The 118,247-nt window shown below is 41.6% G+C and overlaps 2 protein-coding genes across 2 annotated transcripts; both read left to right on the top strand.

Annotated features, from left to right (window-relative positions):
• The first annotated feature begins 25,237 nt into the window (after nucleotides 1-25,237).
• On the top strand, nucleotides 25,238-53,972 carry arhgap5 (Rho GTPase activating protein 5). Its single transcript, XM_029426835.1, is given in 6 exon segments — nucleotides 25,238-25,491; nucleotides 30,651-32,267; nucleotides 32,269-34,593; nucleotides 36,771-36,924; nucleotides 52,962-53,037; nucleotides 53,891-53,972. Coding segments are annotated over 5 exon segments (4,134 nt in total). The 5' UTR covers nucleotides 25,238-25,491; nucleotides 30,651-30,770.
• LOC115005064 (A kinase (PRKA) anchor protein 6) lies at nucleotides 52,032-114,343 on the top strand. The gene is given in 17 exon segments (XM_029426864.1): nucleotides 52,032-52,170; nucleotides 52,815-53,037; nucleotides 53,252-53,381; nucleotides 72,541-72,830; nucleotides 73,069-73,240; nucleotides 87,600-87,709; nucleotides 88,020-88,161; nucleotides 88,257-88,402; nucleotides 88,404-88,884; nucleotides 89,173-89,526; nucleotides 89,958-90,092; nucleotides 90,227-90,385; nucleotides 90,497-90,757; nucleotides 102,518-102,640; nucleotides 112,276-112,372; nucleotides 113,434-113,636; nucleotides 114,110-114,343. Coding segments are annotated over 14 exon segments (2,841 nt in total). The 5' UTR covers nucleotides 52,032-52,170; nucleotides 52,815-53,037; nucleotides 53,252-53,381; nucleotides 72,541-72,606.
• Nucleotides 114,344-118,247: the final 3,904 nt, after the last annotated feature.

The following is a 118,247-nucleotide window of genomic DNA, read 5'->3' as shown; positions in this document are numbered from 1 at the left end:
CGCGGGCCGTACAGTGCCCAGGTCTGATGTAGACTGTGTGTATAGGCTTGCCATTGGCCGTGTACTTCATGCCGCTCAAGACGATTGGATTGGTATAAAGAAATACAAACAAGCCAGAGCTTTTTGTCCCCTGTTGCAGAATGATAATGCGATTAATTGAGTGTGAAGTTCCTCTTTACTATTACTACACTCAAGGTTCCACGAGGGTCCTTGTGACAAACATTTAGTCATTTGTGTCCATGAGGACGTGCTCAAACATTTGTATATGTGCAGAAACCACCAGAGTAGTGTACTCAGAGCCGTGTATGAATCTGTTTTGACTACAACTGGTCCTTAAATACTTATAATATAAAATAAAGTTGTCAAAGTCAAAATACATTCTGCTCTCTTCTTCCTCTTCACCGTTTTAACCTCCCATTGTTCTTCTTCCTTTCTCTCCCTGTCACTAACTGTACAACTAATACACTTGATTGCTAAAGTTACACATTGATTGTATTAACGGGGGAACTCGGACGTGAAAGCCCCTCCTCCACTCTCATTTCCCATGATGCTCAGCGCTCCACTGGTTTGAAACAGAACAAAGATGGAGTGTTCACCCTGTTCACTTCTCCTGTCAAAAGATGGAGCCTCCCTTTGTCTTGTTAAAGGTCTGACTGTGTGTGTGTGTGTGTGTGTGTGTGTGTGTGTGTGTGTGTGTGTGTGTGTGTGTGTGTGTGTGTGTGTGTGTGTGTGTGTGTGTGTGAGGGTTAATAAGCTATGTGGTTCACCTGAGTCCCTCAAGCCTCGGGCCAGACGTGTGTGTGCCTGAATAATTTATAGCTATATAGAAAACCACGGTTTAATTTGTCTCTCTACATAATTGCAGTTTCTCAACATTATTGTCATAATATGTGACAATATAGCTCATATTAATAAATCAGTGAGGGAACAAAACATTACGGAGTTATAGCGAGTCACCGACTGGAACTATTTATTGGTGAACGTCAGGATCATGAATCGTGGCTGCGCCTGCTGCCCTGGTGCTGCTGGACACCGGGAAGCCTTATTGACATTCTCTTTTTTTTCCCAACACAACATAATTTCTGTCAAATGTTGTATTTGTACTATGTTGTTTATCCTGTACACACAACATCTATTGCATGTCTGTCCGTCCTGGGAGAGGGATCCCTCCTCAGTTGCTCTCCCTGAGGTTTCTTCCATTTTTCCCCCTTTAATTATGGGGTTTCTTTTAGGAAGTTTTTCCTTGTGCGATGCGAGGGTCTAAGGACAGAGGGTCTAAGGACAGAGGGTCTAAGGACAGAGGGTGTCGTGACCTGTACAGTCTGTGAAGCACACTGAGACAAATGCATAATTTGTGATATTGGGCTATATAAATAAATTTGATTTGATTTGATTTGATTTGAACAACAAGGGATTTTCTCCAGTCTTGACGTCAATACAAAAGAATAAATTGTGTTTTTTACTTTTCTGTTTCTAATATACAGTGTGTTAACATGTGAGCTTTGGAGGTGCACTGGAGAGAACCAAGCTAGCTGTTTCTGCCTGTTTCCTTCCAGTCTTTATGCTAAGCTAGGCTAACCACGTCCACGACTCCAGCCACATACTATGTCAGGATCTTGATTTTCCGTCTCCTGTTTTGTTTTGAAAGGTTCCCTTGCCCTTGTGTCATGTCTTGTTTTACTTCCTGTCCTTGTGTTTTTCTCTTCCCTGTGATGTTGATTTGATCCTCTTGTGTCCATTCACCCTGCCCTTGTGTTTTTCCCTTTCTTCCCCAGCTGTGTCTCGTTCCCTCGTTTAGTGTCTGTGTGTATATATCCTGGTCTGTCTCATTGTTCCTTGTTGGTTTGTCTTCCTTGTTACGCCCATGCCACCTGGTGCCACCTGGTGCCACCTGGTGCCACCTGGTGCCACCTGGTGCCACCTGGTGCCACCTGGTGCCACCTGGTGCCACCTGGTGCCACCTGGTGCCACCTGGTGCCACCTGGTGGCATTTGGGTCCTCATTTTCCACGGTGTGACATACTGAACGCACAGACACGAGATTGATATTGAACAATTACTTCAACTCTAGCTGAACAAGAGCCTCAGTGAAATAAAAAATATATTTTACACATCCTAATCCTGTATCCCTGTGTTAGTTGTTTACCGTAATTTTCGGACTATAAGACGCACCTGAATATAAGCCGCAGAAGCTAAATTGACTGATGTGTACATATATAAGCCGCACTGGACTATAAGCCGCAGGTTTTTTAATATTAATTACCATATGTAAGGGTTCGTGCACAGAGGGGATTCATTAATCCTCATCTTCGTCTTCTTCCTGCGTACTAAAACCACCAAAGTCCTCATCTTCAGTGTCGGAAACGAACAGGCTCAGGGTGGCTTCGTCAGCCACTCTCCTCTCTCTTTCGATGTCGCTCTCAAAACCAACGAACTCCTCTTCGTCACTGTCGGAATCGAACAGCCTCTGAAAGGCCTCAGCTGTGGCGGCGTCCTCCTCTTCATCACGCAGCATTCCAGCCTTTCGGAACCCGTTGGTGATCGTGGATGTTTTAACACTCCTCCACGCTGTCAGGATCCACTCGCAAACTTGAGTGAAAGTTGCTTTTTCGCATGCGACCAGTTTTGGTGAATGATTTATCGCCACTAGTCATCCACGCCTCCCACTGAACAAACTGTCTCGCTCTCGTAATGTCCGTCTGTCTCTCGTACCACTCGCGGTTCCACTTTTACTTTTGCGCGCTCTTTTACCGGCATCCGGTGGACTGTAACCTGTAAAATCCATAGATTTAGGAATTCCCCTAGTGGCCGTTAGCTGTAAAAATCCATAGATTAGCCGCACCGTTAAATAAGCCGCAGGGTCGAAAAATGGGGAAAAAGTTGCGGTTTATAGTCCGGAAATTACGGTAGTTATGTTTAAAGAATGTTAAATCCATGTTTTATCGTGCCGTAAAACACTGCAATATTTTTCAAGATTATTGTTGTTACATTTTCATATATTTGACAGAAAAGGCTTTGAGTACTTCACAGAGCAGGAGAGAGCTGCAACCTAAGCTTAAACTCAGCTCCCAAATCTTCTGAAAGCAGCACTTCTATGGACATAAAGTGTGAGTTGACTGTTTTTGGATCATGTTTGGCTCACAGGTTTGAAAGTGCATCTGATGAAATATGCAGAGGTTCGCTGTGGAAAAGTTTCAGCACCTGCAGGAATAAAACAAAAATGTTGCTTTGATGTGACAAGAGGAGAGAGGAGCATCTCCTCCATAGGCCTCCAAGTGTTTTATACACAGGTGTGGTTTTCCTGCTATCAAAATGTTTGTAGTCAGAGAGGTTTTTGCTCGTGTTATTAGTGAGGTGCTGTGGCTTTGCTGAATGAGCTAACATCTTATTTGAGCTAATGAGAAGAAATGTGGATTATAAAATTAAAAGTTATACTGAAAAAAGTGACAAAATATCAGCTTATTTCATTTTTTTGTGAAATATCCGACTTTGCTTTGACTTCACTTCAAAAAGCATCCTTTCCATCAACAAAACCTTTGTAGGTATACAGGTGCTGAGAAGTGCTGGTAAAGCAACTGTCTTGTAAATAAGAGATCCTGGCTGCAAATCCCAGCAGTATCTTAAAGGACTCCCGCGTACCTGTGAAGCACCCGTCCAGCTCTCCAGTCAAGAGGATGCAATTTAAACAGAAGAGGTATTTATTGTCTCAGGCTTGTCTAGAAGTGTTAAACTCCTGATTTATTCAGACTGTGTCAGGTAAGCGCAGCGCAGGTGTGAGGGTAGAGCTTGTTGGAACTCTTGAGTTAGGAGTTGTGGTTGTATTCATTTAGTTGATTAAAGCAGCCGCCTGAGGCCGCTTCTTTGTGTCATTTGTAAATCTAAGTAACCCACAACCGATCCATGCAATAAACAAACTATTTGGTTTTGTGTTGCTTCCCTTTCCCATAGAGAGCTCGGCCGTAACAGCATGCAAGTAGATATCTCAGACTATTTTTCAAATCCATCTTTTTTTTACTAAAAGCCTCTGCGTGGAGCCGGGAGTACGCACGTCTCATCCATCTCTTCAGGCTGTGTGGAGTTTGCAGTTAATGGATACCAAAATAAATGACCCTTTCAACTTCATAAAAAAAGGTTAAACTTGAGGCAGAGCTGCACATACACAGGCTATAGGGTGCCTTGGTATCATCTTCATAAAGGGAACATGTTGCCTTTCAACATGTCAGCGCTCCATACTTTTCAAAAGATGATGCACGATCTTGAGATATTATCACTTAACCCAACGCAGGTTCAGCTGGCTTCACTGTGGCCGTCTCTTTTTAACCCGTGCTGACAAAAGAATACGACATTGACAAAAGCTCTCACCTCCTACCACCTACACACTCTGCTTTCACGTATTACTAAGCTTACTTTCATTGATCTGTGTCGGCAGTAATGCAGGCATTGTACCAGTATCATGAGCTTTGACTCGTGACAGAAAGCATAAAGTGTTAGAGATAAAGTAAAGAGAGTCAAAAGGAGCCAGTTGAGTTAGTTTCCGGCATCTGATCCGGATGCCTTCAGGGCCGCCTCCCTTTGGAGGTTTTCAGAAAATCTAGTCGGAGACCCCGGGGAAGACCCTTAACGCACTGGAGGGGTTATATATCTCATCTGATCTGGGAATGACTGTGGGAGGAGCAGGAAAACAAAAAGACGTCTAGACTACTTTGCTTATTAGCCTGTTGCCGGGATAAGCAGCAGAAAAGGGATGGATGGACTTTAAGTGATTGGAATGGAAACATTGCAACCTTCAACAGTATTACAAACTCAGTCAGTGTGTGTGGCATCGTGCAGAGAAACACAAAGAGGAGGAATGTTTAAACTTAGCAAGACATCCACTTAGTTTAACAAACTCAGACTTCTCAAACTAGAGAATATTTGCAGCACTTTAACCTGCAGTGATGTGCAAGTTCTTTCTTCACACGAGCTCTCTCCAAGTTCAGTTTACACAGATTAAAATAAACTAGTTCATAGCTCACAATTTAGAATTTTCATCTCAATGAGTCGTTTGCAATTTGTTGCCGCTGTGGCTGACCGGACCGGACCCGGCGGCCACATTCAGCTTATAAACGAGAGATTCTTCGGTTGGACTCTGCGCTGATTTGTTTATGAAACACCTTCAAATATTCATATGTTCACATTCATATTTTGGCATTGTGTGTATTTTGTAGTTGGACCTTATTGATATTTATATTCTATATATGTACACTCTATATGCACTCTTTCCTACTTTGTACTGCAACTGCTGCACAACGATTTCCCCGAGGAGGAACATCATCTTCAAACCTGCGTCAGTGTTTATAACGCCTGACTGTTGAAACCGACTGACTCCCGTGAACCAGATTTGAACCTTTAACATGAAGAGCAACGACTGGCACCACATCACTCCGTACCACAGGGAGATGACGCCTTCAGAGTGTGTGTGTGTGTGTGTGTGTGTGTGTGTGTGTGTGTGTGTGTGTGTGTGTGTATGTGTGTGTGTGTGTTTGTGTGTGTGAAACACAGAGAAGTGCATTTGTATGTGTCTCAGTGAGCAGAGATGCGTTTAGTGTGTCTTTGTGTGTGTGTGTGTGTGTGTGTGTGTGTGTGTGTGTGTGTGTGTGTGTGTGTAAGATGAAAGGGGTGCAGACTGGCCTCAGGCTCCAATTAAAATCGGGCTGAGGTTGCTATGGCGATATAGGTGAATTGAAGTACTTTATGAAATATTACTGACGGACGGACGCACGAAGTGTTTTACAGTTTCCAGCAGAGAACACACTGTTCTGTGGATGTCTCAGGTGTTTGTTCTTCTTTTAAGATCATTTCAATATTATAAAAATGTCATAATAATATCAGTTCATTGTGTTCAGTTTTAGATTTTAGATAAACATACACAAAACTTTCATAATCATATTCAACTTTATTAGTAACATACACTTTAATTGCAGATTAAAAACATATTGAAGAATCATTTAAAAGGCACTGAACATAAAACTAATTAAATGTTCAGTAAAATATCATTTTATTTAAATAAAATGCTGGTTTATTTGCAAGGTTTCTATTTGGTGGTTAACTGTGTTAAATGGAGATTATTATAAAATATAAAAATGTACAATGAACATAAGGTTTTAATATTTAGAATAAAATCAAAATATTTAGAGAATAAAGTTGTAATATTATAAAAACAATAGCGTCATTTTATTTGGAGAATAAATATCATAAAGAATTACGACTATTCTCTAAATCTTTTTTAAATGACCTTAATCTTCTGCTGTTATTTCGAACCTTTCGCAGTGAAACACACAGACTCACATCAGTCGTTAGTAAAAGTGTGCAGATGAAATGAAGACGCAGAACTCGTCTGATTGTTTCTGTAAAATGAAATGTGTTCAGGCAGAAAATTCAGTTCCTTGCACTAATGATTACATCTTGTCGTTCTCCTCCTGAAGCAGTTTCTCTGCAGGGGGAAGTTCACGTTTCACTATGTTGTTCTTCTGCGTTTGTTTGCCGTCTCTAAGGTTTCTCTGTTCGTGAGTTCTCTTCTTGTCTTTCTTCCTTTTTTATATTTAATGCTTCTGCTTTCACTTCCACATGTGGCTCTTTTTTAAACATATTGTACTGAAACCCACAGAACATTTTGTTAAGCATAGCTACATTTGAACTCATTGAAAGACATTCGTGAGCAACATTTAAACAATAGTAATGTTGGATTTATGCAAAACTGCATAAACATGGATCTTATTTCTATTATGCAACATGGAGGAAAAATACTAATTTCTTGGTATCTCTGTTAGATATTGTTATTTATTTCATTTTAACTCTTTATTCTTCTCAGTTTATATTTCACTGATTTATTTTATTTTATTTTATGGAAATTAAATAGAATAAATAAAAACGTATGATAAAATCCCAAAAACTTTGTAATGTAAAGCATTAAAAGAGTATTTCTGAGGAAATGTGCCAAATTTTAATTTTAATTTTTGGTATATTGTATTATTATTTAGTACAAAATAAGATAATATATTTAAGTTTTGATTACAAGAAGTTAGTATTTCTTTTAAAGAAGATAATATCCACAATTATCTTCTACAGAGTCTCTTTATTGAAGATACATTTGAGATTTAACGACCACCGGGATACTTCTACACACCAAACCTCTGGTAAAAATCATCAGATTTAAGGTGGAGTGCTTCTCCAGGACATAAACTGCTAGCTCGTCAGGGAAGACGATTGTGTGTGATATTAGGAGGGATGGTACCTGGTCAGGTCTTTCAGGATGTCAAGAATCTTTCTGAGAGGACTAACAAACAAACTAAGCTACCTAGTAGCTAGTACCTAGCTAGTAGCTATAACAGCAAGTTGCCATGTTTTCCACCTAAAACACTTCTAAGTATAATCAAGTGTTAAGATTTGTGCTGTTTTGTGTTGCGAACTTAAAAGGATGTCTGTGAATTAGGTATTTATGATCTTTTTAAATACGGACTCTGTTTAAAAAGCAGAGAAGAAGATCGTCACTGAAGTTTTTGTTGTTTAATGATGCAGCTGTGAGCGAAGGAGCTGCTGTTCACTCGGTACAGGAAAGAAACTAACTGAGTGCTGAGAGAGAGAAAGAGGTGATTCATTACAAGCCTTTGTTTCGATTGTGAGACTATTTCCTTTTCTGGACACACACACACACACACACACACACACACACACACACACACACACACACACACACACACACACACAAACCTCCAGCCTCTTCCCGTATGTGGCAGCTGAATTGGTCCTTCTCTGTCAGAGCAGTTTAGTACATCAGCTTTCAGCAGAAGTTTCCAGAAATGTGTCATCACATTAAGACGGCTCCTTACCTCTAAAGGATAGTTCAACATTTTTTTTTGGCGAGCAAGATGAGAAGATCTATCTCCTGTCTGTGTGTTAAGTAGATGGAGCCATTACGTTTACATTAACTTGTACATAAACGCGGATGTAAACACAGCAATGCGTGGTGTTGGAACTATATATTTCATGTTGAACAACCGTCGCTGCAGGGACTGTGTGCAGCTTACAGACGTCACGTTGAGGTTGCCAGGTTTTGGTACCATTGTGTCTGTAGGGACACCAAAACCTCGTTCACCATCTGGCAACCCAAGCTGGAGCTGCAGACACTGCACACAAATATCGGGTGGATGAATACACTTGTCAAGAAATAGTTCCTTCATTGATAAAACTAATTAGGTGAGATGTGTTCATCAGTGAGCTCCAGAGGAGTTCTGTTCAGCTCTGTACTTCACTTACAGACATTTTACCTAGAAACCACGACTTACACCGCTAACAGGCTGCTGTCGAACAGTCAATCACTTACTAAGACCACGCTCTTAGTGTGGTAAGAAAGTAGGTTTGTTTGGAATGACTGGAGGATGAGGGTAAGGGTCGCATATGGTGGGATGGCGGGGGTCGAGGAGAGGGATGAAAGGGGTTTGTTTTCCGTTGGGATGAGCTGGAGAGTCTCAGGGTGGGGCTACGTCTCGATGAGCTTCTCTAAAAACAGCGTCTCCTTCCACTTCACAACTCTTTAAAGGTATAACTTCTGTCTGATATGATGCAGTCTGATCCTCATGTTTGTCTGTTTCCTGTCACGTCATCACATATGATGATGTAACTGGCCGCATCTGAAAATCTGTCATCAACGTTTGTGAACATTTTTCTTTTACTCGTGTGTGTGTGTGTGTGTTGGCAGCGTGTTGGCAGCGTGTTGGCAGCGTCACATGAGTATCACCTTGGTTTTCCAGTTTAAAAGGGCGTAAACACACCAGCTGACTTCAGAGGAAGGCAGGTTGTTGGGAGGAGAGGGTCATGGGAGATGACTTTAATATTCACTGGATGAAGGAATCAGCTGACACACACACACACACACACACACACACACACACACACACACACACACACACACACAGTCGCACATCTCCTTCTTCGTCCTCTCTCTCACCCTTCCCTCTTCTCTTTATGCAAACTCACGCTTCCTCCCTCCCTCACCTCTCTATGAATGTCACCTCTCTCTCTCTCTCTCTGAAAAGCTCGAGCGTAGAGAGAGAGAGAGAGGAAGAGAGAAGAGAGAGAGAGAGAGAGAGAGAGAGAGAAGAGCAAGCACGCGAGAAGAGGAGAGAGAGAGAATCTTCTCCCTCTCTCCCTACATCTCCCTCTCTCCCTCTCTCTCTCTCTCTCTCTCTCTCTCTCTCTCTCTCTCCCTCTCTCTCCCTCTCTCTCTCTCTCTCTCTCTCTCTCTCTCTCTCTCTCGAGTAGTGTTCTAACTGTAAGTACAATTCTGAGCTACTTGTACTTTACTTAAGTTTGTACTGTTACTGAAGTAAGACTTTGAATGCAGGATTTGTACCTGAGTATTTCTGAGTATACTATTAATACTTTTGTCCTTCTTCCACCACTAGTAACATGACAACATCATTTTAATCCATTTTTGTCCCTAAGCCATGAAGATCATGGACAAACAGTGATATTTTAAACATTCATGTGCTTCCAATTTTTTAATGACAAGTTCCACAACCCCACACACAATGTTTGGCTGTGCATGTACTGTGGGCCACAGAGTGAACTCCCTCCCACACATCTCTATTGTTTTCCTCTTGTGAGCGTCACATCATTAAAGTTGATTCTTGGCGAACACACCCATAATAACATATCAAAACATTTTTTTATTGCAGTGCACACACACACACACACACACACACACACACACACACACACACACACACACACACACACACACACACACGTTAATAGTATCAGGGCCAGCCAGCTGCTCTCATCTGCAGCAAAGACCCCCTGTGGAGGCCAGTTAAACCTCTGTGTGTGTGTGTGTGTGTGTGTGTGTGTGTGTGTGTGTGTGTGTGTGTGTGTGTGTGATGTCCCCACCCTCATACTAAGCAGCTAAAGTCAACATATCCTGATGAACATAACTAAATAGGTCACCAAAAAAAATGTCTCTCTGGTTGTCTTCAAACTGTGTGTGTGTGTGTGTGTGTGTGTGTGTGTGTGTGTGTGTGTGTGTGTGTGTGTGTGTGTGTGTGTGTGTATGTGTTGCAGCAGAAAAGAATGAATTGCACTGAAAGTATTAAAGAGGAGTGTTTCTTTATTGTCGTTAGCTTAGCAGCGGGTGCACTAAGAATCTGTGTCACACTGAGGCTGCATCAGAGGGAACTTTGAAGTTTAGAGAAAGCAGAGCTGCTGCTGTTTCCTCTCAGCATCAACACGATCACCATCAGACTCAGTCATCTGCCTCTCTGTCCCTCCTCTCCAGCCACATTCCCTACTTCCCTCAGGCCTCTTCATTGCCATTTGTTTTATCTATCCACCAGATGCCCTCGAACTTTCCCTCCTTTCCCCATCACCTGACCTTCCCCGCCCACCTGCTCACCTGTTCCCACTTTCCTCATCAGCCCTGCGGATATTTATTCAGCCCCCTGCACCCAGGGCTGTCGTACTGTTTTATGTCTTGGCCTTTACATGGACTCGGAATTGTTTTGCTCTCCGGTGTGATGCGTAACCCAAATGAGTACGTATGAAGGGCCCGTAATCTACTTTTAACTTTACTACAGTTGCTCTTTACACCTTTACTATCTGTCGCCCTGTGCGCTGTGAATTTCAGCTTCTTCCTTCTGGACGGGGGTTTGTAGTTCCAACCCTAACCCTAACCCATGAGCACTTTTATCACGTCTGTCTATTGTTTGTAAAAATGTGTGTCAAGATGGATGCTAACCAAATCTACCTACGTGTACAAATACAGTGGCAAGCTGTCGAGGTCCTTTAAACATTGTTTGTCTCCTTATCATTTAATAAAAGGATCTTTACCATTAACTACAAACACTTTTGTAATGTCTCGCTCATTTGCCTCTCCTACAAAGATGGCCCCAAGATGCTTCTCGATTCCCTTTCCTCTCACTTCAACAGCAAACCACTGAAATCATCCTGCTGTCTGCATCTGGGTGATATCTCACATGCACTTGAAGTGTGACAGTGTGGGGTCAGAGCACTGCAGGAGATCTCTCCGTACACTGCTGTCTAGCTGAAGATCTTTTTTTAGGCGCTAGTTTCTTTTTCTTTTGGCGCTACAAAGACATTTCAACGAGAACATTTTTGTCCCTTGTTTTCAGCTGGCTTCACTCGTGTGCTGCCAGCACGCAATAAAAAAAGTGCAGGGACTCTTCACAAGAGAGCAGCAGCCCGGCTCTCACACACACACACACACACACACACACACACACACACACGCACCGCTGATCCAAACAAACAGGGTTACTCCCATTGTGTGAAAGGCATTCTGGGAAATGTATGAAAGTCTAGAAAAAAAGATGAGTCATGTAGAAGCAAAGGTAAAGAAACGAGATGGTGATTTTTGAAGGTATTTACATAAACATCTACAGTTTGTATGTACGAGGTGAATGCCATCTTTAAAAACTTTTCGCGTGTTGCCGTTGGACATCAGAGAATTGTGTCTTATAAGAAGGGAGTGTTATAATTCACAGCTCCGGTGTGTCGGCGTGAAGCTCACTGGCAGACTTTAACCTGAGAAAAATGAAACACGGTCTACTCCACTGTTTGCTCTGAACGTGCGATCGCTCCCAGCATGGCGGCATCTTCCCAGCCTGCTTTGCATATGACTGCAGGGTTCGCGATCAAAGAGAGGGAAGTTATGAGACAGGCAGCGGCAGGCCACCGTCTAATGAAACGCTCGCTGCTGCTGCTATCAGGCCTGGGAGAGGTTTTACTGTACAGCCTACACAGTTCTGCATCTACGCTTCTAGACGCTCGACTGAAGCGATGTTTCAGCGCGGTGGGGGGTCGCTGTATCGCTCACAGACTCGTCGACAGAAGTGGAAGTCTGATGGACTCACGCTGGCTCCAACTGGTGACCTTTCAGCTTCGGGAAAAGATTCTTCAAAGCTGCAGTATAACAAACCTTCTCGTATTAAAATATCCCTAAATAAACTGCTTATCATTCTGTGCGTTCGAGACTGAGAACGACTTCATTCAATCGATCCAATTTCACTTTTCATTAATAACCTGAACGATCTTGGGACACGGGCGGTCATGTGATCACAAAACTAACCAACAGCGTACTTAAAGTTTGACCTACAGTGCTTGCTGTAGTTGTGTCTGTGCATTGACGGAGGAATGCAAAGCAGCTGCTGCAATCTCAGTAAATGTTATACATCTTAACCACTGTGGATTAATAGTAAGAGATTATTCACTTTTTGTTTTTTACATTTTGAGTGGACATTTGTCAACAACCTGTCTGATAATCTGACTGGGTCATGTGACTGGGTCATGTGACTGGCAACACAAAGTCAATACAAACCATGTCTGTGTCTTATTTACGATGTTGGTCAATTGTGCTTTTTATATATACACCTATTCCCCCCCCCCCCCCCCCCACATATTAATCCTGTCTATTTTCTATCTATTTAAAATGAATCTTTTTACAGTTTTTAGCTGTTATGCTGTATATTTCTCGGCCAACGAAGCTAATTCTGATTTATCTGAGTGTTTGAATTTTATGTTCTTCTAAATTGCTGTACATTTATCAGGACACGTGATGCAGCCCTGATACCATTTATATCAACATAATGAAGATTTGTTGTTAATTAATGTATCTGTCAAGCCAATAAAATGTCGATCCCGAACGACGCATCTTGCGATGCAATCTCCGCTTCAACTACAGCATATGGTTATGTTTAGGCACTCGGTTAAGGAAAGGTCACGGGTTGGTTTAATACAATGCGTCACGAATCTTTGCTGATCTCTCACTCATTCATTCATTCTGCCGGGTTTTCCATATCACTAACTGTTTTGCCCTTTTCCTGTCAAGTTCACCACAAAACCACAATTATTTCCCGACCAAAGTACTTCTGTTTGTGTAAACCTAACCACATGCAGTCTGGTGCTTTGTACGCTCACCCTCCCCCCCCCCCAGTCAGCGCTTCATTCAATCACAGAAAACGAGTGCATAGTCCAGGGCAGCGACTACATGTAATTGGGTAAAACACATTTGCAATAAATAAACTGGATTTTTAGTAGACAGGGTGGCCGAGAGTGAAGCGTACGCTCCACGTCTGCCCTCAGTAATTCTCACGATGGAATAAAAACGTTTGAATGGGAATCTGGTTTATTGCAAAGGTAGGTTTTCACATACTAGGACTTTGCTTTGGTGCATTGGTGCATGAACAACAAACGTAACAAAGTAAACCGTACCCATGGGATTTACACTACCTCCATCACTAGAGACCTCTGTGCTTCAACCTCGACCTACTTACTGTAGTCGTACGTACACATGCACATATGAAATGAATCAAGTTCCACTGTTTCGCCGGATGATCCTGCGTTTTTTTTTTCCGTGGCCTCGTTGAAGTGAACGGCGAGGCAGATCCTCCTTTTTTTTTCTTCAGGCGTCTCAGCGAGAGCAGTGACAGGTGTTGATGTGGGAACTCTCCCACCTGAGGACGACGTTCATTACACTTCACTGCCTCAGGGCAAACATTTCAATATTGTGACTCTCCGTCTCAGAAGAGCCTTGAAGTCCTCTGACCCAACAGACAGCGTCACTAACCGGAGGACTGACCTCTGTGAGGATGCACAAGAGACAACACTGACTGCTTCTTGAGACTCACTGGTTAGTTTCCTGCCTTATTTAAGTATGGTCATGGCTTTTTTTTTATGACCTTGGGTTATTATAATCCGCTGCAGGAGTTTACACTGACTCTCTGGGGATTCAGTCTGTTGCTCACCTCTCTCAGTGGACAAAGGATTGATGCCAACAGTGTGCAGCACCTGCCAACGGCTCTCTGGAGCCTACGCAGATATCAAGGAAGAAGAAAAAGTCTGTCAGCCTTGAAGCCCTGAACTGTGTGTGTAAGCTTCCAGCATTACTGCTGCTGTGGACTCAGTGCAGTTAATTAGTTTGAGTTGATGTTGAAACTTAACCTAAATTGCATTTTCATAAACAAACTGCACATTTTATCAACCACATGTTTAGTTAAGCCTCAGTTAATTAGTTTTTCTTTTTGCTAATCTTCTATTTCGAACATCACTGTAACATATTGAAACTAATAATGAGCAGATAGACATTTCAACAGAGCTTTATAAATTAAAAAGTGGACGTGAACATCTACGCTTGCAATTAGATCAAAATGAATTAATGTACTAATGACCACCTGCTTTTATAACAAATGTGCAAAAGTGTGTTTACAGAAAACTGTAGATATAAAAATATTTGATGGTTAAATTTAATTAAATCTAAATTAAATTAAATATGATGTTTTGCAATTAAATAAAAATAAAGTGGATAAAAAAATAAATAAATGACAAGACACTGTTATTTATCATAGCATAAAAAAAACACCAATTAAAATATACTAAATAATACAAAACCAAAAGAGTTACAATGTTATGTACTTCTTTATACTTTCACATCCCATATGTATGTGGTACATGTCAATCTTAGAATATAAAGTGTTAACATAAGAGGAATCCTGAACCCAAGTCTTGTGATGGTTCTGCGTGCGTCCGTGTGAGATCCCGCTGGACTTGGCTCCTTCACAGCTCCGTATTGTTGCAGAGGAGGGAGATATAAATACTCAGACAGCTTCCTGCTTCGCCCTGCTGGGGTTCAGTATTACCGTCCCAGCTGAGCACACACCCAGACACAATAGACCGGCCCGGACAGCCTCGTGAAGCCCGGCACACTGAAGGAGGCCTTCATGGAGGATTAACCCACACAAACGTCCTTCATAGTTTCATTCAGAGCGTGACAGAAAGACGGAAACAAAGACAGAAACATATTTAGACTCTGTTTTAAAATGGCACGGGTTAAAGTTGGAAGAATAATATAATTTCTATAAATCTCAGTGTTGTGATGTATCTAAAATCTACTGTTATTACTGCTACAACACCTAGAGAAGAATATGCTATACTAATATTACTGCTCCTACTATTACCAAATGTTTTACCCAATTCACCTGTATTATCTCCCCTTAAAGTATAACAAGCATTTACAGATTGTATGTCATTGTGTATGTTATAAAGTGAGAAGAGTAAAAAACTGAGAGAAAAGAAAGCAGCGTGATGACAAACAGATGGATTAAAATAACAGTCTGACATTATGTATCAGCGTGAATCTGAATTTAATATGTGTACAGTGGACATTACATCATGACACCAGGGAATGCCTGCCTGTGAAAGAGCAGCTGGCCAGTAACAGAGACAAACTTCAGTTTATGAAACACCAGCCAACCCTGTAAAGCTCCAGAGCTGCCGCAGCCTGCGCTGAGCTGCAGGGGAGGACAGGACGTCCTCTCAGCCCATCTGATGTCTTTTTCAAAGCTCTCACACCCTCAGGGCTTTACTTTCAGAGTGGGTTTTAAGGAGATTTTCCCAAGAAGAAGAAAAATGTTTCGTAAGCCCTCGAGTGTTACTATTCAATGATGTATGTGAGAGAGGAAGAGAGCAGGCTGGAAGAGTCTCTTTCTGTCCTCCGTGCTGTTTTTTTTGTGGTTTTTAATCCTTATGTTGCCGTGTGCTCCAGTAACATACACACTGCGGGGTTCAGGGTGAGTAGCAGGGCAGGACATCAGCTGAGAAAACTTCAATAACTCCAACAGGAGGATATGAAGTTGAGTCGCTGTGTTTGCGTATTTACATTCAGAGCGTTGACATTTGTACAATATCTGAACAACCATTGGAGGATTCACACATTCAAGATACCTTAGAGATAAATTGAAACTACATTGGTGGTTAATCAACTTTCCATCTGCCACCATCAACATTTTAACTTACCAAATACTTATATGTTCTTTGTCCAAATACCTGCTTCACCCTGAGCCTCAGCTTGTGCCGAGTAGTAATTAGAAAAACTAAGAGATGAATCACTAAGATGGTGATTCGTTGGCCCATGCTGCACCCTTTCTCCAAGATTCATGGAAATCGGGTAGTTTTTCCAGCTTCCTGCTGACAAACAAAGCCCAATATCACAAGTGACACATTTGCCTCAAGGGCCTTTACAATCTGTGCAGCATGTGACACCCTCTGTCCTTGGACCCTCCGTTCAGATAAGGAAAAACTCCCTCACTGAAAAACCTTTAACGGGGAGAAATTGGAAGAAACCTTTTGGAAGAGCAACAAAGGAGGGATCCCTTTCCCCCGGACCGATTGACATGCAATAGATGTTGTTTGAACAGATTAAACAACATAATAAAATGACAAAATAAAGAGACATTGTAGTATTTTGGGCAGCTACTACTTCAACCACTTTACAGAAACATTGAGCTCCAGTCATCATGAAGTGTGTTTGTGATGTGACCCCTCCACTTCACTCCAGACGTTGCTTATTGACTCTGACTCAGTCCTCAGACCCTGGTGACCATCACTGTGCAGCCCCCTAGCAACAGGCAATCAGACAGTCCCAACTGGTCCCCCCGCTGACCCAGGCCTGCATCACCACATATCAGAGCGATCATGTCATTAATTCTGCTGATGACTCCACGGCAGAGCAGCTCCTCGCTAACAAGCATGATTCAGCCGACAAGAGATCTGCTGCAAGGACGGCAAACCGTCTCTGAAAGTCAACGAGAGAGACGACGAGATGGTTCAAAAGGACCTCTTCACGTCAGTGAAAGCAGCGCTCGATCGCGTATTCCTCCTCAGTGAGACGGCCATTAATGGAGCCAGAAACACCGCCTGCATTAAGTGAACACGACATCAACGCCTCTTTTTGTGTGCAGCAGGAAGAGAGGCGCAGCAGCTGTTCCAGATGTGACTCAAAGAGCATCCCGACCTGCTGCATCCATGTGTCAGATGGAAACATTCAGCAGGGAAAACATCAAGTGTTTGCAAGAAGCATTGTTTACGTCTCCACTGTCAGATTCATTTAATTTAAGCACAAATTATAATCAGAGACGCTCTGTTGTGGTGGTGACCACATGCATTCTGTGGTGTCTGAGGGAAAGCTCCGGCTACAGTTTGACTTTCCATTGGTTTTGTTTGTTTGTTTGTTTTCGTCGCGGTGGGAGGTCATTTTTACTTCTCTTTTGCGACTGTGTAATTTAATTTGTGGATTTTTTTTGCTTATTTAAGGAAAGGAAACAGTTCATTTGCAATGTTTTTTACAACAACAATAATTCAGTTTCCTTTCTGTTTTTTATATTTCGTAACTGTAATGAAATTATAAAAACAAAACATACAAAAAGACGTACGTGAAATTGATACTCTCACATAAGAAATGATATTAAATAGTTGTTTTCACATATTACACTTCACATAGAATATACTTATCAGAAAACCCTCACATGCCCACATCCTATATATATATATATATATATATATATATATATATATATATATATATAAATATATATATATATATATATATATATATATATATATATAAATATATATATATATATATATTATATATATATATATATATATATATATATATATATATAAATATATATATATATATATATATATATATATATATATTTATATATATTTATATATATATTTACATTTCTGGCCAGTAATTTAAAGGTTACTGGTTTTCTGTGCTTGTAGCTGCATTTATTCTTGTACATGAAATTGTAACTTTAACTGGGAGGCCACTCGAAATCATACATTTGACAAGATCTGAGAAATATTATCAGCCTAACTTACATGATATAACATCAATAAAATGTGTATCAATAATTGATAATAAATCTATATTATACAAACGCTGATGTAGAAAGCTGTTTGCAACATTCCACTCTGTTGACACATCATCCATGTCTGACTCAAACCTTTTTTAAATATTTAATCTCAAACATTTACATTTTTCCAAAAGAAATGCTCACAATTATACAGGAACTGTGTGCAAACCCCCCTCCATGTGGGACCTCCCAGAGTTACTCATTACATCCCATCAGTTTGATCGGGTTGTTCCTCAGTTTCATTTATCGCACCTGTCAGTTATACAAGAACCATTATGTGTCTTTTGCTCTACACCGCAGCAGAGAGCCACATTTGCAATGCTAATGACCGCTAATGTGTCAGACGGGAGCCAGTGTGTGTTCTGCACTGGATGCTTTACATTCTTGTCACCTGGAGTGGAAAGTAACTCATATCAAGTTCTTATTGCGGTAAATAAGAAGCTTTGTCCAGAAGGATTCATATCCAGACATCATATTCATGCGTTCAGAGTCAAAGACATATGAAAGAATATGTCTGTTGTACCCACGTGTGTTGCCTAGCATAGCACAAACACTTCCATCAGCAGAGGAACAATACACCTTCCAACAACTTATTATACCAAATACCAATGTAAAATACAAAATATGTGTGTGAATGAAATATCTTTGGAGTTGTAGAACAGCACTTCTGTTAGAGCTTTGTCTTTTGAAACAGGTTTCTATGTGCATCTTCAAGCAGCATGCAGCTGAAGCTGGTGCCTCTCAGCTCAAGGACGACAAACTTGCAAAGGAAAAGAAGAGACTGGAGCACACTGATTGGTTTGCAGCCTTTAATTGTTCAAACAGACATATTGGATTCAGTACAGCTGAGTCCTTTGTCATGTTTCCTTTAGTTTTGAACACTTAATGGATGCAGTAAATGTACTTTTTGTATTTTGTCTTTGTACCTTTCCCTTTTGTTCTGGCGTGGCACTTGACAACTCCTACCTTTGGATCCACTATAGATTTGAGAACCTGTTTTGTCAACCAATTATCCAATACTGTATCCATTGTCCAAACGTTGCACAGTTAAAGGCTGCAAATCAATTATTGTGCTCCTTCTTTTCCCTTGGAAGCTAGGCTAACTGTTTCCCTCTGCTGTTGTGAGGTAAATCTATGTACAACTGATTTTTGTACTGAAATTGACAAAAAGTAATTACATATATTATTGCTCTTAATTACCCGTTGAATACATTCAACACGTGGTTCCACAAGAACTATATTTTATTCCTCTTTTACCCGCTGTATTAATATATGTTAAATAAAGCTATTTTAACCTGAACTTCCTGCTTCCTTCCTCTGATGGTTATAGCAAAAGCAGCGCAACATCCTGCCTTGCTCAGAGGAACCTCGTCAGCAGAGAGTGAGAGGCCTGCTCCTTCTCCTTTTACCTCAGCCAATCAACAGGCCCGTCGTCCCAGTTTGACAGAGTTGTGTTACAGCACCAGAAACTTTTAGGCTCAGAGAGCACTACAGGATCTGGGTGCACGCTGAGAAGAGAAAATAAATCCCTGCTAGGATTTTACAAACCCGAAAAAGTGTGAAACATGAAAGGCTGACACAAAGTGAAATATCTGCAGATTCCATATGGAGGTGCTGATGGTGCAGCGCCTGCAGCAGGGGTCGCCTGTGGCAGCCACTGACTGCACCGCACACGCTCTATAACTCCTCAAATACCACACTCAAGTCAACCTTCTCAGCAACTTCTGCTTCTGTGTTGATTTACTGCGTTTCCCAAAATAGGGTTTGTGAAAAAATGCTTTGGTGCCACTGTGCTTACACCTTACACCAGTACGCAGCGGCTATATAAGGCTTGTTATTGTCGTAAAATGTACAATCAAAATACAGCTTTTAATATCTTTCTTAGTTTGTATGTTGCTCCTGTGCCTGCGTGGATTTTCTCTGGGTGCTCACGTTTCCTCCCGCAGTCCAAACACAGGTAAGAAGCGCTGTAAATGACCACCCCACTTTCCCAGAGCTCAAGTTGACACACTGAGAGTAACCCTCTGAGACCAGAAGATATGCAAATAATAATTATATCAAACTGAGATATAAACCCTACTAAAGCATATTTGAGAAGAGGGTACAAATGCATGTTTGCTATATTAGCTTAAAAGTATTAGTTGAACATTTTGGGAAACACTTTCTGGCGGAGCGTTAGATGAGAAGATTGAAATGTAATTTATAATCCAACGGTAAAAACAACAAGTTGTGGTTTCACGGTGGGTTATGTGCCGGCGAACAGTTTGCCAGACAGTTACTGGTCCCAGTGAAGAAGAAGTCCGATTGTGGTACCTTGGGACCGAGCCAGGCTAGCTGTTTCCCCCCGTTTCCAGTCTTTATGCTAAGCTAAGCTAACTGGCTGATGGCTGCAGCCTGTTGCTGGTTTTACTCTCAAACTCCACCACTACAAAGTGGATAGCCTACATTTCAAGTATTGTTCTATTAAATGATTTCTAATTTCCTGTCAAAAGAATCATTCATTGAATTGATTTATTAATAACCATTTCAGCTCTAGATTGCAGAATGATCTTTTAATAAAAGTAGCTTGTGGTATGTCTTATTCTTTGGCACAGCTGTCCCCCGAGCTCCTTGCATTGTGGTCTCTGTCCCGCTGCTGCGAGTCTACAAATTGTTCTCTGTTTCCTCTTCTCTGATGGATCTGTCCCTGTGGGATTGTTACATCATTGGTGCAAAATGGCAGCTTTAGAAAGAAAAAGGCCCTCACTCTTTAATCCTGACACACTGAGCCCAACCACACACACGTTTAATTATTATTTTAGTGTTAGATTACAGAAAGATTTTCTGATATCAGATTGCTGCGTAGCTGCTGGATATATTTAGAAGTCTCCTTGTTCTGCAGAGGATAGAAGAACAATGCACCAAAACAGAGAATCGGCAATAATAACTATTTATTTCCTTCGGATTTCGACTGTTTTGGGAGATTTTTCTCAGGAAGAAGAGCAGCTTTCTGAGGGATTGTTTCCTGCTTTAAATCTCTTTTCATTTCAGTTTATACTTGGTTTAATTTGAGATCGTCTGACCCATCCCGGCAGACTCTGTTCACTCTTATCTGGGTGAGTGGAGTCTTTCTGAGCTCTGAGGCTCATTAACACAGCATTGCACTCAAGGGAATCCACTGGAACCAGCACCGTATTGATCCCAAAACCCAGAACAACTGAAATATAAATGAAGGATTTTCACTGAGGACTCCTTTGTGCTCCCACGGCCCACCACTATTTAACAGTGGCTGCAGTGTTTCTCTTCATTACAGACAATACTGTGCCTGCAATGTTGTTTATTAAGGATATTATGTATATAAACACTGTGATATTAACCAGGTAACCAAAAGAGATGATCAAAATGTTATTGTTTTAGCCCTCTATATCACAGAAAGGGGGACAACACATCAGCTAAGGCTCCTTTGTCATCATCGTACAGACTGAACCTGCGTTCCCTGTTGAGCAAATTAGTTTCCTTTTACAGGAACATTATACATAATTAAACAATGGATTTTGAACCCTCCTTTAATGGTGACACACATGTACACAGCAACATTTGGATTTAAGCCATCCTAATGTTAGGAGTAGTGGGCTGCTTTTATATTATCAGCACACGGGGGAGTGTGGAGGTCCACGGCAGTGCCCCGAAGGTGGGCCTGCATACTTGGTGCGTTTGGGGACTTGAACCTGCAACCCTCCGGTTACCGACGCCCAATCTTCACTGAAATAACAATTCCCAACATAATTACATAAGAGAGAGAGAGAGAGAGAGTGATGGAGCAAGAGAGGGATTTTAAACTTTAGCAAAATGCCTCATTTATGCCAATAAGGAAGATTATTGAAATGAAGAAAAGAGACACGTACTATATATTTATATTTATGACAGAGACAGTTCTCCAAAGTTATGTGTGTGAGGTCATTTATACAACAACGGTTGACCTTTTATGTATGTCAAATAAACATTGCATGTTTGTTAGTTGTGTTTAATATTCACTGGCTACTTGTTTCCCCCCCATGAACAGATTTTATTACACTTTTTACTTAATCTTCCATTCTGGCAGCACAGATGCTTTTATCTGCCAGTAGTGCTGAAACACTTAGTTGATGAAATCAATTACACGTTTGATGAAAGAACAATGACACTTTTTATAGCACTGAAAGTTCAGTTGCAATCTCGTTGTTTTGAAGCTCTTGGCTTTAAAAAAAACAAAATGAAAGTGAACGCTTTGCCTTTCAACTCAGCTCCCTCTTCAACACAACGGTCCGGAACAACACATTTTACCCTCAGCTGTGAACAAGATCCCATTGAACTCCTTCACTTGGGGCAGCAACTCACTCCCAACAAGGAGCCATTCAGTTTACTGAGCTTTGAGAATTGTTTTCACATTTGTGCCTGTTTTATACATTTATTGCATGTTTGTCCCCTCCGCCACTACGGGACTTTGTCTATACATGCTCAGTAAATTCTATAAGATCCTCAAGAATATCCTCTATACAAGTGTTTTACCTGCATCAGTCATCAATCCCTGCCCGACGACGTGAGGAGCTGCAGCGATCAGCCCTTTCAAAACAACCTTAAAAAGTCTGTTAAAAGCTGCTCTGCACTTACTGACCTTGAATTATATCTTAAGGTCTTCATGACCTGCTTTTATCTGACAAGTAATACATTTGTGATGTGCTGTTGTGTGTAGCTTTGTATTGTGTCTCTTGCATGTTCTTTCTTGTATAACTTTGCATAATGTTTCAACTCTGCAGTGTTTGTTATTGTGTTCCCTTTGTTTTTGACCTGCCAAGGGACCACAGATGCAAATGAGCTTAAAGCTACAGGGTGCATCAAATGGGGACAACATTTTATGTTTTAAACTGTACATGGTCCCTTTTTAAATAAAAAACAACAAAACAAAACAAAAAACAGAGCAGAGAACCATGACCTCGGACTAGCAGGTGCTGACTCTCATCCCGACCGCTTCACACTTGGCCCCGGTGCGTGCTGCACGTCTGATGAAAACAACAGAACCACATCATCTGCAAAGAGCAGAGACGCAATTCTGAGATCCCTGGCACCCCATACTCTCCCCACCACAAGACTCTGATGTGGACGTGGAATAATGACCATTATTAGATGTGTTCTATGTTTTGAAATGTCCTTTAGGTAAAATAAAGTTAAACTGAAATTTAAGTTTATAAATTTATTTTGGCTTTATTTGCTATTTTGCAAGTCAATAACAATAAGTTAAGAGAGAAATGTGGGTGTTGCAGCAGCAGACAGGCATAAATAAGTACAGGCACATAGTGAAGTAAAACAAAAAAGAAATAATAAGAGGTGTATACAACTGGAATAAAAATATAAGTACAAATAGAAACTGTACAAAAGCAGTTAAAGACAACTTTACGAGTTTAACTGACACTTTGTGGTTGTCTAGTATTATGTAAACAGCATACACCAGAATAATATATAATATACACAGTGTTGTCTGTATTAATATAGCAACATAATAGAAATGTAATAGTACATTAGATACAGTATAAGGTCCAATAGTAGTATAGTGAAGTATAACATAATATAAATACATTTATGATTTATTATTATTATTATTATATAATATTATATATAATACATATATAATATTATATCTAATAATATTTATTATTATTTTTAATAATAATTATATTTATTTTATTTAGTTCAGTTGCAATCTCGTTGTTTTGAAGCTCTTGGCTTTAAAAAAAACAAAATGAAAGTGAACGCTTTGCCTTTCAACTCAGCTCCCTCTTCAACACAACGGTCCGGAACAACACATTTTACCCTCAGCTGTGAACAAGATCCCATTGAACTCCTTCACTTGGGGCAGCAACTCACTCCCAACAAGGAGCCATTCAGTTTACTGAGCTTTGAGAATTGTTTTCACATTTGTGCCTGTTTTATACATTTATTGCATGTTTGTCCCCTCCGCCACTACGGGACTTTGTCTATACATGCTCAGTAAATTCTATAAGATCCTCAAGAATATCCTCTATACAAGTGTTTTACCTGCATCAGTCATCAATCCCTGCCCGACGACGTGAGGAGCTGCAGCGATCAGCCCTTTCAAAACAACCTTAAAAAGTCTGTTAAAAGCTGCTCTGCACTTACTGACCTTGAATTATATCTTAAGGTCTTCATGACCTGCTTTTATCTGACAAGTAATACATTTGTGATGTGCTGTTGTGTGTAGCTTTGTATTGTGTCTCTCGCATGTTCTTTCTTGTATAACTTTGCATAATGTTTCAACTCTGCAGTGTTTGTTATTGTGTTCCCTTTGTTTTTGACCTGCCAAGGGACCACAGATGCAAATGAGCTTAAAGCTACAGGGTGCATCAAATGGGGACAACATTTTATGTTTTTAAACTGTACATGGTCTCTTTTTAAATAAAAAACAACAAAACAAAACAAAAAACAGAGCAGAGAACCATGACCTCGGACTAGCAGGTGCTGACTCTCATCCCGACCGCTTCACACTTGGCCCCGGTGCGTGCTGCAGGTCTGATGAAAACAACAGAACCACATCATCTGCAAAGAGCAGAGACGCAATTCTGAGGTCTCCAAACCCGACTTTCCTTCTGCAGCAGCAGAAGACAGGCATAAATAAGTACTGGCACATGGTGAAGTAAAACAAAAAAGAAATAATAAGAGGTGTATACAACTGGAATAAAAATATAAGTACAAATAGAAACTGTACAAAAGCAGTTAAAGACAACTTTACGAGTTTAACTGACACTTTGTGGTTGTCTAGTATTATGTAAACAGCATACACCAGAATAATATATAATATACACAGTGTTGTCTGTATTAATATAGCAACATTATAGAAATGTAATAGTACATTAGATACAGTATAAGGTCCAATGTAATAAGGTATAGTATAGTGAAGTATAACATAATGTAAATACATTTATGATTTATTATTATTATATAATATAATAAATATATAATATTATTTCTAATAATATTTATTATTATTTTTAATAATAAATATTTATTTATTTATATTTATTTTTGCAAATCCTGCACACAATTCTCTCATTCTAAAACTGTTATATTTTACATATTTGTTACAGGATATTCTTCATATTTATATTCTTGACATGTAAACCTATTTGGTAATAAACCTTATCTGATATTGTATAGTATAATATGAAATGAATAATATGTATAGAATAATATAATATATAATAAGAATATAATATAAGAATATCATTGTATATAAACCAACAGTAAAAATGACTTATAAGGCAATGCAACATAATTATTATTAATATGACAGGAAAGATAGACAGGTGAAGAGAGAGAGAGAGAGAGAGAGAGAGAGAGAGAGAGAGAGAGAGAGAGAGAGAGAGAGAGAGAGAGAGAGAGAGAGAGACTGAATGGAACGGTAGAGCGACATAGACACAGAGTGAGTGAGTGGAGGAGAGAGAGAGTCGCCATTACTGCCTGGCAGTGCTGCTGAGAGGGGAGGGAGCAGAGAGAAGCAGGTTTCGGCTTACAACGCATACCACACTAACAACACTATAATACACTAAAAACACGGGCTAACTGGCCGTTTGGAACTACACAGGACTAAACCGTCAACTGAACCCAACTTCGGATCTTGTCGGAGGACACTAACGGCCGCAGATTGTGGAGTGTAAAGAGGAGTTTTCTGCCTTGTAATGTGGGAATGCTTTCTCCTCTTTTCCGTGGTATGTGGATCTGGGAGCGACCATGTTAATAGGTGGGTAGGGGAATGTATTTGGACTGGGATTGGGACTTCATTATCTTTGCTAGCACTCTTGTCTGTGTGCGAAACCTAGCCCTAAAATTGCGGCATTCCGGGTTCAAGGAAACTCGGATAAATATATGTGTGTGGGTTGTTTAATTTAAAACCCCGTATGTGAACGTTTGGAAAAGGTTTGGTGTTGCTAAAGCTAGCTTAGCTAACTATCCCTAACCCCCTTTTTGGCTAACATAGCTCGGCTAATGTTAGCTAATCGGGATTGGGAAAAGGTGGTGTTTTTCCCCTCTCTCCCGGAGTATCAGGTCCAAGCCAGGCCAGGCCGAGCCGGGTTTCATGTCATGTACCCGGGAGGGTTTAATAACTGCCGTGTCAAATCCTGTGGTTGCGAAGGTTAGCTACGGTGCATTGACGCATTAACATAAACGTCTGTTGGTTTTAATTTAACTAACTCATTAACCGTAACGTTAACTCCCGTAACTCCCCCCCCCCCTCCTCTTTCCCCGTAGAGTTTGACGTTTTACGGGATATCCACCCTTTTCAATAGGTTTTTAACGTAACAAATGGGCTCAAATGGAAAATTACTTTGGTAATAAAACGAAGGTTGATATCTTAACGACTGTACTGACTACAGAGTTCAGGAAACCTCCACACTGTGGCAGCTTTTATCTCTTATTTCACTGTTTTTCTAAAACATATTGTTGAGTTTGATAGAAGTTGCTGGGTTGCCAGTTTCAACGTTAATGTCCTGCTAACATTAGCATGGGAGCTGGATGGATGCAGGGTCAGATCCAGGAGTGCCACTGGTTCAGATTATTGCATTTTCCGACATTAACCAGGGTGTTTGTAAGCATTTGCGCAATGATGCGAAGTTGTAACCGCACTTTGTCATTAGCAACTTACTAACTATTTATATGTAGTGTTCAGCAGCAGTCCGTTGGTTTGTTCTGCAGCTCTGCATGTCATTTGCATCGACTCGGACACTGCTGCAGCTCCCTGTGCCCTTTACCCAAACTCTCTTTAAAGGGATAGTCCGGCTTTTATCTAATGAGCCTCAATTTGCAGACCTCTCAGTGTACTCCTCACATAAAATATGCCCATTCCTCAGTTACAGAGATAGTTAAATGCATTCATTATTACTAGGACACAATACATATCAGTTAGGTGCTTTGTTGTTTCCATTATCATCTTGTTTTAGCCTGCAAGGGCTCAGTGAATTATGTGATTGGACTCTGTTCATCATTATCATCACATTCAGTCTGCTAAGGGGCTTTCTTCTCTTCAATGTGTTTGAAGCAAAGCTGTCATGCTGGTAGCAAATGTTGTTTGGAAACGTTATTTTATTGCATATGTCACTGTTGTTGCCAATAAGCGTAACATTTTCTATCCAGATAATGTGTAAGAGAATATTTTTGCATTAATTATCTTGTCCTCTTGACACGTGAAGATATCTGGTTGCTGATATTAGCGTTATCTGAAATGATAGAAATGGATAGGTATGTCTGAAAAACTTTGCATCCACATCTGCTTTAAAACCAGGACAATAATGTATATTGGCATATGCTAATGTGGTGGTAAATATTCAATATTAATATCAGCTTCCACAAACCACATAGGGCACTGTTACCAATGACCTCTGGTTTGAGTGATGGCAGGGTTGATCGAGTCCGTTGGCTTATAAACTGTTGTTCTTACCTCATCGACACCTCAGGAAGGGAAGTCAGTGGAGTGATGCTCAGGTTCAGGTCTGGACCTGACTCTGCAGGAGGATGACATCGTTTTCTCAGCAGATCTTTCTGCTTAAAAAAACTTCAGAGGTTCTTTTTATAAAAATAAATAAAGGAAATAATCTTACAAGAAGCAATAGCCGGTGCCTTTTTTATGTAGTTTTGAACGATGTAATCAAATCTTTGTTTTAATTGGCAGCAACACATATGTTTTGTTGAGCAATTGCACAGTGAATATAAAATGAACAGTAAGAAATAAAGATGTAGCCACTAACTCTAGTTATAGCAAAATTATTCATTATAATAAGATGGTCTCGCCTCTTATTACACACTTGAAGCAGACTGACTGACTATTTCTGGATACATTTTGAGACTAACATTTAAGAAAGTAGTTTCTGTGTTATGTTTAGTTGCTTACAACTGCATCTTCTCTGATGATGAGGTAGCTGACATTTAAAACTGCTAGCAGCTGAAAAATGGCAGTGACAGGTAATGGTTTAAAAATTGAAAGTGAGCACCCAGAAATCCCGTGAGGCGGGGTCAGCCATGACAGGTCTGTCATGATTTATACTAAGAGGAGAGGCTAAAACTCTTTAATGTTCGAGTCCATTTTTCTCTCGCTGGAAAGCTCACTCTTTGCTTAAAAGGAGGCAGTTTGGATTTTTCTTCTTCGTTTTGATTCATCTCTTCCTGTGGGAGCAGAGTTGTCTGTGCTCGAGATCAGACTTTCTTCTGAGGATGAGGAAACATAATGAGTCAGTGGCACCTCATTTAAAGTTGATGGGACCCTTTTCTCTGTTGGAGCCCCGCTTTGAGATTTTGCCTGAAAAAAAAACAAGTTTATTTTTTACCTAAAAAAGAATCCAGCAGCTTTGAAAGGTCTACCAACATTGGCAGTGTGTTCTGCTGTGTTTTAGGCTTAACATCATTTAGTCATCTCTAAAACCAGCTTGCCAAGTGATACCTTAATCCCCCCTGCAGCCTCATAGTGAATATACTAATCATGATGCACAAGGCTACTTTTAGCTATTAATGCAGCACAAGTTTCAGCTCTAATGTTTTGCAGTAATACAACTGTCACAGGCTCCATCGAGGAGTGTACAGCTAACTGGCTGCCACTGCTACCATCCCTACCTTCATTCATGTTAACATTTATTCACGAGTCTTGTATGGGCCCTGTGTGTTAACAGCAGAGTGAATTTAGACTTTGATATTGGCCGACAATAATGCACAACAGATGTTTGAATTTGGGTGGCTGATCTGCTCAAACACTGTGGTTTGGATGGGAATCGGGGAAAGGAATGTAGGGCTGTAGCAATCAGTTGGTAAGTCGAGCAACATGACATTCATATATTTCAGTTGTTGTAATTGAGGGTCTTAGTCTATTGCCAAGTAATGATTCCAAATGTTTATTAGTCGCAGTGTTACCACTGAGAGACTGCTCGTTTTGTACTCTTTAATAAACATTAAATATTTAGGATTGTTTTGACTGTTGGTTGTAAGAAGGAAGCGATCTGTAGACATCACTTGAACGTTGCTGATTTGTGATGTACATTTTTGCCATTTTAAAGTCAACATTAGTCATCAGTTAGTAATATAAATACCTTGCTTGCGGGCATTACTGCCACCACTAAGTGTATGTGCACATGTGTACTGCTTTGCCAGTTCATAAAAGCTCCGATACACTTCTCCCTGGTTGCCTGTTACGGTCAGGTGTGGCACATGTAGCAGTGCAGAAGCTATTGTAGAGGCCAGTGGTTAGATTTGTAAACTTGACAGACCTGCTAGTCGGTTTGCTTTCTGAGTGTGTTTGAGGGACAAGGAGCTCCTGGTTAGAGGCACACAAATTATAGACCAGCTGACTAAACATTTGACTCACATTTTCTGCAAGTAATTTCCCCTAGTTTCACCTTAGGTTATGCACAACTGTGTCGTCTCACAAATAGGAAAATGCATTGTGTGAGCTCTTTAATATACTAGATAACTGAATTAATATACATCCATGTATCCTCCTTGTTTTGGACTTCTGAATAAATGTCCTTACATATTGCTTGATTCTTAAGGTTGCTGTAGATCTTCTGAACTCACTAAAGTCTATTTCCTTGCACAAAACCCCCACACAGGTGACATCATCACCTTGGCCTCTATAAACAGTGAGGGGAAACCTCATTGCCTCGTGTCAGTGGACCGAATTCCTACTCTGGTGCAGTTTCTCAGGCTCAGCATGCCGTCGTGCTGCAGCTAGCTGTTCCAGCTCACGCAGGCAAATTTACTGGCTGATAGCCATCGTTCTGTAAAACACAACAATGACTGCAATTCTCTGCAGTTATCAGTTATTAGCCTCTAGTTAGGTCACGGAAGATTTCAGGCTTATTTGACTGTGTACAATCCCTGATGATAATGATAGAAGGGTCCAGCAAATGCCACATTGTTAGTTTTACAATATTTGAGTATTGGTATTGTCAGTAGTAAAGCATTTTATTTTCCCCTGTTGTTAATGTTGAATAGATAATAAACAAGCAGCAAACTCATTTCATCCCACAGATAATCAAGACTGCCAATTAGGATTAATAATCATAACCAGAATGTCAGGCGACGCATATTACAAGAAAGGGGGCAAAAATAATCAGAATTATACGTTCAGCCCTAATCATGTAGCCGTAGGTTGTGCCGATGATGATAACACATCTGTGAACTGATTTATGTTCTCTGTTTCATTCTCATAGCGAAGCAAATCATTTCTAGGTCAGTGGCTGTCAAAGGGCTGGAGTTGCATGCCATTTTTATCCTGCCTCGGCACAAATTGGTTGAAAGCACTTCTTTTTCTCTGCGAGGGGAAAAGTGACATTGCTGAGCACGGCCCATGATTGAATTACTCTCCCATTCTCTTATATAAATTGTATTGTCACACTTTGGTTTTTGTCTTCACAAAAGTAATTTGATCAATATTGTAGTTTTTAAAAACAAATTCTACACATAAAAAAAAAAATGTAAGGGGCTTTTTAAAAATCATATTTTTACATTGAACACTTATTATGATAATGTTTTAAGACCAGCACACTTTATAACTAATACATGAAAGGCTGCAAAAGCCTTTTATTAAGCTTTTACCATTTAGGAGGGGTTATTTTGTCCTGCACAAGTGTGATAATGTGTACCGTTGTCTAATTTCCTGATAACTCTATGTAATGCCAGATTAACATGTCTGATTTGTTGTTTAAAATCACCACACCGTGAACACATGTACATGTATGCCCCAGAGGGAAATGCCGTGAAACAAAAAGCTAATTATATTATTTGTGATAAGGAGACTGAAGGGCTCTGAGGACAAATCAGTGCCAATATGTTTTTGTTTATTTTGCCTTTATCTTTTCCTAATTGTAAATTCCATGTCTTGCAGGCAGGTGATAAAAGGAGAAGCCGGCTGTTCTATCCCAGCTTAAAGAAGACCCAGGATAGAAGCGGAGAGAGACATCGAGTAGGAGGGGGATTCACCACTGTGAAGGGAAAATCGGGATGAATGTGCCTCTGTACCTCTGACAAGCAGAACTGGAATGATATCTTGACCTTTTTTTCTGGAAGTGACCAAGTTAGCGATGAGCGGGGGGATATAATGGCCAAGAACAAAGATGCGCGCCCCCCGACATTCGCCATCAGTGTGGTTGGCCTCTCAGGGACGGAAAAAGAGAAGGGAAATTGTGGCGTTGGAAAGTCCTGCCTATGCAACCGATATATGCGCCCTAATGCGGACAGCTACTACTCGGAGCACACATCAGTTCTGAGCACAATAGACTTTGGGGGACGTGTAGTTAACAATGACCACTTCCTGTACTGGGGGGAGGTGTCCCATCGAGGGGATGACGGGTTGGACTGTAAAATACAAGTCATTGAACAAACAGAGTTCATTGATGACCAGACATTTCTTCCGCATCGGAGTACGAACCTGCAGCCGTACACCAAACGAGCGGCAGCAAACAAGCTCCAGTCGGCAGAGAAGCTTATGTACATCTGCACGGACCAGTTGGGCTTGGAGCAGGACTTTGAGCAGAAGCAGATGCCTGATGGAAAGCAGAACATCGACGGCTTTCTTCTCTGTATCGATGTTAGCAAGGGTTGCAATAGGAAGTTTGATGATCAAATGAAGTTTGTCAACAGCCTCTACTCCCAAATTATCAAGTCCAAGAAGCCCATTGTGATTGCTGCCACAAAATGTGATGAGGGTGTGGACCAGCATATGAGGGACCTGCAGGCCTTTGTTGCCAGCAAGAAGAACCTGCAGTTAATTGAGACGTCAGCACGCTCAAACATCAACGCAGAGATCTGCTTCAACGCCCTCATCCAGCAGCTGGATAAAACAAGAGGGAAGCCAAAAACAGTGCCATACCTGGAGGCGTATAAAGTCCAACGGCAGCTTGTGGCCTCACTAACAGATAGATTTGAGAAATTGATGGTGCACACGGTGAGAGATTACCACACCACGTGGAAAACGGTGATCAATAATCTGAAGGGCCAACATGACTATGACGAGTTCATCACCTTGGAGGGCTCTAGGAAAGCACACAACATGTTCTCAAAGCACATTGCACAACTGAAGCAGGAGCACATCAAAAGGAGGAGGGAAGAGTACCTGACAACACTACCGAAAACCCTTAACAACCTCCTCAATAACCTGGACGAGGTTGAACACCTCTCATGGCCTGAGGCGCAGAGTGTGATCCGGAACCGACCTGATTTCCAGTACTGGTTTGTGGTTCTCGAGCATACGCCATGGGATGAGACGGACCATATCGACATCAGTGATCGCAGGATACCCTTTGACCTCCTCGACACACCTGATGGTGAGAGAATTTACCATAACCACGTCCAGCACTTGCTATCCGAGAAGAGAAGGGTGGAGATGAAAGAGAGGTTCAAGAAAACACTTGATAGGGTTCATTTTATCAGTGCAGGGCAGCCTTGGGAGGAAGTCATGTGCTTTGCCATGGAGGACGAGGCCTACAAGTACATCTCCGAATCATGATAGGAGAGATGTTTACTGTAGACACCAGCAGGAAATAGTTGAAAGGGCCAAAGAGGATTTTCAGGAAATGCTTTTTGAGCATGCTGAGTTATTCTACGACTTGGATCTGAATGCCACCCCCAGCTGTGACAAGATGAGCGAAATTCACTGTGTGCTGAATGAGGAGCCAAGATACAGAGCACTGCAGAAACTTGCCCCAGATAGAGAGTCACTCCTCCTCAAACACATTGGGTTTGTTTACCATCCCACTAAGGAGACATGCCTGAGTGGGCAGAACTGTGTGGATCTGAAAGTGGAGCAGGTTTTAGCAAACAGGTTGGTGCAACTCGACCACGGACGCTCTCATCTCTACTATAACAGTGCCAACATCGATAAGATTAACCTCTGCCTCCTGGGAAAGGAGGGTCTCTCACAGGAACTAGCCAATGAGATCAGAGCTCAATCCACAGATGATGAATACACGTTGGATGGTAAAATTTACGAACTGGAACTTCTTCCTGTGGATGTCAATTCCACACTGCTCTTCAGCCATACGTGGGTCACCACTTTTAAGCCACATGGCTGCTTCTGTGTATTCAACTCCATAGAGTCCCTCAACTGTATTGGAGATTGCATAGGCAGGATCAGAGCGGAGATAGCACAAAGTAGGAGAGATAGGTTTGCTCAGCCACTACCGTTCATTCTAATCCTGGCTAATCAGAGGGACAGTGTTTGCAAAAATATACCTATCCTGAGGCACCAGGGCCAACAGCTGGCAAACAAGTTGCAGTGCACCTTTGTCGACATCCCCTCTGGGGCTTTTCCCCGTAAATTCACAGAGTTCCAAGTTAAGCAGGGTCTCCGAGCAGTGCTGGATGGGTTAAAGCATAACTTTGACGTCTTGGCCCCACTGCCCTCTATCAAAGACATGTCAGAGACGGACCTTAGGATAGTCATGTGCGCCATGTGCTGGGATCCTTTCAGTGTTGACCTCATCCTCTCGCCTTTCCTAGACTCACATTGCTGTAGTGCAGGGCAGCCGGGCCAGAGCAACACACTGATACTGGACAAAATCATCGGGGACAGCAGGAGGAGGATCCAGGTCACAGTCCTGTCCTACCACACTGCTATTGGTGTCCGCAAAGATGAACTGGTGCATGGCTACATTTTGGTCTACTCTGCCAAACGCAAGGCTTCTATGGCGACCCTGCGGGCATTCTTGGCTGAAGTCCAGGATGTGATCCCAGTCCAGATGGTGGCGATTACAGACAGCCAGGCAGACTTCTTTGAGAATGATGCCATCAAGGAGTTGATGACGGAGGGTGAGCACATTGCCACAGAGATTGCTGCCAAGTTCACGGCACTATACTCCCTGTCACAGTATCATCGGCAGACAGAAGTTTTTACACCATTTTTCAATGAAGTGCTGGAGAAAAAGCCGAACATTGAGAGTTCCTTCATGTTTGACAGCTCGTCACGGGAGTGCACCACTGGTGCTAGTGAAGACGTGTTCCCCACCTCGCCCCATAGCCATTCTCCGGCCTACAACACATATTACCCAGAATCTGATGATGACAACGAGGCCCCCCCACCTTACAGTCCAATAGGTGATGACGTTCAGCTTCTCCCCACACCCAGTGAGCGGGCCAAGTACCGCATTGACCTAGAAGGCAATGAGTACCCAGTCCATAGCACGCCTATTGGAGACCACGAACGCAACCACAAAGTGCCCCCACCTGTCCGGCCCAAACCAGTGCTGCCCAAACCTAATGTCAAAAAGCTGGACCCCAACCTGCTCAAAACCATTGAGGCTGGGATGCGAAGCAATCGTAGGATGCAACGAGGCCCAATGACCCACAGCGAGGATGTGGAGGCGTCAGATAACTATGCAGACCCTGTGGACACATTGTTAAGGTCCAGAGGCTTCCACAACGACGACATATATGCTGTGCCTGAAGACTCACACAGCCGCCTGGTCAAAATAAGAAACTCCTTTGGCGGGTTGCATGGTCTCCATGCAGGAGAGGAAGAGAATGGATTTGACAGGAAGTCTCAGGCTGGACGGCGGCCGTCAAAATACAAACATCGTTCTAAAATCCTGTTCAGCAAGACAAAGGCCTATCAAAGACGATTCCAGTCTGACAGTGATGGGGAAGAGTCGGGCCCCGCCACGCAAAAAAAGAAAAAGGGAAGAGCCCACCGGGGCAGCGAAGAAGACCCACTACTCTCCCCTGCCGACCCCTGGAAGGGTGGGATAGACAACCCTGCCATCACCTCTGACCCTGAGCAGGAGGACAAGAAGTTGAAGAAGAAGAAGCCCAAGACGCCAAAGGAACCGAAGAAGGTGAGTCTTGACTTGAATCTGACTTTTGCAGAGTTTTAATGTCGGGTCAATTTTATCAACTGTTTTTAGAAAACAGGATATTTTAAAAGTCAATGTAAGGAGCAACAAAAGACAAAAAAGAAGCAAGACACAGATCCAAAGCTTTGTGGCGTTTGTTTGAGAGTGACTGAAATGAGAGCGTCAGTGCATCACATATTAGAAAGAGAATGAAGGAGTGGGAATGAGAGCAGAAGAGATTGTGTATAGTAGTGAGGGAGCAGAAGTGTGTGGGTGTGAGATGTGCAGATTTCTGTTTTTTATATGCCCAGACTCATGGTGAGAATAAACTAATTTGATAATTGATTGATCTGCCCCAAAGCTGAAATAATTTATGAGCCTTTTCACCTTACAGCCCCCCATACAACCACTAAAAGCTTGATAAAATACACACTGTTAAAGACAGTAGTGCTCTGTCTGTATAATCTCAGAGCAGAGGCTGCATCTGTGATAAGATGCCTGCTTATCCTTTACAACAGCTCTCTAAAGGCTTGTCTGAGACTGCTGAGCACACACACACACATATATAAGCAAGCGCATTTAATACTGCCACTATCATCAAGACAAATACTGCCTGCATGGGGTATTAAACCAGCACTTTTCTGTAGAAAAACATACATGCATACGTACACGATTGCACAAATCAAACAGCTGTTTAAAATGCCGTTAAAAGCACACAGTAAGCATACAGTGCATGTACACAGCCACACTGTACTAACTCGTAACAAATTACCTGTACTACCTCTACATTCATTTATGAAATCTAAAATGGCAATATGAACTACCTCCGTTTCCGCTCCAAGTCAGGCGCAGAATGGATCCTTAATACCTCAATTGAGCCTTGCTAAAACAAATTTGCATGATTTCAAATACTGAATATCTTAAGCAGCAACATCCGATTTTGATTAAATATGTTTGTAGTCACTTGAAAAATACACAACACACAACAAATCTGGCCGTTGGCAGTACGGCTGTTTAGCAATTGCAGTGTTAAGCAAAATAATCACAGCATGCATGATTTGTCAGTTTCCCGCAGCCCGAGTACAAACACACAATTGGACTTTGACGAACAAACATGCGCAAGCGAGCGAGCACGCTGGCTCGAATCAGATAATAGTGTGCAAATCAGTATAGAAACAGCCGCCGGCGCCACATGGGCATCATGAATGCAGGGTATTGTTAGAACATTCAAACTGTCTTTGATAATCAGAGAGGAGAGCAAAAGAAGAACTACAAGGTACAAAATGGAAGGTGTTTAGTCACTGTCCCGGCCAATTAGAGTTGTGCCCGACCCGCTGTAGGCATGACAACTCTTTGAAAAGCAGAGGAGTGTGGGAAATCAAAGCCACCTCGGCACCTCGTTACTAGTCCCTGCTTCGGTCTTGAATAACGGTTTTGTCTGTTGTTGTCGTCTTTCTTCTCGTCTTCCTCCACATGAACCTCCCTCTGCTATCTCCCTCTCTCTCCCTTCATCCCACTAACTTTCTGTCTGATCTATTCCCCATCTGCCCTCCTCCTTGTCCTCCTCCTCTTCTTCATCTCTATCTTCTGCCTTTTCATCCCCCTCTCTTGATTTCTGCTCTCCCTCGTGTTTTTTCCTCAATCCCCTCTTCTTTCTATCTCTTCTTGCTCTTCCTCTTTTCTTTAAACTTGTTTTCCATCGACTTCCCCCTGCCATCCCTTTTTATTATTATTATTATTATTATTATTATTATTATTATTATTATTATTATTATTATTATTATTATTATTATTATTATTATTATTATTATTCCTACCGTCTCTTGTCTCTTCTCCATCATCCCATTTGACTTATTTCCTCTTTTCTTTTCAAACTTGAAATTTCCCATTTTGCTTAAATTTGACTTCCCCTTTCCTTCTCTGATGTTTTTCATCCCCTTGTATTTCCTTATTTCCCCCCTTCCTCATTTTCCCCTCCCTCCCTTTCCATCCCCCTTTCTCTTCCCGTCCTTCCTCTTTTGGTTCTTGTCACTGTCCTCTCCCTTCATTCTTTCCTTTCTTATCTCCTACCTTCCTTTCTTACCGATCTTATCTACTCAACCATTCCTGCTCTTTCACTCTCCACTGCCTTGGTTCTTATCATCTCATCTCACCCTTCTTCTTGTTCTCTCCGTTTATAGCATAAGTCTTCAAAACCCCCCAAGCCTCTGTACCCCCCTACCCGGAGAACCTGGGACAGCAACTACTTTGGTGTTCCCCTGCAGAACCTGGTGACCTCCGACCGACCCATCCCACTCTTCATCGATAAATGTGTCGACTACATCGAGCGCACAGGTAAGTCATGCTTTTTCCTCAGTTTCTCTCTCTCCCCGTCTTCTATCCCACTCTTCTTTTCATCTGTTGTTTTTGTCCCCTTTTATCTTTCTCTCTGTCTTCTGCGTGTGCATTCAGGTGCAACCAGGCTCTCTGTGGTATTTTGTAACTCTTGCAAGGTACAACTGGTTTGTTCTTACTTGCAAAAAGCTTTGTGGTTATCTGCTGTGAACATTCCTCTCATGTCTTTCCAAATGAGAAATTGAGCAAGAGAGGTACAGAGCGGTGGGGAGGGATGATTTAAGGTAGAAGTCGGAAGCACATGATTTAAAATTTGAAGAAGATTCCCTTATTGGTTCTGATATCACCCACCAAACATGTTTGGTCTGGTCTGCCAACCCGGCTGCCAGTCAATACACGTCAATTTCAATTCGATAGGGTTTACTAGCGCAGCATTTGATGCGTTGCCAACGCACTGCTGGAATGACTACAAAATGAGACGGTAAAAGATTTCCAAGATCAAAAAAACTGATTAAGGAATGGCAGTGGAGAGATTTACTCAAGTACGTGCCATCCATTAATCAACACAACAAAGGAGAAAAGAAATTATAATGTGAAAGAATGAAGGAGTGCCTGCTATGGTATGTTTTGTTCATTAGATCTTTGTTATGGCTGAAAGTACAGCTGAAACTAGTACGCAAACTATTTATATAACGCTGGTTGCAACTTTTCTTTGTTTTATATCATTGTCAATTTAATATTTTGGGATACCTTTGGACTGATAAATGGAAAAGAAGCAATTTCAATAATGTGACTTTGGTCTCTAGGAAATTGTGATTGTATTTGTCAGATTTATCAATAATGAAGTCTGTGCTGTCAGTAATGTCTCCCATCAGCCAGCCTCAAGGTCAAAGGTTGCAAGTTAAAGCCCCCGTTCAAATTCAACAGTTTTCAGTCAAACAAAACTTAAGGAAACACCAAATGTTCTTTGCTTATCTTGAACAATATGTTAAAAGAGAGTTGGAAATGTAAGTGAGAAATAATGTTCTACTCTGGGACCTGTGAGCAGGGCACATCACCCCCATCAACTCCCTTGAAACTGCTCAATTATCCATCTGCATGAGTCAGTGGTTATATCAGAAGAGCAGACTCAGACTTATTCTTACTTATAAAGATTTATAATAAGACATGTGGCCTGTTTGGACTTGTGTAGCTCCAACTGGTGACGCCATGCATGCTGGGTATGTGTTTGCTTCCTACCCAGCTGTTGTAAAGAAGGCTTCTCCCAAAGGTTGAAAGATTCCTCAGTGAAGTCTTGAATCAGTGTGATGGATGTTTTTACACCATGTGGTGGAAACTTTATCCAAAGTGTCTCCTGAGTGTTTTTATTTTTTTGAATGACTGCAGCGAGATTCAAACCCCCAACCCAGTCAGTTTCGAATGCCTTGCTCCACACATTCAGCCATACGAAGCAAAGAGCTGCAGCTACCAAAATTGGTACTTTTTTCCCCTCTTACCACTAAAATGAATATTTAAACATATTTAATATTGTATGAGTTTGTTGCATAATGTATTTACACATGGTCCAGTACTCCTTTCCATGTTTAGTGCCTTTGGATAAGCCTTTAGGAAGCAAAAGTGTCTCTTGCTGACTTTTCCCCTAGTCATATTCTCAAAAATATCAGATGACGCAATGTTTCCTGTTGTGTTTGTGTGTTTAGGGGGGATAGTGTTTGTTTTTATTGTGCGCTCAATTCAGAATCACTTCTAATATCTAGTATACTAACATTCTAGTATCTTGTCAAAATGACAGAATGGGTCTTTAAGGTATTAAGATATTGTTTTGTATTTATCCCAAATGTGGAGTAACTGTAGGAATCACCCACTATCCAAATCCCTTCAACTAAAGACTTATCACCTTACTCCCTTTTCTCTCCTCCTCCCTCCTCCATATGTGCAGCAAATGTGAAGTATGTACGTTAAAGGGAGGTATTTCCTGTGTTCCTGCCAGTGTTCACAGTGAGTGAATGTTCGGTTCTGTTTCTGAAGGTAGTGTTTGTGTGTGTCTGAGCCCTTTTCGTTCTGGGGCTGTTAATACCCGTCCTGAAAATCCCCTCCGAATATGTTTTGATATTCAGCTGGATCTACATGAGCCCGTTGGTGGCTGCCAACCAAATTTCAGATTAATCCCAGCGCTGTATGTGTGTGGATGTGCGTGTGTGGTGGACGCCCGCCAGCTGACAGTAGTGTATAGGAGATTTCATGGCTAGTGCCGTGAAACCCTCTAAGTCCAGACGGTCTGTTGGGTGGATTCTAACAGCTTTTCCTCTCCCTTTCTTTTTGGAATATCATTTCTTACCATACGTGGCGAGAACATCTTTGTGCTTTTTTAATTTATTTGTATTTGTATAAAGCCTGCTGTTGTATAAGGTGTTTCATATCCAGACAATTCAAGAGCTTTTACAACTTGATTAGACCTTCCAGGTTGTTTCTCTGTCAGATAGCCTGGGTAAGAGTTTAGATAGTCTTCATTTACAGCCTTGTTGCCTTTGTAGGGGCTTAATCTGCCTCTATAACATATTTGAGTTTATAGCTCAGAGGGTGGGGTCTCCCGGTGAAGTGTTGTAAGCGATTGTGGATGTTGGCATGATAGCTCAGTGGATAGTGGAAACACTTAGTTCAAACCCTTCTGTCTGCAGGGATCCACCCTACTAATGTCTGCTAAAATAAGACACTTGAACCTCTGCCAAATCAAGAGCTGCGGCTCCATCTGACCTCTGACCTGTGAGCAGGGTGGGAGGAAAGACTCTGTCCCCAAGAGAACCATTAAAGCATCACTATTATATTGTATTGTTGTTGTTTTTTCATCTCACACCCAACACATGTCACTTTAATTGGAGGTAAAAGTCAAACACTCCTCTCCTCCATGTTGACCCATTTAGCTGTGTGTCTTTCTTAGTGAAAGTACTCCCAGAGAAGGATTTGTTTTATGGTGTCACCTACAGAAATTCAAACATAATCAGCTTAAGGAAAATAATGCCATAATACCACCAATACTGTTTAAATGAGCGGTTAAGTATGGTCTTACAAAGTTCTTTACCGCTGCTTGTGTTTTGACAATATTTCTCTTTTGAGAGGTTTGGCAGTAGAAAACATAATCTTTTTCTGGTTGTAAAGAGGTGCATTAATTTCCAGGAAGCCAGACTGCTGGTTGGTTTGCTTTCCCCACATGTAATAAGCTGCCAGTCCAGAGGCAGAGAGGTGATGATAGCTATTCGTGGTGTCTGTGGTTACAAGCCAGAAAGTGTGAGAGGGAAAACTGTGATTTTTATGTGAGGCAAAGCGTGGCTATAAATGTGACTGACAGTGTGGAGAAGTGAAGCTGTGTGTGTGTGTCTGTGTGTGCTTGTGTGTGACCTTTTATTTGCTGGGTGTAAGTGATAAGACTGTGCTATGTGGTTTGTACGTCGGCTCCTTCCAACCTGCTAGATTTAATGCAGATCTCATATTTTTCTAAGGTTTTATGGGGAAAACGCAACACGACATTTTCCAGTCACGGGCTAATTATTTGGATGTCTGTGTCACACGTTTTTTTTATTTTTTTATGTGTGCAGCGTCAAAGAAATGTTGAAGAAACCCTGCGATAGAATTACGCAATTAAATAAGGATGATGTTTGTTCTGTGCTCGCTGCCCCTCTGTTTCCTGTTAGGAGAGATCTGCTTCTTATCATATTTAGTGCGTTCCAGTCACCACATTGTAATTATAATACAACTAACAGGCTTCCCAATGGCCTTGCAAACCCTTAAAGGTTTGTGTATTTTAAGAAAATAATGAAGCAAAACCTTCAAGGTTTCTAGAAAAACAATGGCTGGCCCTGAAAACACTGTTTTAAATTAAATCTGAAAACCCAAATTTGTCGACATGCCTCAGCTGTATTTACTGCGAAAGACATCCGTAATGTGTTATTGTTTTACAAAATAACAAATGTGAGTCTACTCTTTCATCAAACAACCCGGAAAAACAATGTCTTTAAATTTGTCAGCCAAGGAGATTCCAACGTGATGTAGAAGTATTTCTCTCTCTACTGTAGATTAAATCTCTGTCATGTAACACATTATATTCAAAGTGAATCTAGCTTCTGATGTGTCTTTAGCTGACAGATAGGTTTTGTCTTGGTGGTTAGATACTGAAGTCACAGAAGAAAGTACGCAGGAAAGTACAAGAAAGCACCATCTAGGATTATAAAACATCCTTCAGTGTAAGTTAATTGGGTACCAAGTAATTAACACTGGACATATCATCAAAGCAGAGGAGGTTAATAGTCTTGATACCCAATTCGATGGAACAGAAAAACAAAACAATATATCCCATGTAGCCGACTTCAACATGCACTCCTTTAATTACGGTTGCTTAGGTTAGGAAGTTTAAAAGGTCATAATTCCCTCTCTGATATCTGATTGTTGTGAGAACATCTCCTTCAAACGACTGTTCAGTCAAGTCAAAACTACATTTTATGAGATTACATATGAACACATCATGATAAAGTTATAATTGACCTTTTGCTCATTTTTACTGAATAAAGCACAATGAACACACCGTCATGCAACTCCAATAGCACCTCCGTTACCGGCTGCTAACGTTAACTAGCCGTACTCCTGCGGATTTGTGTTGTTTACAAAGATATTCCTTCACATAAGGATGCATTCAGGGCACAAACACTGTGGATGAATGGGATATCGTTGATCAGAGTGTCGAGGGACCAATAAGAAATCTTACCTGGACTCATCAGCCTCACATGAACACATACATGCAAAAAGATTTTCTTTTCTTTTTGTATTGGATCATGAATGTGTGTCAGCGTAAATGAGTTTTTATATAGGAGAGTCAAAATGATTGTATCTTTAGGAGAGTTTGTTGGTTTGGTCTCTAAAGGAATTAGCCTGCCTTGGATATCTCTTGTGTGTGTGTGTGTGTGTGTGTGTGTGTGTGTGTGTGTGTGTGTGTGTGTGTGTTGTGTGTGTGTGTGTGTGTGTGTGTGTGTGTGTGTGTGTGTGTGTGTGTGTGTGTGTGTGTGTGACCTTTACAGCGCAGTGATAGGTCCTGACCTTACATTTTTGCAAAATGCATCAGTCAAGGGATTGGGCTTTTAGTTTGAGCCAACTGTACAAGGTCAGGATTACAAATCTCTACTTTATATTTTCAACATTAAGCTCTCACTGTTATCCGGAGCGACGTACAGAGAGCTCAACGGCAGGAAAAACTTCAATTTCTACTAGCATCCAATATGAAGGAGGCAAAGGGGTCAGAGCAGCAGGGACCTGATGATACTCCTGAGAGAGGAGCTGCAGTGGAAATGAAAAGAAAGTTGAAAAGATTCTTTTTGTTTGAAGAGAAATGAGAATGAATAGTAAATGTAGAGAAGAGCGACAGAAGATACTTCTCCAAAGTTTCCTGCCCACGCACTCAGCAACCTCTCTCTGTATGAGGAGTGAACTCACAGATATTTAGACAGCAGTTGTAGCTTTTGAGAAATGACTGCTTTAGTGAGGGGAACGCAGCATTGTTAGTTGTCCCCCAGCAGAGTCTCAGGTGACGGAGCGCCTCAGTGGTTACTGGAGACGTCCCTGTTCACAAAAAGTCACACGTCCAACAGTTCTAGAGGGAGAGACGGGGACTTCCTGCTTTCTCACGTGTTTGTTGAAATGCTGTCTTCAAGGGTTGTTAACCGCATTTCAGCAGTCCGCTTTTAAAGGAGTGTTTTTCAGACGCTTCAGAATCGGATGAGACTCATTATCTTTCACTTTTTGCCATTACGATGATAAAGTAAAAAGATAGTTCCACCGTTTAAACCTGGTCCTTCTATAACCATTTAATTAACATACAGCAGAGGAGTGAATAATTAACTTTGAGTGCTCACTGGTGCTGCGTGCTGATGCAAATTCTTCACATTTTATATGCCAACCATGTTGCCTTTTTAGCAGCGCAGTAGCCGTGTTAAGTAACCACATCACTGCACAAGCCAGCTTTTTTTATCTTTTATTTTTTTTTTACAAATAAAACAAGAGAAAAACTGTTTTCCATCTGCTGAGACACACAGATGGAAAACGGTTATTCTCTTGCCCCACACGTCTTGATGGTAAAATGCTTCATAAAATAGGTGAAAGGGGTATGCAAATCAGTGTAAGTGAGGCTCACTTGTTTTCTTCCAAAATGCTCTTTGTTAACCCAAAACTGCTGACATCTTGGTATTTTAAAATGGCTAAAGCAGACACGCCCCAGGCTCCAGTCTGCACCAGTTCAGGCTGCATATATTTTTAATCTAGTATCAGTGAAGCCCTGCAGAAAATCCACATTTGTTATAAGTTCCAGTGGAAAAAAAACCATCAGTAAAATTGAACTAACCATCCTTTTGTGGAGCCCAGCAGTCTCTGAAACGTCATTTGGCCTGAAGCCAAAACGTAAACGGCACAATAGGGTCGAATATTTTTGACGTGTCTGCGTCCAAAAAAAAAAAAAAGGTCTCAGAACATATCAGTCTGGCGTCTTAAGAGTCAGACCTTTTGACGAAGCAGGTCTCGGAGAAGAAGTGGAATCTTTCAGATGATGAGCAGACTGAGCGAGGCCACACGGCTCCCTGCTGCTGAACTCGATTAGACAAGTTTTATTAAATGTTTCCTCCTCCCCAGAGACATGAAATGGTATTTGGCACGAAGACTAGGAGAAAGGAGAGAGAGAGCGATGGAGAGAGAGCGAGCGAGAGAGGAAGAGCAATGATTAAATGGCTTTTTGATGTTGATGCATTTGGAAGTCCCATTGGTTGTTATCTTCCCCAGCACTTAGTATAATGTGAGGGATGGATGGAGGGAGGGGAGGAGCTTTTTAAACAAACTTCCATTGCATATTTGACTGAATGAAAACAAGTCTTAAACAAAGTTTGCTCGTGGAAGTATTGCACTTGAATGTACTTTTATATCATTTTAGTCCTTGATAACTGGATTTAAAACGTGGTAATCATAACTTTAGAGACGCCTCACATGTATTTAATACTTAAGAAATCATCAGATTGACATGGATTTAAAATAAAAGTTTTATTTAACAAATGTTTTACTGCCATTAAATACCAAAGAACATATTGCTGAAACAAGACGCATTTAGTAAAACATTTCATATTATTGTTATATAATAACAAAATGTTTATTCTCATTTTAGACTTAATTATATAGAGATTAATTTCAGGAATATGTTGCATCATGTTTTACGTGTCAGTGCTTATAATACACACTATTATCAACCTGAATATCTGATTTCATGATCTGATGTCATTGTTTCGCTCACTCTGTTGTTACGGTGCCAGTTCTCGCTGATGCCCTGCTGCTGCGGCTCTAGAAACAGGCAAGGGAAATCCCAGCGGACCGGTTTGGTTTTTAACTTTCACGCTGAGCTCTGCTGGAGAATTATTCAGCAGCCGTGTCAACCAGGCTTCATACAAAGCTGATTATTGGCTATTTTCAGCCTACTTTGAAGTCAGATCCCCACTCCTGACTTAGTAGCTAAATAGATGGATTTTCACTGGAGTGAAATAGATTTTATTAAAATAATTCATGGGTTTTTGAGTATGTTCTCGAAGGATGTAGTCACTCAGTGGACCTAGAGGTTGGACAGGATGATGTAACGGGTATAAACACACAACTGACAGGAGATGAGAAATAATCTTAATATACTGTGTTCTTATACCCTTCCCTGTCAATCATTTTCTCCACTGCGGCTGATTTCTGCTGGAACACAGAGATGTAATAAAGCAAAGTAAGAGTTCAAGTTGAGAATTGATTGGCTGCTGGCTCGCTTCCTGTTCTCCACACTCCCATTTCTTTGAATGTTTGTGTTGTGATCTTGTGTGTGTGTGTGTGTGTGTGTGTGTGTGTGTATGTGTTGTTTTCCTGCTGGCAGCTGCACTGACGTCATGTCCAATGGAAACTTCCTGTTCAATGGTCAGAGCGGCCAGTGCTCCCAGCAGCCTGATGGGACTGGTCTGACTGTCTGACCTGTGTCCTTCTGCTGCTACCGTCTCTGGGAATGTAAAAAAATACAACTATTATTAACATGTTTGCAAAATGGCTTTCATAAGACAAACAATCCACAGCTACATGAGTTTCAAACGACACACTGAACAGCAGAAGACACTTTGAGTCGGGCTGCAAGTCAAAGATTACTTCCGGGTCACCAGCGAATCTCATTCTCTCACGTGAGTGCGTTGAGTGGATCTCTGGGGGTTCGTGATCATTCAGGTGTTTTCTCCAGTCCGGTTTATATGGCGGCAGTCTGCAGTGATCAACTGATTAACTTCCTGCTGCTGTGCGGGAAAATATACTCTTCTGATGAACCAGCTTCTTTGACCTTTGACCCTTTTTACAGTAGGGATCTAGTATCTGAAGCTGAGTCACCGCTGTAGCCACGTGTCCGAACGCTTCCAGGTATAAATGAGTCACCGGCTGGTGGTGGATTCTTCACTTAGAGTGATGAAGTGGAGGCTCATGGTCGGTTGAGTCTTAACCACATGCAATAAACCACCAGCTGAGAGGCACAGAGGTGATAGCAGTGGCTTGTGTTGTCTGTGGTTTCTGAGCAGATTACGTGTGTGTGTGTGTGTGTGTGTGTGTGTGTGTGTGTGTGTGTGTGTGTGTGTGTGTGTGAGAGACACAATGCCTATGCGTGTGATGGATGTATTTGGGCTAACAGAAGGGTTTGCAGGCGGATACAGAAGATGTCAGCGCTTAGACACAAACCCTTTGTGTGTGTGTCGGTGTGTGACAATTTAACAACCTAATATTAGGCTCTTGAGTGTTTCCGCTTGATTAAGTTTTCAGTTCAGTCTTCCCTTCAAAGTTTAAGCACACACGCAGTTTTTAATTCACATTTGTTTCTCTCTCACACACACACACACACACACACACACACACACACACACACACACACACACACACACATTCTGCATTACATCCTTCTCTGTTGTCTTAATCTCTTCCCTGTGGATTTCCTGGTCAACGACTCAGAGACACCAAGAGATAGTAACGTGTGTGTGTGTGTGTGCTGCATGTGCTGCCTGTGGCTGAATATTTGAGCGCCCACTCCTCCAATACCCCCCCTGCCACCCCTCCCTCTTTTCATGGTGAATAGGTGAAGCAGGAACCCTAACCTCTTTCATGCCTCCCTTGCTCGCCCTCTCATGGTGCTGCCTTTGTAGTTTAGTTAATTGAATGTCTGTTTTTTTTTGGTCTTCAGCAATATCGTAACCATGACCTTGTCTCTGTGACTACGTCTACAACAAGTCCCTCTCTCTCTTTATATTGCTTAATATTGCTTAAAGTGAGAGGGCCAATGCAAGGATTAGATTAGGGCGATTGGTTATGGCCCCTAGCGTGCGTTTGTGCAGCAGAGTATTAAGGGGGACAGGCGAGGCCAGTTTGAGCCGGGCCGGCGGCTACATCAAGCTCGGGTGTGGTGTTAAGATGAACTAGCATGCTATAATGTGTGATTGTGTGTGTGTGTGTCTTGGGGGCAGGCTGTGCAGAGAGAAAGAGGAAAAAGGGCGATATAGAGGCGAGTGCGATGCCACCTGGCTCCAAGGCAGTCATCTGGTCTAATGGGGCTTGTGTGTGTGTGTGTGTGTGTGTGTGTGTGTGTGTGTGTGTGTGTGTGAGACAGGGAGAGTGTGTCCTGTGGCTGTGTTTGAGCAGTCCAGTCGTCCATTAGTTTGCCTTGAAAAGCCCTTATGTTGCTCGCTCTCTCTCTCTCTCTGTCTTTTTTTTATCTCTCTTGCATGTTTTCTGCCATAATGCCGCCAGCAAACATGTGAGTGTGCTGAAAACAAACCGGCAGCAAAGTGAATCCAGCAAGCAACAGAGCAAGTGACCACATTAGCTTGCATGGACCTCAATGTGAGCAATAAGGACATAATATGTGAAGTGGAGCGTGAGACAAATCAGAGTGTCCTTCCCTCTGCCAACTCTATTATTTCCTTTTAATTGGGGCACCTTGGATTACATCATTGGCCATTTACCAAAGACTGCACAAAAATAAAAACCTGATCATCTTGAGAGAATCTTAAAGAGTTACAAAAACACAAGTATATATCTTCGTTTGCAAATAGTTTGGCTTTTATTGGCCACGTTTTGAGATATTTATCTCTAAGGGTTCAATATATAAACAACTGAACTGCTGACTGCCTATGAAAACTGCTGACGTCGAATCTACAGGTCTTACTAGGGTTACTATCCTTGGTTTTAAGGGTAAACGTTTCCACACAAGAACTCTCCAGACCTTTAATTCTTTGCATTTGTTTCTTTTTCGTCATGCAAGAAATCAACTCTTAATATCATATTTTTGGTTATATGTCGAATAGTTTTCCCTAAATAGAGGAAAGAAGTATATATATATATAAATATATATATATAAATATATCAGCAGCAGACGTTGCTGATTTAGTGAAATACCACGGGGTACTGGACTGTATAATCTGTCAGAAGCTATAATCATATTTCTTTGTGGTTCTGATGGTGTAACTGAAACCCATCTTTTTCTTTTCTGATGGTGTGTGTGTGTGTGTGTGTGTGTGTGTGTGTGTGTGTGTGTGTGTGTGTGTGTGTGTGTGTGTGTGTGTGTGTGTGAGAAGAGGGGAAGGGGTTTGATAACAGATCTGTGGGTTTTAATCCTCTTTGGTTTGTCGGGGAGAAGAAAAAAAGAAAATCCCTCGTCGCTTTCTTCATTGATGACGCTTTGAGGCTGAACGAGGGCGGCGAGAAATCGTTGAGATTAAGTTTAATTCAGTCACCCCCCCCCCTCAAACTTTTGTTCAGCTGAGCCCCAGTTATTTGTAAACTTGCCGAGTGTCTTGTGTTCTTCTGAACTGTTGAATGGTTTTGTAAACACAGGAGGGACAAACACTCTTCTGTCCATCTGGATAAAAACAATGTTCCACCTGCTGCGTGATATCCAAGATCTTTACCTTCCATGTTGGAAAAACAAAAGCTAACGTTCAGAGAAGATGTATCTGTGCCGCTTTAATTTATACGTCCGTAATTTCAACGTCTGAATGATTTCCATTAATTCCAAGAAAGAGCTTTTTAATTTGCTGCAGTGGAAAGTATTCACTCTACTTTATGCTGCGTACTTACTATAGTTCTACTCCGCTACATTTCACAGATTGTACTTTTCACTCCTTTACGTTGTATTCTAACGACATGTAGTTGCTAATACTCGTCTACTCCTCTCTTACATTGTAGCATTGATACGTTTACCGGAGTACAGGATGTGAATACTTCCACCGCTGCGAATTTGCGGCTAATTATAGCGGAAGTCGAGTTTCCAATTGGCATACTTCTAATCAATTAATTTCAGTTAATTGCCAGCATCACCCAGAGTCCTTTAATCAGGACACAGCAGGTCGGCTGAACGCGTCTCCAGACGAGCAAACTATTCAGCATACAGAGAGAAAAGGTTTTCCTTTATTTAGCACCAAATAACAGTTATTTGCAAATGATAGAAAGTCTATATTATAGTGAGTTTATATACGATTGAATAGTCTCGACTCAAACTAAAATGTCTTTTTCTTTTAAATCTCGGGCACCCAGGAACATTATTTAATCCAGATGTTCAGAACATAACTTCAAAACTTTCTTGAGATGAAATCTGAACGTTTTTTTTTTGTCAACTATTACTGCTAAAGTGTTTCACTAATCCAACCTTTTAATCTAGAACAGATGTTTTATTGAACTAATTCCAGAGAGAAAGAAACTACTCATGGCTCTGTAGCAGTTTTTAGAGAATAGTAAGAAAGTCTGCCCTCCAAAGTGTTTTATGATGTTTTGATTGACAGATATTTCAGCTCCTTAATTCATAATTGAACACTCTCACATTAACTTCCCTTCTGCCGCTTTGCAGCCTTTAAAGTGCCGATTCATTCAACTTTTCCTTCAACTAATAAAAAAGTCTCTGAGATGGATCCTTCGTTGGTTCATTATACCCAGAATGCATTGCTCTGCTAGTAGCTAATTGTGTGACGAATGGTGGAGTAAGTAGACGAAGTGAAAGGGAAGTAAAAGATTAAAACTGTCAGCAGATGGTTGTTGTTGTTTAAAATGTGATCAGTAAAACGACTTAAAGTGTTTCGATGAGCGTCAGCGACGGGGGAGGAATCCAATTGTACAAAAATGTTGAGCGGGGGTGTGTCCCATTTTAGATGCGTGTCTCCAGTGTCCCTCAAATCGGTCAGCTGTTTCCTGTATGATATTTGAACTCAGATAATGTCATGAGGACATTTCTTTGTTGAGATTTAAGCTTTTGCTTTTAGTTTTTTGTCAAAATCTGCAGATATTCAAACTTTTTATTTCTGAAAACACAATTTGTCTTCCCACAGGGGGTGAACAAAAAGTCTATCGGCAGAACATTGATATATATTGATCGTTAAAGAACACTAATGTTCGGTTTTCCTGCTTTTTTTTGTAATGTTTTAACTTTTTAAATGTCATTCTTGATTTTGGATTATTCGTTAATCCAAAGAAAGTTATTTGAACTTTTATAATTGTATAATTATAACAACGTGAGAAGACACAAACGTTTAAAGGCTACAAAAGGAATGAAGCCAACATAGATTTTAATTTTTACTTTTATTTTGGCGGGGAGAAAGGTCGTACTGAAGAGAAAGGCAATGGAGCCAAAAGCCTTTCTGAACATCGCTGGAAATCTGATTTAGCAAACTTTAAAGGGCACTTTGAAGGGGACACGTGTCTGGAATGGGTCCCGCTGCAGACAAATGACACATAATCTTCCCTTTGAGTTGTGAAAGAGGGTAAAGGGTGTGTTAAAGGGGATCAATATTCAGAATGGAACCAAGCCAAATGCCCATTTTAAGGTTTTAAGACGGACTGAAGGGCACATTGAAGGGGAGCGAATGGCAACCGTGGAACAGAGCCAAGAGCGTCCTGATCTACAAGCTCAAGTTTTTTGTGGGGGGGGGGGGGGGGAGGGAGGATGTTTGGGTTGGGACGGGAGGGTAATGGGGGGGTTCAGCAGCTGCTAGATAATAAAAGATTAAGCTGTTCGTCTGTAGTTTTTCATCAATCAATCAACTTCTCATTTTTTTGTTATCATTTTGTCGATAAGATCTGCTCTCATCCCGTCACACCGGTGTACAAAACAACTGACTTTAAACGTCATCCGCTGTGTATTATAGTAAATAAAAATGATTTTCAGAAATGAAAAACTCTAAAACAAGTTTTCTTTTCTGTTTTCTCTCCATAATGTTTCCAAATAAAGTTTCTTTTTTTCCAAAACTGCTGTCTTTTTGTTTTTGTTTTGGTTTTCTTTACTGTATTTATGTTTTTTTTTTTAAAAATAGGCCTTATATTAGTTTTATATGTCTTGTGTTGTCGGTAGTAAAAGATGTTTTCTGCATTCTTTAAAATACCTCTACTGTATACAGTTGTACTGAGATTTAACATGGATGGATTTATGGCATTTTATCACAAATACTAATCACATTAAAGAAATATAAAGTACTATGTGTGAGAAACATGTAATGGCTTATATATGTAAAACAAGCACCAAACGGACTTATACAAGTTCAAATGTAAACATACAATATCACCAGTCTATTAGATATTTTACCTAAAATACTTTATTCATTTAGCTTATTCAGTGCGGACAATACAAACCAAACAGATGACTAAGGCGATTAAAAAAAGGCAATAATAACAAACAGTATAAAAATACTCCATTACAAATAAAGCCCGACATCGTACATTTACTCAAGGACTAATATACTCATTTACTAAAATAGTAATGTAAATAAGATAAGCAGAAGATCACAGTTTGGTGTAATATACATGATACATAAGATTAATTATAGTAATAATAGGTGACGTGTCATCTGAACAAAGCTCACGCCTGCAGACGCTCAAGTGTTGAGAAGGTGACGTGCGCCATCTCGTGGTCAAAACCGGAACTGCACCACACAAAAGCCACAACCTCTTTATTTGAGATCGACCAGAAGATTCAGCATTTATAACTTTACATTTATGTGGAGTTAAATCTGTTTATATTTTAAATATCAAATTATGTAGCTCTCCAAAATATTACACCTGTCATTTTACAACACCAGGCTGATTTTATCCCTTTAATAACACTACTAATAATCATTTTCTGATACAAGTAGTACTGTAATGTCACATTATACCGCTCTGTCCTGTCCACTGTCATTCTCTACCTGTCCACCAGGTTCCCTCAGACTTCTCCACCTGCTCCAGTCACCTGGCCTTCCCCCGCCCACCTGCTCACCTCATCAGCAGCCTATATAAACGGCCCATTTATATTATTTGTTTGTCAAACTGTTATATTTGCCATGTGTGTCATGCCTTTTTAAATGCTTATGTTAAGATTCCTGTAGTCTGTCAGCAGATGGTGCTGTGGTTTAGATGCAGGGATTTAGTATTTTTTTAATCAGAAACCAGGGGTTGAATATAATTAAGTAACTTTACTTAAGTACAGTACATTATGACATATTTGTACTTAACTTCAGTATTTCCGTTATTTACTACTTTTTAATTATGCTCCACTTTTACTTCACTACATTAATCTGACAGTACTACTTCACTTTAGTTACTTTACAAATGAGGATAAAGAAAAATCCTGTGAAGAGTTTATAAAATATGTTTTGTTACACTTTATACAAGACGATTAGTCGATGCATTTGATTAATTAGAAACTACTTTGATGATTTAAGTTATGGTTCTAGATTCACAAATGTGAAATTTGTTTCTTTACCCTTTTAATAACTAAGTTTTCATTCTTTTGTGTTTAAAAAAAGGTAAATACTTTTAGTAAATGTTTCGGATTACATATATATATATATATATATATATATATATATATCACACTGCTATTAATTAAGTAAAGGATCTGAATACTTGTCATGTCAGTTATGTATTTATATTATAGTTTAGTTCAGTGTTTAATGTCTCTCAGGTCACGTTATGTTAAGTTACCGTCACGCTTGTCTGGTGTCGTCTTGCACTTCCTGTTTTATTTTGAAACTCACCTTTCCCTCTCGTTCCAGGTCACTTAACTTCCTGCCTTGTGTGTTTTCCCGCTTCTGTGATCGTCTGCCCCGCCCCTGAATGTTGTCACCTGTGTGCCCTCGTCTTGTGCCAGTTTCTGTCTGTACGTCAGACACTTTGTGGAGTCGTGTATTTTAGATGTTCTTTCATTCCGTGGTTCGTAACAATACTTCTTCCAAAAGAAAACTAAACGTGTTTAGTAATATAAATATAAATATAAATATAAAGGATGATTTACAACTCAACATTGCATTTAATTGAAAGTGTACCAATCTTCATGTTACCTATCATTTCTACCAAATTAGTCATTCAAATTACTGAATTAATTTGTGGTTAATATTTGTAAATGTTTCTTACAAAGTTTATTTTGATCCTTATAATAAATATATTTGGTTGCTGTATAACAGTATTTTATTTATGCATCTATCTGCACATTTGTTTAATTGTTTGTTTACTTATACTGACTGTTAAAGGAGATTCTTCGTTTCCTAAATTGTGAATAAATATGTTTTCATGTTATTTTGCACACATGAAATGTTTATATTGGAAGTGTTTTACATTTTGTTTGGGATGATACATGTGTCAAATTCTTAGGTTGGACTAAACTAATATTTAATTCAACCTGCTATAACATTTATTTTGTAACTTTAGGCTCCGTTAATGCGTTGTGGGTGGACACATTTGCACAAAACACAATCGCCATTTTAAATGGATATTATAAACCTTAAAGAAAGTCGACAAGCAACACAGCACATTGTCCTCGAGCCTCTCCTGCAGGTTCTCTTCTTCTGCACTTCCAGGAGTCACCAGTTGGGGGCGTCGATGGCTTCCCGTCATCCCTGTGCAGCGCTTTCCTCCGTCACAGAAAAAGAGAGAGCAGCTGCTTCTTACATCGCAGCGTTTGCTCTGTCATCCCCCTCATTCTCCTCTCCCTCCTCCTCCCTTAGGAAGGGGAGCACCACACCCTGTCAGCCAATCAGACCTCTTCTCCACCTTCCCCATCACATCATCTCAGTTTCCAAGGTAACAGGACCCCCCCCCCCCCCCCCACCCCTCTCTCTCCCTCTGTTCCATACTGAAAGGTGCCGCATCATCATCATCCCTCCCATCCGTCCATCCCACCGTCCCATACTGAGCTGGTGGCTACTTTAGCTTTAGCCTCCTCTCTGTTAGCACCATCTCTCTCTCTCTCTCTCTTTCTCTCTCTCCCTCTCTCCCTTTCTCTCTCTCTCTGCAGTGGGATTGCCACAACATCAAAGGCACCTCCCTCCCTCCCTCTCCACCTCTCTCGCTGCATCGTCCAACATCCGACACTCAGGAAGAGAAGACGGAGACGAGATGGACTAAAGAAGAAGAAGAGAGATGTGGTACGTACTGCTGAAGCTGCTCTGTGTCACCTCCCTCCTGTATGTAGCTATATATGAAAGAGGAAAGTGTGTGTGTGTGTGTATATGTGTGTGTGTTGAGCCTAATCCTACGTGAAATGCAGATTTAATGAGCTGTCTGATGCTAATGCTACCAGAATGATGCAAGGAAAGGGAGAATAAGACAGAGGGAGGTGACTCCCAGTGTCTCTCCCTCTCTCTCCCTCTCTCGCTCTCTCTGAGCTTTTGTTATGGAGGCCTGCTCTGCAGAAGAGCTCGCTTTGCCTGCTGCATACAGAAAGAGGCCAACACCTCTCTCCTCTCTGTTCCCAGTCTGCTGCCCTGCTTCATTCTGGGCTGACTGGGCTGTCTTACTGCTTTACTGGGCTGGTTTCAGTGTCTTTCACTGGGTTGAAAACCTGAACCACGTGAGGGGAATCCTACTTCCTAATGTGGTGTGTACCAGCGAGTATTTACGAACTAATCTCAGCTTTGTTTGTTTTTTCTCAAAGTTATGATTTTGAGGAAGCGGGGATGAGGGACGTTTTAGCTTCTAGTCTGTATGATGTGGCGTTCCACTACGTCTACAGGTAAAAGTGTTTACATGTTCCAACTGGCCACACTTGAAGGTGGGGCCAACAGTCTGCTGTTACAGGGAGGGACAACATGCAGTAACGGAGCAAACTTAATCAAAGGAATTAATGTCGTTGAAAACACAAAAAGTGACAGAAGTAGTCGTGCGAATAGAGAGTTTGAGAGAGAAATTGTCTACATTCTTACCTCCTATACACGTCACCAGTGCACCTTTTCCACGGCAGACATTTTTACTTATCACAGTCATTAAGACAATGAGCCAGAATGCACAATACCCTGGAACCAGCGCACCTAAATGTAATGCAGTCATGTGCTTTTCTTGCCTTTCTGTGATTGTTGGATTGTCTGTTTCAGAAAGTTACAATCCTCCCAATTACAAAGTCAGAATCAGGTGTGTCGAAGAAGTCTTATGGAGGAAGAAACACAAGCACAACCAGAAGTTTACCCAGATTAAAGCACTTTGTTGGGAAGTAAAACTGAAGGTGAGCGCACCTGAAATGTAATAACATGTTGGGGTGCGGGGGGGGGGGGTGGTCCTTGAGTTTCCCACTTGTTAATCTAGACTTTTCCCAATTTGTGTAATCTTGTCGACATGCTTCTCTGATTAATTACTGTATAAAATGAAATCATGATGTGATCCTTACGCATCTTGTCCCTTAATCCATTTACTTTACCGTTCAGTCATCGGATGACGGCCTGAACAGTTACCTCACTTATTAAATATGTGGCCAGAGCTAAGTGACATCGCACATCTGCTCTTATTTCCTGAAGTTTTCCCGAGCACACCGTTAGGCTTGGTCCTCTCTTCTAAAGGAGTTTATCCCTTGTCCTTTAAATCTCTTTTCAAGGTTTAAAAGCTTTGTTTTGTGAAGGTTCAGTGTTTACATGTTTACTAGTACAAGTATATCCTCGTGCTTGTTGTGCACGAGTACTCGTTTAGCCAACAACATAGGAGATGAGTGCAAAGTCAGCATGAGTCACAGCACCACAATACACACATTTATATTAAATACAGGAGGTTGCTGGGCGGGGCAGGTTTTGTGTAACTTAACAAATGTCTCCATGATGTGGCATTAAGTGGACTTACTGTTTCCTCACACACAATCTTTCTAAAAGGATGTTGCACACATTGTTTCCTCCAGTTTTTGACCAACCGTTAAGATGTCAGGAAGCAAAAGAAACTGCTTCCAATTTAAAGAAAGTAGAACAGGATTGAGGGACGGGATAAAGGACGTGTGGGACCGAATCACACATCCTTCATCCCGTCCCTCTGTCCTGTTCTACTTTGCTGTAGGAAGGAAATGAAGTATGTAGAGAAGAGAAAGAAGAAGAGTAAGAGAAAGGATGGTGAAGGACATAGTGAAAGAAAGAGAAGGATGTAAAGGCCCTGTCACACATCCGTATGACAGAAACGTATGCCGGCGCACATGAAATATCGGCAATACGTTGATATAAATTAAGGGTAAGTTGTGATCGCTTGAAGGACGCAGACGATACGGCCGAACACGCCAGACACACGGCCCTGTCACACAGCTCCGTATATGAAAAGTAGCTCAAAATGAGTCAGACTCCAAATACGTCCAACTTTTCCACAGCGGTGTTGTAGCTGACGTATACATAACGAATACGTAACAAATTATTATACGTATGTCAAACATTGATAGCGTATCACTTACTTATTTAAAACGTATCAGAGCGTCTGGACAACGGAGCTGGAAAAGTGCCATCTGCTTCACGCTGATGCTGGAGAACAGGTAACACGCTGAACGCTAGCTGTACTGTAGAAACACGTTTAATAAGTTACTCCGTCGTCAGGCATCATCTTAACGTAGGGTAGCAATAGGTTATCCACTCGTTATCAATACATTGGCACGACACGACAAACAAGAGAATCCGACTGCACTTACACGACGACGGATGATTTGTTTTTTAGCAACTTTATTTACAACACATAGAAAGTGAGCGCTGTACAAGTCAAGTAAGGATTCCTGTCCTAAACACAATCACACCTCCTAAGAAGGAGGATAGTACAGTTAAACAGTGATGGCGGATGTTATTGACAGCCGAATGCTGTGTCGCTTCTAATGTTGCTGCTGCAAGGAATTGTGGGTCGGCGTTATCGCCTTCCTTTTGTAATGGATGCTCCAATCTACCCTATGCTAAAAGAGATAAGACAGGATGCACTGAAGCTTGTTTCCTTCACATTTAGAGAATTCAAACAGCTCTTTTTATGGCTGCCACTTAATACTTCCGGGTCATTTCACTCGGTTAAGAGCCTTCCTTAGCAGAAAAGACAATTTTGATCGCAGCCAAGGACTTTGGGAAAGAGGGATATAGGGAGGCAAAGAAGGAAAGACTAATGTAGGGAAGTAAAAAATGGAGAAGACAATGGTTTCAAAGGGAAGTATGTTGAAGATATCATCTTCATGTTGATCATGAAGAGCAGGAAGTTGCATTTTCCACTCCACAGGATATGATGTAACTGTTAAACTGGGCTGCAGAGAACCACAGATGTCAGAGGAATGGCAGGGAAGGTTAAAGTGGGTGTAGGATTCTCCTATTACACATGGATCATTGAATTAAATCCACAGTGAAACAAAGAAGAAAGAAAACTGGTAACCTGACTAGAGTTTAACTAGTTTAGTGGACATGATGATAGATAATCTGATCCTCTGATCCACCAACCTCAGCTTCATATTGTATTTTTCTCTGAGAGGGTTTCTTTCATCAGTTATTCTAATAAAATGAAACGTGATCCGAAGAGTTTTCTGCCCATATTTTAAATTACAGTAAATACTTTTATTTATTTATCACATGAAGTCATCCACATGTTTGTGTTTTTTGAGCTGATTATGAACGGAGGATGGTTTAGTTGTTTTGTCGTTTCTGGACTGAGTCTGTTCCAACTTGTTTCGGTTGTTGGCAGATGAAATCATTCAGTGTGTGTACGTTTTAATCTCTGCCTGTTATTCACATTATCGGGATTATCGGGATCGTTGACGTCGCTGTGTGAGCAAGAAAGATCCTTTTTTAATATGTTCAATATGTGGTCCCCTGTAGCTGCTGTAAATATGCGTTTGTTGGTGGAAAAATTGGTGACTAGACTAGAATGGATTCACTCTCATTTATTATGTATTATCCGGGTAATGGAGGTGAATAAATGTACCTTTGTGTAAATCAGGGGTGGGGAACCTCCGGCCTCCGGGCCGTATATGGCTCGCAAGACCATTTGATCCGGCCCTCGAGGTAATTCGTAAACACACGCTAATCCACTAGAAAACAACAACAAAAGAATCTAGACAGCAATAGTATGAAATGGACGACTGAACACAACACGAGCGGAACGTGTCATCACGTGGTCACGTCATGTCAAAATACTTCAATATTAAACGAGGCGGTCATTGACATCAGTGAACGCAGCTTGGCGAGTGTAAAACAGAGAAAGGATGGATGCAGAATGTCTTCACTTTCCAGGAGAAATGGACGAACGATTATTTCTTTGTGGAAGTAAAAGGCCAGTGTGTCTAGTTTGTGCGGACGCGCTTACAGTGATGAAAAATAATCTTGAGCAGTCATTATGCACGAAACATGTCGAACTGCACGAGCTGAAAGGACGAGTGCGTTTGGATGAAGTTAACGCTCTTCGGCGGAGTTTGGACCCAACAAGCAGCTCTCTGCCAGAGCGGAACATACAAACATGGAGAGATAGAGAGGTAGACCCCCACACCAAGAACACACTGTTCCACCGCTGCTGTGGAGTTATCACTGCCATGTGCAATACTCACTTTATTTTCTATCAACCACTTGGTACTTATATTATTTGTTATTATATTTAATTATTGTGTACTGCCTTTTTACACAATCAGAGATCAGATATATTTTTTTACCCCGAGGGGAAATTCAATATAAATAAGAGAATATGTCTGATGACACAACGGCCTCCATGATCAGAAGGCAGTTTGACCAGGTGTTATTGCAGCCACTGAAACAGGACAGATGCAGCGGAGAGACACGTGTCCTGCTGTTTGTTGACACTGCTTTGGTCAGGAAAGGATGATTGGCATTAATACAGGAGATTCACTCGACACTCTCCTGCATCACTCGGTTAGAAGCAGTTATATAAACCCTCTGCTCTTAACCTCCAGACCTCAAGCTGCTAAGGCAATGCAAGTTTATTAATATAGCACATTTCAACAACAAGGCAATTCAAAGTGCTTTACAAAAAACATTAAAATCCTTAAGAAACGGGTTCTAAAATGACATTTAAATACAAGAGAATATAAATAACTACAAGCTAATATTGAATAAAATGGGTATACAATACAATAGTATAAGTTACAGTGCTGTGTAAGATGTGGATAGTTATTGGATTTAATAAATGGCAGAGGCAAGCATAAAAGTGTTTAGCCTTGTTGCAGCGAACCTGCAGTTTTCTGCAGGAATGTTTATCAGACATGTATTTTGGCCCTAAACCACAGATGGTACTTGTTCTGCTGCAGACACCTGGAAGAATCAGAACAGCAGCCATGTGGGAACATTTGCACTTTCTTAGTTTTAAGCTATCACTGTTTGTACAAGAACGTTGCATTCTTGCTGACTTGCGTTTAGCCACCCTCCAGCCATTAAGCTCCTGACCTTAATCTGTAACCTCCGGCGTTTATTCCTGGTCTTCTGCCTGCAGTTTCATATTGTAGAGATGGCTAATGAGTGAGATGGCTGGATCTCCCAGTACAGAAGGAGAGAGTCCCTCAGGATCATCTGTAATTAGCCAGAAGCTTCTTGTGTTTACTGACGTCAAATCGGGTCAAGTTTATTTGTAAAGCACTTAGTAAACGCATCTGGAAGACAACAATTATTCATCATTTAACATTGTCGGTTTTTGCAGAGCAGCTGTTTATATCTCAAGATATTATTAGCCATACTAAGATACAGCTCAATGTGTATTACCCACAGCTCATAATCTGTGTTGTGCTCACATATTTGTGATTATGTCTCTTTTTTTCTACTTGCTGCGACAGAAGTATAATATTAGCAGGTGTGTGTGTAATGTCAGAAACCATTTCACTTGAACAGCTGACATGGTGAAGTGCATGCTGGTCCGGTCTGTAGACTCAGAGTCTCTCTGCAGAGCCGACGCCCTGCCTCCCCAGCAGGGACAGGGAGGAGAGAAGGCTAATGATCTGCTGTAGTATCAGGATGATACAGCAGGAGGTCACAGTACAGCGTATCCTCCTGTTTTATCATATGATATCCAGACTTACATTTCACTGTAAAAAAGCTTTGAATCAAACTGAGAGCTAATCATTTACTGGGGAAAGAAAATATAAATCATTTTTGAATTGAATCACCAGTTTAAAGAATCCAGTCAGCTCAATATCACTGTTAATAAATTAAATGTAGACAAAACTGAATTTACCAGCAGTCCCAAACATTTGATCAAAACATCTAAACATGTATTGGTACTAGCGCTGTGTTTTTGCTGCTTAGAAAGTTCACATAAAATTGACAGAATTTAACATGGAGTTTGGTTGGATATCGAAGAGGTGTTTTTCTTTTCCAATTAAATAGATGATGTGTCTGACAAGAAAGTAGCCTTTTCTAAAAAGTGAGTTTAATTTACTAAACACTCAACAAAGAATGTATTTTGTTTTGGGTTTTTGTTTGTTACTACAAATCCCAACATGCACATAGAGACAGATAGAGACAGATAGAGACAGATAGAGACATATAGAGACAGATAGAGACACATAGAGACAGATAGAGACAGATAGAGACATATAGAGACATATAGAGACATATAGAGACAGATAGAGACACATAGAGACAGATAGAGACAGATAGAGACATATAGAGACAGATAGAGACACATAGAGACACATAGAGACAGATGGAGACACATAGAGACAGATAGAGACAGATAGAGACATATAGAGACAGATGGAGACAGATGGAGACAGATAGAGACACATAGAGACACACAGAGACAGATAAAGACACATAGAGACACATGGAGACAGATGGAGACAGATGGAGACAGATGGAGACAGATAGAGACACATGGAGACACATGGAGACAGATGGAGACAGATGGAGCCACATAGAGACAGATGGAGACAGACGGAGACAGATGGAGACAGATGGAGACAGATGGAGCCACATAGAGACAGATAGAGACAGATAGAGACACATGGAGACACATGGAGACACATGGAGACAGATGGAGACAGATGGAGCCACATAGAGACAGATGGAGACAGATGGAGACAGATAGAGACAGATAGAGACACATGGAGACAGATGGAGACAGATGGAGACAGATGGAGACAGATGGAGCCACATAGAGACAGATAGAGACAGATAGAGACACATGGAGACACATGGAGACACATGGAGACAGATGGAGACAGATGGAGCCACATAGAGACAGATGGAGACAGACGGAGACAGATGGAGACAGATAGAGACAGATAGAGACACATGGAGACAGATGGAGACAGATGGAGACAGATAGAGACAGATAAAGACACATAGAGACACATAGAGACAGATAGAGACAGACAGAGACAGATAGAGACACATAGAGACACATAGAGACAGATGGAGACACATAGAGACAGATAGAGACAGATGGAGACAGATAGAGACAGATAAAGACACATAGAGACACATAGAGACAGATAGAGACAGATAGAGACACATGGAGACACATGGAGACAGATGGAGACAGATGGAGCCACATAGAGACAGATAGAGACAGATAGAGACACATGGAGACACATGGAGACAGATGGAGACAGATAGAGACAGATGGAGACAGATAGAGACACATAGAGACAGATGGAGACACATAGAGACAGATAGAGACAGATGGAGACAGATGGAGACAGATGGAGACAGATAGAGACAGATAGAGACACATAGAGACAGATAAAGACACATAGAGACACATAGAGACAGATAAAGACACATAGAGACACATGGAGACAGATGGAGACAGATGGAGCCACATAGAGACAGATGGAGACAGATAGAGACACATAGAGACACACAGAGACAGATAAAGACACATAGAGACACATGGAGACAGATGGAGACAGATGGAGACACATAGAGACAGATAAAGACACATAGACACATAGAGACAGATAGAGACACATAGAGACACATGGAGACAGATGGAGACAGATGGAGACAGATAGAGACACATAGAGACAGATAAAGACACATAGAGACACATAGAGACAGATAGAGACAGATAGAGACACATGGAGACACATGGAGACAGATGGAGACAGATGGAGCCACGTTGAGACAGATGGAGACAGACGGAGACAGATGGAGACAGATGGAGACGCATAGAGACAGATGGAGACACATGGAGACACATGGAGACAGATGGAGACAGATGGAGCCACATAGAGCCACATAGAGACAGATGGAGACAGATAGAGACACATGGAGATACATGGAGACACATGGAGACAGATGGAGACAGATGGAGACACATAGAGACAGATGGAGACAGATGGAGACACATAGAGACACATGGAGACAGATGGAGACAGATGGAGACAGATGGAGACAGATGGAGACACATGGAGACACATGGAGACAGATGGAGACACATAGAGACACATGGAGACAGATGGAGACACATAGAGACACATATCTAATAGGGATATATATTACATGATGTTATAGGTTCAAACCCAGTGTGACATGTTAATGAAGCTTTCTGGATGAACCCTCAACCCTTGTAAAGTGTAGCACATGATGAGGTTCAGGGTTATCCAGTTCCTCTCTGTAGACTGCTGTAACAGCTAACTGCTGTACTGCTGACTTAAATAAATGTAGGTGTAATTGTTAGAGTGTAATGACCATAGGCTGTATATATAGAGATATTGCTACTGTTGATTGAACATGAACTGGCTGACTTTGATCAATTCTACATGGCTGAATACATTAATAATAAATCAACTAAAGGTCCAAACATATTTATACCCTGCACGCATAATCAGAAAACCTCAAGACGTTTTAATTCAGAATGAATGGATGTTATTTTCTCTATTGGTAAAAAGGATGCTAGCTGCTGTACCTGTAAATACACAGCATTACCTGAAGTTAGCTTCGTTTCACAAAGCTCTACAGACACACATGTCTCTCCATCCAGGATCTCAACCAAACTCTGAGCAAGTTTTGGTCTTTTCAGCACAAATATTGTTGCATATTAACAGAGTAAACTGTAATAATTCTGGGGGGCTGTGGCTCAGGAGGTAGAGAGGTCATCCACCAGTCGGAAGGTAGGTGGTTCGATCCCCAGTCCTGCAGTCAGCATGTCAAAGCGTCCTTGGACAAGATACTGAAGTGCTCCCGATGGCCAACGGTGTGTGACAATGTGTGAATGGTTATCCCTACTGACGAGCTGATGTGCACCTTGTATGGTAGCCTCTGACTCTGTATGAATGGGTGAATGTGTATATATTGGTTTGTTGTGAGGTTTATGTTCCTTCCTAACTCTCAAGAATCAAAAATAAATCTCATGCGAAACCAGACAAGAAAGATAAAAGTTATTTATTGTTCTCATTTTTGATCTGCTATCCTCCTCCCTTCCTCATCGCTCTGCTTCCCTTAATGGTACTGTGTCTCATTTCCTCTCGTATCCTAACATCCTCTCTTTCTACCCTAAATAATCCATCTCTCCTTCACTCGTCCCGTTTTTTTATTTTGTGTGTTCCCCTCTTTTCCTCTGCCTCTTTTCTTATCATCCATATTTATTAACTGTCCTCTCTTCCCCCTTTCACCTTCTTCTCTCCACTCCCTTTTCTCCTCTCATCTTATCTTTCTCCTCCACTCCCCTCTCAGGAGTGATAACATCTGCTCAGACCGCGGGGTGTGGCAGTGAACACTCAGTCCTGGCTGTCTGTATCTGTCGCTCAGTACAAAACAGAGCCACAATATTAGACGAGCAATTTAGTCAACAACACAGAAATGAACTGCAGATCAGATAAATGAATTGCAGGTTGGGGTTTTCAGCATGTTTTCTTCACCTTCACTGAATCAGCCAGATGCTGAGTGCTAATAAATATTGTCACCTCGTTTTTATTTGGGTGATTAAAAGACATTCTGGGACATAAAGGAACCCTTGCGTCTTGAAAAGGCTGCTCCAGAGTCACAGAAACATCCCTGAATTCTCTCCAGAAATATCTGGAGCTGCATGTTTGTTCCTCAATGTGATGAAATTGGGATTTTCTGGCTCCATTACTGACAGAATTGTGGTGAGCAGGTAATCAAACTTCAGTTTAGTGACGTGTAATGTAATCCTAATCCAACCACAAATGCAGCCGTGATTGAATATAGTATCGGGATGGAGAGATATTAAGTATGAGGTCATTTTTACACCCAGCAACACTTTTTCATCCAAGTTGGGTCAGAGAGGCAGCGATAGCATCTGTGACAAATACATTATTGAACACACACACACACACACACACACACACACACACACACACACACACACACACACACACACACACACACACACACACACACACACACACACACACACACACCATCAGAAAAGAAAAAGATGGGTTTCAGTTACACCATCAGAACCACAAAGAAATATGATTATAGCTTCTGACAGATTATACAGTCCAGTACCCCGTGGTATTTCACTAAATCAATTGCCTCCTTTTTCTTTTTCTAAGACTCTTTAGACTCTTGTGACAACAAAGCTCAGTTATTTGGCTGCAATCATAGCAAAGTAGTGATGATGTGAAAAAGTACCTGTTGAGTCTAAGAGGTTAAAGTTTAAAATAATCTCTTACTTGTTGGCAGATTTATAAAAAAGTCAAATATGTTGTAGAATGAGTTGAAAATAATCTGTACCTTTTTAAAATAAATATATATAGATATATTTCATAAGCACTGGGGGAGCTGATTGCCATCATTTTTATCCTTTAATTGCATTTTTGTTCTTGCAGACTTAAAAACATGGTTTCATGATCATCTCAGGAAAGAGATTATTAATATCCAACATATCGGCCGAGCACCAGAACGTATCTAATTGCCTCCAGAAGAAAAAAAACGTTTATTGGAAATGTAATCTTCGCTGATAAATTGGTGCAGTTTAACATCTCACTCTGACCTTTACCTCTTTCTTTCTTTTCTCTGCTGTATTTTGCAGTAAAGTAAAGTCTTTTTAATAAGCTAATTAAGAGATATATGTGCAAATTGCAGATGTAAAAGAAGAACATTGTCTTACACAGTATGTGGTTCTCACATAGCTTTGTGACAAGTGGAGTTAAAGTAACATAATTCATTCAGTAAAGTCGTCATTAAACAGGTTTGGAGCGAATAAATGAAAAGATGGTGGTTACTGTCACTCAAACACGGACTGTAAGACAGTTTAAGATTCAACACAACAGAGAAAATAAGCAGTCTTAATCGTCGAACGTCCTTTAGTTCGACCCTCTCTCTCTCTCTGCGTCTGCAGTGAAACATTTCATCAGGCAGTTTGTGCAGAAATCAGAAGGAACGTTATCAGCTCTGTTAGACGTGGACTCACTGAACATGTTCTGCAGCTCTGATTGTCTCTTTGTGTCTGATAACACCTACAGTGTGTGAGGAAATACTGAGCTGTAATATTACCCATAATTACTGGGGGGGAAAACATGGCCGCCACACATTAACTGTTCGGTGAAGTGTGGTAATGTAATATAATGTGCAAGCTGACCACTGCAGAGGAATGGATATAATGTTGGTAATTATTGAAAGGTGTGTAGCGTGCGTGTCAACTTGTAAACCTGATATAAGGTTTCAAATGAGGAATTCTCATTAAGTGTGTTCATTTTCTTAAATTGAAAATATTATATGCAATACAAACTTGATCATTTAAATATCAAGAGTGGCTCAAAGTGTAAATTGAGAGAAGAAATTAATAATTAGAAGAAAAAGCTTTTATAATTTAGTTTTTATTAATAAAATAATGTATCCAGAAGCACAACACTTTGACTAGATGGAAAATCCAGTAAGTTAATTATTAAATGTAATAACAAAAATAAACAAGTGGTGTTTTTGTACGATAACGATTAATATTTAACTAAAATCCTACATTCATTTTAATTTAACAAAGAACCTGTTATTATGAAATTCTAGTGTCTTTTAGGAGAATATTTACTACATTAAAATATAAATGATTTCCTTTTAACCTTATGGCAGTCTGTAGCTTGAGGTTTTATAATGTATATCATTTAATATATTATGTTATAATCCCTCCTCCCCAGTGGAAATGATTACCTGGCCCTGGACTAACGTGTTACAGCCTTTTGATGACAAAAGAAAAACAAACCTCAGGGATTCTTGAGCCAATCAGACTTCAGTGCTCTGATTTAATTTAATTTGAACAGTTCACTTCCCTCTTTGCAGATAATTCTGTTTTCTGCCACGTGACTGAGTTTTATTTAAACATTTTGTTTACCTCTGATGCTCTTGTTCTACATCTTCTGTATCAGAAACATGACACAGAGAGAAAGAGACAGAGAGGGAAAGATTAACGACCAGGAACAGAGATGCAACACATATTTCTCCCCTGTGATACATTATTCATACTGGGGCTGGGCTGGAGGACCCCTGGGAGACACACACACGCACGCGCACACACACACACACACACTCACACACACACACCGTTATTCCTCTGTGACTTCGGTGTGTCTCGTCGTTGTATTTTCTTTCTTCACATCGACCTCACCACCGTTTATTTTAGCCCCCAGCGACACACTCTCCCTTTGACTCTCACAGTAACACACAAGGTTTGGTTTGCTGTAAATGATTTATAACATTAATTTGGCTGAGGGCTCATTTCACCCTGAATCCTGTCTGCAGGTTAGCCACGTGCTGTGGGTGTGGCTAAGTGGAGAGCTAGCTGTAGGTGTGGCTAAGTGGAGAGCTAGCTGCGGGTGTGGCTAAGTGGAGAGCTAGCTGCGGGTGTTGCTAAGTGGAGAGCTAGCTGCGGGTGTGGCTAAGTGGAGAGCTAGTTGCGGGTGTGGCTAAGTGGAGAGCTAGCTGTAGGTGTGGCTAAGCGGAGAACTAGCTGCGGGTGTGGCTAAGCGGAGAGCTAGCTGTGGGTGTGGCTAAGCGGAGAGCTAGCTGTGGGTTTGGCTAAGTGGAGTAATTTAGTAGTAGTAGTAGTAGTTTTAGTAATAATATAGCCTAAAATACAGCTGTAATTTTGCAGTTAGATACTTTAATAGCAAAGGCTACTAAAGTTAAAAGTAATATCAGAATCAGAAACGTTTTTATTTCCAAGTAGGTTGAAACAAATTTGTCTTGGTGATTTGGTGCATATTAATAAACACAGTGCAAAATCCAAGAGACATAATATAAAATGTGAAATTTTACACTATAAAATATGAAATCTGTAAAAATATATCTGTTTTTTTCTATTATGTTTATTGTTGTGCACCAACACCCCAATGTAAATCCTTGTACTGTAAAATGTACTTTTAAATGTCTAAGATACATTACTTTTTTATTTATAAATAACACATTTGCCACAAAATGAATGTCAGATGGGAACATCACCAACTGACGACAGGCCGGACTCACACATTTAAGCCTAAATTTATGGGACATTTGTAGAATCTGCAGCATCAATTAAAAGTAGAAGAAACCCTTTTTTCTCAGCTTCAGTCTCACTCTGTGAGTTCAGCTGATAAAACAGCTGCTGTGTTACATAAAGACCTCTCCCAGTGTGGCTTTAATCTGGGCTTTAATCTCACAAAAGACAGATGAATCAGATTCCGTGTCAACCGTCTCCTGTCTGACTCCAGACTGCTGATTCACAAACAGCCGGCGAGCTTTCAATCCTGAGATCAGTGAGGATAGTACATCAGAGAGGATGTTAAACAAGATCATTTCTGTAACGTGTGCATGCTCTGAAACGGAGATATGTTTAGAAACGCTCTGCTGAGCTCACGCGGATTAAAGAACTATATGTTTGTAATAACGTGTGTGTGTGCTTGTGAGAGACTGAACCATAACATAAGGTCAGTAAGAGTCTTAACTAAGGGCTGGGTATAGATACAATACTTGACTTTATGTTTTCCTTCAGTACATTGAGACATACACATAGTTTTCTGCACGATCCTGTTCCTCATTTCACAAAAGAAGTCAGCATTTGTAAACATTAGTTTTCTAAACTCTCCCAATCAGAAGCAGCTTTATTGATCAAATATGTTTACAAATGAACTGATGTAATTTAATTACATACAGAGCAATTTACAGGAAGCGATGAAGAGATAAAAACAATGTTTAAATCGATTTATTCAGTGATTTGTGTAGGACATCAAACACGGAGAAATATTTTGTGTGTGTGTGTGTGTGTGTGTGTGTGTGTGTGTGTGTGTGTGTGTGTGTGTGTGTGTGTGTGTATATGCATGTGTGGTAGTTCACTCACGTGTCCATCCTGTCGGCATCTCTGCAGGAAAATGACCTATTTACTGTTTAATTAATGAACACAGCTCTGTTCTATCAGTAAAACTGTACAGTGTGTGTGTGTGTGTGTGTGTGTGTGTGTGTGTGTGTGTGTGTGTGTGTGTTATCAGTGGATTATATGTGTATGTCTATTCTATACAACCAATGTGTTTATGATTTAATTGTTTTTAGAGCCCAACAATATTCGACAGTTCTATATAGATGTAACCTCCTCATGTTGCTCTCAATGTGCACCAGATTGATGCATTTAACTTTAATATAAAGTTACGTATTAGTTTACAGAGTACTTTAAATACATACATGAAATAAGACGGTAGAACTGTAGCAGTGACTTAACACTACTGTTGAATTACAGTAAGATGCAGGTGATTCACAGATCGATAATCCTCCTCAAGGCTCTTCCCTGCACTTCCTCCATCACCCCCCCCCCCCCCCCCCCCCCCCTCTCTGTGGTCATGGTGATGATGTCACGTCTGTTTCAGCCCGCTGACCTCATCCTGACGCCTCACAGACAGAAAGTTGCTTTCCTCACACTGAGTATATTGTTTCAGGGAAAGCGAGGCGAGGAACGTTTATTTATAAGAGAAAAGTAGTTTTAAAAAAAGAAATAAATGTAATACATTTGATAAATAACTACATCGGTAACTGAGAAAGACAATCAAAAAACATGATTAAATGGACAAAACAGAAAGAAAAATCTAATCAAATGTATTTATATAGCACAATATCACACGTATAACATTCCTGCTACACAGTTCTGTTTATTTCTCTCTAATTGTCACTTTTGTCCTGTGACATACTGAATAGTTTCCCAATCCAAACGAAGACGTCTTATGTCTCTTCAAGTGTCTTTGACTGAATCTTCTGTTTTCTTTATTGACATTATTGAAGTCAGCTTTAAGCCTGAGCAGTTTGCCAACATTGAACAGGATTGAGCAGCTCAGTGCAGAGTTTATGAACATGAATGTGTGTCTGAACACGACCAGAGGGTTACAGCTTCAGCACAGCAGCAACTAGATCTCCTAAAAGGATTCCTTTAAACGTCCCCCGGGTGCGATCAGAGCTCGGTGATTCTCCACCTGTCCACCGTGGCCATGTTGCAGAGTCATTACCATAGAAGCACTTCATTCCTCCTTCAATACCTTTTCACAAGCTGCCTTGAAGGAAACATGTTTTACATAACCCTTGACTCCGGGGGAATGGTTTATCGCTCTTCTACTGTTTCCTTTGTGAAACTGTTTTTATGTGAAACTTCTTGACCAGGACTTCCTGGAAGAAGAGCTCTTGTATCTCAATGGGACTTCCTGCCTGAATAACGGACGAATAACTCACTGCTTTCAGTCTTGGGGAAACTAGAGGAGCCAGTTTACCCTTCATAGTTTTGAACCAGGACCTCCAGTATGTGAAAAATAATGTGCGCCTAATGTGCCAGATACAAATGTAATCACCGCTGCATATCTGTAAATACAAAAATCAGACGGGGCTCTGTATTGATGGATACTAAATGTTAAAGGAATAGGATTGAGGCTTGGTAGGTACAAGCTTTCCCTGTCTTCAGAAGCGAATGGAGTTGGTTCAGGTGTCAGGAGAGATCGAAACTCTGGCACCGGATGTGATGCCACGTTGACCTTTACCGTCTTGCTCGTTGACAGCGTGCTCATACTTAAAGCCTCATTCTCACCTCTGTCCTCCGTTTAACTGGTCTGAACTGGGTCACCATCACTTCTCCTGTCAGGCAGGTTGAGTTTATCACCGGTTCTTTGTTCTGCTGCTCTACTGACATCGTTTCTCTGCTTCACTGCTGCTAATGCTGATCGATACAGAGCCTGAGTCACCCCCGCACTGCAACACACTGACTGCTGGTTACTGGGTCAGTGTGTGTGTGTGTGTGTGTGTGTGTGTGGGCAGAATTGGTCTTTTCTTTTTTTTGTCATTGAACTTCGTTGTAAATCAGAACACGATGGACTTTCATACACACAGAGAAGTTGCAGTAACAGCCACCATTTACATTATTTTGTGAATGTTAGATCTGTGTTTTGCTCTGGAGATCAAAAAGTAAAGACATACTGACTAAATTAGTTTTTTTTATTTGATTCGTATTTTGGCATCCTGGCTTTATACATATATCTTTTATTTAAAAAGGGCAAAGTAACTATAGTAAACATCTCCAACTTTAAATATGTAAACAAAAAAGTATCCATTATTATTATTATTATCATTATTATCATTATGATTATTATTATTATGATTATTATTATTATTATTATTATTATTATGATTATTATTATCATTATTATTATTATTATTATTATTATTATTATTATCATTATTATAATTATTATTATTATTATCATTATTATTATCATCATTATTATTATTATTATTATTATTATTATTATTTTATTATTATTATTATTATTATTATTATTATTATTATTATTATCATTATTATTATCATCATTATTATTATTATTATTATTATTATTATTATTATTATTATTATTATTATTGTGAAAATAGCCATAAACAACTCAATAATTTGTTTTCAGTAATTTATTTTATTTTTATTATCAATAAAAGTGAAGATTGACTGGAGTATTGTAGGCAGTACTTATTTTTCTATTAAGTCTATTTATATAGTATCTTTGCACCACATTTCTTCAGTTAGAGTAACACTGCAGCAGGTTCATGTGCAAATGATATATTTAAAAAACATTCCTGATTGAAGCTGCAGAAGTGCTGTGATTTTTATCTTCACTTTTTAATTCAGGTCATTAATTAGAAATATTTATTTTCTTAGTTTTATTTTTCCCTGTAACGGCTCTGTGAGGATTTTATGTTGGTAAACATTCTGAAAGCTGCAGACAGGCTGGACGGGGAGCTGCATGCATACTTTACTCAGAGTATGAATAAAACATTTTATTTGTCTGTTCGCTGCGTCGGGTGGTGCTTAAAAGGATTTAAAGCTACAGCTGAGATGAAGGGGAGAGCACACACACACACACACACACACACACACACACACACACACACACACACACACACACACATGGACAGTGTGTGGGCTGTGCCATGCTGTACCAGCCATGTCTGAGAGAAACACAGAGAGACAAAGTGTGAGAAAACAAAGTATTGACTTTGTTGTCATCCGTCCACATGTTTGTGCTTCTGCCTCCACATATGAAACAGTCTGAATAACTCCAACACGGGATTATTATGTCTTTAGATGCCGGGGCACATTAAGAGGTACAGTGTGAATGTGTGTCTTCTCTATTTTTATATTTATGTATTTCTATTTTCTGAGAACTAGAGAACATTTTGGAAAGTGAGGACTTCCCTCTAAATGTCTACGGCCATGCTAGCGGCTCTGCCATATTCACCATCTTACGTTAGCGTGTTACTGTGCTAGACAAAACAAAACTGTGGCGTTAACCAATCAGATTTCGAGTTGGCGACACCGGGGCCAGCTAGCAGGCGTACGATAACGTCAGCACGTGCACGTCTTTTGATTGGATACGCACTATTGAGAGGCAGAGCTACGCAGAGCTAGCAAACTTTGAACGAGCTAATTTGTGTAGATTTCTACAAGCTGTTTTTTTTCAATCCACAATGGCTGAAGGAGGAGAAGAGATCGATGTGGTCGCAGATATCATTACAACGCCATTTTCAAGACCAACTTTTCAAGAAAAGATAAACATCGTGAGAAGAGAACGGCTAACCCTGATGCTAGCGAGCCTCTCACAGGGTTTGTCCGCCACTTTCAAATCACTAACTACGAGCGGTCCCCCCGGCTCACAGCCTCCGAGAGGCTCTGCACATTGTACTGCTGGGAATGCTATTTACAACTAAATGTTTTGTACATATTAATATAACTCTGTTGTTAGGGTGATGCAACGCCCGGTTATACTGCGTTTCTGTCTAAATGTATAGTTTCTAGAGCCATGGCGTCATAATGATGGTATTAAGAGGTGGAATAATTCAGGTAGGACTGTGTAGGACATCACTGAAGGCTTAGGTGTGAATGGCCCGCCACTGATTAAACCTCATAAAAACATGGCTTGTAACCTGTTTGTGCCTCTTGTCCCACCCGTCAACTGTGCACTCTGTGCACTCGGTACAAAAATACCACACAGGTGAGAAAAGCCAATTTCTAGCGCAGGAACCATTGGAGGGCGGCTTGAGCTGGATACAGAGGTGAGGGAGAGGCCGGTGTGAATGTGAAGAACACATAGATGTCTGCAACTGAGGTAGAAAGAGAGATTACAAACATGACGTGAAGGAAACACTTTGTAGACATGGAGAAAGAAAAGAGGCAGGAAGATAGAAGAAGAGCAGCAGAGAGGAAGGAGATGACAGAAGAGGAATAATGAGATGAAACTGCTGAGGAGTGTGTGTCTCCTGTTCATTATGCATCCTCTGATGACATAATTGTACTAATCTTAATAATTAGATGACAAAAAGCAGATTTCTGAATGTGTGTTCAATGAATACTCCCTGACTTCACCTACTTTGTGAATCTCTTGCTGTTTATGTGACACTGAACTGCAGTTCCATCACTTCAGATGCTGTTCCTGAAGGTCACCATGAGATTTATATCTGTGCGTCCACAGTTGGACACGTGAGAATGAAAGGTCACACTGTAATTGGCTCATCACTCACTCCTGCTGACTTCTTATTGGTCGGGAGGCTTGGTGAAGTGTGACGATTTTAAGTTGAGACATTGTCAGCTGTGTTTATTAAATGGTTAATCATGTGATCTCTTGATTCTGGTATTTCCAACATGACTTTAAGGACTATACTGTTGTTCATGTTACAAGATGAGATGATACTTCAGATTCATTATACAGTCACAGTACATTTTCCAAAACATGGCTGCTGTCTTCTGTAATTGTTTCTTTCCTCATTCCCAAAATGTTTTCTTTCATCTGTCCTTCCATCCTTATTTCCTCCTTCCTTCCTTCCTTCCTTCCTTCCCTCTGTCCTTCTTTCCTTTCCTTCTCGCCCTTGTCTTCTTTCCTTCTCTGATCCTCCATATTTTGATTAACCGTTACATTTTATTCTCTCTTTCCAGTGTTCTCCACTAGGACTCGTCCGTCAACATTAGGAATCCTGTACCTCTCTCTCTTTCTCTCACACCATGAGTATCGCAGCTCTCTCCCCCGTGACCCCTGAGCCTCCGTCCCCCATGGTCACCTCCGTCACCCCGACCCTGGACTCCTCCACCTCCTCCGCTGCTCCTCCTCTCAGTCTGGACTCGGAGCATCAGTCCCAGGACAGGGACTCCTCCTCACCCGGCCCGGGCCCCAGCCGAGGCAGCCTCACCGGGGGAGGACTGGCCCCGGGGCGAGACCCCTCCCAGAGGTAACACATCAGCCATGATGACGACGACAACTTATCTTTTGAGTTCTGTCGTCTTAGACTTAAGAAAGTTGTTGGTTTATCAATGCACTTGTAAAACATTTACAATATGGACACATGGAGCTGGGGGTAACCGTCGTCGGGTCATCATTTTCTCTGGGTTTGTCACTATGAGCGACCCCCCCTCTCATATTGCATGTTTAAGTATTTACATCTATCTCACATGCAACATGTCATTCAGGTCAAAGAAGCCTCCGCCCCTCCACACTGGAGCCGACTGGAAGGTGGTCCTCCACCTGCCGGAGATCGAGACATGGCTGAGAGGGACCAGCGACAGAGTCACGCAGCTCACACACTCGGTGGGACAAGACAGCGACAACAGACACGTGGACGTCCACCTGGTGCAACTCAAGGTAGACAAGGACACCGCTGCTCTTTGACCTGGTGCATCTGTGTGTTGAATCTAAAGCGAGAGTTTGACATCATCCGGTTTGTTCAGAATCCCCAGAACCATCCCACAATGCACTGCACACACACAAAAGAGGACTTGGAATTGACTTAATATGGTTGGTCTCTACTCTTTGTGATCTAAAGTCAGTAGAACAAACATGTAAACATGCACTGATGCCTCTCTGTGTTACATTCACACAGCAGAACATCAGTCAATTTAATTGTCTGACCTCAAGCGGCAAATTACCCATAATGCCCTTCCTCTCAGCGTGGCCTTGGTGTTATGCAAGGACTTCCACAAGTCACCCTGTTGACCGTTCATTTATTTATGTAACTCAAGTCAGTGTGCAGCCTTCCAGTCAACGTTTGATTCCTCTTCATCAAACTTCACTTCCTCCAGTGGATTTTATATAAGAGCAGAGAAGAAGAGTTTACAGCGTGATGAGTCTGCTTCATGGACACAACGCTTCCTCCTCATGTTGGATGCACTGGAAAGAATTAAATCTCCTTTAAAGCATCTTTTTTCAGCTCTTTAAGGAGAAATATCCTCAAAATACAAACAACTTTCTGTCATCGATGTTCTTTAGGACTCGTTTTCAGAGGCTTCTGTGTCAATAAGTGCCGCTGATTTGTTCCCATGTTGTTCACCATGAACACCTTTATGAACTTATGTGAAGACTGATAATGAAACATACAGATGTTTATTATCTTACTCATCCTGCAAGCAATTTAATTTCTTCACTTAGTAGCATTTTGTACAAGAGTCTCTTAACGTCTGAAAGTCATATTACATTTACTTAATTTCCCTCTATTTGCTTGTCCCAACACTACATTTAAATAAAGTTAATTCAACAAGATGCCATGTCTTTAATGGCTGCATGATTCAATATTCTTTCGTTACATTCCCCCCTGACATCTTAGTTATCTCTTGAAACTCTTAGATCTGTGAGTATAAATTAGATTCACATTGTTAGTGTCACATGAACAGCTGAATCTCCTCATTCACTCCATGTCCTCGGGACGTTTAATCTCACTGAGGAACTGTTAGCAGGAACGTGTGTCTGCTGCGTTCAAGTGCTGATGGAAAAGTCCAACACCTGGAACTTCCAAATCAGCTGCTGTACAATGCTGTGTTCACGTGCTGATATCATAATCAAACATAAACCATTACAGACGCTGCATTCACTCATTCATTCATAAAGACGCTGCTTCATCCTGTTCACATGCAGTCGATATGGAGGATCTTTTATTGATGAGTGTGTATTTTTAACTACGGTGACTCAGATGTTTCCCCTTCACCAGGCTGCTCCTCTCCTCTCCTCATTTCCCCTTCATCTTCTGGCTTCTGTTTTTTGCTGTCCTCTCTTCTGTGTGAATAAAACATGGCAGCAGCAGCAGTCGTATTTCCAGTGACAGCTCCACACATTCAGAGCTGGAGTCACACTGATGCTCAACACATTGACGTGAAAGAGAAGAAAGTAGACTGCGTGTGTGTGTGTGTGTGTGTGTGTGTGTGTGTGTGTGTGTGTGTGTGTGTGTGTGTGTGTGTGTGTGTGTGTGTGTGTGTGTGTGTGTGTGTGTGTGTGTTGTGTGTGTGTGTGTGTGTGTGTGTGTGTGTTCTCTGTCTGCAGCTGAGTCACTTGCTGCAATGAGCATGCAAAATGTAACAGTTTTGTCCATTTTTAGCCCCTTTTTCTCGTGCACACATTTTTCTAGTAACCCAGAAAGCTTCCCTGTTTCTTACCTGGAGGAACCATTTTTGTTTTCTTTATCTGCTCTGTTGGGGCAGAGCTTGCAGTCCTGACTTCTGACGGATCAAACATAAACTGAGAACTCGTGTGCAGCTTCACTCAGACGGTAAACAAGCACAACCACTAGAATCAGAGCGAGAGCAGAAGGAACAATTAAATACTTACTTACTAACACTGACTGACATTTTGGAGCTTTCAGTCTCCTCTTCTCCCTCTGCATGTCTCCTTTTATACACATGACTCTGTGCTGGTTTCTTCTCTTGTGCAATTGCTGCATCAATGTCGACCTTTTGAATCTGTTATTGCTCTAATTTGTGTGTGTGTGTGTGTGTGTGTGTGTGTGTGTGTGTGTGGGGTCATGTGATGTACTGGATCACAGCCTGGTTCTGGGAAGTGTCAGGTCAGACTTATAGTGACGACATTGTGTGTGTGAGAGAGAGAGACACAACTACATCTTTGTAGTGTGTGTGTCTGATGTCATTCTGACTGTGTGTGTGTGTGTGTGTGTGTGTGTGTGTGTGTGTGTGTGTGTGTCCTCCTACGTCACTTATTTGTGTATTACATCCATGTACCAGCCACTGATGCTTCTGTTTAAATCCTCACTAGAGTCTGGAACACATTCCACTTAGTTTCTAGTGGATTTAACTAAAGATATGCTCAGTATGTCTCTTGTAACGGCCTCTTAACACCAGACTGTTGTGCTGCAGCCTGCTCATCGCTGCTGCAGGGTGAGACGTTAAACCACTGGAGGTCAGCAAAAACAAGATTTTCAAGGTGCTCTTTAAGGCGTAGATCACCTGGTTGCACCCTCTGGTGGTGAGAACACCTCAGGACAAACTCTTTAGGAAGTGAAAGTAAATGGAAAGGAAAGTCACATAGTGAACACCACTCCCTGATATATTTAAATAGGTAAGATAGTTTAAATAGGATTAAGATGTGGATTAAGTCACATCTTTCAACTCTTATATAAAACCGGATCAGTCATTTAAATGGCAGCACAACTTTATCCAATTGCCAGGGTTACCAGGAAAACAAATTAATCTTCTACCCGTCATCTTTTGAGATTTGCCAGAGCAGCGTCAACAGACACAAAACAGGAGAATAAAACAACACAAAGGACAATTAGTGGAGACGCTTCTGTGCAGTCAAAGCTTGAAGGCAGAAACACAAACAGATGTGACGCTTTACTGTTCGCGTTCACACTGCATGCATCCTGACACCTCTGTCACTCCGCGTCGCTGTCAGAGATGAGCTGCCAGAAAACACTTCATCAGGATCCGTCAGTGAGCTGCTGTCCGTCAACATAATGTTTCTTTAAAAGAAAAGTTAATTATGTTAAAAAGAGTGAAGGGTGAACATATGCAGAAAAGACATTTAATATATAAACACAGCTGATAACCTTTGTTCCACAATGAAGCAGTGTGCCTTGAATCTCTGGATCACAGTCTTCCTGTGTCTCCCAGCTTGCGACAGACAAACCTTTAGTTTGTTGTACAGAACATTAACCTTTGGTTGTCATTCATTTGGACTTTTTAAAACATCATTTGATCTCTTATCTTCTGTGTTTGAGTTGTTATAAATAATTCTGAGTGGTGCAGTGAGGAACAGAACAAGTGGAAGCTGTTTGAGCATCTTCACGCTCTGGTTGGTGGCTCCATCTAGTGGTGCAATGTGTGTATTACACCAACAGTGGAGGAACACTGTCAGGAACACTGAACATTCATTAACATTAGACCTTTTTCACAACAGACATTTTGACATGGCACAGTAGGAAAAGCACTGGGTGCATTTAATAAGAGAGCTAACGGCTGCATTCCACTCAACACTAAATGGTACAGTGCCATCATCGTACTCCTTCTGTGTAGGGTAATATCGTTTCAATAAAAGGCCTCGTCACACTTGTTTTTATTTTGTTATTCACGTGCACATTTAGAGCAGATGGTGCATTAGAAAAATGTTCTCTAGATAAAGGATTGCAGCAAGAAATAACGAACATAACATACATAATGAACATAAACATGATTATTGTGGTGTTGATTTGACCGTTTTATTCGTATAGTTTTCCTTTTTTTGTTTGTTTTTCAAACCTTACAGCGCCGACTGGCGTCCACACTTTATATGATCATGGAACATATTGTCTGCTGATTGTCTGACAGGCTGCTTAATCATTTTGTATCTCATTTATTTAACCCAGTAATGTAAAAATGAAAATATGTGTCTTTTAGAGGGAGTTACAGCTGCGTATCTAACGGCCCAGTACTTCTGAGGAGCGTCTAACGCTGCAGCGCCATGTTTTTGTTTCGGTCTCTGGTACCAAACCTGGCAACAGGACGGTGGAAAGTCTCTGTGCTCAGCTGTTCAGTGCTTTCAGCACATAAGTCCTCCTCAAACCAGCAGCAATCTAACTAGATCCTGCATGTTAATCAGAGCTTTAGAGGTTGGCTCAGAGCCAGGCTAGCTGTTCCCTCCTGTTTCCAGTCTTATGCTAAGCTAAGCTAACCACTTCCTGACCCCAGCTCTTCACCTAACACACACAGACATGAGGTCGGTATCCATCCTCTTATCTCACTTTTGTTTGTTTTAATCTGTTTATAGCGCTGAATAAATATAGTTAGAATTATTTATAAGTGTATTGTGTATTATAAGTCCCATTGTTTATAATGATACATCTCTATAAGCAGACTACAACACATAATTATGTTTGTGCGTTCCAGACATGGCCGTCATAGAGAGTGTTAGCGAAGCTTCATATTGTTGTTAAAGGTGGGAGACCAGACCCGAGCTGATCTTTGTATGTTGCTAAGGTTACAACATAGTCACACAGAACAGTTTTTAGAAGCTGATTGTGTTTTATAATAAAGTATCATCTGTGTTTAGATAATGAGCTCCCGCAGGCCCGTCAGACCTGGACCCTGACACCAGCTGCACACTGTACGCCACCTCGACAGGTAACGTCCCGGCCGAAGTGGGCCCGAGCTTTATTTGACTTAATTGCGGGCGCGGCGTCGGGTTTGGCGAGATGGAAGCGGACAGATCGCCAGACTGCTGTTTGAAATTGTATTTCCTTTTCTTTTATCCTCCTTTTTTCCTTCTCTCCACGGGTCTCTCTCTTCCTCTCTGTCATATTTATAATGCCTTTGCCTGCAGGGCATTCTTCTTTAACCTGACCTTGCCACGGAGCGACTGTTGGACATGATTATAGTGATGCAACCACCCACTGTATGTGTGTGTGTGTGTGTGTGTGTGTGTGTGTGTGTAGTGTGTAGCGTGTGCGTGTGCGAGGGGGGGGTGTGTGTTCGTATGCCAGCTTTCAGCCATTCTTAGTATCCGGCTGCAGGCGGTGCGTAACAGCTGCATGGAAAATGTTCTGTGCTGCTCTGAGAAGGAGAGGCTACACACACACACACACACACACACACACACACACACACACACACACACACACACACACACACACACTGACGTTCGCTCAGTTGTCAGAAGTGCAGCAATATTTTTTAATGTCATCAAAAACTGCATAGTTTTATTAAAACCATAAATCCAATGAAAAGAAAATATATATAAATATATTTCTTATTTTTAAACCATATTCTGTATCATATATATATATATATATATATATATATATATATATATATATATATATATATATATCATAGTATATTAGTATATAGTCTAGTCTCAGCGGTGGAAAGCAACTAATTACATTTTAATTTAAGTATAATTTTGAGGTAGGTTTTTCCATTTTCTGCTGCTTCTGCTTCTCAAAGTGAAATAATAAATGTTTTAAATATAACTTTAGCTACCCCTACTAAATAAGGGAGGTATCGAAACACCTTTTATTGCCACACATGTACACAGAAGGTCAAAGGTCAACTCTATTTCACTGCCTTTTTAATCTGCCCCGTAGACCTTACTCTGAGATGATGTAATTATAATATAATCATATATAATAAGCAGCTTTCAGTCCGACGCCTCTTCACTGATGTCTCTTTTTAGCCCACGGGGGATATTTTTGTGACGGTGCTTCAGTCGGTCACTGGGACAAACTCTTAATCGATGCGTGCTGTCACTGCTCATACTCAATATCCAGATCTCCTTGTAACCAAACAAACTGAAACGGCAACGTGCGTTTGCTTCAGTTAGTAATAAACGGCGTGATTCATGACTCGTGTCAGCGTTCTTCGTGGTGACAATCTATCAGCCAACACACTTCACATGTGGAGAAACTGCAGCAGTAAGTTGCAATTCTATCACTGTCTCATGATATCAGCAATTTAAACAAATGACACGAGCATGAGAAGGAGGGATGCTGGTGTTTCTCTGAGCAACACATTAGATAGTGCAGAAGACAGGCAGGAAAGGGAGAGAGAGAGGGGGGGGGGATAGGTTTCAGCAAAGGGTTTGAACCCGGGTCCAGTTCACTCTTGCCCCTTCCCGTCTGCAGCAGTAAGTTAAGCTGTGTGCTCTGTACGGACGATGCCCACATCTGACCCTTAAATCCCAGTGTACAGATATAAATATGAGTTTATGTTACAGTCATGCACGTCACCTTGCAGTTTTACAGAAATCTCCCGAAAAAGAAACTCCTTACAGAGAGCGCGTGATCAGTTTAGTGGACTTGATCTGACTGTCCCTTATTCAAACGCACAGAGCTTTATTTAAACACAGGCCAGAAGCAGCCCGCTGTCTGCCAGCTGTCAGGATATTTTCGGTTTACTGATGTCACCGTCGTTGCTACGCCAGGAATTCTGGGATGTGCTCTCAACAAGGAGGGACAGATATTCATGTGAAGGACACGAGGGGGCAAGGAAGGAAGGAAGGAAGGGAAGAAGGAGACGAAGGGAAGGAAAGTAGGACAAGAGTCGCTGGTCACTAAGTTCACCTGAACTTTTCAACTCCTTCACTGTCAAATGTCTTTACTGTCAGCTCGGACCCAAAACCTCCGTTCAGCAGGAAGACGGGTCGAGCGTTGAAGAGGTTTAACATTTGAAGCTTGTTTTCAAGCTTTGACACTTTAAAATTCAACATTTATTATAATTTTAATGATGAAACACGTTTGTTTTTGTACCAGGACATAACTTTAATCTCTCATTCTGTCTCTCTGTCCTCTCCTCACAACTGTTACAATTGGCAGCTGTTGCATTGCAGACAAAGAATGTGTGTGTGTGTGCGTGTGTGTGTGTGTGTGTGTGTGTGTGTGTGTGTGAAAGGATGTTGTTTGTGTTCAAGTTAAAGCAAAGCCTGTGTGTGTGTGTGTGTGTGTCTGTGTGTGTGTGTACGTGTGTCTGTGTGTGTGTGTGTCTGTGTGTGTGTGTGTGTGTGTGTGTGTGTGTGTGTGTGTGTGTGTGTGTGTGTCTGTGTGTGTGTGTGTGTGTGTGTGTGTGTGTGTGTGTGTGTGTGTGTGTGTGTGTGTGTGTGTATAATTCACTCTGACAGTAAATTTACATTTTCACGTGTTGAACAAATCTTCTTCCTCGTCTTCTAGTCTCAAGAAGACGATGTGTTCATGATGTCTGCAACAATAAGAAATCCCTGTTTTCCAGACTTGTAACATGTTTGTTCTTGTATTCAGACACAACCGATGGACAATAAAGTTTTTTGAATGAATCTTGTATGTGAAATACCAGGATGTCACGTTCTCGTGTAACTCCTGTTTGTATTTAAAGTGTTTTTTGCTGGATATTCATTTAGTTTATGAATGAAAATTCAAACCATTATTACTACATTACATCATTACTAAACCTCTTCTTCCACCGTCGCGCCGCAAAAGGAAACGCTGTTCTTCTCGACTGATCTGATTCTTAAAAGTGACTCTTTCTCTGTGCAAAGTCATTGAAGTGATGAATCTATCGCACGGACATTCATCTCACGGCAGTCAATGTAAAGGGTGCAGGTCTGCATCTTCAGAACGTTGTATGTGTGTGTGTCTGCTAAATACTTGTGTGTGTCGAAGGTGTGTGTGTGTGTGTGTGAGTGTGTGTTGAGGGGGTTGGTTGAGAGTGGTCCAAAAATAACCTCTCCAACTGTTGTCACGACTCCTCTCCCCAACACCAACACCCCCTCGCAAGAAGCAGGTCAACACACACACACACACACACACACACACACACACACACACACACACACACACACACACACACACACACACACACTCACACACTCACTCAGCTGGAGCGTCAGTCTGCCACCATTGCCCACATGGCAGCAGAAGTGTGTGTTTGCAGCGCTCGACAGTGAAAACACTCGCTGTCTTAAGTGCAGACAAACTTTAACATTCGGACTTTTCTTTGTCGCGTTATCATTTGGACTTCAAGGATTCATATTTGTGAATTTTAGAACGCTTTCCAGTTAATCATCTCTCTGAAATAACGCTGTGGAAAGGTAAGAAACCTGCTTGGTGTGTTGGCGTTCCCTCTCGCCTCGATACAGAAGAGTATAAATCAAAGCTGGTTAGTTACCCAGCAGCATGAATGAAGTCTGGTTTAACTTGTGACTGCAACTTTGGGTCTGCTGAGCGACTTATTAAAACTTTAATCCCATGAAAGGTTGACAGTGTTTAGGTGCTGCAGTTTAACTTCAGTACCACACACACAGGAAGTGAGAGGCGGACACATGGAGGACACTTCTAAAGAGATTCATGTTTTAAAATGCTTCACACAAAGTGACGTTTGTTACACGATTAAGTGTTTTGAATATTGGATTGGAGACTATTCTCTTTCAAAATCTGATTTGACAGGGTTTTGCTTTTATTGTTTGACCTCCAATAGCAACAGGGAAGTGTAGGCAGGATATACTTTATAATTCAGCACTGTACAGTAATGTGCAGCTTTAAACCCGCCTTCCCCCACATGTGCAGTTTTCCACCGTGCAAAGGTTCTGGGGTTTTCATAAAACAACACAATAATGAAGTGTGTTCACCATGTGGCTATGTAAATGACCAAAGAAGAAGAACACACAGGAACACTACCAGCTGATCCTGTTCGGACGATATTGATTATCTTTTCATGCCCTTTGATTTAGTGTGCTTCTGCCTTTTGTTTCATTTTAGTTCTGTGTTGCTCAAAGCTGCAGAACATCCTCTCCTGCTCAACAAATCAGCATTTACTTCATTATTCTTCCAGTGCAGAAACAGGACGGCAATGTCGCTTAGTCTTGCTAGCTCTTAGTCCACCACCAGCTCCCTGGTCGTCCCTGCGTTGAGCAGGAGGTGGTTCCTCTGGCACCAGAGGACAAAGTCCTGTGCCAGCTCTCTGTACTCCCTGTCATCCCCATCAGAGATGAGGCCGACAATAGCAGAGTCGTCGGAGAACTTCAGCAGGTGACACTTTGCTGTGTTGTGGGTGAAGAGAACACAGAGCTACAGCTTCATTAGAGGCACGAGACTGGCAGGAGATCTGTGTGTGTGGACGCAGCGTAAGTTGCTCTTTGGTTCCAACAGAGTTCAAGTTGCTTAAATGTCCAGCAGCAGAGGAACCACTGCAGAGTTCAGAACATGCCGGCCGCGAACAAAACCTCAGACGAAAAGCCCAAGCTTGAAGTCTTTTTGCAGAAGCTACCACTTTGAAAAAATTACTGTAACAAGTCTTTGTATCGTAGCAGCGGGTCTCGGTCGTCTTTGAAGCCGCTTAATTTGAATACTCCAGGGGGGAGAAGGAGCACAGAGTATTTGATCTCCAAGGTAAAACACGCTGCGCTGATGGGCTGCAGTGGAGGAGTTGAAGGTTATTAGATCGAATGGGTGCGGATGAGGCGGAGCTGTCGCAGGCGGTTTGAACGCAGCCGCTCTGATGCCCTTGATGTCGGCAGTGATGCGGGTGAGCTGGGATTGGAGCTGAAGCCTGAGTCGACTTGCTTCAGATTGATTTTAGGCAATTAGAAACCCTGCTGGATGTATGGAGTCTGTGATTGACAGGTCATGTCTTGACGCTACGTGACTGGGGTGCGAGAAAAAGTGTGTGTGTGTGTGTGTGTGTGTGTGTGTGTGTGTGTGTGTGTGTGATATTGAAAGATTGAGTGTGTATTTTTTTTTGTAAATGAACATGGTGTTGTAAATGTGTACTTTCATGAGCACACACACATCCAGAGTTAGCAAGCATGTATACATGTGTTATTACAAATTACACACACACACGCACACACACACACACCAGGGTTTATATAGACACATGCTCTGGGCAAACAAGCCCTTCAAAGTTAATCAACTTTCAGTCGATCAAATTCAATGTGAAATTGTCCCTGAAGTTTTTATCCTGTTTCTGTCGTAAATGGTGGCGACATGTTCAGGTGGCTGCACGTGAAACCTGTCACCTTATTCAAGTTTCAAGTTTTATTTGTCATAATTATGCAAGTTAACACAGGGTCAACAGTACAATGAAATGTGTGTGAGAGAGACAGCATGTCAGCTCAGCAAAATCAGCTCAATTTAATTCTATATATATATATATATATATATATATATATATATATATATATATATATTTACATTATATTTATATTTTACACATGTGCAAAAACTGAACTGAATTACTTGATGCTTTGACCATTTCAAATGATTCTGATAGTAACACGCTTTCATGCCAAAACAGTATCCAAACGTCAAAACTATCAAACCACAACATAATCCTGCAACATAATCCACTTCTCTGCTGTCCATCTGCAGATTTATGTTGGAAACTCTTGTATTATGACAACAATGTGGCTAAAAACACGACTTCAGTGTCGATCCTCTCACACAGGGCTGTCAAACTATCCTTCTGCTTCACTTATTGGCTCCTGTGACAAACCCCGTGCCCCATGCAACATGATCGTTTGGGGGGCAATGAGGATGAACTCCTCTATCACTGGTTTTATTTAACTTTATATACTGACATATTGATACTTGTTGTAATATAACATTTTCTATATATTTAATTGAGCGTCCATTTACAGATAAGAAAACCAAATGTGTCAAAATCACACACACACACACACACACACACACACACACACACACACACACACACACACACACACACACACACACACACACACACACACACACACACACAGAGGGTCTCATTAGCTCCCAGCAGTCTGACTGGACTGAAGATCTTCTAACAAATGACTTCAGATGGAAACGACAGACTTGGTGTTAATTCAATCAGAAGGGCCCTCTGTTGAGGTGTGTGTGTGTGTGTGTGTGTGTGTGTGTGTGTGTGTGTATTAGCATATTAAAGCTATTTGTGAATTATTGAAGCATCTGAAAGACACCGGTGACATTTTCACCACTGTTGTAGAACGGCATGACAACGCTTTGATGAAGAAACTGAGAGAGTGTGTGTGTGTGTGTGTGTGTATGTGTGTTTGTTTTACTTTTGTATATAATAATTTGTGTACATACAGCATATGTATGTTTTACTTTACTCAAGCTGTGTGTGTGTGTGTAGGGGGGTACAGTTACTGTATCAGTTAGTTACAGAAAAGTGTGTGTGCGTGCGTGTGTGTGTGTGTGTTTCCTGGACAGTGTGTTAACTGTGAGATCCTCTCACGGCACTCCTTCCTCTTGAGGCCGTTCTTGATCTCCTGGCGGAGTGTTTCTGATGAGGCAAGGGGGTTCGGTTGTGAGATGAAAGCGCTGCATAAAACACACACCACTTCAGATTTCCTAATCGAGAGCGAAGTGATGAACTCTCAATAAAATCTTCAGGGACGCAGCTGCACAAGGACAGATACACGGTCACCATCTACCAATGAGAACCATTCTTGTCCGGGAACGCACTAAAGTTTGGTTTTAATATCTGCTTTATAGAAAACAGAAACCTGAGATTAAACCCGTCGTCTTGTTTGCTCGGCTGATCTGTTGGACTCACTGTTAAATGAGTCTCTACTGTTCCACTGATGCATTATAGTTGCATGATTTTGGGTGTTACACCTGTATGCTGAACACGGCGCTCGTACGGGCGACATGCAACGCTCTGTGTGCTCTGCAGCCGTCTCAGCATTTACCTGCCTACTCTGACTACATGCAGGCAGCATGTTCCAGCAGGGCGGCGGCCTCACTTACAGTAGTGACAAATGTATTTGGGAACAGTGCTCAGCAGGTCACACTGTTAGCCAAGCTAGCATGAGCCAAGCTGGCAGTGTGTGTGACCTACATTCTCACATGCCAGGCGATGTTTTAATCCGGATCGCTGCAGAGAGGGAGGTGTTGTGTTGTCCAGGCTGGTCTCCATGGAGCCGCTCAGTGACTCAGCGGGCAGGAGGTAGATATAAAGTATCTGCCGAGGGTTGAAAGTCCGGTTCAGCTGCTTTTTAAAAGGTCATCTAATTTTAGTCTGGATCTGTACTGTTCGTTTGCAAAGAAGTAACATATTAATCATCAGTAAGGCCCGGGCTTAATTCCATTTTCATATTTATTTGTAATGTAAAAGTGCACACGCTGTCCTTTCTGCTCACTGGCTCTGCTGCCCCAACTGTTTGTCATTTTGTTCTGTTGTCTTTTTAAACGTCAGTGTTATGTAAAATATTGTTTTCTTCCTTTTTCACAATTTTCACAAATAATAAAAGTCAGGTTTGGTATGAAAAGGTGCAACAAGTGAGAGTATTATAATACTCGTGTTTAGAGCATGATGCAGTGCCAGGGTCAGGATGTTAGCCTAGCTTAGCATGAAGACGGGAAGCGGTGTGAAACAACTAGTCTAGCTCTGTCCAAAGTAACAAAACAAGCTCCTACCAACACCACTAACGCTCACTAATTAACACAATGAATCTTGCTTTTTAAATCCATACACATATCTTTGTGTATTGTGCTATATTTCAGTGCTAAGCTAGGCTAAATACTGAAGACTGAAATGTTCCTATGTTTTTGTGTCATTTGTAATAATTTTAGATTAATCAAATTAAATGCTTTTTACTGTAAATTGAAGTTATGTTATTCTGCTCACCTCATTAATGCAAATGTAGTATATATAGTATGTAGTATATATAATGCCGTCCATTACTCCCCTGATGGTGGGACAACTGAATGTAAAGGTAGAACTGCTGATGTTTTTGCTCAGTGCTTCCCTTCTGGAGTCCGTCTGTCTGTCTGTCTGTCTGTGTGTCTGTGCCTGTGCCTGTCTAAGTGTCTGTCTGTGTATCTGTCTGTGTGTCTGTCTGTGTGTGTGTCTGTGTGTCTGTCTGTGTGTCTGTGTGTCTGTGTGTCTGTCTGTATGTCTGTCTGTGTGTCTGTCTGTGTGTCTGTCTGTGTGTCTGTCTGTGTGTCTGTCTGTCTGTGTGTGTGTGTCTGTGTGTCTGTCTGTGTATCTGTCTGTCTGTCTGTCTGTGCCTCTGTCTGTCTGTCTGTCTGTCTGCGTGTGTGTCTGTCTGTCTGTCTGTCTGTCTGTCTGTCTGTCTGTCTGTCTGTCTGTGCATCTGTCTGTCTGTCTGTCTGTGTGTGTCTGTGTGTATCTGTCTGTCTGTCTGTATGTCTGTGTATCTGTCTGTCTGTCTGTGTGTCTGTCTGTGTATCTGTCTGTCTGTCTGTGTATCTGTCTGTCTGTGTATCTGTCTGTGTGTGTGTGTGTGTGTCTGTCTGTGTATCTGTCTGTCTGTGTATCTGTCTGTGTGTGTGTGTGTGTCTGTCTGTGTATCTGTCTGTCTGTGTATCTGTCTGTGTGTGTGTGTGTGTCTGTCTGTCTGTCTGTCTGTGTGTCTGTCTGTCTGTGTGTGTGTGTGTGTGTCTGTCTGTGTGTCTGTCTGTGTATCTGTCTGTGTGTGTGTGTGTGTGTCTGTCTGTCTGTGTATCTGTCTGTCTGTGTATCTGTCTGTGTGTGTGTGTGTCTGTGTGTCTGTCTGTCTGTCTGTGTATCTGTCTGTGTGTGTGTGTGTCTGTGTGTCTGTCTGTGTATCTGTCTGTCTGCCTGTCAGTCTGTGTATCTGTCTGTCTGTCTGTCTGTGTGTCTGTCTGTCTGTCTGTGTGTCTGTCTGTCTGTGTATCTGTCTGTCTGTGTATCTGTCTGTGTGTGTGTGTGTGTGTGTCTGTCTGTCTGTCTGTCTGTCTGTGTGTGTGTGTGTGTGTGTCTGTCTGTGTGTCTGTCTGTGTATCTGTCTGTGTGTGTGTGTCTGTCTGTCTGTGTATCTGTCTGTCTGTCTGTGTATCTGTCTGTGTGTGTGTGTCTGTGTGTGTGTGTGTGTGTCTGTGTGTGTGTGTGTGTGTGTCTGTGGTTTCTAGCATCTTAATTTAGTTCAGTAATATCAGTCGGTCATACGTTTGTAAGGAGCTGGTGTTGATCTGTGCTGACACACGACCAGCTCTCCATGTTTTTAAACAAACCTGGAACTGAACTGAACTCACATGAAACTGACTCATGTTTAAAACCGGAGCGATGACATCAGCAGTTCTGCTTTCTTCCTGCCGTCGCACTCTGAGGATGTTTTTGTTCTCTACTAGTTCTCATAGAAGTATACTCTTATACACTCTGCTGTGATCAGGCTTTATATGTGTTCGGTTACTTGTTAAGCCTTTAAGACTTTCTCTTGTATTATGTGATTTTGTTAATCTTTTTGTTTGTGTGTGTGTGTGTGTGTGTGTGTGTGTGTGTGACTTCAGGACATCTGCGAGGACATCTCGGACCATGTGGAGCAGATTCATGCCCTGCTGGAGACAGAGTTCTCCCTGAAACTTCTGTCCTACTCCGTCAACATCATCGTTGACATCAGGTGCGTCTTCACAGAACTAAATAAAACTTACTTTCAGTTTGAATGGTGTTTATCAGGCTGTCGTATATATATTTCCCAGCACTGGTTCTGTCTTCTGTGAGACTTTAAAGAGTTTCATTTTTAATTAAATGGTTCTTGTCACTGTTTATTCGTCTAACGTGGATCAATGAGTCTCCTTTACTTCTCTATGCTCTGAGAAACACAGAGTATAACTTTTTGTTCTTTATTGTTTCATATATTAATAAAATGTTCCAGTCATAAGTCTATCACAGTCATGCACCGTAAAGCTGTTGTGTCTCGTGTGGTTCAGGACGGTGCAGCTGCTGTGGCACCAGCTGAGAGTCTCAGTTCTGGTTCTGAAGGAGCGTCTGCTGCAGGGCCTGCAGGACTCCAACGGAAACTTCACTCGCCAGACGGACATCCTGCAGGCCTTCAGCCAGGACCAGCAGCAGGTAAAGACACACTAATACGCTACCTCAACTACATTTTTGAAGGCACTTGTCCTGGTCAGTGATGGTGTGAAACATGATTGATTCTTCTTCTCCAGACCCGCCTGGACGCTCTGACGGAGGTGGACGACTGCGGTCAGCTGACCATTCGCTGCAGCCAGGACTACTTCTCTTTAGACTGTGGTATCACTGCCTTCGAGTTGAGCGACTACAGCCCCGGGCGACGAGTCAGAGCCCCGGGAAACTGAGCCGGACGGCGAGGACGGCTCCGAGGAGCCCGAACAAACTCAAGGCCCAAATCTGGAACCAGGAGCAGAGGAGGACGAAGAACTCCGCCTCTCAAAACACGAACTGCACAACAGTTTATCTGAACTCGCCACTGCCGCTGATTCAACAAACCACAACCACTCTCCTTCAGTATTATCCACAATGCAATGCAACGAAAGTGCAAAGCGCCATCTGCATGGTGTGAGCCACAGCACTGACGTGTCGCCCACACAGCCGTCACTTCCCAAGAGAGCCTTTCTGTTCTCAGACGGAGGAACCAGGGTGGAGAACTCGAGGGGAGGTCTGGGGAAAGTCAGCCCGCTCTCTGGGCTCCAATTCCAGGCCGAGCTGAGCCAGAGCACCCCGTCTCTCGTGGATCCTCCAGACCGCTCCAAGTTCTGGTTGGAGCTGGACTCGGTTTATCCAGAAAATGTTTCACAGTCCTACGAGAGTCTGCAGGTTTGTTTTTGTACTGGTCTTTGTGATGCTCTGTACCAAATCTGAGCTGGATAAAGTAATGCAGGATGATTAGAGGAAACGTACTGCACAGCCTCTGAGGCTAAGGATGATCGCTGAACTCTAGTGCATATGGGCTTTAAACAGGCTACCTTAGATCACAGTGGATCTAGGTTATCTCAGCATGCGTTCTGATTAACTGATTTATTGGTAGATTACATAACAGCTAACAAGTTAGTTCTTGTTCAAAAAGTCTCTCACCTTCAACCCGAATTCTCTTTACCTTAACAGGTCATGAATGGGCGCAACCTCCAGAGAAACCATGTCAGCTCCAGACAAGGAGGAGGCTCTCAGGGCAGCCTACAGATACCCATGACTGACCTGATGAGCTCATCTGGGGTCAGACCAACCGCCAACGCCCCCCTGCCTCTCCAAAACCCGGCGTCCCGGGATGAAATATTAAAACAAATGGAGAGGACGCAGAAGGAGACACATGCACACAGTGAGGGAGACTCTGACTCTTCGTTGCCCTCGCCCATGAGGGAGCACTTCTCCTCAGACATGGAGGCGTCCGGAGAGGAGTCAGACCCCCGGCCGCGTCCCAGCAAGATGGCGGTCTGGATCGTGAAGCGCCATGGGCAGAAGGTGAGCGTTTGTTTGTTTGTTCGTTTAGTCGTGCGGTGAAGTTTGGAGAGTTCAGGTTGTATTAGAAGTGTGTTTTTCTTGAGACAGACACACAAGCTCATTCTGACAGTGGAAACATTTGACAAGCTTTAGTTTGCATTACAATTCGCAAGTGACCACACCAGGGGTCCCAGAGTGTGGACTGGTGAAGCTCACCGCTTTAGAAATACAAAACATAAAATACAGCCTTAAAACACTAAAATAAGAGTTTAAATCAAGAACAATCTGATAATAAGTAAGCAAGATTTCAAAGCCGACATTCTGTACCCGAAGCACCGAACTTCAGATAATTCCACATACACTAGGTGTAGCCATTTTACGTTGTGCTTTTTTACTCTTTGAATCAGATAAAGCCATGTGAACTGTTTATATCCTCCCCTCTCCTCCTGCAGGATTCGTCATTAAGAGCCAGCCCAGACAGGGACCACTGGTACGGATCAGAAGAGTTCCTGGCCCTCCCCGCTCAGCTCCGTAAGACGGAGATGCTCGCTCAGAAGCTGGAAAGTCTGGCTCACTCCATCCCACTGGTTAGTCGACAATTTGGATTCACTTTCTTATTCCTGCATCTGATCATCAGCATTAAAAATAACAACCATGTACAAATGTAAAGAATTTCATATTCTACTGGTGCTTTAGTTGAATCTTTCACTTTGTCTTGTAGAGGCCCGGTGGCTGTGACTCTACCCAGGAGGCTTTGCAGGATGTGGATGACTGGGATTTGACGGAGCTCAACCCCGACTGGGAGGTGGGGGAGAGCGGGGACAACATGAGCAGCGTAGAGGAGAGCGGGGACAACATGCCTTCTCTGCTGCCCCCGCTGGTAGATTCAGCATTCATCTTTACAAAATGTTGACTCCATTAATGCTGAAAAACATTTGATTGATTCAGAATATGTTCTTATGGCGTTCTCTCGCGTACTCCTTCCCCTCAGCTTCCTTTCAGACGAAACCTGGTCAGCCGCTTTAGCTCCACCTCCTCCAGCGATATCCCTCCCTCATTGGACGAAAGCATCGAGTCTGGTCTGTTGAGTGACCTGCAGTCCGAAGAGGACGAGGGACGGAGATCTGCGGACTGTCGCCTGCAGCCGACAGCTCCCCCGGTGGACATGCGTGGAAGTGTGTCCCTGGTGCACCAGCTGCTGGAGGACATTCAGAATCAGGACAAAGACCCCGCCGTCTGGAGGAAGATAGAGGTTTGCACAGTATTCCTTTCCGTATGTCTGTGTCCTTGCGTTGATATGTCTGTCAGTGTTTTTATTTCTCAAGGAAACTTGCTTGTTTACCCTGAAGGTTCATTTTATTCTGAGGTAGTCTTTATTTCAAATATGGTAGTTATATATTTGCAGTATTATTAACTCCCGCACACAAATCCATATTAAGTTACTTCTTATGCAAACCGAGCATTTTTTGACAGCGGATCAGTTTGAAATATTGCATTAATGGAACAAGAAGCAATAGCCACAGCGAGCTGTGAACTGCAGGCGACAGGCCGCTCACCTCCAACTTCTCAGGCTAATCAACTCACGCCGTGTGCAACATAAAACCAGATCACGGTTGATCACAGAAAGATGGAAAAAAGCCAATTATTGCCTGTGTTGCTTATTAAAAGAAGTATTCTGTGACCTGTCGTGCTAAACCGCATTTTCTGTTACCTTCAGTAAATAGGGTGACGCCAAATCCACCTGGACTGAAATCTTAATAACACGACTGAGTTCTAAATTGCCACGAGGCTTTTGACACAGAAAAATACTTAAAGTTAAAGTTAGGAAACATACGCTGTCAAGGTCAAAGAAACCAGTGTTGACAGGGGGTCTCAAAGTTTCACACTTTATACTCTCATCTTGCAACACAAACCTCTTCCCAAAGAGGGACTCTCTCTCACCTCAGAGCCCTGGACCTCCAACATGGCTGTCAGAAGTTGCATTATTATCATTTCTGCAGCAGAACCACAAGACAAATTCCTGCACACAACGGACGACAAGTCGAACCAAAATCATCACGACGCCGGTGCTTCTTTCCCTTCAGCGCAGCCGGCTTGATGGATTGGATGGCTGGTATCGGATCGTCCCGTGGCCCCTTTAATTCATCACCTCCCTTCTAAAGGTCACGTTTGATTGGCAGGCGGATTATTGATGAGGCTGCCCGGTGAACTAATCAGTCATATCTGTCATATTGAATATGGCGAAATGTCAATAGCTCTGGGGATTCGTTCTCCTCGTGGCTGCTCGTTTAATTAGCGCTATAAAGAAGCCTTGCCGCCTCCTCTAATTTTTTTTTATTGTTTTATTTTATTCAGTTTTATTTCACTCTCTCTCTCTCCTTTATGGCCTTAATATTCTAATTCCGAATATTCTTTACTCCCCCTGCAACATTTTACATCCCAGTTTCCCCTCGGGGATCAATGAAGTTCAGCATATCTGTCTTATCTGGTGTTAGCCGGGTCAGGAGCCCACAGACAGAATCAGGCCGCTGTAATAAGATTATCAGTGAGGACGGGGAGGAGATGCCACGATCAATCTGTGAATCTGTGAAGGGACGTCCTTGGAACTGGGGGGATCAGTGACCCGGAAGGTCGTGAGTTTGATCCCCTCATCAAACTGCGTCCTCCGTATTCCCAAATTCAAATCAGATCGGCCACATTAATATTCATAATTAATGATGATTTGACTGATGAAATGTCAAAGCTGTCCTCCGCTCTTCCTCTGTCTTATCGTGTTGTGGAAATATCTTGATCCCTTTTTAAATGTGACTAACAGAAGTTCGCGTGTGTGGCGTCTAATCTAACTCAACGGTTTAATCACATGGAAATTATATCTGCATTTTCCAAGTCCTCATTAAAGCGCTGTTAAAGTCATATTGGGGATATTTTCAAAACCAAGATGGTATTTCTTTTATGGCTCCACCTTTGCAATTAGTAAGAGATAAAACATTTGGAGGCGTCCTGATGTATGAAAATGACGGAGCAGGCTGAGATGAATCCATTATTTATTAAAATATCAAAGCACCTCATTGTGTCTTGATGAAACTTACCCGAGGAAATCAAAAGGTGCTCAATTATAATCCATTTCTCACGTTTGTTCGTAGTTAGTTTCACGGTCTGCTGTTGGTGGATACCTGCCAGCCAATCACAAAACAGGTATTTTCCGTGGCTTTGGCATGAATAAAGATTCATCCTTTGCATGGAGAATGGAGTCAGAGCCTTCTCCAACAAATCCAGCTGTAAAACTATTTTTATTTAAATGGTGCATTCTTTGTCGTAAGTTTCTCTGACGGAAATTATTTTATACATATTTTATATTTAGAAATAAAGAGATTTTTCTATTGAACCAGTGGGAATAATTAAAAAAATTATATTATTATTATTATTATTATTATATTACCTTTTGAGCTGAAACACATTTTCTCTGTTTCTGAGACAACTGTTATTATTTTTCATCAGATATTTCAGTAGAATTTGCACATTTACAAGATTTTTTTCATCCACCTGCATCATAAAATGATTATAATACATCATAATAAAAAAGTCATTCATAGTCAATAGTGTTTTCCTCATCTGTAAATTCTGACGTCACGTCTGGCAGTAACACCAACACGAGGCATCACCAGCAGCAGAAACCAAAATACAAGCTTTAAAAGCAGTGTCTCTGTCTCTGATTAGTCAGATGCGGTTTGAATTTTTGCACTTGCCCTCTTGGCATGCCCCGAACGTCTCCGACACAATAAGTATCTCTAATCCCCGGCACGTTCGGGGCCCTGTGCAGCCTCCCCTGAATCATTCAGACCCCCTCTGGCACTCAGTGTTTCAGCTCTGTGTTCATGTGAGCCCCAGTATAATGCCAAAAATGTAAAGTATTGAGTTTGGATATGTATGGATCCAGGTTACAGATACTGAGCATCTGAGCTGGCAACACTCTTTATTTGCTATCTTGTAAAATAGTAATTCCAAAAGGATTACAGGAATAAACACACATTCCCAAAAAAACTCCCAAAATCCTGAAATATAAAACAAAACGCATTAAAACTATCATGAATCATGCTCTGCTGGCTCACACATGACACATTGTGTTAACCACACACTCACACACACTCCTCGTTCCTCTCTGCTCCTGGGTAATTAGCTGATTAGCTGCTTAATTAGCAGCATGTAATCATGGCGATGGATGAGCTGCCTAATTGAGGAAGTGAAGAGAGGAGAAGAAGAGTGTGTGGAGAATGACATTCTGCCTCTCCGCTGAGAGTCTCCACTGAATACAACACAGTAGAATAAAGTAGAATGGAAAAATCATCTGTCCAGGGAAGAGAGACTGTGGAAAGATCACTGCTGGAGCAGAAATGAATCAAATCTGTCCAGGAAGTGTCATCTCCTCCAGGGAAAAAGACTTGGTTGTATTTGTTGTTGGAGCCAAGGAGATTTGATTTGAGTGGAGAATCTCATATGTGAACTTTATGGGAGAGGAAATCTGTTACATTTGCTTTCAGTAGAATAAATCAGAATAGGTGCAGCCTTTTTATTTATGTCTGCACAACATCCAGGTGCATTTTCAAACCACTCTCGTTCTGCTGGGAGGAAGACCAGAAATGAATTCTGACCTGGACTCGATTTAGCTGTTGAACTGAAATGTTAAGTAAGTGAATATCTTGCTAACACTAAATCCCCTTTTTTGGAGTTTTTAAATTATATGTACAGTCACCTTATTTAACTCTTACTTGATTACTTGCCAAAAAAGTGGAAATCGTGTGTCGGTGCTTCAGATGCGAGTATAAGGCAACTTCACGTTAACTCTAGTCTAGGTCGTCTGTCATGGTGTGGTACAGAAGAGGACCCACATGCAGAAGATTAACAACAAAAGCGAGCTTTAATAAAACAAATCTGAAAACATTTATACAAAGTAACAAAATTATAGTGAACCGACAAACCAGGTAGACACGGTGTAGACACAGGGAAGCACGGGCAGGTAACGGGCAGGTAACAGGCAGGTAACTGGCAGGTAACCGGCAGGTAACAGGCTGGTGACAAGCTGGTGACAGGCAGGTGACAGGCAGGTGACAGGTAGGTGACAGGCAGGTGACAGGCTGGTGACAGGCAGGTGACAGGCATTTGACAGGCTGGTGACAGGCTGGTGACAGGCAGGTGACAGGCAGGTGACAGGCAGGTGACAGGCATGTAACTGGCAGGTGACTGGCAGGTGACTGGCAGGTGACAGGCAGGTGACAGGCAGGTGACAGGCACATAGTATGAAAGACGATCCGACAAGGCACACTGGGGCAGACAGGGATATATACACAGACACCAAACGAGGGAACAAGACACAGCTGGGGGCGAAAGACAAAGACACAAGGCCAGGGTAAATGGACACAGGAGGAACACATTAACAATCAGAGGGAGAGGGAAAAAAACACAAGGACAGGAAGTAAAACAGACATGACACGAGGGGGAGTGAAACTTCTAAATAAAACAGGAAACAGTACAAACAGATCGTGACATCGTCTGGATTTAAGATCTTTTTTATTACCTCCGCCAAGGAGGTTATGGTTTTGCGTCGTTTGTTCGTCAGCAGGATTACAAAAGAACTACTTGCCCAATTTTCATGAAACTTGTCGGAGGTCTGCGCTCTCCGAGTGCCATTGTTGTTTAAATATGTGTAGAGGTGTGAGGTTAGTCTTTAAACGATATCTAACTCTGCAGATAGTTTTAGTTTGATCTGTCCAGGTCTTGACATATTAAATGCCATTCATCTCCATTGCATCGGGAGCCAATCAGAGCTCCGTCGGCAGGATTAAGAATAAGAACTTCTTGTGCTTCAGCCTGAAAACATTTTGATACAGAAAAAACCTTAATTTGATGTATTTCTTCCATCAATATGAAAAACATCAAGTTAACAGCTGATCAGTTAGAGCTAAACAAAACTAAGCTAAACTTCCAGTGTCTGACTCACAAGTTAAATGACCCTTTTTGTAAAACAAACATCATCAGCATCATTTATTCTGTGCTAAGTATTTCTTGTTTTCTACTTTTCCTTTCTGTTTCTCGGTTCTTCACGCTGCCTTTTGCTGTTGGACATGAATATTTTATTCAACTTTTCTTCTCCCCTTTTGACCTTGACCACCTCATCATCGCCTCGCGTAATTTGTGTCCACATCACGTAAGTCTGAGGCTTGTTTCATGAAATTTTATGAGACCGTACGCAGGAAATATACATACGCAAAAGCCAGTGTTCCTAATTGAGCTGTTTGGGATGTGGCTCCTGAAGTGCATTCAAATGTCCCGAAAACAAAACTAAAGAAAAAAAAGCAGACAGACACAGTCCGTTAGATAAGTGTCCTACACGTCATGTGATCACAATGTATGTGCTGTCTGGGCCGGCGTCGGCGTCCTCAGTGTGAGGTGTCTGTGTGTTTGGCTGCTCTGCGGCACGCCGTCCTATCTGCGAGCAGTGGGAGACAGACAGACAACAGACTCGGATCAACACTCGTCTGATTGGCCCAGTGGGGGGGCAGGGACGCCCACCGATAGCAGAGAGGATAGGAAAATAAGAGAGAGGAGAAGACGGAAGGGTGTTGTTATCTTGTGTTGTGTTTCTATAGATAAACAGGTTAAGGAGAAGGTAACGCTGACAGACGGCAAGTTGAGATGCAGAAAGTAAATTTGTTTGCAGACAGTGAAGTCTGGAGAACTTTATTCACTGAGTAGGTAAATACTTAATCGCGGTGGTACTAGCTGATAGAAATGTAAAAACTTGAGCAATGCTCATATAATTCAACATATCGCATAAAGATATATATTTATTGATTACTGCAATCAGGAGTTTCCAAGCAGCACATATGGGACACTTAAAGTCTCCACAGATGCCAGACTGATGAGCTTCTGTTATCGGCTCTTTAAGGTAAAGAGACGTCCAAACTTTCATTTATTTGGATTAGAAATGTAATAGAAGTCTTACCGCTGTGAATATACAGTCAGGAAGACATGCAGGCTAGCAGACAGGTGTGTGTTGTATGTGTATATCGTGCACGTATGAATTTGTTAAGCGTAAACATTGTGGGGCTTTTGTGACAACTCTATTCCTACGGCAACAAACAGCTGGTGGAGGGGTAACCCAGGGACGATCTCAGGGACACAGTCATGTGTGACAGGCGGCCTTGTCTCTCTTTCTCTCCATCTTTCATCTCTTTATTAGTCTTCACACCTTGCTCTTCTTCCTTTCTGCAGATTTTCAGATAATAACTAAATTAAAATCAGGAATAAAAAATATAAATTAAACACAAAAAGAACCAGCTACACAGGTTCCATGTTTTCTATTAAAAAATCATTTGAATGAATTTCTAATCAAACTTTTTTCCCCTTGAGTTCTTTCGTTTTGGCCCAGCAGTGTGTAATGTTTGGTGTGACATGTTCACGCAGTCAAACTAATAACGTGCTGCTGTGGAAATTAGCTGTCTCTCCTCAATCCCCGCCATGTTTGTGGAACTTGTGGAAATTCATATTTAGTATTTAGTATTTAGTATAGTCTGGTATTTACCTTCACCAGGTGCCTCAATCCTCCAAAAATGGTTTGCATTTCCCATCCAAACCAGCTCATTCTGTTAGCCTGAAGCCGTTCATGAGCTCACAGCTAAGAGCTAGCATGTAATACAGGGGTCTTCAACGTTTTTCAGGCCAAGGACCCCCAAACTGGTGTAGTGTGGTGCAGGAACCCCCTTATTGTACATAAGAGGCTTGAGGAGGTCTGTTTAAAAATGTTTTTTTTAAAAATTGCTTTATCTACAAATAATTTTGCGACCCCCCCCCTGCAGTACCTCGGACCCCATGTTGAAGACCTATGATGTAATATGTAATTTGTATGAATTGGCAATATTGCAGCAGACAGCTTTGACTTTGAAAAAGGTTTTTAAAAAGTGTATAAATACTCAGTTACAAGTAAAAGTCCTGCATTCAAACTCTTACTTAAGTAAAAGTACAAAATAAAAGCATCAACATGAAGTACCAAAAGTACTCGTTATGCATTATTTCAAGATACTATATATTATATTATATAATTATTGATGCGTTATTGTGTTCATGTGCAAATGTTGCCACCTCTCATTGTTATAACTTTATATATTTCTGGGTAGTTTAATTATAGTCATATGTCGTACTAGTTAGTAGATATTGTATTAATCATAAATGTACTTGAATACATCACTCAATGTATTTAGTTACTTTTCTTTAGCCTGACCCGTACTGAGTTGTTTAGGCTGATACGCACATCAATAATTGTAAGCTTAAAGAATCTTTATTTAGCAGATGGTATAATTTTAACATGTAATGTAAGCAAACAATCTGCATATGGATCCCTGAGATGAGCCTGGCTGCTTCATCGGCGTAGCGCTGCATTATTAAATTGTTAAGATTATAAAACGGATGAGCATTCGTTGCTGCTCTCACTTCACCTGCAGCCCAACAGCAGTTCTATCTTTACGTTGTGTTTCTCCGACCTCTTTGCCGGTGACATATTAATCACCGAAGCCGAACATTGTCTGTTGGGAGTTTGAGTCCGAACCGATCAGCGTCAACCTTCAGAAAGCTGAAGTCGGCTGAACGGTAATTATCCGGCGGTGAAGAGCCGAACCACAGGAGGAAGAGATGAAGCAGATATCAGAGCGGTTATCCAGGCGGCAGAGGCTCCCAGCAGGCCTTTCTGCCCCTCAGGAGCCTCACTGGTTTAGAGACATCAAAGCAGGCGTAAGCAGCCCAGTGCATGCTGGTCGATTTCCAAACCAACGCCACAGTTCACGCATCCTCCTCCTGTCCTTCTCTTTTTCTCTCTCAGTCGCCATGTTTCTCCTCGTCTCATGTTCTCACACTCATATTAAATGTCCTCACCCTCACTTCTTCATCCTTTATTCTTTCACTTTCATTTAGTTTCCTTCCCCTCTTCTTCTTCTGCTCCTCATCCTCCTTCTGTTGCCTTTTGTTCAAACATTCTTCCTTCTTCTCTAACTTCTTCTCTCTTTTCCTTTTTCCCTTCTTTGTTTCCCTCCAGTCGTCTTTCCATTCATTTCCTTTTCTGTCCCCTTCTCACCTCTAATCTTTCTAGGCTTTCCTTTCCTCTGATTCCATCTCCTCTCTCCTTTCCTTTCCTCCATTCCTGCCCTCTTTCATTTTCTTCTGTCTTCTTTCCTGTCCTGTCCTCAAACTTTCTTTCCTTCCTTTCCTTTCCTTCAATCATCTTTCAATTCCTCTCCTCTAATCTTTCCTTCCTTTCCTTTCCTTCCACCTTCTCTCTCCTTTCTATTCCTCTTCTCTCTCCTTGCCTCACCTTTCCTCTTCTTCCTTCTATACTTCCCCTCTCTTCCTGCTCCTCCTCGCCTTCTCCTCTCGTCTCATCAATACTTTTGATTTCCATCTCTCCTCCATAACGAGTGGTGAGAGATGGACGGAATCATATCGATGTTTTTTTTCGCCCTATTTTTTTAAGGGTCACGGTTGTGATTAACATACTGCCGCTCAATCGGTCAAGGTTTCTATCTCACACACACTTTATAGCCGTACACAAACACACCGCTGAAGCTTATAAGGTGTGCACAAACACACACATTTTATCATTACAGACACACTATCCCCATATGAAGAAACACACGCGTACAGATTTCATACAGCGATTTGTAGGCGAGGTGAAAGGATGGATGCACACATGTGGCGAGTCATTTCCATCAGATTTACCTTCTCGCCGCCTCTTTCGCTCTGCCATTAGTTTAGCTCTCAGTGAAAGATATGAAAACAACACTGGATGTATAACATATTACGATTGTCTTCTTGATGATCTGCAGTCACAGTTACACTTGTTATTCAGACGAGATGTTTGAGGTCTGACTGGGGAAAAAAAGAATTTCAGAGCTCACGCTGCAGCACGTCTTCAGTTTTAATGTAAATTGCCTCTCTGTGTGTCTCTGTGTGTCTCTGTGTGTCTCTGTGTGTCTCTGTGTCTCTCTGTGTCTCTCTGTGTTGCATCCGGACCACATAACATTCAGGATGCAGCTCCACGCTGACCTTTGTGTGGTTGTGTTGGTAGTGCTCCTCTCTGTGGAGGTGTCTCTGCCTGCAGTGCTCCAGCTGAAGCCACAGACCGCTGGAATACACAAGAAGATGCTCAGTTTTATTCACTTTACTTTAAAGATTTGTTAAACCGCTCATACAAGAACTATCAAGATTTACAATACCTTTAATTTTTCACATCGCATTAAAATGTATAAAAACGATTAGTTATGTATTTTTATTATCCAAAACGTTTCTATTTTCAAACCTAGAAAAATCCTTTATTTAAATGATCTTTTGAGTTGGCTGTCAATGGCGTCAAAATCCCTTTGCTCAAGCGTTAGCTGTCGAAATTAGATCTTTTATCCAGTTTACAATAATTGTACGTTTTTAACTATATAAATGAATCGGATTTCTGTCCTCTGACGTCTGGATTTTACTTCATCAGAGAAACAATCTAACCAAACGTTAGCGGCGGCTCGGCTCGGCGTCCGGCTAACAGCGTCAGTGAAACATTGATTTTTAACGTGAAGCTGCTTTATTTAGTATTTTTTCCGGTTTTGAACCCGTTGTCCGTTTGCGTTTAATGAATACAAATAGCTATTATGCGTTGTTTTAATAGCATTCAACCATTTCATCTTATTTTTAAGACATTTCTCCCCATTTTTGATTTTTTTTCAACAAGCTTCTTTAGTCTTTTTGTCAGCTGCTAAAACCACAACGTCTTGTTTTTACATTCTTAATGTTCACACTGGACATTTTGACCTGCAGGTTCAGCTTCTCAGGACGCTGAGAGACATCGGTTGTGAAGAAAGCTTTATGTGTGCAGACACAGAACCTCCTGCTCCTGTTAAACATCTTTAATCTTTCTCCTCCCTTTTGTTTTGTCTCTAAAATAACTTTAAACACTTCTTTCTTCTCTTTATCTGATCTTCTCTTCGAGTGTTAACTCCTCCTTTCACCCCCATCTCCCTTTAAAGAATGTCAGTTCTAACTCTTATTCATTTATTTATTCTTCTTTATCCGCGTCTCTCCTTCATGATTGAATCTTTAAACTCCTCCTTTAAGCGGTCTCCTCTGCTGCTCTTCGGGGGTGAAGTGGGGTTAACGGCAGAAATCAATACTGGATCAGAGACTACATTCTCCTCAACTTCTAGTTATTCTTCCAACATTTTACAGCAAAGATAAATCAGCAATTTATCTTAAAGGTTTCTCTTTTGCAATTAAACGTGATATAAGATGTGTTTCTGAGTCACATCAGTGAGTTTCAGGTGGAGATGTTTCAGCTCTGAGCTCATAAATCCTCCTCTCGGCCAGTAGATGGCAGTAACTGCACACCAAGCAACGAGCGCTCTTCTTCTTCTCTGCCTCTGTTGTTTTCCCTCTCTTCTTCTTCTTCTTCTTCTTTTTCTTCTCTGTCCGTCTGTTTGCTATTACGAAGGGCAACCTGCCAGTGATGGAGACATACATGTTCAGCTCCCTGGTGTCATTTATACAACTCTCTTTTGTATCTCTTTCTTTTTCCTCCTGGTTATTTTCTTCTTCTCTCCTCTCTTGTTATCTCTCCATCTTGTTGCACTTTCCGTCTCTACTTTGCATGAATATCTTTCTTTTTCTATTTTTCTACTACTGTTAATTTCACCGCCGCTACTTTTACTGCTCTTTTCCTTTTGTATTTGTGTTTCTCTATTTCTGATATGGATTTCACCTCCCTGCCTGTCTCACTGTCTCTTGTTGGAGTTTTCTTTGACTTTGTGTCTTTAATCATCTATTTTTCATTTTCTCTTTTTATTATGTCTCTCTCTCTCTCTCTCTCTCTCTCTCTCTCTCTCTCTCTCTCTCTCTCTCTCTCTCTCTCTCTCTCTCTCTCTCTCTCTTTACTATTCTCCTTTATTTCCCTCCCCACTATCTTTGGCTTCCTTTTTCCTCATCCCTCTGTATTTGTCCTAATGTGTGTTTACCTGTAACGTCCTGCGGGTCTTGTTTTTGTTCTCTCTCTGTCCTTGAATTAATTCTTCTGAAATCATCTCTAAAACAACCGTCCAGCCACTCACCCTCTCCTCTCTCTCCTCTCCTCTCTCCTCCTCTGTCCTCTCTCCTCTCCTCTCTTCTCTTCTCTTCTCTTCTCTTCTCCTCTCTTCTCTTCTCCTCTCTCTTCTCCTCTCTCCTCTCCTCTCCTCTCCTCTCTCCTCTCCTCTCCTCTCCTCTCCTCTCCTCTCCTCTCTCTCCTCTCTCTTCTCCTCTCTCCTCTCCTCTCCTCTCCTCTCCTCTCCTCTCCTCTCCTCTCATCTCTCCTCTCTCCTCTCTCTTCTCCTCTCTCCTCTTCTCTCATCTCCTCTCCTCTCTCCTCTTCTCTCATCTCTCCTCTCCTCTCCTCTCCTCTCTCTCCTCTCTCTTCTCCTCTCCTCTCCTCTCCTCTCCTCTCCTCTCCTCTCCTCTCCTCTCATCTCTCCTCTCTCCTCTCTCCTCTCTCCTCTCTCTTCTCCTCTCTCCTCTTCTCTCATCTCCTCTCCTCTCTTCTCTTCTCTCTCCTCTCTTCTCCTCTCTTCTCCTCTCTTCTCCTCTCCTCTCTTCTCTCCTCTCCTCTTCTCTTCCCTTCCTCTCCTCTCCTCTCTCTTCTTCTCTCCTCTCTCCAGTATATCATCCCCTCCTCGTTCCAATCTGTTGCTTTCTCTCCTTTGTTACTCTCCCTTCCCCCCCCCCTGTTGAATGTCATTACCTGTTGGATTTCTTTACCTCGTTTTACCATTTTTCCTTTGACTCTAATGTATTTTTCTGTACTCTTCCTGTCCTTCTCTCCATCCTCTGCCGTGTTTTGATGTGACTCCAGCAGGCTCTGGACGGCAATGTTTATTCATGCTGCCATTATTATTATTTTAAATCATCTGACTAAATTCTCTCCCCCTCTCACTTCTCCCTCGGCCTCTCTCGTCCCCAGTGCTTCGTGCAGCAGTTGGACGGGTTCATCTCGTGGCTGCAGGAGGCGCTGGACAGCACAGAAAACTGGACGCAGCCCAGACAGGAGCTGGACAGCCTGAGGGTGTACCTGGACACACACCTGGTGAGAACACACACACACTTTTGTTCTTTTATACTTGTCAGGACCTTATTAACATAATACATTCCCTAACTACACACACACGCACACGCACACGCACACGCACACGCACACACACTGTTTGTGCCGATTCTAACAACTAATTTCTATTATTATCAAAGCAATGCCTCAGATTTATAACCAGATTTATTTGATGTGGTTTTAACAGTAAAACAATGTTCAGATCTTACCTGCGGAGGTCAAAAGTCAGTAGTTAACGCATCTTGCAGCAACAGAGCGGTGATGTTAGAGAGAGGGATGATGGAATAATAACAGTGAGCTGAGGGATGAACACAAACACTGGAATGAACACAGACTGACTCCCATTTCATCTTCCCTGCTTTCATCCTGATTTCTCTTTTTTGTTCCAATTTGTTTTCATCTGCATCTCTTTCTCTTCCTCCTTCTGTTTCACCGTCTCTGCTCTGCCTTTCTTTCTTCTGCCATTTTATCTGTTTGTTATTTCCTCACCATCTGTTCTCTTTTCCTCTTTCTTCTCCTTTTTATCTCTCTGTCTTCATTTGTTTATTCTAATAAAAAAATAACTCTGCCTGTGTTTCTTTAATTTACACACATCCTCTAAACAACCAAGCGCCTATAGATCAGTGAGTGCTGCATCACTGTGGTTTAACACACACACACACACACACACACACACACAACACACACACACACATACACACACACACAGATGAGAAGCACTTTGGCGATTACTCACACTCTTTATGGCAAACATATGGGCTTCACACATGCACGCACACACATACAAACACATACACTATACACACATACAGAGCAGCACTCATCAAAAACGCATTCAAGAGTACAAGGAAATGAGACATGAACACACACACACACACACACACACACACACACACACACACACACACACACACACACACACACAGAGGTGCCATTTGCATACATTTGCATGTTCCTAGACAGATTTCCAAATCAGCATCTCCATATCCGTCCCTGAAGAACAGCATCATGCATAGACACACACACACACACACACACACACACACACACACACACACACACACACACACACACACACACACCAAGTTGTCCTATGTAGATATTTATTTCTGCTGTGTGTGTGTGTTTGTTGGTTTGTTTACACGTGTTGACTTTGTTGTGGGTGCCAGCAATGCTAACGTTAGCGGCGGTTAGCTTCAATTAGAATTCCCGGCTCTTAATTGGCGCGTCTCGTTATATAAAGCTAAGGAGGATGAAAAAGCATCGCTAATAGGACTTTGAACTGCTGCGCTGTTGATAGCGTGTTAGCTAACGGACTCTGTGTGTGTCTGTGTCGATAGTCACACTTACACTTTGTAGTTATTAGAGTCTGTTTGGGTGTATAATTGTGTGTGTGTGTGTGTGTGTGTGTGTGTGTGTGTTTTGATTACTGTAGAGAGCCAGGGTTTCTCTTTGTCCGTCTCCGTATCTATCTCTGTTTCTTTCTTTGTCTAGCTCTCTTTCCAACCCCGTCTCTGACAAAATGTGTTTACGTTTTACTCATCTGCTTTGCCGAAAACATTTTGAGGACATTTAAGTGCTCACTAGATAATGATAACTGGCAATGTTTTTCCAATTCAGAAAAGTGTGACATGTTTATATTATGCTAACGGCAGAGAGAGGAATAATACAAGGAAACATTGTGGTTTTGAAAAAGTTTTCCGTCGTTGGTGGTGATACCTTCTGTAAGCTTGTTTATTTTTCTGACCACAAAGTTAAAGATTTGTGAGAATATTTCATGAAACATCTGTTTACTGTAATCAAACAGGAGAACATTGTGCATTTGCTGCGCACTCTTTCAATGGTAGATTAACAGTGTGGCTCATTGGTGTGTTTTTAATAGTTTTTAGAAAACAATGAAGCCCTATGGCACACACTTTGATACAAACACAATACGTTCAGCGTTGGGTGTTTTCATGGGATTTATGGACAATTAGAAAAATATAGAATATAAGCTAACCTCTTAATTATGCTTTAGTTATGCAGAGTTGTTCATACAAATGTCATTTTTGTAAGAGACAGGTTGCTCTTTGTTTTATTCTCTCACTCGTCGGTCTGTCTGTCTGTCTGTCTGTCGGTCTGTCTGTCTCTTCTTTTTTTCACTCACTCACACTCTGTTACTCTCTCTCTTTTTGTGTATATTGCTTTCTCTTACACACATAAGCACACAAACACATACAGCTCCAGGGCAGCAGTGGGTGGAGTGGAGCTGCTCTCCCAATTGAATATTTGGTCCAGCTGGCGTGTGTTTGTGTGTGTGTGTGTGTGTGTGTGTGTGTGTGTGTTGTGTGTGTGTGTGTGTGTGTGTGTGTGTGTTTGTGTGTTTGTTGTTTGTGTTTGTGTTTGTGTTGTGTGTGTGTGTGTGTGTGTGTGTGTGTGTGTGTCGAAATGTGTGTTTTAGGGCGCGTGGAGCGAATAAGCACAGGTCTTTCCGGAACCCCGGGGAGATCAGTGAGGCGAGAGGATGCATACACACACACACACACACACACACACACACACACACACACACACACACACAGGCTGCTCTTTGTAAGGCGCTGAGAGATGGCGGCCAATGAAAGGCCTATTGATTGGGTCTGATGGGCGATCCAGGCCTTTGAATCCCATTACCAGCAGCAACACACTATTGGTGGCAACATAAGAGGGAGGGAGGGGGAGAGTGAGAAAGAGGTGAGAGAGGGAGGGAGAGAGGTCTAAGACTACCGCCACACTTAATCTGAAAATGCAGATTATGTGTGGAGACGGCCTCACTATCAGGTGGTTTTGGCAAACATTTACCGTCAACACTGAAAAAACACTGCAAAATGTTGTCTTCTCTTCTCTTGGTTGACAAAAAACAAAACTATGTTATGCTTTGATGTTGGGATTCTATCAGTTTGAACTGCTTCGGGATGTTTTAGGCTGTTGCAGGTGGGACGGAGGTGAAGGAGGTGGGGAGCTTCTGCTCAATGAGGAGGAACAGGCCTTCTGGTAACTTGAACGTTGTCCTCATAGATGTGTCCTGTTAGCTGGATAGTTTACCTCAGCTACTGGTGGTCTTACGTTCAGGTGTCACATTGGTTTTGTTCAAAGTTGGATGGTAGGCTACACCTCTGTAAGTAAGGGACTTGTAGAGGGTTAACGTTAAGCTAGCTCATCTCTGGGTTTTAGAACTCATTCCTGCACCATTCTATCGCAAATAATCAATCAGAGAGACGTTTAGGGGTGACAGAAGTTTGTCTTTTTAACTTGTATCTGAGCCGCCTCAGGTCATCGTTTACGATGCAATGCCAGCATCTTCAGATTAATCCACTCAAGACAAATCAGACCTAGTGTGGGCAAAAGACCAATTGCATTCAGACGGCTTCTTGTGGACGCCTAAGATGTTGATGGAGGGGAGGAAGGAAGAAACAGAATATTGGAGGAGGAATAAGAGTAGAGGATTGAGTGATGTGAAGAAAGAGAAAGGGATTGAAAGAGGAAAGAGGAGGAGAAAGGAAAATGAGGAGGGTGTATGAAAATAAAGATGGAGGGAGGGAGAGATTGAGTTGAAGTCAATTGAGGGGAGCCAGGTGAGAGAGGGGAAAAGGTGTGGGAGGGATGAAATATGAGAAGGGAGGAAAAGAGAGTGAGAAAAGAGCAAAGACAGAATTGCCTAATATAAAAGGTGTATGCAGGAAAAGGGAGAGAAAGAAAGCAAAATAGAGGGTGAAGAAAATGCACTGCGTGCACATACACACTCGCACACACACACACACACTTTGGGGAATACAGCCGTATAGTTTCTCTCGGCTCTCTCTGAATGGAGACAATTTGATCATCATTATTACAAAGACTCTTTGATCAGATCATGTCTCATCAACCCGAGCCTGTGTGTGTGTGTGTGTGTGTGTGTGTGTGTGTGTGTGTGTGTGTGTGTGTGTGTGTGTGTGTCTCTGATCAGTGCAGCTCGACACACAATCTCAATGTCAAACCTCAATGTCGTCTCCGTATCAGCGCTGCACACCTCTTAGGGCCTCGCTAATATGCTAATGCTAAAAGCTAAATGATATTAGGTAGGCTTCTGAGGCCGTCCTACCCTTTGCTCCAGGCTAATATGCTAATGCTAACAGGTAATCTGATCACTCAGGCTTTGAAGCAGCCCACTGTGTGTGTATGTTAATCAGTGCAGGGAGTTGGAACGTTTACGGCCAACGGCCACAGCTGCTGAGAAATCCCAAAATCCACCTGCTACTTTCACCATGTAACAGTTTGAGTTTCCAACAAAGATAGTGCTCAAGTTAGTTAGTTATCTGCGGATTAGACTCACTCACCAGCCACTTTTCCTACAGTATATATTAGTCCAAATACACTTTACTTGAACACATTTGAAAAATAATTAATTGGGATCCGCAGTGATACAGGATTTGATTTTCTAAGACCATCAATGATGTGATCATGTTGTGTTTGGCAGGAAGTTCGTTTCTGTTCGAGTCTATTATCTGGTGTATTGACTTTGGCTGAACTGTAATTGTTTCTGTCTTCTCCTGAAGCTACTACTGACTCATTTCAATCTCTGCCTCCTCAGAAACCTTGTAAAGCTGTGTGTCGATCAGTTTCTCACAACGCTTTTCTAAATGGTTTTCTTAATCTTAAGACCAGGAAGTAGTGTGACGATGTTTTAGAGCCACAGAATGGACATCGAGAGGAGATTAGGTTTCCTTCCAACAATCATCGTTGGTTTCTTTTAACCTCAAAGGATGCCAGACCTTAATGAAGGAGCTATTTGAACTCAAACCACAACTTTTCTTTACCAAGTTTATTGTTGTGCCTAAACCTTAACCGGATTTCAAATCAGAAAAGGCATTTCTGGAACGGATTTGGAAGGCACTGACGAAAGATCAGATCAGAAAATACTTATACTTCCTATTGAACTGGTCGTTTTCTTCACCTGACACACACACACACACACACACACACACACACACACACACACACACACACACACACACACACACACACACACACACACACACACACACTGTCCTTTTCCTGGTTGCCTTCTGTCGTTTCTCTCAGTCACACACTGACTGTCTCTATTTCCTTCACACTTTCCATCCCTCTTTCTCACAGACACATAAATACAGCCTCTTATTACCGCCTGCTGTCTGACGTGCATAAAAGCAGAGCTGCTCTGCATGCCTTATCATTGCGTGATTGATGGCTGGCTGTTCTACTCTTATCGATTCTATGCTCTCCATATATTAAACGGAGGAAACGGAGCCGAATCGCTCGTGGAATAAGGCGCTGAAATACGATCGCTCTCCGATAGCCCGGCTAATCTGCACAACCTAATTCATTCCTAACATCAGCCGGCACCATCCCAGAGACGCAGACAGTCACGCTGTGTTTTCTGTATTGCTGATAAATGTACTTTATGTTTATTAGCTGTGAGGTATTTCACCAGTTTATCTGGAAATTATGTGGGGCAGAGTGGCCGCCGAGTCTGTAAAATTACTCAATCAGCCGTGAGATTTGAAGTAATTTACAACGTTTGCGAGGCAGTAATGATGGCAGAATGCAGACGGTCATGTTTTATTTGGATAATAATGATATATGAATGTGTTTTTGGGGTTGTCGTGAAGAGATATAGCTGATGGTTGTTGGTTTCAAAGTGATATTTTATTGTTTATCTGTGAAATGTAATATGCGAGGGGCAGTGTCACCGCTATCTGCTTACATCTGTTAAAGCTGGTTTAGGAGATGTGAGGTTTTTATTTGAGAGGAAGAGCCGGTCCGTTTCAGCTCGATGGGGTTGAGCAAGGCACGAACACTACCAGGGTGGAGGGTTCAACTTCCTGCTGAGCTCAATATAGGCAACTCTTTGCTGATTTTAAACAAATCCTCTTATGCCATCGACAAATAGTGAGTTCATTTTAAACTGTCGGCATTGATGTCTGGATTTACTGTATCCTCTCCTATGGTGCGATATAATCAGCAAGTTCAAAGGTCGCTACGTCTTCTCAGAAGATCAAACGCATTATATTGATGCAGAAATGAGAGTTTCTCATAGTGCCACTGAAATTATTTTAATTTCACCTAAATTGGCCGTATCTGTGGTTCACTAAAGAACTTTTAACCACAACAGTGTGTAAGTTATTTAAGTGGATTTACTGTAATTAGGATAACATTAAGTGAAAACCCTTCACAATAATATAATAATAATATAAAATTAGACACAGCATTTACAGTACAATAATCACAGTGTTGATGTAAATGAGTCTGAAGTAGCATTAATTAAGAATTAAATAGTAATTAAAATAGTATAAAATAACATTGGAAAGTAAAGAGATATAAAAATTCACAATTAAAAGGCTAAAATAAAAATATATAAAATATCACCATTAAAAGGCTAAAGTAAAGAGATATAAAATATCACCATTAAAAGGCTAAAGTAAAGAGATATAAAATATCACTATTAAAAGGCTAAAGTACAGAGATATAAAATATCACCATTAAAAGGCTAAAGTAAAGAGATATGTCTTCAGTTTACTTTTGAAGATATTGAGCGAGCTTGCCCCCTAATGTCTGCAGGTAAAGTGTTCCATAGCTTTGGTGCATAATTGTAAAAGCATCCCCGATTTTCTTTTGGATGTTTCTGGGAACATTTAATAAACCAGTAGTGGATGATCGTAATGTTCTTGGGGGAACATAGTTTATTAGAGAGTTGGCAGTGTAACTTGGATGCGGTTCCGTTTAGGGCTTTGTATACAAGAAGGAGGACCTTAAAGTAAACTCTAAAAGTTACTTGAAGCCAGTGTAGAGCAGCTAACACTGGACTGATGTGGTCTCTCCTCTTGGTTCTAGTCAGCAGCCTCGCTGCAGCGTTTTGGATGAGCTGAAGTCTCTCCCTTGTTTTTGGGAGGCCAATGACGACACGGTGTTCTTTCTGATGCCACCAGGCAGTCAAGGGTTAGACATTACAAATGTTTTACACATAGTGGCTTTAAGTGCTGTTGAAATAGGTTTAGCTACTTTTAAAAAGTAATGTTGTTGTTTTAAAGCGTCTGGATGTCTGGATCAATCAGTGAACACAATAGTTATTACTTTATTATTTTATGACCCTCAACGCAGAACTTTGCACGACAAAATGTAAAGTGTCGTGCTGAAACAATTTACATTGTCAAGAGTTGATGCCCCCCCACCCGTCTCCTCCGTGTGTGCGAGGGGTTAAAACAGCTCGTCCATCCGTCTCCACTATGTGTATCCTGCTCCATAAATATTGGTGGTGTGGAGGTCTGACCTTGTCATGTGTTGACTGATGCTGTCGCCCGTCGATCCTTCACTGCAGACAGAGACCGTCTCAGGCTGAGAACACAGAGTTGAACCGGAGCCGCCCGACAGCTGCTGTGTGGAAAACAATCTGAAAATAACACGAGACTCAGAGGCGCTCATCGGGGGACATTATTTTCATTCATCCTACAGCAATCACATTTATCATATTGTCCCTCTAATACATCCACTTTGCGTTTTGTAGTTTCTTCTTTTGTTAGATAACAATAAACATTCACACTATGTCTCTTTTACTTTGTTCAAGCAAAGTTTATATGAGTTAATGTTATTTTTAAATTAAACGGGTCAGATCTCCCTCAGAAGTACATTTAATACATTGATCCTTGAGATCAGGCACTGACACACACACACACACACACACACACACACACACACACACACACACACACACACACACACACACACACACACACGACAATATGTGTGTGCAGCATTTGCTGTGGCAGCGCAGCAGGATGTCAGAAGTGGTTAACTCTTGAGGACTGATCACCTTGAGGCACACACACACACACACACACACACACACACACACACACACACACACACACACACACACACACACACACACACACACACACACACACAGATATCAGAAGAGGGTGTAATGTTGTTCATAGATCTGACTGGAGTGTTTCCCAACACCGCCTCAGGCTGCTCTGTGCCTTTATCATCCATCTCGGTCGATCTATTTTATTTTATTCTATTTTTTTTTTTACCTCTTTACTTCTTTCCTGTTTACATTACTACAGTTCATATTTGTATTCCATTATTTTCCTCCTTCCCCTTCTATCCATAGCAAAATAAGTGGAGACAGAAAGAACTGTTTTCACAACCAATCACGTTCAATCTTTAGTTGAATCATTTTCTTTGTCAGACCCTGAGTCATAGCCCTTCTTAAACATCTTATACTATAATCCATCATTTCTGTAAATTATGACAACATTGTGCTAACCATAGCTGAGATCTGTAAACACAATGTGCCACAAGAAACGCGAGCACTCACATGATCAGACTATTCTGATTATATAAGCCACTTTATTTGGAGGTCAAACTGAAATGTGTGTGTGTGTGACATGTTGCTAATAATCCCTCATCATCTGCGCTGCGACATTAAGTACAGCAGGTCTAAGTGGAAACAGGATGTAAGTCGCTAAACTGTGATGGATGTTTAAAGGACAGTTCAGGCAGTCATTCTATCGTTCCCCTTTGTTTGTGGGTTTTCCAACCTGTGTGATTGTGTTTCCAGACTTATCAGAAGTCTTTTAAATGTAAGACAGATTTATCCTTTATTAAGGCAGGGGTGGGGAACCTCCGGCCTCCGGGCCGCGAGACCATTTGATCCGGCCCTCGAGGTAATTCATAAACACGCGCAAAGAAATCCACTAGAAAAAACCCCAAATAAATCTAGACAGCAATAGAATAAAACGGGCGACTGAGTGTTTTTCCCAACCAAGGTTAGGGTCCTTGAACACAACACGAGCAGAACGTGTCATCACGTGGTCACGTCATGTCAACATTTTTTAACATTAAACGAGACGGTCATTGACATCAGTGAACGCAGCGTGGCGAGTGTAAAACAGAGAAAGGTGGATGCGGAATGTCGCATTTTCCAGGAGAAATGGACGAACGATTATTTCTTTGTGGAAGTAAAAGGCCAGTGTGTCTAGTTTGTGCAGACACGCTTGCAGTGATGAAAAATAATCTTGACCGTCATTACGAAAGGACGAGTGCGTTTGGATAAAGTTAACGTTCTTTGGGAGTTTGGCCCAACAAGCAGCTCTCTGCAGAGCGGAACATACACACATGGAGAGATAGAGAGGTAGACCCCCACACCAAGAACAGACTGTTCCACCACTGCTGTGCAGTTATCACTGCCATGTGCAATACTCACTTTATTTTCTATCAACCACTTGGTACTTGTATTATCTTTTATTCTATTTAATTATTGTTTACTGCCTTTTTACTTCATATGTTCTTCTGCTGTGACAAGATACATTTCCCCGTTGTGGGACTAATAAAGGATTTCTGATAAAACAGATACATGGATATAAAAGTTGCTTTTTTGCACAGCATAAAAGAAAGGTGAAATGAACGAGGCTGCGTCTTAAAGAAATGTGCAGAGGGTTATGAGTTCAATAATTAGTACGGCCCTCGAAGGATGTTGTAAAAAATAAAATGACCCTTGATAGGAAACAGGTCCCCCCCCCTGCTTTAAGGTAATAGAAGAATATCTGGATCCTGATGATGTTCTTTGTGTGTTTCAGAGCTTCAAGCTGAACGTGGACAGTCACAGCGCTTTGAAGGAGAGTGTAATGGAGGAAGGCAGAGCGCTGCTCACCGCCATCCCCTCGCACCAATCAGGTATATGCTCACACACATTTATATTCATTCACATTCCCACACACACACACACACACACACACACACACACACACACACACACACACACACACACACACACACACACACACACAGTTGGCCATAACGGAGCCCCAACTCCGTTCCATTCATTATTAATATTTGGATTAACAGAGTGACCTTCAGAGAGGAGAACTCATATGCATGTAGCCGAAAGAGAGAGACAGATATAAAAGCAGAAAGATAAAAACCAGCGGGCAGAAAACTGTCTGGCAGATAGAGAAACATCAATATAATTTTATATTTTACAAAATCTTTGAAACCAGAGAGAGAGAGAGAAAAGGAGAAGAAAGATATGTCATAGTTTTGGTTAAAATCACTTAGTTAATGATGTGGAAAGATCGTGATTTAAAACAACTATGTCGAACCTTTGAATTACCATCTCTGACAGACACGACTCATAATTCACGCAGCCACTTGAGGTCCTTGTCAGTTAATCTTAAACATGCGTTGCTCGTATTTAGGCTTTTGAATGACACACTGGTGCATCCTTTTTCTTTTTTAACTAAGGTCCCGGATGAAGACATCCCACAAAATCCAAAAACAATAGTCTGAAATAATCCGTCACATTTATAAGTGGGATGTCACTGCAGTAATAAGGGCTTATTTACTTCTCTGTACATCCTGGATCAGTCTGGAGAAGCACAGTTCACATTTATATTGTACATGTTGGCTGACAAGCAGCACAACAAGTGCCGTGCAGGTGCAGCAGAAGAAGGTACAAGTGGAAAAGACTGTGTGTCTGGTCAGTTAGGGTTCAAAGGTGGACATAAAGACATTGAATATATATCATTTATTTGTGTAACACATGCATACACACATTTGGGATGAATTATTGATATTTTTTGTGATGCATGAAGACAAACTGTTTCTCCTGCTTGCACAATTCTATTTATTTATTTTTTTCATTAAGGAAAGCTCGTCCGAAATTAGTTTGACAATTGGATTGATGCAAATATTTAGTTTTCTGTCTCCACTATATTTATTTCTCTCTCTCCCTCCAGGTCTGAAGGATATCCTCCATATGGTTTCTAGCCAATGGGATCAGCTTCAGCGGCAGATCCGGCGCCAACATGGCTGGATGTTGCGCGCCCTCCGCTGCATCCAGTCCCGCCTCCTCTACACCAGCGAATCGCACGAGCCCTTCGCAGCCTCGGGGGACGCGTCGGCCAATCGGCCGGCTCCGTGCCATTCGGACGGCCTCAAGGTAAGAAGCTAACGTGGTTTTTATTTTCTGTTTAGCCCTGAATCTCTCTGTCATTCTGTCCATCTGCTTTTTGTTGGTTTTATACTTTGGTTTATATCCTTCCATTTCCTCTCTGGTTGATCCCTGTTATCCCTCTCTTTCTGTCACACACACACACACACACACACACACACACACACACACACACACACACACACACACACACACACACACACACACACTTACCCAGGGTCCTTTGCACATTCCTTTGCATCGTTTGTATTGGCTGCTGATAAACGTCCTTATTGGTTTCTCAGTTCTCATTGGCTGCTGGATTTAGTTAATTAGATGTAATCTTCTTTTCTGTCGCCCTCATTGCAACATGAAACCAACAAACATCGATTCGTCAAAATACATAGATACCTGATCTTAAATGGAGCTGTCAGTCCGACCCGGTACCAATCAACTTGATTGAGACACATTTCTCCACTCAGATATTTGACATGAACCCGAAAGCTGCAGCAATAGAACCGGACGGGGTCCTGGTCCTGGTCCTGGTCATGGTCCTGGTCCTGGTCCTGGTCATGGTCATGGTCATGGTCCTGGTCATGGTCATGGTCCTGGTCCTGCTCATGCTCCTGGTCCTGGTCATGGTCATGGTCATGGTCATGGTCCTGGTCCTGTTCCTGGTCCTGTTCCTGGTCCTGGTTCTGGTATTTGGTTACTAAGAACCGTGAACACCTGTAAAGACCTCAAAGAACAATAATTATTTTCTTTGCTCTCTCCATTTCCTTCCGTCTTTACATCTTCCCTCCTGCCTACCTTCCCTTCCTGTTTTCCTCTCCTCTGTCGTTTAATCAACTTAGTTTAGTTTTCTCTTCCCTATTCCTATTTTCTATTCTTCGTCCGTCCTCCCCTTCTTCTCCTGTCTGTTGTTCTTCTTCCTCTCCACCTCTTCATCTCTTCTCCTCCTCCTCCTCCTCTTCCTCCTCCTCTAGCACACCTGACTCTGGTTGTTTTCAGATTGTTTAGTTGCAATTAGAGCTGCAGCAGCCTGATCACTGTGATCAGTCAACAGTGACAGCCATTAGCCAGCTACCACCCTTGTGTGTGTGTGTGTGTGTGTGTGTGTGTGTGTGGGTGTGGGTGCGTGCGCGTGCATGTGTGTGTGTCTGTTTGTGTATGTGTGTGTGTGTGTGTGTGTGTGTGTGTGTGTGTCCATTAGCTGCTTGGCCGCAGCACATTAACAGTCCATTCATTATCTGTGTGAATCTCCCTCTGCACTTAAAGCTTTGATCCGTAAAACCTCCAAACAACAAACTGAGGTGTGAAACTGCTAAATTATTTCTGTTTGCTACACACACTTCTGTGATATTTTAAATTATTCACATCATGTCTGTTCTGGGCGGCTAAACAAGGAACCTAAACTAACAGTGAAGTACAAAACCTGCAAGATCCTCCTTCTGTGGGCGCTAACAGCCAAAATGGCTCCCAGTGTTTTCAGTGGTAACCTGTCTTCTGATGCATCAGTCGAGTCTCAGACAATACAAGTCCAAGTCAGGACTTAAGGTATTTAAGACACCAAGTCAGGATCCAAGTTGATGCAGACAAATCCAAGTTATTTACCTCCAGCTCAAGTCGTAAGTAATTCTAGACATTTTCAAATCAGGATGTAGGTTATTCAAGACAAGTCTAAGTCCTGTCCTATTTAAAGTCTCATTTAATTTAAGACGCGTCCAAGTTAGGATTCAAGTTGTTCGAGACAAATCCAAGTTTTCTATTCCAAGTTCAAACCAAGACTCCAGTTGTTTAAGACAAGTTCACGTTGAGTCTCGCGTCAATCGAGACAAGATGAAGTCTGGACCCGAGTTATTCAAGACGTTTAAATCCAGACTAAAGGTAACTTCTAAAAATGGCCGCCAATGTTTTCAGTGTTACCCTGATGAATATTTTAAGCCTTTTTGTGAAAGCCTCAAATCCAGTAGAGTACACCAAATATTAATTAATTTGTTAAACACGTGTGTTTTTCTTGCATGTCTACAAGTCAAGTCTAAACCAAATGCACCTCGTCGTAAAACTAGAACAAGATGCGATTTTAATAAACCAATATTTTAGCATTAAGCTGCAGTAGTCGTCAAGAGTTATGACAAAGTGAGCCTGTAGGGACTCGGTGTCCTGCTCCCTGGTTTTGGTGTCGTACCTTTGACCGTTTGGTAACATCACAGCTTTTTCAACCACGAGGACACTTAATGAGTCACTACGAGGCTCCATGTGGAGCCATCAGACAGCTTGATGGAGGAAATAAGCAATAATATGTGCAGTAAGGATCCCTGAATGCGGCTTTACTGTGTGTTCATTATCTGCTAGTGCTCTTTAATGACAATCAGATGCATGGCCTAATTACTGCCACAGACACCGAGGTAGGGGGGACGGGGGAAGGGGGGGTTCTGCAAGGTCAACCAAGGGCATCCTGTTTATGTGTGAGTCTGTGTGTTTATGGACCTCAGTAAAAAAGATGATACAAAAATGACCAAGGGCAGAGGGTAGGTAAACATGCTGCAGTCCATTTGTGTGTGTGGGTGTGTGTGTGTATTTTCAGTGCAAACTTGTGAGTATGTATTAGCATCAACATACGAGTGTGCGTGCGTGTGTGTGTGTATGTGTGTTTAAATTAACGTAACCTTGACTAAAGGGCAAAATAAAGGGCAAATTGGAATAAATTTATCAAATTATGAAGCCTCGTACAATATTTATAACCAGCGGATCCACTATTCATTACAAAAGATTAAATACCAACTTGTATCAATAATTCATCCTCTTAATCTTCATTTTTAGTGCAATTAAGAGCAGAAGCAAATGACATATTTCACACCCGGCTCTAAGATAGTTAGCATGCAATTTAGTGAATGTGACTGCAGCTCTGAGGGCTGCTGGTGTCTCTGCTGCTGAATATATAACATGTGTGGACACTTTTATCTAAATACAATATCATCACTGGTTAATAATGATAGCTCGGCTACTTAACGTTACACTTGTATAAATGTAAAGACGTCCATGAATGTTTAAACACTTTAGATACAATAATACGTTCATCTAAGTTAACATTTTAAAAGTATTAATATGTTAAATGCTATGAGGGAACATTGCAGATTAAAAGAATTGTGTTAAAGTGAGTCCCAACGATTTTATTTTGTTATATGATATTGATCCGTTTTAAGCCCCACGTAGCCTTTCTTCATGAAACGTGTTGTTTTGGTACCAACCGGCCCTTTTCTCAAACCTGGCTGACGTCCTTCTGTTCATCTCTGCTGGAGCTATAGATGCGTGTGCGTCTGTGTGTATATAAACCAAACAAGAACGAAATAATAGTCACAATATTAATATTTGACATTGTATTATGGGGCCCCTTGATGCACTTCTCAGCTGGATTTAGCTCATGCACAACTCAAGAAAGCACAAGTAGTTAAAGCTGTTGAAGTTTCACTTTGTGTGTTTACGTCTTTTCCTTTAATTCAAACTACAAAGCCAGCCTTTGTGGCGGTGTCTTCTTAGCTTTTTACGGAGCTTTCAAACAAAGCACATGGTCTTCATTAGCAGAGTTTGATCAGTGTCCCTGTGATGGATGTGTTGACATGCTAGCTGCTTCATCCAGAGCACTCACAGAATCTTAAAGCTTCTTTTTTTAAAGCTTTTCATATGTTTGAATTAGAAGTAAAAGCTCTGGATAAAGCTTGTTATTGGACGATGGATGGGAATTGATTTGATCAGAACTGATTCCATTATCAATTCTTCTTATCGATGTAATTCTTTATTGATTCCTGGATTTTTGTTGGGTGGAAAAAGAGAACATGCAGCCTTTTTTATTTCAGTTTTGACTGTGTAATCATCATCCATAGTTATTAATTGCATAAAAACACACAATTCAAATGATTCAGAAATAAAATAAATGATTGTATTTGAATTTAAACATTTGCTTTAATAAAGAAAAAGGCTTTGGCCTTAATAGTTTTAATGATGTAGTTTAAGCAGCTTAGAGCAGTGTCAGGACATGAAGCTGGTCATAATCCCCTCTCTGATATCTATTTTTATATTGATGTGAAAACATCTCTTTCAAACAACTGTATTTATTCAAGTTTCTCCCCAAAAAACTACATTTTACAAGATTACATTTGAACACATCATAAACACGTTATAGTTTACCGTCGGTGCTCACCGGCTGCTAACAATAACAGCTAACGTTAACTAGCTCTCCTGCTGATTTGTTCTTCACAATGTAGCATTATCAGGGAAAGAATAAGGTGCGTTCAGGTTTATAAGCGCCACGTTTTTGAGCGTTTTTGTCTCTCCGCCAGTGCCGCCGGTCCCAAATGAGCTGAAGCATAATGCAGCGTGTGTATGGCGTTACCTCATTATGAGTGCACAACTGTAGTTACGGAGGCAGGAACCTGAATATTGACCTCATGTTGACTTCTTTTGTGGCTGATCCTTTTGCTCATTTTGGATTTAATTGAATCTTTCCTGAACATCCTTCATCTTTTCGTCTCTATTAATTCATTGCTGATATCGCAATGAATTAATCGCAACAACAGGTGTGGTGTGAGGTCATTACTTTTAGGCCTTGATGAGTCTCCA

The sequence above is a fragment of the Cottoperca gobio genome, unplaced genomic scaffold (genome assembly GCF_900634415.1).
Source record: "Cottoperca gobio unplaced genomic scaffold, fCotGob3.1 fCotGob3_245arrow_ctg1, whole genome shotgun sequence".
Lineage (NCBI taxonomy): Eukaryota > Metazoa > Chordata > Actinopteri > Perciformes > Bovichtidae > Cottoperca > Cottoperca gobio.
Note: the sequence above shows the minus strand (reverse complement) of the source record. Positions and strands in the feature narration are given on the sequence as shown.